The sequence below is a fragment of the Papio anubis genome, chromosome 13, assembly GCF_008728515.1.
Source record: "Papio anubis isolate 15944 chromosome 13, Panubis1.0, whole genome shotgun sequence".
Taxonomy (NCBI): Eukaryota; Metazoa; Chordata; class Mammalia; order Primates; family Cercopithecidae; genus Papio; species Papio anubis.
Genome location: NC_044988.1, coordinates 23,894,421 through 24,038,599, shown reverse-complemented (window position 1 = coordinate 24,038,599; position 144,179 = coordinate 23,894,421). Strand labels below are relative to the sequence as shown.

Here is a 144,179-nt window from a genome sequence, read left to right as displayed (position 1 = left end):
AATGTCAGATTTCCAAACCGGTGGCAAGAAAAGGGAAGAAAAGAAATCATTCCACAAGAGGCAAGAAAGGAAGTTTTCTTCCTCTTTTTTAAAATACAAACTAATATTGTTAAAATAAATTCAAATATATCAGTAATTTTAATTTTAACGATCAAAATAAAAATGGACAATGTACAAATACATTTGTATTTTAGTTATTTTTTTTTTTTTTTACAATTTCTCTTTTGTCTTTATTTTTATTATTATACTTTAAGTTCTAGGATACATGTGCACAACGTGCAGGTTTGTTATATATGTATACATGTGCCATGTTGGTGTGCTGCACCCATTAACTTGTCATTTACATTAGGTATTTCTCCCAGTGCTAGCCCTCCCGCTTCTCTCCACCCCATGACAGGCCCGGGTGTGTAATGTTCCCTACCCTGCGTCCAAGTGTTCTCATTGTTCAACTCCCACCCATGAGTGAGAACAGGCAGTGTTTGTTTTTTCTGTCCTTGCGATAGTTTGCTCCTAGTTCTTTCCATTCCAACATAATTACCCTCTATTGTTGTGTAACTTTTGGAGTTGTAATAATTTCAATATAGTGTTCTATGTAGAATACAGATGTAGCAGAAATTTCTGCTGAACTTTTTCTCCTAGTGCACATTTTGAGTATCACTCCCAATTTGTCTTTGCTATTGACTGAATCTATGTTCTTCAGCAAATTATTTAATATCTTTGTACCTATGATTCCATCTGTAAAATGGGGATAATAATACAGGCCTATTAAATTATTCAGTTCTCCAAAAGTTGTAACACATACCTAGTGGTATGTTTTAAGGTTTGAACCTAGTGGTATGTTTTAAGACTAGCCAAAAGTTATACAGCAATAGAGAGTAATTGTGTTGGAATGGAAAGAACTAGAGTTACTGAAAGCCCAGCTATGCATTTGTCATCTTACTATGTGTCCTTAGATATACTCCATCACTTTTTAGAGCCTTCTCTTCCTGCATGTACACTAGGCATAATATATACTTCATGGGTATTTGGGATGATTGTTTACAGAGAATGAAATGTAGCTAGCACAGTATCTCATTCATATATCAATAGAATAAGAATATCTCTATAAAATTATGACTAAAATTTACTATTGGTGTATGGGCACACCCCAAATTAGTAAGTTCACTAATAGGGCTGTCCAATTTATGGTGGGTGCCCATGGTTCTTTTTTTAGGCATAGCATGCATTTTCAAACACTGCCTTTAGTTTTATAATAGAAAAGTTTAGTATTACTTGGGTGAACATGAGATGTATTATCTTTAGCAATTAGATTTACAAGATTCTTTGCTATTGGCATCATTCCTTGAAAATAATTAAGGTGATAAAACACCCATTTGGATGTACTAGTAATAAGTTGGGAGGATTAGATAGATAGTTGAACTGGGATTAGGGGGTTTTATCTCATTCTGTGTATATTATAGTACCTAGCATATTTTTGATACTGAATGAATATTAATAATGAGAACTGTAATAATTTCAATTTAGTGTTCTATGTAGAATACAGATGTAGCAGAAATTTCTGCTGAACTGTTTCTCCTAATGCAAAATTTGAGTATCACTCCCAATTTATCTTTGCTATTGACTGAATCTATGTTCTTCAGCAAATTATTTAATATCTCTGTATCTATGATTCCATCTGTAAAATGGGGATAATAATATGGACCTATTTAATTATTCAGTTCTCCAAAATGCTGATACACTTTATTCAAGTTAATTAAATAAAACGTACTTCAAGTTCAGTCTATTATTAAATGTATTTATATGATTTTGTGCAGTATGACCAACCAATTATACAGACACCAAACTGAACACAGAGGACAAAGATAAAATGAGTTCAAGATGTCTGTCTATTGCAGGCTAGCAATAGAGTTATAAGTTTTTATTAACATAGTACATAATAGATTATTCCAAGTTGCTAGATTATGAGGATTTAAATATGAAAATACTTCAAGATTATCCTTTCCTTGATACAGTTTAAGTTTAGCTAAAATGCTTTGCTTTAACATTTACATGTTTTACATGTATATTGATATAGTTTTCATATATTAAATATAATATTTATTAAAACTAATATATTAATAACTAATAGTGATACGTTGATAAATGTTTATATTTATTTCACTTTAAAATACTACCTTGAAATAAAATGTCTACCATAGATACAAAACACAGTAGAATTAATAAAAGTGTTTTTCATCTTAAAAATGAAAATTAAAATGATGATTGAACTAGTATTTATTATATGTCAGACACTGTGTTAGGCAGTTTAAACATATTACTTGTAATTCTTAGAAAAATATGCTGTGAAGTAGGAATTTATAATTTAAATAAAGTCATTTGCCCCAAGTCACATAGCTAGTGATACAAGCCAACTTTTTTGATCTTTGTGAATCCAGCCTAGGCTCATTCTTTAAAATATTCTTCAAGTAATATCACTTTTTCTTCTATTTTTTTACCTAACACATCTCCTCACTAATGCAGATACCCTCTCCACTTGTTTCTCTCTCTTTTTTGATATACACCTTTCCTCAGGGACAAATCTTTCCCAGTATGTCCAGTTTTGTGCCACGTTGCCATTCTTTGATTCCTCCCAGCCTTTCGTTTTTAATTTGCATGGCAGATACAGCAAGTTATGTCCCAGTATCCACTTTTTTTCTGTGATAAAGGAACCTATAAAATTTAACTGGTCATTAAATATGTTACATCCCAGCTTTGCTTGCATTGGTTGTATTTATATAACAAAATTCTGATTTACCATAGAAAGCAGAAGAATCTTGTCACATTTGTCTTAAACTCACCAAAAGAGAAAGTATTGTGTGTTCTTTACCTTAATCTGTTTTGGCATTGTGTTTCCTGTGAAGTTGATACTGCACCATTACGGTAAGGCCACAGATAATGCAGCAACAGGATAGAAGAAACTTGGGTTTCTGACACTGTGGGGCACCATATTAGTGCTGGCAAGGCTGTCTTTGCAACTTGTAGGGCCGTGTGCAAAATGAAAACGTGGGATCCTCTTGTTATAAAGCAAGAGAAAATAGGGAAAATGTCATTAGACGTACATAAATACAAAACTTTTTCCTTTCTTCCTTCGTCTCTCTCTAGACTTGTTATGATGTTTTCTACTTATTATTTAATGTGATTCTAAGTAAAAAAAAAAAACCTAGTAAATTATTTGCATGAATTTTAGTGTTTATTTTTGTATTGTTTAGAATGCCAGTTTTAAATGAAAATATAAGAGAATTTAACTTATATGCATAATTACTGAAATTACACAATTTATATTTAATATCTTATGCATCCTCATGCCAAAATAGTGAAAATGTCAAATATAACTAACACAATAATTTTTATTTCACTTCCAAGTAAGTTCACACTGTGCCAACACTATCCACATTGGCTTACTGTTGAGTAAGGAGCAAGTAAAAGGAAAAGGAACTCTAGCTTGCCATGTCTTTTGTTTTCTTCTATACCATCCTTATCAGTGTAAGTGATAGCTAATACAGGTAAGTAACCTGTGTAAGAAAGAATTCAATAGGGTTCCTTGGTAGTTTGCATATTTTAGAATGTCCTTGCCTTTTTTTTTTCACATTTGAAGCAAGTTCTTCTTTGAGCAGAAAGCATGACCTCTGATATGTTAAGTACCCCACCAAGTCTTAGAGATAACACTCTTATGTTGTACTTGCTTTGAGTTTCACCGAACTTAAACATACAGTAGATTTGCTTGGAGTCTATGCTTATTAGATACATGAAGGTTATACACAAATGACACAAGGAATGGCAGGCAGTGCATGGATCTCCTCTTCTTACCCACGTCTGCCATTTTCCCCTTGGACTTCGTGTACCTAACATAAATTCAAGGAATTTATATTCGGTACATATAATATGAATTTTAATATGGCTCCTGAAGAGTATAAAGCTAAGCAGGACCTGTGTGACTGCCCAGGCCACATGCCCATCAAGCTGGCTGGCACTGATTCTAGTTGCTCTCTCAGACTTTTACATTTCAGACTCTGTTTACAGCTCTGTTATTTAAGGTCTTCTGTCAAACAGAGCTAAAAGGTTTTAGTTAGACGAAGCACTCACCTTAGATTATGACATATAATAAAGACTCAATAACAACTGTAGTTATTATTAATAGTAGTGGTATTAATTATTCCTATTTATAAAACATTCTCTTTCTCATGAATACCCTTTGTTTATAGCTATTTTAGTGTTGTCAGCTATTTTAATTGCATACTCAAATGATGCACCAAAGTTCCATATGGATAAACTTACTTCTTGAACATAGGTTGACTGGAAAAATCCAATTCAAAACAACTACATTGCTTTTTCATGAGATTTAGCCTAAACCTCAAGGCAAAAACAAAATCATTTGTTTTGAATCCTTGTGACCAAAAACTGTTTTCACAATAAAAATGTTTTTACAGTTCTATTCTCATCAGTTTGAACCAATTACCTCATGTAGACCAAGATTAGAAGAGTTACTGTCGACATTACATTTGTTAGGTGAATGGCATTAAATGTGGTAGGAAGAGCTCACCAGCCTCTTTGCTAAGTATTAGAGTAGATGGGATTGATGGCTTTGCTTAGTTGGAATACTGGGTACAAGACAGGGCACCAAATATGGCAGCAAGCCTGGTAAGAGGGAAGTAGGTTAAAGGAGTCACACAGACTTATTCACCCTAAGATAAAAATAGTGAATTTATAATTCTAGAATTAAATAATTAGTACTAAATGGAGGAGCAGAAATTCAGAAAGGGTACAAGAGAGTTAATCTAAATCGTAGCGGTCAATTTCGTAGACTCTATAAGAAATGTTGACAAATTCTATTCTCCTTTATTTGTCTGAGTTCTTTAAGAGGGGAAAACAAGTATTATATTGTCCCCCTGATGCTTAGCACAGTGACTTGCACCTAGTTGGCACTTCTTAGATGTTTGTTTTATTCTTTGCATAGGAAAATGCAAGACAAGATCAGGCAAAAATGAAATGAATTGAGAACATACTGACACCCTCAAATAGCTGTCAAGGATTTAGAGGCCATGTCTTAAATGGTTTGGACATCTGGTGAAGTAATACAAAAATAGAAACCCCAGTAGGGTTTTTTGAAACTGAAGTAGAAAGCAAGAGATCTAGAAGCAGCCCTTGAAATCCCTGTAGGAACATAATAAAGAAAAGACTTTAAATAGAAGCCTTGAACAGAAAACTTCATATGCTACAGGAGTTTAAAAAGGTGGAAGGAGTTTGTACCTCTGATAATACGATGAAGGTCTTTATTCTATATAGATATAGGAATTACAAGATTCATAAGAATAAGTACTCACTTGAAAATATATGCAGTCAAACCCTGACCATTTAGAAACTATTTTCTGCATCTTCCTTCAGTATTTTTACATTTATCTATGGGTAGAATTTTCTACTTAAGTAAGACCTGTAACACTCTATTCTTTAGGCATTTCAGAAAGTAACAGTTTATTGAAAAACATGTGAAAATACAAATAATATGTATTAACCAGTACTATGCATTATATAGATACAAATTAATTCACAAAAATGATAATTACAATGATACCTGCACAAAGTTTTCAAACTAATAAATTTGGCACAGAATGTAAATATAATGATAAGACTTATTAAGTCTTAGTCCTAATTTACCTTTTTACAACTCTTGTTTTGCCACAAATCTTTTAAATAAATGTTTTAAACAAAAACTATAAATACTGTATTTTAAGGAACTAAGGTGTTCTTAGAATTCAATTCTAGCCCATTTAAAATCATGAAGCATAATATGCTTTAATTTCAGTGATAATGATTAGCAAAGGTGTTCTGCTTGTTATTTCTCATGCCTGAAAATCTAAGGCAAAAACAAAAAACAAAAACATCTGAAGTGTCAACAGTTTGGTTAAAAACTAAGCAAAGGACCTAAATAAGCATTTCTCTACATTCCTCAGCAAATAAATGCAGAGAAAGTTTGAAACTCACTGACCCATCCAGGACATTCCTACTAATTCAGTTATGTTTTTATTTCAGATATTATTATCTTTTCTTTTTATATTTTGTCACATTTTCGGTATCTTTGAATTCCCAGTGCCTCCCAAGCGGTGAGATGTGAAACCTTGTGAGGCTGTTTGACAATGGACTATTGAACCGAAAAGAGAAAGTTTTACTGTTTTCTCCTATGATGACATCCTCATCTTTTAGTGACTTTGTATTCTGTTTACATACGGGTTTTGACAAATGTACCTTCTGAGGACAAGGAACTCAATGTGCTTTCTCAGCCATCGAACCAGCCAGGCATCTGTACACATGAAAGCAGAGCTGGCATTACAGTTAATGATCAAGCTCCCTGAGGTGAAGAGTGACTAGAAGATAGTTTTTCAATGACATTTATCCATTTTTAAAAAATTCTACAAATATTTGTGGAAAATATGGAGTGAAAAGTTTACCAATCACAGGAGATAGAGTACATATTTTTTTATTTAGCTTAGGTTGCTGTAACAAATAATGTTAGACAACTGGTTTAAATGATGAACATTTATTCTCGCAGCTCTGGAGGCTGAGAAGTCCAAGATCAAGGTGCCTACACATCTGATGTCAGGGAAGGGCACTCCCCCTGGTTTGAAGTCATCTGTCTGCTTATTATATCCTCTTATGGCAGAGAGTAGAGAGCCATCACCTGTTTCATGCATCAACTTTATTTACTTTTAATGCATCTTACAACTGAAAATCTGTACTCTTTTGCCAACATTCCTTTAATACCTGGTAACCACTCTTCTACTCTCTGCTTCTATGAGTTCAACCTGTTTAGATTCCAAGCATAAGTGAGATCTTGCAATATTTGCTTTTGTGTGTCTGGCTTATTATACATAACACAATGTCCTCGAGGTTCACCCATGTTGTTGCAAATGGCAGGTTTTTCTTCTAAGGCTGAACAATATTCCATTGTATGTATATGACATTTTCTTTATCCATTCATCCATTGAAGGATCCTTATATTGTTTCTACAATTAGTCTATTGTGAATAATGCTGCAGTGAACATGGTAGTGCAGATATCTCTTACAGATAGTGATTTCTTTGGATATACACCCAGAAGTGGGATTTCTGGGTCATATGGTAGTTCTATTTTTAACTTTTTGAGGAAGCTCCATATTGTTTTCTATAATAGTTGTAACCAATTGACATTCCCATTAACAGTTTTCAAGGATTCCCTTTTCTCTACGTCTTTGCCAACACGTTCTATTATTAGGCTTTTTGTTAATAGTCATCTAACAGGTGTGGCGTGATAACCCATTGTCTTGATTTGTATTTCCCTTATGATTAGTAATGTTGAGCATTTTTTCATATACTAGTTGGCTATTTGTAAGTCTTCTTGGCAAAAATGTTTCTTTAGGTTCCTTACTTATTTTTTAATTGGGTTATTTGTCTGTGTGTATGTGTGTTTCTTTTTTTGATATTGAGTTTCTTAGGTATTTTGGATATTAACCCCTTTTTGGATATATGGTTTCATGATATTTACTTTGCTTTGCTGAAACTGTTCAGTTCGGTATAATCCTACTTGTTTATTTGCAATTTTATTGCCTGTGCTTTGGTGTAGTATCCAAAAACCATAGACCAGTGGCAAGGAGTTTTTCTTCTATTTTTTGGTGGGGGGAGTTTTATTAGTTTCAGGTCTGCATGTAAGTCTGTAATCCACCTTGAGTTGATTTTTGTATATGGTTTAAGATAAAAATACAATTTCTTTCTTTCCTTTTTTTGCATGTGAATATCCAGTTTTCCTAACAATTTATTGAAGAGAGGATTTTTTTTTCCTGATTGTGTATTCTTGACAGTTTTGTCAAAAAAGTGTTGATTATATATGTATGAGTTTGTTTCAGTAATTTCTATTGTTTCCTTTGTCTTCATGTCTGTTTTTATGCCAGTAGCATACTGTTTCAATTATTGTAGCCTTCTGATATAATTTGATACCAGGAAGTGTGATGCCTCCAGTTTTGTTCTTCTTGCTCAAAATTACTTTAGCTTTTTGGGGTTTTCTATGGTGCCATGTAAATTTTAGGATTGTTTTTCTATTTCTGTGAAAAATATTGACATTTTGATAGGGATTGCATTGAATCTGTAGATAGGTTTAGGCAGTGTGGACATTTTAACAATGTTAATTTTACTACTCCGTGAACAGAGGATGTCTTTCCATTTGTTAGTGTCTCCTTCAATTTTTTTCATCAGTGTTTTATAGTTTTCCATGTACATATCTTTCACCTCCTTGGTTAAATTGATTACTAAGGATTTTTATTCATTTTGATGTCATTTGTAAATGAAATCATTTTCTTAATTTATTTTTTCTATAATTGGTTGTTAGTGTGTAGAAATGCCACTGATTTCTATATGTTGATCTTGTATCCTGAACTTTACTTAATTCAACTATTAGTCCAGAAAGATTTTTGGTGAAGTCTTTATGGTTTTCTAGATTATGCCATCTGCAAAAGAGACAATTTTACTTATTTTTCAATTTGTATGCCATTTGTTTCTGTTTCTTACCTGATTTATCTGCCTAGAACTTCTAGTGCTGTGTTGGATGTTAGCTGTAGGCTTGTCGTCTGTGGCCTTTACTGTGCTGAGGTACCCTTCTATACTTAATTTGTTGAGTTTTAATTGTGAAAGGATACTGAATTTCATCAGATGATTTTCTACATTTAATGAGATGATCATACACTTTTTGTCCTTCGTTCTGTTAATGTGATGTATCACATTTATTTATTTGCACATGTTGAATCATAAATCTCATTTGAGCATGGTGTATAAGTTTTTAATGTGTTGTTGAATTTGATTTGCTAGTGTTTTGTTGAGGATGTTTACATCTATGCTTATCATAGATGAACTGTAATTTTCTTTTCTTGTAGTGTCTTGTTTGGTAAAAGCATCAGGGTAATGTTGACCTTGCAAAATCAGTTTGAAATTGTTCCATGTTTTTCTACTTTTTGGAAGAGCTTAAAAATTGATGTTTGTTATTTAAATGTTTGGTAGAATTCAGCAGTGCAGTCATTAGGCCCTCAGCTTTTCTTTGATGAGAGACTTTTTATTAATGATTCAATCTCCTTACTCCTTATTGATCTGTTCAGATTTTCCATTTCTTCATGATTCAATTTTGGAAAGTGTTTTTTTGTTGTTGTTTTGTTTTTAAGAATACGTTTCTTCTAGGCTATTCAATTTGTTAGAATATAGTCATTCATAGTTGTCTCTTACGATCCTTTATATTTATCTGATATCAGTTGTCAGGTCTTCTGTTTGATTTATAGTTTTATTTACTTGAGTTTTATTCTCTTTGTCTAATCAAAGGTTTGTTAAGTTTGTTTATCTTTTCAAAACCAACTCTTAGTCATTAATCTTCTAATTGTGTTTCTAGTGTGTATGTCATTTATTTCTGCTGTGATCTTTGTTATTTTCCTTTCTTCTACTAACTTTAGGCTTGGTTTTCTCTCTCCCTCTTCCCCCCCCCCCCAATTCTTTGATGTGTAAAGTGAAGTTGTTTATTTGAGATCTTTTTAATTTTTTTAAAGAAGTAGGTATTTATTACTATAAACTTCCCTCCTAGAACTGCCTTTGCTGCATCTTAAAAGTTTTGGTATGTGTATTTACGTTTTCATTTGTTTCAAGATATTTTCATTTCCCTTTCAATTTCTTCTTTGACCCGTTGGTTGTCCCAGGAGTGTGTTGTTTAATTTCCACATAATTTTTCCAAAATTCATTTATTTCTGGTTTCATACCATTGTGGTTGAAAAATATGCTTGATACCATTTTAATTTTCTTATGTTTGTTAAGGCTATTTTGTGGCCTAACATATTATCTAGTCTGGAGAATATTCCATGTGCACTTGTAAATAATGTCCATTTTGCTGCTTTTGGATGGAATGTTCTGTATGTGTCTGTTAAGTTCCTTTGACGTAAAGTGTATTTTAAGACCTATATTTTCTTCTTGATTTTCTGCCTGGATGATCTATCCATTGCTGAAATTGGGGGCATTAAAGTCCTGTACTATTATTGTATTGCTACAATAACAGTATCGAAGTGGGGTATTAAAGTTCTCTACTATTATTGTGTATTTCTCCCTTCAGATCTCTTCATATATGCTTTATATATTTAAATGCTTTGATATTAGGTGCATATATATTACCAACTGTTATATTTCCTTAATGAATTGACCCTTTTATCATTATATCATGAGATTCATTGTCTATGTTTACAAGTTTTAACTTAAAATGTATTTTGTCTAATATGTTTAGCCACTTCTGCTGTCTTTTGGTTACCGATTTCATGACACATCTTTTTCCATCCCTTCACTGTCAGTCTTCAATGTGTCCTTAAAGATGAAGTGAGTCTTTTTAAAGCAGGACTTAGCTGGATCTTGTTTTTAAAGCAGCCAGCCACTGTACGTTTTTAGATTGGATACTATAATCAATTTATGAGATTAATCCATTAATCTTGTGTCTTTTCTAATAAGAGCACTGATTCCATTTATGAGACCTCTGCCCTTAAGACCTAGTTACTTCCCAAAAGCCCCACCTCCAAATACCGTCACATTGGGTATTTAGACTTCCACCTATGAATTTTGGGAGACAGAAATAGTCTGTTGATAGACCACACAACATTTTCATTAAAAGTATTCTACCAAGGCCTCAGATGTTAGAATAAGAAACAATATATTGTCTAGTCTTTAGCTCTTTAATTTTTAATCACAGTGGTTATACCCAATGTGGCCATATGCAAGCAAAAAGCAAACAAACCAAAAAGAAGACTGTTTACTATTTTTTATAATGCCTTTGAACATTCCTAAAGTAGTCATTCAAATATTTGAATCTCTAGTTTGAGAAATAAAGGAGAAATGTTTGTCATGTTTTTTAAAGAATGAATTTATTTAACACACTCATTGAATATTTATGATGTGCAGAGTTCCCTGCTGGGTACTCTGGGGAAGGTACATTGTGAATAATGCTTACTCTCTTAGGGAATTTAATTTCAGTTGGAAGAAGACAGGACTACAACAATCCAATATACGATATAAAAGTTCACAAAAGCATATATAATTTGAGACAATGTGAATTCAGAGAAATAGAAAACTCTTAGAAATTTTAATTTATACATTTAAATACTTTACTCAAAAGAGAAGTATGGTTTTCATTTGACTGGATGGGTAAGTGAACTTGTGCTATATTCCCAGTGAAGTGAATGGTAGCAGCAAAGATAAGAATGTTTGAATGGGAAGGAAATTTATTATAGTGCACAATGACCGTGTGCACTGGTTCCATTTAAATCATCTTGTACAATGAAAGAAATTCTCTTCATTTTATTACACACCTTTATTATGTGCAAACTATTGCACTAGAAAATGTAAGCACTATTAATACATGCAAGACTCAATTCATGCCCTCAAACAGCATCTTTTATTGTAACTTTTGACCCCAATAAATGTTTCATCTGAAATATATTTTTTTAATTCTTAAGGTTCTTAGAGGATACAGTCAAATTAAAAACAAAAAGGATTAAAGAATGACAGAAGACAAGCTGTATGGAGAAATATGGATTTAGGGATCTAAGACCTTCTCAGAAAGTAAAGTTGATTTAAGCTTACAGTCTCAAAGTTTGAGAGCAGTCAAAGAGAGGGAAAGATCCATGCCTAAGAAACTACACTAGGTTTTTTAAAGTTTTTTTTCTCCCCTTCTAAGTTCTCAGCTGAAGTCTGTGTAATGTTCCTGTCTCTATTGCCCTGTATTATTAAAGCTCAGACTTTCTATCTATGAAGAATTGGCTGGTGAGGAAATTAGAAATAGAGGTGGAATTAAAGTCATCTCCCTTGGAGATCATATTGTTGGCATTAATTGGGGATAGCAGACTAAGTACAAAGTACCTTGTAACGGCCCAGAAAAAGAAACAGAAAAAAATTTTTCCCCTGGGAGAAAAATGACACCTTTTTTTTTTTTTTTTCTAAAAGAACAAGCGCATAGTGACTGTCAGTTTCCCCAGATATTTTCATCTCTGGCAACTCTTTCAATACTGTTCTATAAAATTGTTCTCATCTTCAAAATTACTAAAATGTGAACAATAGAGAAATAACTAGGCATTTACTTTTTTACTGATTAAAATAATTATACATTTATAAAAATGTGCTGCTCAACTAATTTTTTAATTACACAAATCTATCTATTCCTTCATGTATATTGAAATGGTGGTTTAGAATTTTTCTATTTTTTACTTAGCTTTGACATTTGCTGAATTCAGAAGTAGGTAAGGATCTGTTTGACATAATAATACAAAATTTGATTATTTCCTTCAAGTTCTTAGATGCAAAAACAGAATAAAAGTTCAGTCAACTAATCAGCCTGATTCACTAGCACTTAGACTTGTGTCCCTCACTTCTAGGAGGATATATTGCTATTGCCCTCTTAGACATGAGTTAAGAACTGTGAATTATTTAAATTATTTATTTGTTTACTCATTTTTTCCTATCACTCAAATAACCAAAAAATTAAACATGAGTTTTAATTAACTTTTTGGATTGTAGTAATTCCTTCTAGGTTGCCAGTAAATCATTTTTCTTACTCACTAATTAATGATAGAAAAAAAGTATCATGGACATCAGAGCCCTCAGATACTATGCCATTAACCAGGGATTCTATCCTAAAACAAGGCCAAAAACAATTAAAGCTGAAGAAAAATCTCTTCCAGAACAGAGAAATGGGTGGATAGCAGGACTGATGAGATAGGGGCCAACCCCATTCTGTCAGTGAGCACACAAGTCAGCCCCATCTCCCAGCCTTCCTTCGTCTAGTAGAAGTAATGAGACAAGTTCTCACTAATTGAGAGGAGAAGTGAGGTGTTACTTCTGGGCCTAGAGCAAGGGTCTGCCCAAAGTCTATTGTATAAGCTGAGAATGTTTTCTATTATGTATGGTCAGTGAGCTGAGACTTTTTTTTTTTTTTTTTGAGACAGAGTCTCACTCTGTCGCTGCCCAGGTTGGAGTGCAGTGGCATGATCTCGGCTCACTGCAACCTCCTCCTCCCAGGCTCAAGCAATTCTCCTGCCTCAGCCTCCCAAATAGCTGGGATTACAGGTGTGTGCCACCATGCCTGGCTAATTTTTGTATTTTTAGTAGAGACGGGGTTTCACCATGTTGGCCCAGCTGGTCTCGAACTCCTGACCTCAGGTAATCTTGTCCGCCTTGGCCTCCCAAAGTGGTGGGATTACAGGCGTAAGCCACTGTGTCAGGCCGAGAATTTTAACCTTTTCAAAGGGTTGAAAAAATTTCTTAGACATAATATATTAAATATACATATCAATATGTATATACATATGTGCATATACACATATATACATCAGAAATAATACGTATCTCACAAAGTCTAAATTTGTTATTATTATCATTATTTTGAGACAGGGTATCACTCTGTCGCCCAGGCTGAAGTGCAGTGATGCTATCTAGGCTCACTGCAACCTCCGCCTCCCGGGCTCAAGCAGTCCTCTTGCCTCAGCCCCTTCAAGTAGCTGGGACTTCAGGCGTGAGCCACCACATTCAGCTAATTTTTGTATTTTTTGTAGAGACGGGGTTTCGTCATGTGCCCCGGCTGGTCGTGAACTACTGAGTTCAAGCAATCCACCCTCCTGGGCCTCCCAAAGAGCTGGGATTACTAGCATGAGCCACTGCACCAGGCCTATTTATTAGTTATTTCCTAGTTATCTGTACACTTACACATACACACACACACACACACACACGAAAAACTGTGAGTTTATACTGATACTTCTGAGTCCAAACTGATACCGTGGAATTCATTTTAGCCTGCTAACTTTCTCTGATTTATATAGTTTTTCTCCAACTGTGCCAATCCCTTCTCCCATTATCTACAATTCAGTTACTAATTTTCTCAAACCTAGTAAACACATAAAGTAATTTCAAAGTTGCTGGGCCGTTTTCTTGTGAAATACACTTTGCTAACTGTTGTACAGCCTGTCTTCCATCTCCATTGCTTTCTCTCTGACTTATTTTTTGTTAATGTTGTTTTCATTGTCTTGGATTTTTACCTGCCTTTAGTTGCTACTTACTGAATTTTTATTTGAGTTTATTCCCCCTTGTAACTTACTCATTTCTGAAATGATTTTCTTTTCTTCCATTTATTTTCTGATTTCAATGAACTACTTTCATTTCTTCCTGTTTTTTCTCCATTTCAGTTATTAGTTTTCGAGCTTCTGATTTAAAGTGTTCTTGTTATAGTCTCGGATGTTTGAGAATGTTTAATTTGGCTAGGGGTGTAGATTTATAGATTTCTCGTGCTTCATAGCGGTTTATTTTGTGGGGGTAGGAGATTCCTCAGTCAATTTGTGTGGAAGTTCATTTACTCTTTTTCTGCCATTGTTCTGTGTAGATTTAATTTCTGCTTGTTCATCATTATGATCGTGTGGTGTTTTCCAAGATTCCTAGTTTAATGACATGCTTTTCTGTCAGCCTAATAAAATCCAGTACTTTTAGCAGGTTTGTTTGATTTGGAAGGGGCACAAGGCCATTTATAAATTTTCTTTGGTGTGTCAGGACCTTAAAACATTCTCTCTTTTCTTTTATTCTTTTTACCACCCAGTTGCACACGGAGCCATCTTCCTTCCTTTCCCGCCTTTTTCTCTGCCAGAAGCTGCATAGTTGTATAAATGACTGTCCCTTTAAGATCATGCTGCTGCATTTAAACAAAGTCTTTCTTTTCCAGTGCTGAACTTGGCCTTTAAGTGGCTCAAACTTTTAAATCCTTTTCAGTCGGCTGCTCCATTTGCCTGGTTACTTCTTAAGTGGTTCAGATTCAGGATGGATTAACCTTTCTGCTGGTTGCTCCACCTCTTCCCCAGGACCCCTCGTCAGCCATCCTCCCCAGTCTACCCTGCAGTTTTTCCATCTGCCTCAGTTCCCAGCAGTACAGGACAGCGGGAGTGTGAGGAACTCACAGTTATTTCTTGGTCTGGGCATTGCTTGAGGCCTAGGGATGTGGAGGTTGTGGGTTTGCCAAGAAATTCCATAACTGAAGTTATTTCTTGTCATTTGTGGAGAAGACTTAGAAGGTTACTTACTTCACACTTCACATCCACCATTGCCTTCAGCAACTTCACAAATTATTACAAATTATTATAATTATTTCTAGATCAACAATCTAGTAGGAAAAGAAGAGCAAAAGGATAAAGGCAATATTCACATAAAACCCAGTAAAACAATAATAAACCACATCCATTCATAAATAAATACAAATGAGATACCATCTCATGCCAGTGAGAATGGCGATCATTAAAAAGTCAGGAAACAACAGGCGGTGGAGAGGCTGTGGAGAAATAGGAATGCTTTTACACTGTTGATGGGAGTGTAAATTAGTTCAACCATTGTAGGAGACTCTGTGGCGATACCTCAAGGATGTAGAACCACAAATACTATTTGACCCAGCAATCCCCTTACTGGGCATATACCCAAAGGAATATAAATTATTCTACTATAAAGACACATGGACACGTATGTTTATTGCAGCACTATTTACAATGACAGGGACTTGGAACCAATCCAAATGCCCATCAGTGATTCTCTGGATAAAGAAAATGTGGCACATATACACTGTGGAATACTCTGCGGCCATGAAAAGGAATGAGCTCATGTCCTTTGCGGGGACATGGATGAAGCTGGAAACCATCAGTCTCAGCAAACTATCATTCCCAGTTCCTGTGTTAGTTTGCTGAGAATGATGTTTGCTGAGAACAAACATCGCATGTTGTTGCTCATAAATGGGAGCTGAGCAATGAGAACACAGGGACACAGGGAAGGGAACATCACATACCAGGGCCTGTCGGGGGGTGGGGGCAAGTAGAGGGAGAGCATTAGGACAAATATCTAATGCATGCAGAGCTTAAAACCTAGATGAAGGGTTGATGGGTGCAGCACACCACCTAGCACATGTATACCTATGTAACGATCCTGCACGTTCTGCACCTGTATCCCAGAATTTATAGCAAAATTAAAAAATAAAAAGAGATACAGTTTTTCATTCCTTTATATTGAGAAACATCAACAAAGTTGATACCAAATACTAACAAGGTTTGAGGAAACCTTTATGCATTATAGATGAGAGAATAAACTGGTGCGATATTTTTAGATGATACCTTAGCTGTGTCTTTGAAAAAATTATGGTGACCCATAGCTTTTGGCACAACAAAGGCAGGTCAAGATATTTACATTTTTTAAGTTTATCTGCATATGTGCATAAAGACAGAAATGTGAGTTGATTGCAGCATAGCAAAAGTCTGAAAATAAACTCCAATTTAACAAAGTGAACTAATGTAGTTTGGTTTTAAAAAATGGAAGCTGCCTTAGGCACTTAGAGATGTTATTCCAGTATACACTTAGAATTAAGTGTCTTATAAATATTTATGAAAGAAATGTAGCCGGGCACGGTGGCTCAAGCCTGTAATCCCAGCACTTTGGGAGGCCGAGGCGGGCGAATCACGAGGTTAGGAGATGGAGATCATCCTGGCTAACACGGTGAAACCCCATCTCTACTAAAAATACAAGAAATTAGCTGGGCGTGGTGGCAGGCACCTGTAGTCCCAGCTTCTCGGGGGGCTGAGGCAGGAGAATGGCATGAACCTGGGAACGGAGCTTGCAGTGAGCCGAGATCACGCCACTGCGCTCCAGCCTGGGCGACAGAGCGAGACTCCGTCTCAAAAAAAAAAAAAAAAAAAAAAGAAAGAAATGTAGCAGCAGAAATTTCTAGTCTCCAACAATCAAAACTATCAACTGTTAAGCAGCATAAGAGAAAGATTTTACACATTAAACTTGGCGTGGGTCTCATTTTGTCTATTAGAGATCATGGCATAGTTGTATGCTTAGTCTCCAGCACAAAGTGCATGAAGCAAAACAAGAATGATAAAGGCTTTGATGTAATTAAATATTTTTTTTTTAAAAAAAAAGCTTTAATAATGTGTGGTTTTATTTTAAATATCAAATGCACATTAGATTAAGAAGAAAACAACCTCGTATGCTCATAATTTGGTGATTTTCCTAGCAGCCCTTTTTTCTTCTATTTTATATACACAGTGTAATTATGTCTCACATTATAGATACATTTGTATACTTTTCCACTTAACATTGACTGCATCATCATGACCTTTTTCCAATATCATTAAATGTTTTTCAAATAAAGAATTTTAAGAGCTGCTTGTTTTTCAATATATATTTCAACACCAAATTGTATTTTGCACTTTGGTACATGTTGGACATATGAGATGCTTCTGGCTTTTTTTCCTTTGTACATGCTGTAGTATATGCTGGAACAATAAGCATCTCTGAGTATAAAGTCCCCATCTTTAAATGTTTGGTATGAATATGTGATAACGTCATAGGAGTCTGGTTCAAAAAGTACAAATAATATTTCTGAGAAAGATTTCCAAGCTGTTTCCATAAAGGTGATAGCAATTTGTAGTGTGTAGATCAGTGATGTTAGAGTGAATATTATTGTAGGTGATGTTGCTTAACAGATAATAGTGGATAGGTAGATTGAGTTTTGGTTTAAGCGATAAACAGTGGCTGATAGTGTAGGATAAAAAAAATTGATTAGCTTTCGCATTTAGAAAAACTTGAGCTATAATCAAACTTCAGTTATTGACTGTGTAACTCAGGATAAGAAAATAAACATCTTTTAGCTTCCTTATATTTACTCAAACAATGATTCTAATAATAATTACCTAAAATGTGATTGTGAGAAATAAGTAGCAAACATAACACCATTCAGTTCCTGGACCATGCTTTGTGTTTAGTAGAAGACAAAATTTATTATTATTATAATAGGTAAGTGGAAAAATTTATGAGGAGTGAACTTATTACAGTGTCATGTATCTATTAACTACAATGTTAAAAAATATTAATTTAAAAATGTTAAAGTCTATATTAAATCTATTCAAGGCTGGCAGCAGTGGCTCACACCTGTAATCCTAGCATTTTGAGACGCCAAGGTGGGGGGATCACTTGAGGGCAGGAGTTTGAGACCAGCCTGGCCTACATGGTGAAACCCCGTCTTTGCTAAAAATACAAAAATTAGCTGTACTGTGGTGGTAGGTGCCTATAATCCCAGCTACTCAGGAGGCTGAGACAAGAGAATCACTTGAACGTGGGAGGTGGAGGTTGCAATGAGCTGAGATTGTGCCACTGCACTCCAGCCTGGATGACAGAGTGAGACTCCATCTCAAATATATATATTTCGCGAATGAATAAAAAATGTATGTGTGTGTATATATAAGTATATATATCGAGTATATATCATAAATACAAATGAGGTATCACCTCATGCCTCATATCTATATATATCTATGTGTATATATATATAGAGAGAGACTATTCATTTATGTACCTTTACTAAAATTTGCAGTTTAAAATATTTTTATAAAGTAGGCATATACTGTTGTGATCATGGTCATCTTACTACTCAGATGTTACTGGAATACAATTTACAATTTTCCAATAAAATATATCAAGTAAGAACAAAAGCAAACTTTCTGGAAGAAGGTCACTTTCAGTTAATATGTACTGTGAAAGTGAACATGGGCTCCATCAGAGTACTTCACACCTGTATACTGTAGTCCTGCAAGATTCACAAGGAAGTTTCACTGATTATTTTATTTCCATCACAACATTGAGTGGTAATTGAAATATAGTGTGGGTGGAGCTATTTTCTCACACTTTATAGATGAGGCAAGTGAGGAATGAGCAGAGGAGTGACTTACATGAGGTCATAAAGTGACATATTCACTAAAATATAATATTCTGGAGCCTCTTTCTACCATCTCATATTTCTATCCTGCATGTACCACCATTTTTCAATAATCATGGAATTGAGCTGAGTGTCAGAATGTTCGGAAGACCCAGGTAAACTCTCTTAATAATATATATTGCTGATAGAAGCAATGCGTCAATAAGGCAAACAAAATCGAAGAGGGCAGGCAGAATGAATAAAAATTAAAAATGTCCATTCGTCTGTAACTGATGTTCCCCGTATGTATTTCTTAAAGATAACTGAACTTAACTATCTTTTTAGATACTTCTAATTCATATGCCAGACCATATGTGTATATAGATACCTACAGAATTACGTCTGTAATATGTGGCGTAATATACAGTTTATCCTGTACCTGGGTTTATTCTAGTTGATATATCTTGAAAACCTTTTATTACAAGAAAATATAGCACATTATATTTTCATATTGCCTACTCTTTTATGTAAGTGTGAGACAGCGTTTAATTACCCAGTCCCCTGTGAATGGGTATTTCAGTTGTTTCCCCTTTTTTCCCCTGAGGTTTTTTTTTTTTTTTTTTTTTTAAACTGTGTGCTGTTGAATTAAAGAAATTTTATGGAGAAATACTTCTTAATGAACTTTAAATTGATATATGTGTATAATTTTGAGGTAAGTGTAAAATGAAAGTAGAAAAGGAAAACTAGAATTTTGTAGGCAATGCAGATTTTTAGCCAATATAGGTTTGCAGATAAAACTACATTTTGATCTTTCGGTACTCGTGAAACACAAAGAGCAGAAAAAAAAAAAATTGCAGTGCATCGAAGCCTGTGTTCTCACAGGCTTTCCACTCCGTAATTGTTAGAAGGGCAATGATTTTTAGAGTAGTGAAGAGAACCCCAAAGGCAAAGCTGTTGGCCAACGCAGCAGCATCTTCTCCTATGATATTGAAAACAAACCTGGAAATGGAAACTGTAATGGAGATTGTGTCAGGGAAAGGAAAGATCAGGGGGAAAATCCTCCCAGAGTTGTTGCTCGGAAATGTAGAGATTTGAACTGTTTAGATGGATGCATCCGAAAAGCAATAGTGTTGCATAGAAAAAGCTGCAATGGGAGTAAAGTGGCAATGCTTGGACCACTGTATGAAGCAAAATAAATTGTTACTCAGCGAAAGGAGAAAGGTCTCCTCTAATGCATCCAAGAACTTCTGCTTTCACAGTTCCTTGTATGGAAAGAGCATTAGAGGACTAAAAACCTTGCCAGGTTACCTGCAATTTGACAATACCAGGCTGTTTGTGGAGCTGCACTCTGAGGGGCTTTTAGCTTCCATATGAGGTTCATGATGGCTTTTTAAAAAGAATTGTTTTAGCTTTAGTCTATCAGTCCAGGTAACCCAGTGGTCTTCTATTCAAGGCTGAAAGTTCTGGAAATACAGCACCCCTTTGGCAACCATCAAAGAAGCTCCTAACAATATTAATATACTTAAAAATAGCAAAAAATTTCCCTTCCTATTTTTTTGAAACTCTACAGTGGCTCTGATTTATGAATATCTGATATGTCTTCTTGCCAGATATCACTCAAGGATGTGGATTATTATTTATTGCACAATCTAAAAATATTCAAGGCTACAGTAATTAAGATATAATTAAATATGAAGAGTAACTTTACTAGAGCCAGAAAATTCGAAGTGAAGTAATTTTGTACCGTGGACTTGTCATTTATTTTTTTACTGTGAACTGTTATAACTCATGAGATTTTTTTTTCAAAGAACAATTATTGTTGATTATTGTGTTCTCTTTTGGCAATTTTAAGGTGAGTCGTTTTATGCTGATACATTTTTGTTGTCTTAAATTGAAGCCAGAAACTTGTCTTATTTTCATTTATTTGTTAAAAATAGCCTTTCTGTTTTGTATTCATCCTATTAGAAACATTGCTCCAACTGAAACGGCACAAACGTGCTGCTTTTGAAATTTTGAGGGTTGCCCTCTCCTGTATTTTAGGACTGGCCCAGATTCATTCTCACTCAGCAGTTCTGTGAAAAGAAAGAAAGAAAATTATCAGAATTATTTAAAAATATAGAACCCAACAGATTCAGATCGGATCTAACCTATTGTCAAAAACTTTCATTTAAAATTTATTTTTAGAAAATCAAGCATGTTTTCAAAAACCAATACTATAAGCAAGGATTTGCTATTGTATGAATTATGGACAGACAGTGTGTCTCTCATTTCTGCTGATTGTGATGGTATCAAATAGAAGGATGTTCTAATGAAGTCAAGATCGAAATCGTGGTATAGATTGAGATAAATGAAGCCATCTATATATTCTTTCACTTTGGAAACATTAGGGAAATACTAAAGGGCTGGTACTGAAGGAGATAACGGGGGAATAAAAAGGAAGAGCATTAGGAAACTATTGATCCAACCTGGCTGTGAGGCAATGGATTTATCATTAGTGCCTGATTCTCCACAGCCCCTTGAGGGACCAAGGTAGGCCTCCTGACAAAGAATTCCCCTGGAAAAGGCTCAGAATTCTCAAAGTTAGTTCTCTGCCTTGCTTCATGGTCTTTTGCCTCTCTCTGTTTCCTAGACTCTGCGTTGATGATTCTCTCCTAAATTCAGTGCAGTCTTCCCTTCTACTTGGATGATTTGTACCAATTGACTATCTTAACTTTTGAACTATCACCCTATTCATTTGCTATTTTTACTACTTTTTGGTAAAAGGGTGCCTGCAGTGGACCACTTAAAAAAATGGCTTTTGGTTCCCAATCCTTGAAACCTCTTACCCTTAAACAGTGTTCCGGAAACTGTCATTCACTTAGGTGAGATTAACGGTTAACACATCCTTTTCCACCCACTTTATTCTAGGGCAGCACTTTTAGGTAGTTTAAAAAAAAGAAAAAAGAAACACAACTGACTTTTAAATCATCGTTATTCTGTTAACACATAAAGTTAAAGGCAATTACTTTTTCTGTTTCTTTTTGTTTTCTTTTTAGAATAATCATAGGCATTAAGATGTGCTACATTAATGTAATTGTTTCAACTTACAGTTTATCAAATCAGCAAATGCAAGCTTTAAATCAGTGTCATTTTTTAGCCTTAAAATAAATTGTTCTCTGAATTTGGGCAGCTTATTTCTGGCAGTTTGCAGATGGACAGCCTCATGGCATTACTGAATGTATGCATTAGAACATAATTAGCTACATGTAAAGATAGGTTTAGCTCTTTCTAAATGGGTTAATCAGTTCTCACTGAATTCAGGGAAATATAAGGGAAATTCAATGCTCAATGTGTTTAGATATGTTGGCTTAGACTTTAAGTAAGCTGGATATAAATAAATACATACCCCAATGAGAACTAGTTCTGTCATGTTCAGCCTTTCTATCAAGTTATCAAAGCATGAATATTGCCTGGTCGTATTCCAGGAGGCTTCTTTGTTTTGATTTTGATTTGTTTTCATTTGTAATCTGGAGTTTTATGTTCGCATCATTAAGTAGATACCTTTTGTGGTGCACTGCTTTTGCAGGTGGGTTGTGAAAGGGCAGGACTCATTTACTTAGTTATTAGAATACCTTCGGTAAATGAGTTGTAAAATACAACACAATTAAAACCAGAAAACTGGGCTGCATCTCTGCCTTTCATTCCACACCCCAGGTGGCTGGGTTTTTTTGCTTCTTCTGCTCCAGGTGACATCTAAAGTTGCTGTCCCTCTAGGGCTCTGCCTGGGGTGTCTTTGTCTCTATCTTCTCTGTTAGATGTCCTTATCTACTTCTATACTGTTAGACACTATCTATATGTTGATGAGGTTCCTTAATGTGTATATCTAGGACTGATCTCTCCCTTGTGTTCTATCTTCATCTGGATGTGTAATAAATGTCTCAAACTGAAAATAACAAGGGAAATAAAAAGGAAGATCAAACAGAACTCCTGATTACCTCTAAGCCTAAATTTTCATGTGACTGTCCCTCACTTCCCAGTCTTCTCAGTGTCAGTAGAAGGCACCACTAGCGACCTAGACATCAGAAATTCTAGACATCATCTATTCTAGATGATTCTTTTTTCTTCAACCCCAATCCAATCAATTAGAGGTACAGTTGATTCTACCTTCTCTAAATAGATCGAATCCCTTCAGTTGAACTCTTCACTGCCACTCACCCAGTAGTCTAAACCTCCATGCTTGCTCTCCTGCGTCACTGCAGTAACCTAACCAGTTTCCTGCTTTCACCTGTGACCCTCTTCAAAATTTTCCAAAGGTAAGCAAGGTCTTCCCAGGTTCCTTATGTCTTTTTGTCTTTCACAATGTAAACATTTTTAAACATTCAGAAGTTTAAAGATAGACTAGTACAATGAATCCCTATGTACCCACATTTGGACTGAATAATTATTTGCTCTAACTATATCTTCATGTGCCTTTCTCCCCAAACACACTCTTAAATACTCTCAGATGAATTCCAGACATCATATTACTTTATTGGTAAATACTTCAGTATATATTGATGAAAGATAAAAACTCCTTAAGTTTATAACTACAAATATCTATTATGTTCAATTTTCTCTGAAAACCTTAAAATATTATTTTATAGTTTCAAGCAAGTTTCACACAGGTATTTGGCTGCTTATTTCTTAAATCTCTTTTTAATTTATATATTCCCCTTTCCTCTCTCTTCTTTTATCTTCCAACTTATCCGTTGAAGAGAGCTGCCGTTCAATCTGCAATCTGTTGTTCAGTTTGCTTCTGTCCTTCAATCTGCAGACCTCTTTCTGAATTGTCCTAATTGCATGCCTTCCAACATGGTGCCTTTTACCATTTTCCTCTGACCTAGTGATTTTCTGAAGCCTAGTGGTTACATTAGGAACTAGATAACCTTCACACTTATATTGTGGCAATAATAGTTCATAGGTGATGTTTGTATTTCCTAGCATAACACTTCAAAAGGAACGTAATTTCTGATTGCATCATTCTTTTTGAGACATTAAAACCAGTTAGTAGGTTAAGGTATTGTTATCAGTTTGATGCATTCACCATAATGTTTCCATCCATAAATCAATTAGGAATTGTAGGTACTGTTCATATTTGTAGCCTGAATCTGTATTTGTTGTTGTTGTTGTTGAAGGTTGCAAATGCTTATATTCTAGCTCCACATTCTTTCTTCACCTACTTTCTTGAAAATGTCCAAAGGGAAACACTTTCATCATCTAGTTGTTAATACTGAGATGAGTTTGTACAGGGAATTCAGGATAAATGAGAAATGTTTCCCCTTATTTACAGATTTTAAACAAATTGGTTTTTTAACACCTTTCATGGTGATTGTATTTTTTATTATTGGGTATAACTATGAAATCATAGATTTTAAGATATGTAAAGTATTTTAAACACTTATTTGTTGCAGTTATTATTACAGCTGTTCAAAATATTTTTTGTTTCTTTTTTCTTTTTTCTTTTAGCCACTGAGCTCCTTCAAATTGGCTTTGTCGATACTGAGCTCCTTCAAACTGGCTTTGTCGATGTAACTCAAAGCCTTCCAATTTTCTCTGTTGAGATCTATGCTCTTCTTACGTATTTCTTGTCCAACACCTGGAAGCAGCTAGTTTTCCAAACACTCTGGCTTCTTTAAGAAGAATGTGATTTTTAAAGACCTTATTTTAAGACTAGAGATGCTTTTGTCTACTGTGTTGTTCAGTGTTTCCAGACTTTTATCATTGGACAGAGCTTGGAAAAAAAGTGAAGATAAAAATATACCATGAGTTGATATTCAGATTTGATTCCAGTATTAATTTGACTTCATAAATATTACATTTCCACATATTCTAGGGTGAAAACCTTGGATCCTAATAACAGTAGTATAAGTACTTTTTACGCATCCAATGTATATGTGTACAAATGGTTTGCTTGCCAAATACAGACACACGTACATACACAGTAGCTACAGAATAACAACATGATTAGAAAAAACAGTTTGAGATCTCCACAGTGTTTTTGTCCTTACCTTATATCCTAGTGGATATGTAAGAATTACTGCATTTTAAAATACTTGATATAATGCCTGTTTGTGTGGTTTAGCCCCCTGATATGCAATTTATTTCTTTTTTTGGCTTTTATTTCTTAAAGATTTATTTCTGCTTACATTTCATATAGTTTTTTTGTATGATTATAGGAGCATTTACGTGATTCCAAAATCAAAAGTATAAAATCAGGCGCAGTCATGGAAGTCTCCCTTCCAACCCATCCCCTTCCCTCTAGTCTTCTCTTCTCCTTCTAGGTTACCTAATCCTTAAATTAGGTTTTGGTTTATTCTCTATTTTCAATATAAGAATATTTGTATGCAGGGGTGTGCTTTTGTGATTTATGCCCTTTTTAAAGATAGTATACAGTATACACTTTTTGCCACCTTCCTATTTTACTTGATGGTGTATACTATGTATCACTTAATAGCCGATACAGAGCTGTTTCTCATTCCTTTTTATAGCTACATAGCACTCTCTTTTATGTATATGACATAATTAATTAAACCAGTCACCTATTTATGGATCTTTGTGATGTGTCTAGTCTTCTGCTTTATAAATATTGCTCTCTTCCCACTTGAAACCCTTCTATGGCTTCCTGTTGTTCTAAATAAAAATTCAAACAACTTTCCATGGCTTACATGGTCCTGCATATTGGGTTTCTCTGAATTCTCCAACCTCGACTCACCATTTTCTGTCTGTCTAATTATTCTTTATATTCTAACTTCTCTACACTTCTTTCCATTTGTCAAACACACCCAAGATTTATCTGTCTTTAGAGTTTTGCATTTGCTAGTCCCAGCAAATACTTTTCTCAGTACCTGTTTTCATGACTGACATATTACACCCTTCACATTAGGGGAATTCAAATGCTACTGGCTCAGAAATATCTTCTGGAACAGTCCTACCTTAAGTGACACTACTGTTTATTCAAGCTAGTAACCTATTTATTTTTTTCACAACACGTACCACAATCTGTAGCAGCATATGACAGATCAAATTGTTATTATTCTATGACATCATATTGTGTTAGATTATTTGTTCATTTGATGTTTGTGCTCCTCACCTAAATATCTTTCTGACTATTGAATCTTTCACATGCTGTAGAGTGTCCGACACTATATAGTATGGGCTCAAAAAGCATTTGTTGAACTAATGATTGAGTGAATCAATTAATAATATCAAGCATAAAATATGCTACAAATGAAAAAATACCTATAAAGCCTTAGCAGCTTAAAATCGAACAACCTGGCTCTTTTTGTATATTTCTGTAATGTACCAAAAATTGCGTGTCTTTCACAGTATGCCACGTGTCATGGAATTAATGTTTTGTGACCTCACTTGAGTGTTGTCATACCAGACTGTAGGATCTAAATTTTTTATTGTTTTAGGGATCAAGGCAATAACATTTATCTCTGATGTGTAACTCCAGTAAGCTGTGAGGCCTTTACATTTGTTTTGAGATTCTAGCTAAAGTTTTAACCATAAACCGCAGATCGTCGCCCACAAGTGAGAGAAGATATCAGACATATGGTTGTCCTAACTAGAGAAGTAGTGTTATTTCAGTTTTAGAGATGAAGACTGGACCTCAGAATTGGTAAGCAGGCTGAAAATGTGACATATTAAGTGACTTTGCTGGAATTCAATCTTACGAGTGCTTAATTCCAAATCTCATGTTTTGTGTCTGTATGCGCTGAATATGAAGACATAACTAAATAGGATTTTTGTAATTTCTGGCCATGTAAAAATTTATAGCTTAATAAGAAACATTAAAAACTTTTATATAAAGTTATATTTGTATAGAGAAAAGTCACCCATTTTGGTGTATTTTCATCTACCTCTATTTACTTAGCCAGGAATGTTCTCAGACTCCATGACTCAGACACCTAAAATTTACTCATGTGATAAATTTTTGACACTCTCTACAGTGTTAAAAGTATTCATAAATACTCTTAAGTTTTTGGCCTAGTTAAGTCTTATAACTAACTTAACTAGTTTTGAGATGTTTTCTTTGTTCTGTTACAAAACAGCCTACTCAGCACTACACCATCCTGACACTTGCTACATTTGTCAGTTTTCTTCTGCAGTTTCTTGTCAAACTGCCATTTCCCTCAACAGCCTCTGTTAGACTCTCCCCACCCCATGCCTGCACTGCACACAAATGGCCTAAAATTCTAAATTGACAGAACCTTTAAATGGTCAGGCACATGTATTTTTCATTATTGCATCCATAGCGAAAATATCCAAAGCATAAAGATTATTTTAACAAAAGACTATGAAATTTACATCATTTTAAAATCATAATCCCCCTTATTTCTGCATAAGGGAATGATATAGCTACCATTATTTACTGACTTCATGACATCACTTATTCTTTTGGTCGATTAGGACTTTTGGTAGAGGCAAATGTTGAAAAATGTCCTTATTTCACTGTATTTCTTTTTTTTTTTTTTTTTTTTAATTTATTATTATTATTATACTGTAAGTTGTAGGGTACATGTGCATAACGTGCAGGTTTGTTACATATGTATACTTGTGCCTTGTTGGTGTGCTGCACCCAAAATACTGGCAAACCGGATTCAGCAACACATCAAAAAGCTTATCCACCATGATCAAGTGGGCTTCATCCCTGGGATGCAAGGCTGGTTCAACATTCGCAAATCAATAAACATAATCCAGCATATAAACAGAACCAAAGACAAGAACCACATGATTATCTCAATAGATGCAGAAAAGGCTTTTGACAAAATTCAACAGCCCTTCATGCTAAAAACGCTCAATAAATTCGGTATTGATGGAACGTACCTCAAAATCATAAGAGCTATTTATGACAAACCCACAGCCAATATCATACTGAATGGGCAAAAACTGGAAAAATTCCCTTTGAACACTGGCACAAGACAGGGATGCCCTCTCTCACCACTCCTATTCAACATAGTGTTGGAAGTTCTGGCTAGGGCAATTAGGCAAGAGAAAGAAATCAGGGGTATTCAGTTAGGAAAAGAAGAAGTCAAATTGTCCCTGTTTGCAGATGACATGATTGTATATTTAGAAAACCCCATTGTCTCAGCCCAAAATCTCCTTAAGCTGATAAGCAACTTCAGCAAAGTCTCAGGATACAAAATTAATGTGCAAAAATCACAAGCATTCTTATACACCAATAACAGACAAACACAGAGCCAAATCATGAATGAACTTCCATTCACAATTGCTTCAAAGAGAATCAAATACCTAGGAATCCAACTTACAAGGGATGTAAAGGACCTCTTCAAGGAGAACTACAAACCACTGCTCACTGAAATAAAAGAGGACACAAACAAATGGAAGAACATACCATGCTCATGGATAGGAAGAATCAATATCGTGAAAATGGCCATACTGCCCAAGGTTATTTATAGATTCAATGCCATCCCCATCAAGCTACCAATGAGTTTCTTCACAGAATTGGAAAAAACTGCTTTAAAGTTCATATGGAACCAAAAAAGAGCCCGCATCTCCAAGACAATCCTAAGTCAAAAGAACAAAGCTGGAGGCATCACGCTACCTGACTTCAAACTATACTACAAGGCTACAGTAACCAAAACAGCATGGTACTGGTACCAAAACAGAGATATAGACCAATGGAACAGAACAGAGTCCTCAGAAATAATACCACACATCTACAGCCATCTGATCTTTGACAAACCTGAGAGAAACAAGAAATGGGGAAAGGATTCCCTATTTAATAAATGGTGCTGGGAAAATTGGCTAGCCATAAGTAGAAAGCTGAAACTGGATCCTTTCCTTACTCCTTCACTGTATTTCTTAAACTTCTCTAATTGTCTATTACATGTCCACCTGGAAGATGTAATAAACATACAAATGTCCACACTTCATGCTTGGAGGAGTCTGTATTTATAACAAAGAGCCTGTGATTCTGATGCCAGGGCCAATTTGGGGTTGTCACAGGTGTAAATGCTCTACTGGTTACTTTCAGAATTCTTTGAAGGTGAGAAATATGTCTTTGTCAATTAAAGAATGTCTTAAAACTTAATTGTGCATATGAGTCACCTGGGAATGGTGTTAAAATGTAGGTTCTCATTCTGTAGGTCTGGGGCAGGGACTGAGAGTCTGCATTTCAGAAAAGCTCCCAGTTGATGCCGGTGTTGTTCATCTGTGAAACACAATTTGAGTGCCTCTCGCCTATATGGCTTTTAGAATAACCTTGGGACTTATATATATATGTGTGTGTGTGTGTACATATATATATATACAGTTCAATTAAATCAGAATCTTTAAGAGGACATAAGATATTTAAAATGATTCTCAGGTGATTCTAAATTCACAGTGATTCCATGTGTAACCAGGGTTCAAAACCAGTGTCCTAAATGAAAATGCAAGTGAGAAAGAAAACTAAAATTTCCCTTTTTTAAGTTACCAGACTTACAAAACTCATGCCACTTAAACTCCAGTTGTAGGCAAAGAAAACTTAGGCTGCCTAAATGCATATTTTTATGCCAAGTAAAAAATTCTGTGAGTTCTTCTCTACCTTAAGTCCAGATTCCAGGATTCAGGCACCTGCCTTTGTGTGTGTGTATGTGTGTTTGTGTGTGTGTGTTTGAAAAACTGCAAACATTAAACTATAGTTATCATAATCCTCTTTTATGTATCATTGGTAGGTGAGTAATAGGGCAGATGTCTGGGGCAGAGCCTTAATATTTGTGCCAGTGAATCAACAACTTGAATTGCTGTCCATGGTCCTGGTGCTATGACCCATTTGTTTTCCTCAAATTTAGTTGTTAACAGGTTGTCAAAGACTTTTATTTATTTATGTTTTTACCTTATTGGCTCTTTCTCCATGCGCCTTTCTTACCTACATATGAAATAAGAGAATATTATATTGCATATATTCTTAAAAGCACCAAACGAGAGGGAAAGAGACCTAGAAATATCAGGATATCACAAAAGGTTGTTTAGAGTAAAAGCAAAATAGTACTATCATTTCTCCCTGTCAGCAGAGCATTTCATTATGTGGAATACAGTGACATAGGTAAACTTGAATATGTCATTGTATATTTTATTTTTCAAAAGATTATTTGTAAGCTATTAACAGATATTTTTATAGCTGCCACTATTTATCAGAAAATTGCAGTTTTAATTTTTTTCTGTTCAAAAGCGAGTTCTTAAAAAGCAATTCAGAATTCTATTTTTGGACATGAGAATCCTGAACATGCCCTCCTACCACAAACCACTAGAAAACTGTAAAACAGAAGAAAGAACCATTCTCAAACATTGGAAACAGTTTAGGGCTGTTATCCATGATTTTTAAAAAAGGAACATGATGGGCAATATGATATTCCCAGATTTCTCCCTGGAGACGTAGTCTGGACCGTGACCCAGAAAGGGGGCTCCCAAGCAGAGCACATCAGTCTTGCTAAAATGGGATAACAGCAGTTAAGAGCTTGGAGAGGCTAAGGTAGCTGGTGTTCGTAGGACAGAATATGACAAGAGGAGAGAGAAACACAGTAAAGGAGCTTCGTGGATCTGTGTAGGAGTCACCTTGAGTCTATTGCTGAATATTAATTTGCACTGGCTAGCACAAGATTTCATCAGACTGGTGAAGAATTACCAAGCATGTATAAGCTGAACACCTATCAGAGATTACATAGGAATAGGGGATATACAAGTTACAACAAGCCAGATTGGAGACAGTTTGTAGGCATACCTCAGGGCATTCAACATAGATTCCTGAAGGAGAATTCTTTAGAATTGGAATAAAGTAACACTAGAGGAAAGACATCTCTAGAACAACCACCACAAAGCAAAAATAAATAAATAAAAGGCCTCAAAAATACGAGACTGATCCACAAATTACTTAACTGACTTCAAAGTAAATTGCAATAGTATTTAAAAGAAGGCAACACATTTTTAACATGCAAATATGTAATTTTACAATATCTAACATCCAATAAATTATTAGTTAAGATTGAAAGAGGCAAGAAAAATATGCCCTATTTACCAGGAGAAAAATTCAACAATAAAAAGAGACTTAACAACAGTAATAATATTAGCAGACAATTTTAACCTAGTTATTATAAATATGCTCAAGAATTTGAAAATATAAAAAATAATGCTGAGATAAATAAAAGTATAAAAAGCAAAATGAAAATTCTAGAGCTTACAAATGCAGTATCTAATTTTTTTAAAAAAATCAAATTATTTCCTAATATTCTTTACATCCTCTCACCATCCCACCTTGGAAACTTCAACTGAGTGTTTGAAATGGTCCCACAGCTCACTGATGACGTTATTCATTACTTTCATCATTTTTTCTTTCGGCTTTTCATTTTGGTAATTTCTAATGCTATGTAAGTCCACTACTTTTTCTTCTGTAATGCGTAATCTTCTGTTCATCTCATCAATTGTACTTATCATTTCAAACGTTGTAGTTTTCATATATTGATGTTTTGAGTCTTTTAAGTATTTTCCACGTATCTACTTAACTTTCCAATCTTTCCTTGAATATATGGAATTCAGTTATAATTATCATTTTAATGTTCTGATATACTAATTTTTTTTTTTTTTTTTTTTTTTTTTTTTTTTTTTTTTTTTTGAGATGGAGTCTCGCTCTGTCACCCAGGCTGGAGTGCAGTGACTGGATCTCAGCTCACTGCAAGCTCCGCCTGCCGGGTTTACGCCATTCTCCTGCCTCAGCCTCCCGAGTAGCTGAGACTACAGGCACCCGCCACCATGCCCGGCTAGTTTTTTGTATTTTTTTTAGTAGAGACGGGGTTTCACTGTGTTAGCCAGGATGGACTCGATCTCCTGACCTCGTGATCTGCCCGTCTCAGCCTCCCAAAGTGCTGGAATTACAGGCTTGAGCCATGATATGCTAACTTTATCATGTATCATTTCTTAGTTAGTTTCAATTGAGTATTTTTTTTCTCCTCGTTATAGGTCATATTATTTTGTTTCTTCTCATACCTTGATTGGATGGCAGACATTGTGAATTTTACCCTATTAGTTGTTGGACGCTTTTGTATTTTTTTTATTTTAAAATATGTAATTGACAAAGATTAAATATATTCGAAGTGTACAATGTTATGATAAGGTATACATATACATGTGTAAGGATTACCACAATCAAATTAATTAATACATTCATCACCACTTATGCCTTACTTTAAAATTCCTCAGAACTTGTTCATCTTATACCTGAATGTTTGTACTTTTTGACCAACATCTCCCCATGTTCTTTTCCTCCCATTCCCTGGCAATCACCCTTCTACTGTCTGCTTGTATGAGTTCAACATTTTCAGAGTCACGTATAAGTGATATCACACAGGATTTATCTTTCTATGTCTGGCTTATTTCACTTAGTATAATGTCTGCCGGGTTCAGATATGTGTTACAAATGGTTAGGATATACTTCTTTTTCATTATTGAATAATATTCCATTATGAATATGTACCACAATTTCTTTATCCACTGTACCATCAATCTTTATCTCTGGATGGAAAATTAGGTTGTTTCTACATTTTGGCTATTATGAATAATGCTGCAATAAACATCAGGGTGCATACATCTCTTTGAGATTCTGATTTCATTTTCTGTGGATACATACCCAGAAGTGAAGTTTCTGGACCATATTGTAGTACTATTTTTATTTTTTTGAGGAAGCTCCACACTGTTTTCCAAAATGGTTGTACCAATTTACCTTCCTACCAACAGAATAGAAAAGTTCCCTTTGTTCCACAATCTAATCAAAACTTGCCTTTTTCATAATAGCCAGCCTAATAGGTGTGGGGTAATATCTCACTGTGATTTTGATTTGCATTTCCTCTGATGATTAGTGATATTGAGAAACTTTTCATATACCTTTTGTCCATATGTATGTCTTTGGAAATATGTGTACTCAAGCTATTTGCCCACATTTTAAATGAATTTGGGGTTTGGGGTTTTTTTTGTTGTTGTTGTTATTGAGTTGTATGACGACTTTATATATTTTGGATATTAAACCCTATTAGGACATATGGTTTGCAAATATTTTCTCTGATTTAATTGATGCCTGTTTATTTTGTTGATAGTTTCCTTTGCTGTGTGGAAACTGTTTTAGTTTGATGTAGTCCTACTTGTTTGTTTTGGCTTCTGTTGCCTCTGCTTCTTTTTTGTCATATCCAAAACATCATTGCCAAGGCCAAAGGCAAAGGGCTTTTCCCCTATGTTGTCTTCTAAGAGTTTTACAGTTTCAGACCTTACATTTCTTTTATATGGTATAAGACAAAGTTCCAATTCTTTTCTTTTCCCTGTGGATATCCAGTTTCCTCAAAACCATTTATTGAAGAGACTTTCCTTTCCTCATTATGTATTCTTGGTGCCTTGGTATTAGTTAAATATCATTTAGCTCTGTTCCTGAATAGCTTAAAAACAGTTTATTTTTCGGCTGTTAGGTGGAAACAGACATGTTCAATCTGGAGCTAATTTTGCCCCATTAATGAGGTAAATCTCTTTTGGGAACGCTCTCCAGTGCCTTTTGAATTATCAGGTTAGCTGGTGTGGGTGATGATGAAGGGAACTATTTCAAGTGTGAGTTTCAGAGCTTGATCTCTTTAAGCCTTCAGGTGGTTTTATCCTCAGGCTTGGCTAGTTCCCTCACATTTGTGTGTTCAGCTGAAGACTCTAGAGGAACCCTCTGCAGATCTCTGAGACACTCTCCCTCTGCACAACTGTGTCCTGTCAGGTATCTGCTCTGCAAACTTTAGCTGTCTCTGCCTTTCTGAACTCCCAACTTTATCTTTTCAACTCACAGAGAAGGCTAGGCTCCTTTTGGGAATTCCCTCCGTTTGCCACAGACTATAAACCCTGTGGCAAAAAGTTAAGGTGGTATGCTGGGGCAACTGCAGGCTCACCTCCTTTATTTCTCATCTCTGAGATTGCCATACTTGGTTGCCTGATAGGCATTGTCTTAAACACTGTTGTTTTATATTTTTTATTTCTCTCTCTTTCTTTTTTGTAGTAGTTTTGGTGGAAGTGTATATCCAGTCCCTGTGGCTTCCTTAGGCTGAAAGTGGAAATTCCTTCCTCCCTGAAAAAAAAAATCATATTAAAAAAAATCCCACTTCTTTTTCTGTAACTTATCTTCTATCGTTAATTTACATTTTCTATTCTCAATTTGAGAGTAACACATTATAAAATTGTAGTTTCAACAGGGAGACTTTTTCAAAGAATCTTATTGTCTGTTGTGAACTATTGACATAAGTTTTCTATCCATTGACTTTATTTTATTCTAAAAGTTTTGTTAGGCTAATATACTAATGGGTCCTTATGATAAAAAATATAGGTAATACAGAAAGAAATTAAAATAAATTTTAAAAATATTTCTTGAGAAATTGGTTTATAATATCTTTTCAAAATACAGCTTGGTCAAATTTTTGGTCAAATATTCCTAGTCACCACACAAAATAATTAGTTAAAAACAGACAATAAAATGTCTAATTGGTGCCTTATTACACAAAAAGTCTATACCAAAATATAGACATTGAAGTCATACAAGGATTTTTAAAGAATCAAAGCAGATTAAAAACCAAAATTTCTTAGAAAATTGTATTCTATATAAAAAAAAATCTAGTTAAAAGTATTCTGATGTATAGAAAACTTGGTATGTTAAATAACATTTAAAAACTGAATTTTTAGAAAATATATTTTATATATTCCACTGAAAGCAAGAAGCTGAATGGTTATTTATAATTGTGAATTTAGAATCAAAAAAAGCAAAGAAGGCTGAAGGTGAAAATAAACATGAAAAATATACTTAAAATTTATGCCACATATGCCATGCAATTGTTAGATTGTTATAAAATGATTCCCTGATTCAAAGAAATCATCACTGCTGTTAAAAAATATTAGAATGCTTTCAAGCACCTCATTGTTGTAGATACTGTGTCAGAATCAACTAGTTTGGGGCCAATTTTTATTTGTCTTTATTATTTCTAAAAATGCTTCACAATGTTTATCCCCATGAGAATCTACTTTACTCGTATTAATTTTTTTAAAAAGAATTATACACAAATTAAATAGTAATATATAAATCATATTACTTACAATTTATTTGGAACATCCACAATTTAGGAAAATATGATGACCATCCATAATTTACCTGCCATTCTCCCTTCATTAGTAATTTATTCAAAATTTTGTTATTGTAAATACTTATTGAATCATTATTTGTGATTTAGGTTATGCCCTTTTTGTATTTCTTAAGTAGGACCTACTGGATTCAGTTTTTTTTTTTTTTTTTTTCTATTTTAATTTTATTTTCTGTTGATTTTTTTTTAAACTTTTAGGTTCGGGGTACATGTGAAGGTTTGTTACATAGGTAAACTCATGTAATGGGCGTTTATTGTACAGATTATTTCATCACTCAAGTATTAAGCCCAGTACCCAATAGTTATCTTTTCTTCTCCTCTCCTTCTTCCCACTCTTCACCCTCAAGTAGACCCCGATGTCTGTTGTTCCCTTCTTTTTGTCATGAGTTTTCATCATTTAGCTCGCAGTTATAGGTGAGAACATGATGTATTTGGTTTTCTGTTCCTGCATTCATTTGCTAAGGATAATGGCCTCCAGCTCCATCCATGTTCCTGCAAAAGACATAATCTCATTCTTTTTTTTGGCTGCATAGGATTCTATGGTGTATATCTACTGCAGTTTATCCAACCTGTCATTGATGGGCATTTAGGTTGATTCTATGTCTTTGCTATTTGGAATAGTGCTTCAATGAACATCTGTGTGCATGTGTCTTTATGGTAGAATGATTTATATGCCTCTGCGTTTATACCCAGTAATGAGATTGCTGGGTTGAATGGTATTTCTATTTTTGTTTTTGTTTTTGTTTTTTAATTATACTTTAAGTTCTAGGGTACATGTGCATAACGTGCAGGTTTGTTACATATGTATACATGTGCCACGTTGGTGTGCTGCACCCATTAACTTGTCATTTACATTAGATATATCTCCTAATGCTATCTCTTCCCCCTCCCCCCTCCCCACAATAGGCCCCGGTGTGTGATGTTCACCTTCCTATGTCCAAGTAATCTCATTGTTCAGTTCCCACCTATGAGTGAGAACATGCAGTGTTTGGTTTTCTGTTCTTGCAATAGTTTGCTGAGAATGATGGATTCCAGCTGCATCCATGTCCCTACAAAGGACACGAACTCATCCTTTTTTATGGCTGCATAGTATTCCATGGTATATATGTGCCACATTTTCTTAATCCAGTCTGTCACTGATGGACATTTGGGTTGATTCCAAGTCTTTGCTATTGTAAATAGTGCTGCAGTAAACATACGTGTGCATGTGTCTTTATAGCAACATGACTCATAAAACTTTGGGTGTATCCCCAGTAATGGGATGGCTGGGTCATATGGTACATCTAGTTCTAGATCCTTGAGGAATCGCCACACTGGTTTCCACAATGGTTGAACTAGTTTACAGTCCCACCAACAGTGTAAAAGTGTTCCTATTTCTCCACATCCTCTCCAGCACCTATTGTTTCCTGATTTTTTAATGATTGCCATTCTAACTGGTGTGAGATGGTATCTCATTGTGGTTTTGATTTGCATTTCTCTGATGGTGAGTGATGATGAGCATTTTTTCATGTGTCTGTTGGCTGTATGAATGTCTTCTTTGGAGAAATGTCTGTTCATATCATTTGCCCACTTTCTGATGGGGTTGTTTGTTTTTTTCTTGTAAATTTGTTCGAGTTCTTTGTAGGTTCTGGATATTAGCCCTTTGTCAGATAAGTAGATTGCAAAAATTTTCTCCCATTCTGTAGGTTGCCTATTCACTCTGATGGTAGTTTCTTTTGCTGTGCAGAAGCTCTTTAGTTTAATTAGATCCCATTTGTCAACTTTGGCTTTTGTTCCCATTGCTTTTGGTGTTTTAGACGTGAAGTCCTTGCCCATGCCTATGTCCTGAATGATATTACCTCGGTTTTCTTCTAGGGTTTTTATGGTATTAGGTCTAACATTTAAGTCTCTAATCCATCTGGAATTAATTCTCGTATAAGGAGTAAGGAAAGGATCCAGTTTCAGCTTTCTACTTACGGCCAGCCAGTTTTCCCAGCACCATTTATTAAATAGGGAATCCTTTCCCCATTTCTTGTTTTTGTCAGGTTTGTCAAAGATCAGATGGCTGTAGATGTGTGATATTATTTCTGAGGACTCTGTTCTGTTCCATTGGTCTATATCTCTGTTTTGGTACCAGTACCATGCTGTTTTGGTTATTGTAGCCTTGTAGTATAGTTTGAAGTTAGGTAGCGTGATGCCTCCAGCTTTGTTCTTTTGGCTTAGGATTGTCTTGGCAATGCGGGGTCTTTTTTGGTTCCATATGAACTTTAAAGCCGTTTTTTCCAATTCTGTGAGGAAATTCATTGGTAGCTTAATGGGGATGGCATTGAATCTATAAATTACCTTGGGCAGTATGGCCATTTTCACAATATTGATTCTTCCTATCCATGAGCATGGTATGTTCTTCCATTTGTTTGTGTCCTCTTTGATTTCACTAATCAGTGGTTTGTAGTTCTCCTTGAAGAAGTCCTTTACATCCCTTGTAAGTTGGATTCCTAGGTATTTTATTCTCTTTGAAGCTATTGTGAATGGAAGTTCATTCGTGATTTGGCTCTCTGTTTGTCTGTTACTGGTGTATAAGAATGCTTGTGATTTTTGCACATTAATTTTGTATCCTGAGACTTTGCTGAAGTTGCTTATCAGCTTAAGGAGATTTTTGGACTGAGACAGTCAGGTTTTCTAAATATACAATCATGTCATCTGCAAACAGGGACAATTTGACTTCTTCTTTTCCTAACTGAATACTCTTTATTTCTTTCTCTTGCCTAATTGCCTTAGCCAGAACTTCCAACACTGTATTGAATAGGAGTAGTGAGAGAGGGCATCCCTGTCTTGTGCCAGTTTTCAAAGGGAATGCTTCCAGTTTTTGTCCATTCGGTATGATATTGGCTGTGGGTTTGTCATAAATAGCTCTTATGATTTTGAGATACATTCAATCAATACCGAATTTATTGAGAGTTTTTAGCATGAAGGGCTGTTGAATTTTGTCAAAGGCCTTTTCTGCATCTATTGAGATAATGATGTGGTTTTTGTCTTTGGTTCTGTTTGTATGCTGGATTACATTATTGACTTGCGTATGTTGAACCAGCCTTACATCCCAGGGATGAAGCCCACTTGATCATGGTGTATAAGCTTTTCGGTGTGCTGCTGGATTCGGTTTGCCAGTATTTTATTGAGGATTTTTGCATCGATGTTCATCAGGGATATTGGTCTAAAATTCTCTTTTTTGGTTGTATCTCTGCCAGGCTTTGGTATCAGGATGATGTTGGCCTCATAAAATGAGTTAGGGAGGAGTCCCTCTTTTTCTATTGATTGGAATAGTTTCGGAAGGAATGGTACCAACTCCTCCTTGTACCTCTGGTAGAATTTGGCTGTGAATCCTTCTGGTCCTGGACTGTTTTTGGTTGGTAGGCTATTAATTATTGCCTCAATTTCAGAGCCTGCTATTGGTCTATTCAGGCATTCAACTTCTTCCTGGTTTAGTCTCGGGAGAGTGTAAGTGTCCAGGAAATTATCCATTTCTTCTAGGTTTTCTAGTTTATTTGCATAGAGGTGTTTTTTGTATTCTCTGATGGTAGTTTTTGTTTCTGTGGGGTCGGTGGTGATATACCCTTTATCATTTTATATTGCGTCTATTTAATTCTTCTCTCTTTTCTTTATTAGTCTTGCTAGTGGTCTATCAATTTTGTTGATCTTTTCAAAAAAGCAGCTCCTGGATTCATTGAGTTTTTGGAGGGTTTTTTGTGTCTGTGTCTCCTTCAGTTCTGCTCTGATCTTAGTTATTTCTTGCCTTCTGCTAGCTTTTGAATGTGTTTGCTCTTGCTTCTCTAATTCTTTTAATTGTGATGTTAGGGTGTCAATTTTAGATCTTTCCTGCTTTCTCTTGTGGGCATTTAGTGCTATAAATTTCCCTCTACACAGTGCTTTAAATGTGTCCCAGAGGTTCTGGTATGTTGTATCTTTGTTCTCATTTCAAAGAACATCTTTATTTCTGCCTTCATTTCGTTATTTACCCAGTAGCCATTCAGGAGCAGATTTTTCAGTTTCCATGTAGTTGAGCGGTTTTGATTGAGTTTCTTAGTCCTGAGTTCTAGTTTGATTGCACTGTGGTCTGAGAGACAGTTTGTTCTAATTTCTGTTCTTTTACATTTGCTGAGGAGTGCTTTACTTCCAACTATGTGGTCAATTTTGGAATAAGTGCGATGTGGTGCTAAGAATGTATATTCTGTTGATTGGGGGTGGAGAGTTCTGTAGATGTCTATTAGGTCTCCTTGGTGCAGAGTTGAGTTCAATTCCTGGATATCCTTGTTAACTTTCTGTCTCGTTGATCTGTCTAACATTGACAGTGGGGTGTTAAAGTCTCCCATTATTATTGTATGGGAGTGTAAGTCTCTTTGTAAGTCTCTTAGGACTTGCTTTATGAATCTGGGTGCTCCTGTATTGGGTTCATATATATTTAGGATAGTTAGCTCTTCCTGATGAATTGATCCCTTTAAACCATTATGTAATGGCCTTCTTTGTCTCTTTTGATCTTTGATGGTTTAAAGTCTGTTTTGTCAGAGACTAGGATTGCAACTCCTGCTTTTTTTTTGTTTTGCTTGGTAGATCTTCCTCCATCCCTTTATTTTGAGCCTATGTGTGTCTGTGCATGTGAGATGGGTCTCCTGAATACAGCAAACTGATGGGTCTTGACTCTTTATCCAATTTGCCAGTCTGTGTCTTTTAATTGGACCATTTAGTCCATTTACATTTAAGGTTAATATTGTTATGTGTGAACTTGATCCTGTCATTATGATATTAGCTGGTTATTTTGCTCGCTAGTTGATTCAGTTTCTTCCTAGCATCGATGGACTTTACATTTTGACAAGTTTTTGCAATGGCTGGTACCTGTTGTTCCTTTCCATGTTTAGTGCTTCCTTCAGGATCTCTTGTAGGGCAGGCTTGGTGGTGACAAAATCTCTAAGCATTTGCTTGTCTGTGAAGGATTTTATTTCTTCTTCACTTATGCAACTTAGTTTGGCTGGATATGAAATTCTGGGTTGATAATTCTTTTCTTTAAGAATGTTAAATATTGGCACCCACTCTCTTCTGGCTTGGAGAGTTTCTGCTGAGAGATCTGCTGTTAGTCTGATGGGCTTCCCTTTGTGTGTAACCTGACCTTTCTCTCTGGCTGCCCTTAACATTTTTTCCTTCATTTCAACTTTGGTGAATCTGACAATTGTAAGTCTTGGAGCTGCTCTTCTCGAGGAGTATCTTTGTGGCATTCCCTGTATTTCCTGAGTTTGAATGTTGACCTGCCTTACTAGGTTGGGGAAGTTCTCCTGGATGATATCCTGCAGAGTGTTTTCCAACTTGGTTCCATTTTCCCCATCACTTTCAGGCACACCAATCAAACATAGATTTGCTTTTTTCGCATAATCCCATATTTTTTGGAGGCTTTGTTCATTTCTTCTTACTCTTTTTTCTCTACACTTCTCTTCTCGCTTCATTTCATTCATTTATCTTTAATCGCTGATACTCTTTCTTCCAGTTGATCGAGTTGGTTACTGAAGCTTGTGCATTTGTCACATAGTTCTCATGTTATGGTTTTCATCTCTATCAGTTCTTTTAAGGTCTTCTCTGCATTGATTATTCTAGTTATCCATTCTTCCATTCTTTTTTCAAGGTTTTTAGCTTCTTTGCGCCGGTTACGTAGTTCCTCCTTTAGCTCTGAGAAGATTGATTGACTGAAGACTTCTCTCAACTTGTCAAAGTCATTCTCCATCCAGCTTTGTTCCATTGCTGGTGATGAGCTGCGTTCCTTTGGAGGGGGAGATGTGCTCTGATTTTTTGAATTTCCAGCTTTTCTGCACTGCTTTTTCCCCACCTTTGTGGTTTTATCTGCCTTTAGTCTTTGATGATGGTGACGTACTGATGGGGTTTTGGTGTGGGTATCCTTTCTGTTCGTTAGTTTTCCTTCTAACAGTCAGGACCCTCAGCTGTAGGTCTATCTGATATTCTATCAGAATATAGAATATTGCTGAACAACGAGTGTTGCTGTCTGATTCTTGCTGTGGAAGCTTCGTCTCAGGGGTGTACCCCACCATGTGAGGTGTGAGGTGTCAGTCTGCACCTAGTCGGGGATGTCTCCCAGTTAGGTTACTCAGGGATCAGGGACCCACCTGAGCAGGCAATCTATCCATTCTCCGATCTCAGCCTCCGTGCTGGGAAATCCACTGCTCTCTTCAAAGCTGTCAGACAGGGGCGATTACCTCTGCCGAGGTTTCTGCTGCTTTTTGTTTAGCTATGCCTTATCCCCAGAGGAGGAATCTACAGAGGCAGGCCAGCCTCCTTGAGCTGTGGTGGGCTCCACCCCTGGATTCAGTTTTAAGACAGTTTTTCATCTGCTTTTCACATGTTATAAAGTGGCTTTTCAAAATGTATGGACGGGCCCCAGGGAGCACATGTTTGTTTCACTGTTCTGTCTACAGAATGTCACTTCTTCCGTGAATGCTAGTAGCTATCTTAAGTGTAGTTTCCCTTTGTACAAATAACATTACCTTTCTTTGCTGTTGACTTTATAGTTCACTTTTGTGCAAGTTACTCACACATTAGAAAAATTCCCTTATGAAGGTGACTTCATTGCTAAATCTTTCTAAATATGATCCACAAAATTTATAACACTACAGAAAGTGATTGATAAGAGATAATCTTCTAAAGAATGTCATCCAAGGAAGGCTAGTTTGGGTATTGAAAGACAAATTGATTGATTTTTATTTTATATGTATTTCTTCACAATACCATAATTTGTTGACTTTTTAACTGCTGCATGAAAAAATAATGTCACTCTTGTTTTATATTTCCAGGTAGTGGCTCAAGAAAGTGAACTAATAGAGAATGCCACACCAGAGAACATTAAATGATCCTAGATGTGATTGTGGAGGAGAAATAGTGAGCATTTCTTTATTATTAAAACCCTTGGTGCAAATATTCTGAAAGAGAAAGCAGATAGAAGTAGATTTATTATCTTCATTTTAAAATAATTTCAGGGATTTCCTTGGAAGCTACCTTTTGTGATGTTATTAAGCTCACTCATCATATTTCCTTAAGTGCTGTTGTTCCTTCTTAGTTTCCTCTTTATTTCCTACCTCATGGCTTTCGTATATTGCTGTTCTACACTCTTTGGCCAAATTTTGTTTTTTAAAACTGAGAATTATAAAAGCAAAAGCTCATATGGAAGTTAACGATGTAATGGTTTTATGAATATTAACTAGTTTAACCTTTCAACATTACTATGGGATGTGTACTGATATTTTCCTTTAACAAATAAGGAAGTTTAGCTAGAAAAGCTAAGTAACTTAAGATTGCACATCTCTAACTGGTAGAGCCAGAAATTGAATTCACTGAGCCTGACTTCAGAATTCATGTTCACTGCTACTATGCTTTCCAGGCTTTATGATTGTTTTGATAGTTCTTAATTCCAAGAAAATAAGGCAGGGAGGGAGAAAACAGGAATAAAGGAAATAAGAAAGGAGGGAAAGAACAGACAACTGATCTACATTTGTGATAGAAAATTGCATTTTTTTTTTGGCTCAACATCCCAATTATCTGTCATTTTCATGTCACAGGACACAAATTGATTCTTCAGTTTGTTAAAGTATTGATTTGTTTAAATTTCTGCTGTAGTTTCCAAATAAGATATTAACATTTAATAGCCATCTAAAGGAAAAGAGGTAGACTTGACAGAAATACAACTGGTGAGTTTGGAGGTGGATTATAGCAGCACCACAGCATTCAAACTGGTTCTTGTTTTGTTCTGTTTTGTTGTTGTTTGCCTGTTTTGTTTTTTTCTTTTCTTTTTTTTTTTTTTTAACATTGACTTTCTTGCTTTATTTCAATATGCTTAGTGTAGCCTTACTGAAGAAATTTTGAAAAAATCATACACACAGATTTTTTTTTTAATTGGTGATGTCTTCATCCCTACCTTTTCTGGGGGAGAAAAACATTGTGGAATACATATTTGGAAATAAATGTGTACACCTATACTCAGTATGTGAGACATGGACATAATAAACGAAATTCCACCTAATTATTCAGCATCAAGGTTACACAGTTTCAGTTCCTAAAAGCAACGTGACATTGGAAGTAAGGAATGCAGATTTCAGTAACTGACCTATTCAACCAAGGAGGAAAAATCTAGATTCTTTTGAATTATGGTGTATTCTAAGGAATGGTATTTTTAACTTTATTTTGAGATACTATATTATTTTCCTTTCTATTAGGAAACACTGTCTTTTTACCTTTCCGGAGGAGCTTGTCTTCATTTAGCTTTAAAGCTAACTAGTTTTCTATTTGATATAAGATGCTATTTCATTACTATTTTCAGTGCTGTTCAATGAATACATTGCTTAGCTAACGTGATATATTCTCTGTTAAATGATACATCTCAATTTTATTAAAACTTTGATTTACGAAAAGCTGCTTTTGTGGGTTATTTTTTCCTTTAAAGTGAAAAAAAAGTTAATTCTATTTTGGGAAAAAGAATATAGAATTAGTAGATTCTGATTTTGTAGAATGTTTAGGAATGTTGTCCAGTAGCAATAATAATGTATCCTGTTAAGTATGTTTAAACTAGTAGACTATATGTTAACACTGCTTCTCTTGAAATTACAGCTTTCTCTTTACATCACATGATTTATTATGTAAACTTGAATACACTGACCATAAAGATTTTTCTTATCTCTGTAGTAATTCACAAGAATGACTTTAATAATGATAGTGTATAGCATGCCTGTCAAATTTCTAAAATTGATTTACAATTATTCCCATTACTCCCCCAAGCTTACCAATAAGGTAGGTGATGTGAGCTACCTAGCCGCTGGAGGCAAGTGAAACAGAAACATGAAAAGTGGCTATTTCTAGTTTCTCCAGTAAGTGGCAAGAACCAGTAATGAAAATCTAAGCCCGTGAAACCAGTTACTACCTGTGCCTTAACATATTTCTAATACAATAGTATTAGACTATTTGGAAAACACAATTTAAGGAAAATGTGAAGTAATAATAGAACAAGACTATTCTGACCTTCGAGGGCACCTTCTGTCTATTAAATTGTTATCCTAACAGCTTCTCCAACCCCATCCGTTTCATAAAGGTCAAGGCGTGGTTTTCATAAAAACTTAGCTGGGTCAAGATACTCATGATTATTTAAAACTTTGAAACAATACTCACAGGCCATACTCATTTCTTACTTGATATATTTATAAATATACTTTGACATTGGTTATTTTCTGCTTTTACCACTAAATATCTGACTGACTTGTTTAAACTCAAATTTGGGCATTTGGAAGCAAGAGCAGGCAAGCAAATTATGTGATAGAATGTGATATCCAAAATAACAAATTTTCGGGCTAATTTTTTTTTTCTAAGTTATGTATAACAATGCTTAACTTATTTGTGGTTAAGTATCACTGTAAGAATAATTAGAGAATAAATTTAGGTAAGATAAATTTTACCAAGAAGTAGAGAATAATACCTACGATAGAAGAAAAATGCAACTTGCATTTATTTCTTAATGGTTGAGATCAATCTTTTACCATGAAATATATTATTTCAAAATATACTTCTTCAAAATATGTTGTCATAGCCTTAATTACTTCCTGTTTTGTTAAAGTAACTGGGAAATAATTTTGGGTCGGAGTTACAGAATAGTATTGAAATACTCTACCAGACTTTATATCTTTTATGCAATAATTTATGGAGATTTCCTTTCGAGAGAGCAAATTAGTGTTCTTAAAAACAAGGGCTAGCTTTTCTTTTGTTACTAAAACCTAACATTCAATCTTGAAATTTTATCATAGTTTTACAAGTTACAATTAATCAAACAACTTTGCCACTAACTAGAAGTTTTGTAGCAAGTATTTCCATTTATTAAAGGATGTACACATTCATTTCTCTTGAATATTTATTTATTTCAAAATGTTCATCTAACAGCAGTTCAACACCTCTCTGCTTCCCTTTTTGCATAAAGTGGATTCCTGTGTAATTAATAATTTCTAAGAGTACAAAGACTTAGGAGAGCAATGAATTCTCAAAGCTGAGGTTATTCACAGCTCAGCTAACACACTTGTACTAACTGAACAAGTTCTCCTTCCACATTTTCAAATGTGTCTCTGAGTCTGTAACCACGCCTGTCCATTCACCCTCCCCCAATATTATTTATCTTTCCACTCCCACACCCTTTCTCATTGGCATCTTATCTATTCTTACAGTTCCAACCGCCATCTGTTGATATCTTCCTAATCTGTATCTTCAAAATAGACTTCTATTTCAGACTTGTATAATTTAATGGGAAGCAGATGTCTCACAGACACCTCAAGCTCAACGTCCTGTTCCCACCCTCTCACTTTCTATTGAAACTGTCTCTGCTGTCTGTAGTCCCTTCCTTGTTCTTTTGCGCATAAGTACGATTTTACAAAACCCTATTTAATAGACATGATAAGACCCTTTAATGTCTGTTACTGACCACATTTAATTAGTCACTGAGTTTTGATAAACTATATATCCTAAAATGTTTCTGTTTCTACTTTTTATATGTTTGAGTCAGTCCCTTATATTTTTGTGTGTGGACTAAGATAGGATTTCTTGACCTCAGCAATATTGACATTTGGGCTGGATAATTCCCTGTGGTAGCAGGCTGTCCTGTGCATTGTAGTATGTTTATAGTATTCCCGACCTCTACTCAATCGATGTCAGCAGCACCGCCATCTTTCTCAGTTGTGAAAATAAAAAATATCTCTAGATGTTGATAATTGACTCCTGAGGGGCAAAATCACCATTTACTGAGAATAACTAAAATATTATAATACAATTGCTTACTCACTTGTTCCTGCATTTTCAGCTTCAATTTTTTCCAATCCATCTTCCACAAAAGTTAATTTTTTGAAATTAACTTACGGCTCGAACTCTCCTGTTTAAAACCTGTCAGTGACTCCACATGGCCTAAAGCCATTGCCCAAATGGCCTTAAGCCATTTATTGCCTCACTGCTCCGTTTTCTTTTGACCTGTGAACGTTACTCAAAGAGCCAAGAGTTAACTCTCAAAACTTTGTATTTAATATATACATAGTACAGACATCCTAACAAACATTCTTACAAACATTCTTAATATTAATGTTTAACCATAACTTCTAGGTAGCTTTGACTAAATTTAGAAATGTATTTAATTACCCCAACTCTTTCTTTCCTTGATTTCTTGTATTATATTTCTATATAGCTGGACCAGACATGAGACTATAATTCGATAAGAAGGGAACCCATTCATTTTCAGTATTGTTAATAAAGAAGCTTACCTAAAAGAAGGAAATCAAAACAAGGTTTGCAAGCCGTAAATTTTAATTCCTATTCTCCTTTCCAAATTATGTTGAGAAAACAGAGAAACAAAAACAACTGCCCTACAGAAAGAACAGCATATATTTCAATGTACAATTCAGAAGCATCTGCATTAGTCAGAAATGCCATAGCAGTAACCTGACCTATTGTTAGAAATCTAGCAAGTACATTTTTCATTGTTCCCTAGTGGGACTTTATGCCAACCAGTATTGATTGTGAGAGTTTCAAACTTCTATTAGATTCTACTGTCACTTAGTTGATAATTATTTCAGCCCAACAGTAAGATGATTTAGAATTGTGAAAATAAATAGGTGGAGGCTATGCAGACTGGGTCAAACTGCCCAATACTTGGGCAAGCCTTGTCTGAGTTCTCGTTCTCATTTGATATCAGAGCATGAAATCTTCCCAATATAGATATTTCTGTAAGACTTTGCATTCTTAACTTTTAATTAGTCATGGAAATCATTGCTTTAATTTTTTTAAAGTATGGTATGTTCAGTTACTGTAAGAACTTAATGTAACTCAGTATAGTTCAGAGTGATACCTAGAGTTTGTACAAATGTAGACATAAAGTGATGTGAAGCAGGACATAAGGTAAATGGGAGAGAGTAAGTAGGCATTGGCAAAAAGGAGCATACACAGGAATAGAAATGGGATGTCACCTGGTTCCAGTAAGTACATAGGGTTTTACCTCTTCGAGACAGAGACTAGCAGAGATATTTTGTTTTGCTCCCTCTAACACAGCATTTCTGCTAAGCTCCTATAAGCCATCTATTTCTTCCTCAGTTGGCAAGTGCATTTACAACTTTCATCAATATAGTGTATGGTAAAAAGGATGGGCTCTAGAGGCAGGCTGTTTATACTCAAATTCCAACTGTACCACTTGCTAACCATGTGCTGTTGGATAAGTCACTTAACTTCTCTGTGCCTTGGTTTTCTCATCTGAAAATTGTGGTGGTAATAATGCTACTGATCTCATAAGATTGTGATATTGAATTAATTGCCCAGGTAAAACGCTTAGAACATTGCCTGCTAATGAGCAGCCATTCAATAAATGCTGTCTATGACTATCCAGCACAGACTGATACAACTAAATAGTAATACAAAACAAAGGCAGGTAGCACCTCAATTATCAATCTCAGATGGCCAGGGCATTCCTGACACAAATGGGAACAACGTCAAATAACTCTTCTTTCTTTCTGTTCTACCTTCTTTCAGGTGTCTGTTTCCTCTTCATGCGAAATTTGTAGTACTCAGTTGTCTCCTAGTTTACCTTATGGTTTTGATGCCTTCAACACTTGGCCTGAGTACAGAGCGTGAAATAAGAAAAAATAAAGTCAGTTACATCTTTTACTTGTAATTTTAAAAGGTCCTGGGTGATGGCTTTCAAATATGACTACTCCATAATGTGTCAAGATTTTTCTAGAAAAGTTTGGCCAAGGAGCATGGATTTGTCTGCTGTGTTCACTAGCTGTTAACAGATAATTTCTTTTGATTTTTCCATTCTATTTTATTCTAAATCATCTCTTCCTTGTTTCCTGTCACAAGCTAACATCTTATTCTTTTTTCACTAATTTGACATTTTGCAATGCTTATTACATAAACGTTATTCACAGAATTTGGAAGCTTTTGCCTGATGTCCTATAGACTTCAGGAGAAAGGTACTATGGAAAATATTACTGTAATTATTAACCATAGAAATAATAGCACACCACAGCTGTGAAAGAAATAGGAGAAAGTGTATCCAAGTGCTTTTGCAGACATTTTAAGGTTCACACAGCAGAAGCTTAGAAATAGATCTCCTCTTGTATTTTGGCCAAACCAAATCTCTTTCTTGATTTATGTTAATTATACCTAAAAACCCAATCCCCAAGGCCTTGGTCTTTTCATCTTCTCATTTAGAGCTCATTCTTTTTCACTGGCTAGTAATTACCATCCAATGTCCTGACCACCCAGCTGTGCTCTGACAATGTTACCTAGTTTTAGCAATCCCATCTTCTGCTGAGGTGAGCACTATTTCCTGCTGCTTAGTGACTGTTAAATCACCACACAAAGATGCAAATACCTGGCTCCTTTGCAAAAAGAGATGGCAGTATAAGTCACCTACTTTTGTATGATGCAAGTAAAACTTACACATGAGAAGGAAATGAATTAGATTTTTCTCGATATTTGTTTCTCAAGATTGTATTTAAAGGTTTAGATCATATGGCCAGGGAAGGCATCTCTGTAGCTTACCTCACTAATGGTTCTACGTAATTCTCCAAACAAGTGCTAAGTCGCTAAAGGAAGAAATTTCATGTTTCTTTAAAAAGTATGAGAGGAAATAAAGCCCTGATACATGTCACTTTAATAATCATTTAAAGTAGAGTCTGGAGTTCTGTTTTTTAATTGACACCTTCTCTTCTTTCTACCATTTGCAACTTGTACAAAAGAAGATGGTCATTACTTTTGGAGCCAACAAATCACTAACTTTCAGCATGAACTGTTGACTCCAGGTAAAGCAGCCCCCAAAGTGTGATTTTTAATCACATATAAGTGAGCCTTCGTAACCTTGCTTCATTTTATCATATCTTTCTCATCTTCAGATTCTCCCCAAAAGAAAGTTAGTTTTCACATGATTTGGAATTTAGACACATTATTTAGCTCATAAAGAGGAAGATATAAATGACTAAAAATAAAGCGTAGGTATCCACATTTTGAGATGGGTTCATGGAGCCACTTATCATAAAATAATGTTTTGGCACTGGTAAATATTATCATTTTTGAAACACTTGATGAGAAATTTGGGGTATAAAAATCTGTTAAAGGATTCTATCCTTTAAAGAAAATTGCAGAAGGATCAAGTTACTTCTTCTAGGTAAAGCTTTCTCTGTTTGATGGTTCTGGAAGCCTTGTCTTTAATATGTTTACATTAATTATAGATATCAAAGGTAATTACACAAGGGCAAAAAAGTGAAATATCCATTTATCTGAAGAATGAAAGTTACATTAAGTGGTAGTAATTTACTGTTATTTTCCAAGAAATTGTTCAGCTGTTTTCAATTTATATAAGTTATAGTCTTGATAGAAAAAGATTATTTCAGCAACTACTTAGGTCAAATGCTTGGCTTTTTAGAGCTGCATGATCCAGTATAGTACCAGTAGCTGTACATGACTATTAAGCGCTTGAAATGTGACCAGTCTGAATGGCAATTTGCTGTCAGTGTAAAATAGACAACTGGATTTCAAAGACTTAATACCAAAGAAATGTAAAATATCTTATTAATAATTTCTATATTGATTTCATCTTAAAATAATTATTTAGATACAACAGGTTAAATAAAATGTATTATAATTTCATGTGTTTCTCTTCATATGCTCAAGGAAAAATTAAAATTTTACATTGCACATCTAACTCATTATATTTCTATTATTCTGCTTTGGAGAATTAAACATTGTTGACAGCAGAATCACAGGAGAAAGAAAAGAACAGAATGAAGAGGACAATATGGGTTTGTGTCCAAATGCATCCCTTTATTCTGGTATCTGAACAATATAGAGAGCTACGAATAGGAGAAGAAACAAAACAAAACAAAGAATAGTTTTCATGAGAAACTTTGAGGATATAATCATCTCTGCTTGGGGGCCACTCCCACAGAATACAAAAGAAATGAACATGAAGAGGTTTTTATTTTTCTTGGTGCACATTAGGCTATTAAACATCTTGCACACCTTCTGTGGCTTCTTTCAGATATTCTTCCACGCTGCAACTAGGAGAGGCTATTGAATGTGATGGTCCCCTCAGATGCCTCGAGGAAGATGAACAATGGTAATCAGATATCCTAAAGTTATCTTTAGGGCACTGTGTCACAGGCAAAATAGCAGCAATGCCTGGTGGAAGCTGACTTTGTGCATACATATGAGAGCCCAAAGAAGACTTCAAACTTCATGGTGGGCTGCCGAAACAATTTGGGAAGATAGTATGAAGAGCCAAATTCCTATTGCCATTATGTCACTCCATAGGTACCTATGAACTAGGGAAACTTGGAAAAAATCGGAGTCCCCAGATTTACTCTTCAGTGGTCAAAGTAAGAAGGAATATTGTTATTTGAATTTTAATCACTGTCTTCTGTTTTCTTTCAAACAATGATTTTTCAAGTATCATTAGTTTTTTTTTTTTTTTTGAGCTACTAGCTTCTATTTTAAAATAAAACATTACTTTTGGATAACTTATTTGTTTTCAACAATTGAAACTTTATTTTTGTATACACTATTTGGGAAAATTCATTTCTCCCTGTGGGTTTATTTTTGTTCCATTTGTTCTCCAGTGCTGGGCCTGGTTAGGAAACTTTTCTTTGACCTTTTTGGACATTTTATTTCTCTCAGCTCCTCCTACAATTATTTAAGGCCCAATTCTTGTTATAAGTTCCTAATTGATGCAGGTAGTTGAATGAAAATCACCCCTTGCCACTCCCCCAATTCGCTTTCTGAATTGGAGAGAGAGGATAGCTGGAGGTGTTGTCCCTGACTGTGGATGTGGTGGGGAGGAGTCAGAAAGTGGAAACATGGACATATTTTTGTTAGAGCTCTAAATCTAGTGATACATCATTGATTTTATCTCTGCCAGGAAATAAAACCTTCAGCTGCAGCTAAGAATTTGGAGGTTACTGAAGGAGGTTACTTTTTCAAGAGCAGAAGTAAGGATTCCACTGAATTTGCTCACCAAAGATAAGTCAGCAAAGAAAACTTACTGAAGAATACAGGTTGTCTACTGTGTTTTTCTTATTTTTTTGGAGGTTATTTGATCATGTTTATTTGAAAATTGACCCCTATATGACAGTCCATTCTGTTGAGTTTATTGTTAAAAGAGCAGGAATGATTAATGACTATAGTGAAATTATGGATTCCTATTGTTACTAGACTAATATTGTAAGAACCAGCTAAATCTTATAATGTATAATACATTTATGTGTGGCATTCTTTGGTGTAGAAATGATTGTGTAAATGCTGATGCTATGTAGTTTACCTTCTGCCTAAATCAACATCAGTGCTAAAAATGTATATAAATAAGGTGAATATTTTGAATTTATTTAAGGCCCTTCTCCAAAAAAGAATAATAATTTAAATATTTTTTGTAGAACTATGAGAAAAGCTGACTAATTTGCATAAACTGAGGAGCACAATTGGAAATACAGCAAAATTGTTTAATTATTTTTAAGTGAATGCAAGTTTATTAAGACAGTAGAGGAATAAAAGAATGGCTACTCCATAGGCAGAGCAACAAAAATTATTGAATTTTTAAGTGAATATAATCATATTGCTTTGACTTATTGTCATCTATTTATAAGAAATAGCTATTCCACAATCTTCTTAATGTTTAAATATTTTGTAATAGGCATTAATATTATATATTTTTATGTTATTCATATATATTAATAATAATAACTAATAAATATATATTTCTTATTATGTACCTGACATTGGAGTAAGTATTGAGCCTGTGAGGTGAGTAACATTATTACCTGATTTAACAAATGAGGAAACTAAAGTCCTTAAAAATGGTGGCTTTTGTTGACATATGTTGTTTTGAATGCTTTCCTTCCTGTTCCCCATCATTTGGCATGAGTTCCTTGGGAAATGACTCCTCCACTGAATGCAATCAAGTTAAAACTGTCAAGCCATATATTTTTCTGCCTTCTCTAAGAATAAATGATGGTCAAGTGTTCTTTCTTCCAGGAACATAAATCTTAAGCAGACTTACATAAGGAAGGGAAGTGGTTGAATCTGAGGTATTTCCATGGTGGTCTTTGAGGAAAGCCTTCCATGAGTTCCCAGTCCATATTCTCCAAAGGATTTCTTGGATATGCTTTATATATGGTTAATTTTCCAACTTCCCTTAAGTGTTGTGTGCTCTAATATTTTATTCTCTCTCTTGTTTTTTGCTTCACTTAGTTAGCATTTCTTTCAGCCAATGAAGAATTCTAATAAGAAACATGAATCTGTAATTTTGAATATTCCAGAATAGTCGTGGTCTAAACATTACATCCTGCTGTTTCCCTAATTACTTGAAATCTGGATATTCCAGTTTCGACAATGAGATCTTAAAATTGTAATTCCCATGTCATGTTATATATAAAGTACCAGGCGATCACTGTACTTTGTTAGCCTACTTGCCCCCTTTGAATTATTAGGTTGGAAAATGTGGCCACTTTGAGTACATTACCTTTGAATCATGAGTAGGTGGAGATTAATTATGTTCTTCCAACTTATTGGGCTTTGTGACCTTTACTTATTTATTCATTTATTTGTTAAATATCCTTAATGATTTCAACTCTAAAATTCTGTTCCTGTGACCTGTACTGCAGTCTTTCCCTTTATATGCAAAGATTCTGCAATCATTGGATATTTTTGCATTAGATTTTTAAATTGAGATGCAATTCACATACCTTTGCATAATGTTTATTACTTTAAAAATGTACAATTCAGTGTTTTTAGTAGAGTATATTCACAATGTTCTGCAACCATCATAACTATCTAATTCCAGAATGTTTTAATAACTTCAAAAAAAAAATACCCTATTCCCATTGACAGCCACCTTCCATTCTCTTTTTCCCCCAGCCTCTGGAAATCAGTAATTTATTTTCAATCCAGTTACACTGTTTAAATATCTTAACAGTATTCCTTTTTTATAAGACAATTGTTGTTTTATTTCTTCAACTTATATTAAATGCTTAGGCATTCTCTACTTTTATCCACTGACAAAAACATCAAGACATGTTTTCCTAATAGCAATTGAAAGAGAGAAAATAACTACAAGACATTTAATCCAATCCCATATTATTTTCAGACTTCCTTAATTCTCTTTTTAAAATTATTAATTTATTTCTGAGCTTGAGAAATTGTATAACATTATGATTAAATTTTATCTGATTCTGGGCAAATGAAAAATGACAACAGATTGAAAGGATATGAAAAGTCAGATTCAATAACCTCCCATATAGTCATTTGGGTTTTTTTCAGCTTCCAATCCCACACTTCCTTGACCTAAAATAGATAAGAAAAGTCTCATCTTTAATTAAACAACTTGAAGTAATTTGGATTTTTTTTTGAATATACACTATTTCTCATGATCTTTTTAAGGCCACATCTGAAATAAAAATATTTTATTGCAAGCTGTAGATAAATATGCAGTTAAGAAGTATGACATAATATGTCCATTTACCCATGTGTACTTATCAAGTAATAATTATTGCTTTCCCCTGCCTATTCTAGAAAAGATTTTAAGTAGCTGTGTTTTTAAATTTAGTAATTTTTAACTTGAATCTCCACTGTTCTCAGACAGCGTATCAGCTCCTGCTTTCCAAACACACTTTGTAGGTCTTGGGAAGAAGAAAGCCTCATGACTAAGAACTCTCTCTGGAATCAGAAAGCTTGAATTCAAATCCCACCTCTATTCTTATTAGTCATATGAACACAGGTAAGTCATTTAACTTCTTTGTGTCTCAGTTTTCTTATATATAAAATGGGAATTATATAACTTACCTAGAAAATTTGTTATCAGTGTATGAATTAATAAGAGAAGAGTAAAGTGCTTAAAATTGTGAGCAATATATTCCAAAGGTTCACTGGCTATCTTTCCTTATCTCACCAACTCAATTACTGAGACAGCAATGTTTAATTAAAATACATTTAAACTGACCCCACACCAAAAGTTAATGAAAGAAGTCTACATCATTAATATTGTGATTGCAATAATAGCTCTAAATTGTTGTATAACTGTTTGGTGCTCAGCATGTTGATATGGTCTTTCCTTGTTTTCTTTTGATATCCCAACAACCCTGTAAGTTGGGTAGTATTTTCATTTTACCAGTGAATAAGCTACCTTTCCGACTGGCTCAGTAACCTGCTCATGGCTTGGACATTCTTCACATTACTTTTTTTCTGAAAATTCCCCTGTTGAAGTGATTCCTAGTGACTGCAAGAATTCCAAAAGCCCAAATAAATAAACTTTCTAGTGTTTCTAAAGTTTCATTCTTAATGTGATCTCAGATTTTGGTCCTATGATTTGGTCTTGTCATATCTTCTTTTTAGCAAAGTTTAGGAGAGCACTGTAGGACCACGTGTAACAAGCATGTTAAAACCAGAAAATCATATAAAATTCACTTCAGGAAGCAAGAACTTACGTTTTTAAAAATTTGTCACAGGGCCAATGTTAGGGTTCTTAAGGTCTAAACTAAAGGTATCTCATTCAAAATTTTAATTCTATATTTATTTCTAAAAATGGAGAAGGTAGGTAATGAAGAATGAACAAGAAGCAAAACAGGTCCTTCAGGTTGTGCTCACCATGGTGAGAGTCATTCTTTGAAACTCCCACAGGAGAACCATATCCATTCAGCTCACTTTGGACCACCTGTGGAGCCTCATAACCAGGGAATAGGGAATCTCCTGAGGTCCAAATTTGTGTGTCGGGTAATAAACTCCCCAGGATAAGCATCATACATCATCCTAAAGTAGCAGTTTTACCAACTGTAAGCAATTTAGAACACTATCTTTATATTAAGATATATTAATGTCTTAAAGGAGCACGTATATTGAATCACTTTAAAAAATATAACATCAGGGTCCCGTCGGAAAGAGCTCTTATACCCTGTATTAGTCTGTTCTCATGTTGCTAGTAAAGCTACATCTGAGACTGGGTAATTTATAAAGGAAAGAGATTTAATTGACTCACAGTTCCACATGGCTGGGGAGGCCTCACAATCATGGCACAAGGCAAAGGAGGAGCAAAGTCACATCTTACATGGCAGCAGTCAAAAGAGAGCTTGTGCAAGGGAACTCCCGTTTATAAAACCATCAGGTCTCGTGAGACTTATTCACTACCAAAGCACAGTATAGGGGAAACTGCCCTCATGATCCAATTATCTCCACATGACCCTATGTGGAGACTGACGTGGGGATTTTTACAACTCAAGGTGAAATTTGAGTGGGGACACAGTCAAACTGTATCATACTCTGAAGTATTTAATCAAAAAATTAATGAAGATACTGTTTACAGAAATGGGTATAGAACAACAAGGGATGGTGAAACACCCAGGAACTGTCAATAGTGGGGAAGTCATTGCCAAATTCAGAGGGATTATTTCTCACTCATATTTACATTAGTGTCTAGCACAGTTACCATCACATGATTGCTATTGTGATCATCATTATAATTGCTGTCATTTAATAAACGCTTCCCATATCCTGGCCACTAAGCTAAACTCTACACATATCATTTAAAATATTCTTAGCCACTTTGTGAATTGGGAACTATTTTTTTTTTTTAGGTTCATTTTAAAATTTTTATTCTTAAGAATTTTCGTTTTCTTTAATTTTATAATTATGTAAAATATTTCCATTGTCCCCAAATTAAGCGAAGCTATATTTTGAGAAAGCTAGCTTTCAGTTTTCAGTTTCTTTTTTTGAGATGGGTTCTCGCTCTGTCACCCAGGCTGGAGTGCAGTGGCGCAATCGATCTCGGCTCACTGCAGACTCCGCCTCCAGGCTCACGCCATTCTCCTGCCTCAGCCTTCCAAGTAGCTTGGGACTATGGGTGCCCGCCACCACGCCTGGCTAATTTATTTTTTTGGTATTTTTAATAGAGACAGGGTTTCACCATGTTAGCCAGGATGGCCTTGATCTCCTGACCTCGTGATCCACCTGCCTTGGCTCCCAAAGTGCTGGGATTACAGGCTCAATTTTTACTTTTTATTTTTTTATTTTTATTGTTTTTTCTTTTTTACTGTACTTTAAGTTCTAGGGTACATGTGCACAACGTGCAGGTTTGTTACATATGTATACATGTGCCATGTTGGTGTGCGGCACCCATTAACTCGTCATTTACATTTGGTATATCTCCTAATGCTATCCCTCCCCCCTCCCCCCACCCCACAACAGACCCTGGTGTGTGATGTTCCCCTTCCTGTGAATTGGGAACTATTGACTATATTTTATATAAAATGAATAATAAAACACAAGAATCAGCTAACAGGTAGAAGGTCATATAGGTAACCTGAAACAGAATTAAAAATCAAGCTTCACTGACTCAGAGGTCTGTACTATCCAAGTTATCATAAGTAAAATCCCATAAATGATTTCTACTGTATTTACTGTTACATTTTTACTGTTCCAAAGACCAGTAGTTTGACATCTAAACCCAGATAATTGTTAATAATATATAACTCTGTCATTTCGCTTATTGATTGTGAAAACACTGTTTATGTTTTGTCTCCCAACCAGAGCACAAACTCAGAAGAAGCAGATGCCATGTTTTATACTGTTATGTATCTCTCAGAGACTCCAGCACTTTGAAAGGACTAGGCCTTGCTTATTGATACGAATATTTTTTTCTAGGCATGTCCCAAAGTTCTCAGCATAGCTACAACCCTGCTTTTCACAGGATTTTCATTAAAATTGGGTTCTAGAGCATTACTTCCCTAATGTGTGACGCAACTTACATTTAGTTTTCAAATCAAAATTGGCTTTGTTTTTCCACTGTCTTAATCTTTGAAGATATTGAACTTGGGATTTCCAAAACTATAATTAACAATTATTTTTACATATCTTTTATATACACAACTTTTACAATAGCTGGCATAATCATGTAGATTCATAGGAAATGTTTCTGAACCTGGTAAATAAAAATGAAAGAAGAAGTCTTTACTGCTTGCTGACCCATGTGACTAACCTTGAAATCAGCGAGGCAGATTCATTTAAAACAAACTTACAAACTGTTAAGCAAAGTACTGAATCTCTGTGACTTGACCAAAAGTAATTCAAACTTGACTATTCCAGGCTTCCTTCTATTGCTGTATCTACCCGTGCATCAAAGACTCCGGTTGCAAAGGATGGTCAAGGAATCTGCTGTGCCTTTTGAGTCTCTCCGTTTTATATTGCCAAATTTATCTTCCTTTGATACTTCACTTCTCATAAGACACTAAGATAAACAAGGATGCAACTCACTTTTATTTCAAAATAGAACCTAGTGGTTAAAAGTACTTGTTCTGAAAACAACTCTATTTTTCTAGTTCTAACATGTCTCCAACTAGTTATCTCACCTTGAGCTTGGCACATAATCACTCCATCTTACTTTTGCATCTGTGACACAAGAAAAATACCACCCACCTCAACACAGATCTTATGAAGATTAAAATAAGATTATGAAAGTAAGATGCTCAGCACAATGTCTAACCTAAAATAAATGCTCAGCAAGTAGGAACTACTATAATTATTATCCAGATCAAATATTTTCTCCTCTATGAAGCTTTCTTATTCTTTCCCAGCTAGAATTACTTATTTTCTTCCTTGCTTTCTATACCACACTTTAGTCACCACCATGCTGGCACTTGTCTCACTGCATTATAATTATTTATGTGCCTGTGTTCCATCACCAGAATTTGGGACTTAAGCTTCTTTATACCACCAGCATAATTGTTTCATGTGTGCTCATTAGGTAATGGAATAAAATGGATGAATGAATGAATGAATGGGACTATAGTACTAAATGCTGTTAAAGATGTAATTATTCTAAAGTGATCAAATTGCTGGAACATGAGTAGTTCAGATAATGAGAGACTGTCATAGAATTGCTTGATAAAATCTAGTCAATAAAATGGCTTGACAATATAACCTTTATGATTTCTTTAAACAATCATTCACTTCTTTCTGAAGTTGAGAAGAGGAGATTCCTTCTCCCATCTTTATATTTCAACAATGATAAGAAAACAAATTGATCTCTGGGATCAGTGCCCAATACCATTAGTGGTATGCATCTTACAATTCTTAATTAATTTGTGGCATACACATACCAGTCTCCACAGCCAGCTTCATCTGCATACAGCAGCATAATCACGTTTTCCTTATAGTAAAGACTTTTTATGAATCATAAGTCTTCTCCAGGGGGTGTGGTTATCATCTGGTAATCACACCCTTGGGAGGTTAAAAACACTTATCTTTGGATCATGACTTGCAATGCCCCAGGAGTGTGATTATCTCAGGCAACTCACACTTTCTGTCATGCCTAATTGCTTAATTATTATAGCTGTGAGTTCACACCACCATACTGGAACTCAAGTTGTGTCAGCATTTCCACTGTAAATTCCTTTTCCAAGAGTCTATAACTCAGCCATAAAAAAAAAAAAAAAAAAAAGAAAAGAAAAGAAAACCTGCGGTTCATTGAAGCACTGCAGCAAGGGTCTTATTCCAGGAAACATTTCTGCAGTAGATGAATTGTATCTTAAAAATTGGGTCCTGGTCCTCCTAGTTAGGTCATCAAAGAAATGAATGATAATTAAATGTCTCTATATATTTTTCTGTATGGCTGGGAAAATAATGTAAATTCTAAAGACATAAATATTTTTAAATTTAAATAAGAATGGCTCATACAATTTCCAGTTTTTTAGAAATACACATATTTATAAAATATTATATAAGTAGAATGAGTTAAACCATAGTTAGAGAACATTGTCATATGCAGTCATGTACTACATAACATTTCAGTCAAAGGACAGTATGTGGCAGTGGTCACATAAGATTATAATGGAGCTGAAAAGTTCCTATTGTCTAATGAGGTCATGGCTGTCATAGCCATCATGGTGGTCATGACCATCCGAACATTGTAGTGCAATGTGTTACTCGTGTGTTTGTGGTGATGCTGATGTAAACAAGCATCTGCACTGCCGGTTGTATAAAAGTGGAGCATATACAATTATGTACATAGAATTATGCACACACAATTATGTACAACACACAATATTTTATAATGACAATAAACAGTTATGTTACTGGTTTATGTATTCACTGTACTATACTTTTCATTATTTTACAGTATACTCTTTCTACTTATATATAAAAAAAGTTAACTGTAAAACAACCTCTAGCAGGTCCTTCAGGACATATTCCAGAAGAAAGCATTGTTATCCTAGAAGATGATGGTTCCATGCTTGTTATTGCCCCTGAAGACCTTCCTGTGGGTCAAGATACGGAGATAAAAGACGGTGATATTGATGATTCTCACCCTGTGTACGTCAAGGTAATGTGTGTGTTTGTGTCTTAGTTTTTAATAAAAACAGTTTAAAAAGTTAAAAAAAATAAATTTTAAAATTAGAAAAAAAGCTTATAAAATAAGGATATAAAGAAAAAATATTTTTGTACAGTTATACAATGTGTGTTTTAAGCAGAGTTATTACAAAAGAGTCAAAGAGTTAAAAATTTAAAAGTTTACAGCATAAAAAAGTTATAGTAAGCTAAGGTTAATTTATTATTGAAGAAAGGAAAATTTATAAATTTAGCATAGCCTAAGTGTACACTGCTTACAAAGTCTACAGTAGTACACAGTAATGACCTATACCTTCACGTTACTCACTGATTAACCTAGAGCAACTTCCATTCTTTCAAGCTTCGTTTCATTTTCAGTGCTTTATATAGGTGTACCATTTTTATCTTTTATACAGTATTTTTACTATCCATTTTCTATGTTTAGATACACAAATATTTACCATTGTGTTATAGTTGCCTGCAGTATTCAGAACAGTAACATGCTGTATAGGTTTATAGCCTAGGAGCAATAGACTATACCATATAGCCTATGTTTGTAGTAGGCTAGACCATCTAGGTTTTGTAAATACACTCTATGATATTGGCACAATGACAAAATTGCTTAATGGTGCATTTCTCAGAACATAATCTCATTGTTAAGTGATGCATCACTGTATATGTAAATTCCAAACCTCAGCCAAATATTTTCTTAGCTCATATACTGTTTATTATCTAGAGGATTGAGTAAAGAGCACAAAACTAGATAATGGAAAACAAAATGTAGCCCAAACACTGTGTCGTTGTATATGACCAGGTGCCTCAGACTGATGAATGTCTCAAAGCCTGGAAGAGGCGTACTCAGGTAATTCACAAGAGCCCCAAGATTATAAACTACTCAACTAATGCACTAATATGAGAGGTATATTTACCCTGGTAGCTGTTATTCATCCATGGTAACACCATCCCAACAACAGCATTTCTGAGATGCTAATAAAATGTTTTGCTATAAGTATGGAATCAGATTAAATAAAATGAGAATGTTGAGTGGTATTTCATACAGATTGTGCTGACAGCTAAATGCTCTTGTTTTTTGCTCTGGGGGATACCCCTCTTCTGTTAACTCAACAGTCACTAGAATTTCCAGAATTTGACCTTCAATTTTGTTATGCTACAGCCGCCAGTGTGACTCAATGTATGCATTTGAAAAACATATGTCTTGGATTGAAATCTCCCAAGAAATTAAAAGAAAATAAGTTATTACTAATTCCTTAATTCTTCACTCATCCTTTCAGTATATTTTTGTAAGTTTCTTGGTCATCTTTTTCTTTCAAGAGGTGCTACAATTTCTTCATTAAATGGCACAGAGTTGATGAACACCTGACCCCCCAACAGAGACCATGTTTGCCAGACTATTTTTTTTTGTATCAATCTGTCTTAATCTGTATTTTTTCTTCAAAAAAACCCCTGCATAATGTTTTATATAATTTAGAACAAAATACAAATATCATATTTTCTTATAAATAAAACTAAAATATCTCTGGATAGTAAAAGTATGTGTCCACTTTTCCTCACACAAAATGAAAATGGTTCTCCTCATGTGTAATCAGACCATCTCACATTGTTGTATCCAAGATCAATACATGCAAGTGCATTTCATGACTTTTCTTAAAAAGTTAAAATGTTGAATCCTATCTTACTTTTCTTAACACATAAGCATATGCTCCAAATGTTTTGTTTTGTTTTTCTGATAATAAGGCACTAAGTAGTACATCGGGGAAATAGAAGGAAAAGAAAAATCAAAATAGAAACGCAAAACTTCTTTTTTATTATTTGAAATATAAATTTTGCTATAACTCCTACTTGGAAAAGTGTCTAATCGCTTTACAGGTACATATGTTGGCAGCACCCACTACACGGTTATTAGTGATAAGGTAACAGCAGATGAAAACACAAAATGAAAACATTTTGTGACTATGGAGATCAAGATGGTTTCTTACAAGACGCAAGAGTAACAGTTGCTAAATGTTAGTCAATATAGAAGCCAATATGTATATGTGTTTATGTTAATGTTTTATGTTGTGTTACAAAACAAAAAGAAAAAATAGATTCACGGGTATTTGAAGATGATTTGGAAATATACAAATGAAAAAAACGAGGTATTGAGAGGAAAAATATGTGGCAGAATATTACACAACTATTCTGAAGCAAAGTTATGACTTTATCTTGTTCGGTATTCGTATTTATGCACAAAAACATATCAAGAGTGTTGATGGTAGACATTTTTTAGGTTAAGTGAGAAGGAAAAATAGGTTATTCTACTCTGTGAGGCTTTTAACAGGGGGAGAGACTTTCTAATAATATGTGGTTAAACATAAAATATAAAGTAGCCAGGATTTTTTAAATACAGAGAATTTATTTTTTAACCTTTTGGGAGGTCTGGAGGTCTGGCAAAAATAAATATTTGTATATGGATACACACAAAATTTAGCATGTAATTTCAGAGGGCTCATAGATTCTTTAGCACTCATGCAGAGCCATAAGTTAAAAACTTCAACTACACAGAGAAAGCATACAATATATAATTGTTACTGATGACTAAGGTAGGCAAAATCTCTCCCCCTTGCTCCCCCACAAAGTGGTTCAGGAAGATAGTACTTACTTGAGTGTTGATAAATGTATACAGCTATTAAACTGCAGCCACGAACATGATCTTGGACATCTTCATCACTCCAAAAAGTTTCTTCATTCCCCTTTGCAAGCAATTTCCACCCTGCCACCAGCCCTAGGTAACCCAAGACCTACTTTCTGTTCTTGTTAATTAGATTTGGCTTTGTCTAGAGTTTCATATAAATGAATTCATACAGTTTGTACTCTTCTCTGTCAGCTTCTTTTGCTCACCATAATGTTTTTGAGATTCATCCATGTTGTTGTATATAACAGTAGTTTGCTCTTTTTGTTGATAGTAGTCCAATTTATGGATATACTATTGATGGATAATTGTGTTACTTTCAATTTTGGGCTATAACGAACAAACCTGCTATGAACATTTGTGTGTAAGTTTTTGTGTAAACAGATGTCTTCATTTTCTTGGGTAAAGATCCAGGATTACAATTGTTAGGTCATATGATAAAAGTAGATTTAACTTTAGGAGGAACTGCCAAAATGTTTTCCATAGTGGCTGTGCCATTTTACATTCCCACCAGCAATGTATGATAATTCCAGTTACTCCACATCCATGCCAATACTTGCTATTGCCAGTCTGTAAAATTCTAATGGCCAAAATTAAAAAGGAAAGGGGACGTATACTGGCATCTCATTGTAGTTTAACTTTGTATTTCCTTGATTGCTAATGACGTTGAATGTCTTTTTATATGCTTATTGGCCATTTGAATATTTATTTTTCATGATGTGTCTGTTCAAATATTTTATTCATTTTAAAATTGGATTGTATGTCTTATTTTTGAGATTTTAGAGTTCTTTATTCTGGGAAAGGATCCTTGGGAGATATCTATATCTATATCTATCTATATCTATCTGTATCTATCTATATAAAATTTTATTCCAATTTGAGACTTGCCTTTTCATATTGCCAATGATAAATTTTGAAGAGCAGTTTTTTGTTTTATTTTATCAATTCATAAATTAGTCTAAATATTATTATTTTTCTTTATTTTACATGCATTTTGTGCCCGTCCAATAAATTTTAGCTAACTCAAGGTCAGACAGATTTCCCCCTTTGAAAGAGAGAGAGAGAGAGAGAGAGAGAGAGAGAGAGAGAGAGAGAAGGAGAGAGAGGAAGAAAGAGAGAGGGAAGTTAAGGGTTGAAGTTCATTTTTCGCCTTACAGATATCCAAAAATGTTCCAGATCAATTTGTTGAAAAGACAGTCATTTCCCCATTGAGTTGACTTTACTCCTTTAGCAGAAGTCAATTGACAAAATATTCATGGATCTATACTGGCAGACTCTTGATTGTCTGCCATTAATCTGTTTGCCTGAACTTACATAAATATTATACATTTTAGTATACTTTTATCTTGACAGTAAATTTTGAAGTCTGGTAGTACATTCCTGAACTATGTTCTTTTTCAAAATTATTTTAATTTCTGTATGAACTTTAGAATTAACTCATTACTTTCTAAAAAAATGCTTTGTAGAGTTTTCATTGGAATTGCATTGAATCTGTAGATAAATGTGGAATTTTGTTGAATTCATGGAATTGAATGAAATTGTATTGAATCCATAGATAAACGTGAATAGAATTGACATCTGACCAATAATAGTCTTCCAATTCATAGAGCGCATATATTTCACCATGTACTTAGGTCTTTAGTTTCTCCAGGATTGTTTTATAGCTTGCAGTGTATAGATCTTTCAAATGTTTTATTAAATCTATTCCTCAGTGTTGCTTATTTTAAAAATGCTATTGTAAATAGTATTAAAGTTCCATCTCCATTTTCAATTGTTTGATACTAGTGTATAGAAATAGCATTTGATTTTTGTATACTGATTTATCATCTTGTAACTTTGCTTTGCTAAACTCAGGTGCTAGGTCTAGTAACTTTTGGTTTATGCTTTTTTGTACTTTTTACATATAGAATCAAGTCATCTGTGAGTAAGTATATTTCATTTGTTTCTGTCTGCTTTTTATTTATTTTCTTGCTTTAGTGTAGTAGCTGGGAAGTTGCATAAAATATTTAAAGGAAGTAGTGAAAGGGGACATCTTTAGTGTTTCCTTGACTTTTCAGGTAGGATATTCTGTATTTTACCATTAAGTATGATATTAACTCCAGAACATATTTCATAGATGTCCTTTATTAGCTTGAGGCTATTCCCTTTTTTCATAGTCTGCTGAGATTTTTCCGTCAAGAGGCTGAATATTTCAAATGCCTTTTCTGCATCTATTGAAAACATACGTGTCTCTCCTTATTCATTTACTATGATTAATTATGCTGATTAATTTTGAATATTAAACCAAGTTTGTATTCTTAGAATAAACTTCATTTGTTCATGGTATGCTACTCTTTTCATACACCGCTAGTATTGATGGATTCAATTTGCTAATATTTTGATAAGATTCTTTTCTATGTTCAGGAAGCATACTCTGTAGCTTATAATTTGGCTTTGTTAATTTTTTGCTGTTTAAGTGTTTTTTTGGAATTTTTGGAATTTTTGCCTGGTTTTAGTATCAGGGTAATCTTGGTTTCATAAAACAGTTGGTGTATGTGCTTCCTTCCTCTAATTTTTAAAAGTATTTTTGTAAGACAGTTATTATATCTTTTTTGAATTCATACAATTTATTGTGAAGTCATTTTTCTTTATGGGAAAGTGTTTCATTAGGAATATATATACCTGAGGTAGAAATATACACAATCTACTTTTTCATAAATCAGTTTTTGTAATTTTTGTCTTTCAGTGAATTTTCTCATTTACTGTAAATTGTTGCATTTACTGGTGATATATATATATATATATATATATATATATATATATGCACACACACATACATACACACACACACACAAAATGTCACTGTCTCTTTGTCCCTGCTCCCCCTGTGCCTTTTGCCATGAGTGAAAGCCTCTTGAGGCCTCACCAGAAACCATTTATTTCTATAAATTCTTATTATTTTATTAGATGTAACAGGACTCAGCAAACTTTTTCTATTAAAAGCCTATTAGTATATACCTTAGGCATTGGAGGACATATGGTCTTTTACAGCTTCTTAAATCTGCTACTGTAGCATGGAGGAAGTCTTAATGAAATTGTATCTATGAAGTGGTTGATAGGACAAGATTTTGCCCATGGGCCATGGTTTGTGATTCCTTGATCCTGTAGGATCTGTCATGTGGTATATGCTTTATTCACTAATGTTGGTAATTTCTGTCTTCTCTCCCTCTTTTTTTTTTTTTTTTGATTGGTTAGAGGTTTATCAATTTTATTGTATTAAAGAAGCAAGCTCTAAATTTTATTTCTTAATTCATATTTGTAAATATCAATGTCATAGCATTAATTTCTGCTGTTTATTGTTTTCTACATTCTAATTATTTTTAGTTGAATTTTATCTAGTTTCTCAAGATTGGTACTTAGACAAATTATCTTAAATATTTCATCTTTTCTGATACAACCATTTACAACTGTAAATTTCATTCTAAGTACTGCCTTACGCAGTACTTACGCAGATCTGATGAGTTCATATTTCCCTGAATTTTCTTGATGTTTGTGGACATCTGTTGATGGTTGGGCAATAAAAAATTATGTATTTATTCCAATCTTTGTAACAGTCTTTATTCAGAGCGTCTTCCAGGAATTCAAAGGAGACTGACTGTTGTGCTCCTGTAGTAACTGCAGCCATTCCGGCACAAGAGGACACCCTAAGGCCAAGTTCATCGTGACTCTGGCGGACTCTGAAGTTCCTGGCCTGAGTAGACCTAGGGGAGATGAGGGAGGGTTTTCTGGGTTCCAAGGGAAAGTCTCTTATTCACTTTCCTCCCCTTTCCCCAAGGGAAAGAAGCTTGTCACTACACTGCTGCCTAGAGTTTGAGGAGGGAGTGATGCAGTCAGTGCAAGACTGTTTTTTCTGTCCTCTTTGATGTGTCTTTTACCATTATGCTAAATCGAGGTCCTGTTTATTTAGGTCTTGCGAAGGTATTTTCTTCAGTAATTGTTTCAAATTGATGTTTCTGTGGGGAGATGATCATTAGAGGTTTTTATTCTGCCCTTTTCCAGTGGGAGAAGATTGTTTGTTTAACAATTTGGGGAAATGCCAAACTGTTTTCCATAGCAGCTTCACCATTTTGCATAATTTCCAACAACATAGGATGATTCTCCTTGTTCCACATTCTTGCCAAAACTTATTTCTTTTTTTATGTTTTTAATTATAGCCATCCTAGTGGGTATAAAGTGGTATCTTCTTATGGTTTATGTTTGCATTTTCCTGATAAATAAAGATACTGAGCATCTTTTTATTAGGTACGACCATTTGTATCTCCCTTGGAGATAAGTCTGTTGAAGTCTTGGACTATTTTTTAAGTGGTAAGTTTGTCTTTTAGTTGTCGAGTTGTAAGAATTCTTTATATATATATATTCTAGATACTAAACTCTTATCAAATGGCTTGCAAGTATTTTCTCCCATTCTGTAGGTTGTCCTTTTCACTTTCTTGATAGTGTTCTTTTCTGCACAAAATTTTTAAATTTTGATGAAGTTCAATTTAACTATTTCTTTTTATTTTGTTGCATGTGTTTTTTATGACATTTCAAATAATCCATTGCCAATGCCAAGGTCATAAAATTTTACCTCTATATTTTCTTCTAAATTTTATAGTTTTAACTCTTAGATTTAGGCCTTTGATCCATTTTGAGTTCATTTCTGTATATGGTATGAGGTACGGATCCAAGTTCATTCTTTTGTATGTGGATATTCAGTTGTGTCAGCACCAGTTTTATGGATAAATAATTTTTCTCCATTAAATGATTTTGGCACTTGATATGGTTTGGATATTTGTCCCCTTCAAATCTTTTTTTTTTTCTTTTGAGACAGAGTCTCACACTGTCGCCCAGGCTGGAGTGCAGTAGCACAATTTCGGCTCACTGCCACCTCCGCCTCCCAGATTCAAGTGATTCTCCTGCCTCAGCCTCCCGAGTAGCTGGGATTACAGGCACCCACCGCCACACCCAGCTAATTTTTTTGTATTTTTAGTAGAGACGAGGTTTCACTATGTTGGCCAGGCCAATCTTGAACTCCTGACCTTGTGATCCACCTACCTCTGCCTCCCAAAGTGCTGGGATTACATACATAAGCCACTATGGCCTTCAAATCTTATATTGAAACGTGATCCCCAGTGTTGGAGGTATGGCCTGGTGGGAGGTTGGGTGGTGGTAGTGGATCCCTCACGAATGGCTTAGTGTCCTTCCAGTGGTCATGAGTGACTTCTCACTCCGTAGTTCACATGAGAGCTTATTGTTTAAAGGATCCCGATACCTCCTCCTCTCTATCTCTTTCTTGTTCCTGTCTCTCTATGTAGTATGCCTGCTCCCCCTGTGCCTTCTGCCATGAGTAAAAGCTGCTTGAGACCTCGCCAGAATCCAAGCAGATGTTCACGCCGTGGTTGGACAGCCTACAGAACCTTGAGCAAATAAGACCTTCTTTCTTCATAAGTTTCTATAGTAGTCTATTTTCACATTGCTATAAAGATATTACCTGAGATTGGGTAATTTATAAAGGAAAGAGATTTAATTGACTCACAGTTCTACACAGCTCAGAAGGTCTCAGGAAACTTACAATCATGGCAGAAGGTGAAGGAAAACAAGGCACATTTTCTCATGGCGGCAGGAGATAGAGAACCCAGAGGACACTGCCACTTTAAAACCATCAGATCACCTGAGAACTCCTTCACTATCATGAGAACAGCATTAGAGAGACCATCCCCATGATCTAATTAGCTCCCACCAGGTCCTTACCTCAACAGGTGGGGATTACAATTCCAGATGAGATTTGGGTGAAGACACAGAGCCAAACCGTATCATTCTGTCTCTGGCCCCTCCCAGATCTCATGTCCTTTTCACATTTCAAAACCAATCATGCCTTCCCAACAGTCCCCCAGTCTTAATGCATTTCAGCATCAACTCAAAAGTCCAAGTCCAAAGAGTCATCTAAGACAAGGCAAGTCCCTTCTGCCTATTAGCCTGTAAAATCAAAAGCAAGTTAGTTACTTCCAAGATACAATGGGGTTACAGGCACTGAATAAATGTTCCAATTCCAAATGGGAGAAATTGGCGTAAACAAAGGGACCATGGGCCTAATGCAAGTCTGAAACCTGGTCAGGCAGTCATTAAATCTTAAAGCTTCAAAATCTCCACTCCTTGTCTCACATCCAGGGCACATTGATGCAAGGAATGGGCTCCCACAACCTTGGGCAGCTCCATTTTGGTGGCTCTGTACAGCCCCTATGGCTTCTGTCACAGACTGACATTGGGTGACTGTAGATTTTCTAGTTACATGGTACAAACTGTTGGTAGATAGACCTTTGTGGGGTCTGGAAGATGGTGGCCCTCATCTCACAGCTCCACGAGGCAGTGCCCCAGTGGGGACTCTGTGTGGAGGCTCCAACCTCACATTTCCCTTCTGCTCTGCCCTGGCAGATGTTCTCCATGAGGGCTCTGACCCATACTATATACTTTGAAATCTAGGTAGAGGTTCTCAAAGCTCAACTCTTGTCTTCTGCACACCCCCAGGTCCAACACCATGTGGAAGCTACCAAGACTTGGGGATTTCACCCTCTGAAGCAATGGCCCCTAGCTGCACCTTGGCCCCTTTTAGCCACTGCTGGAGCTGGAACAGCTGAAATGCAGGGAACCAAGTCGTAAGGCTGCACAGAGCAGCCGGGTCCTGGGCCCAGCCCACAAAATCATTTTTCCCTTCTGGGTCCCTGAGCCTGTGATGGGAGGAACTGCCATCAAGATCTCTGACATGCCCTTAAGACATTTTCCCCATTGTCTTGGCCATTAAAATTAGGCTACTTATTACTTCTGCAGATTTCTGCAGCCAGCTTGAATTCCTCCCCAGAAAATGGGTTTCTGTTTTCTACCACATAGTCAGGCTGCAAAATTTCTAAGCCTTTATGCTCTGCTTCTCTTTTAAACATAAAAATTCCAATTTCACAACATTTCTTTGTGAACACATATAACTGAGTGCTTTCAGAATAAGCCAGGTGACATCTTGAATTTTTTACTGCTTAGAAATTTCCTCTGCCATTTCTCAAGTTCATCTCTCTCAAGTTCAAAGTTCCACAGATCTCTAGGGCAGGGGAAAAACGCCACAAGTCTCTTTGCTAAAGCACAGTAGGAGTGACCTTTGCTTCAGTTCCCAATAAGTTCCTCATCTGCATTTGAGAACACCTCAGCCTGTACTTCATTGTCCACATCACTATCAGCATTTTGGTCAAAACCAATCAACAAGTCTCTAGGAATTTCCAAACTTTCCCACATCTTCCTGTCGTCTTCTGAGCCCTCAAAACTGTTACAACCACTGTCTGTTACTCAGTTCCAAAGTTGCTTTCACATTTTCAGGTTATTTTGTAGCTGTACCCCACTCTGCTGGTACCAATTCTCTGTATTAGTCTTTTCACAGTGCTATAAAGATACTACCTGAGAATGGGTAATTTTTAAAGGAAAAAAGTTTAATTGACTCATAGTTCCGCATGGCTGAGGAGGCCACAGGAAACTTACAATCATGGTGGAAGGCAAAGGGGAAGCAAGGCACATCTTATGATAGGAGAAGCAACAGAGAACATGGGGGAAATTGTCACTTTTAAACAATGAGATCTCCCAATAACTCCTTCACTATCAGAAGAGCAAGGGGGAATCCTCCCCCATGATCCAATTGCCTCCCACCCAGACCCTCCCTCAACACATGGGGATTATAGTTATCCAGTTTCAGGTATTTCTTTATAGCAAGACCAAATAGATTAACCCAGTGTCCTTAATGATAATCAATTCGTCATAGATACATAGATTCATTTCTGTAGTTTCAATTATATTCCATTCCTTTATATATCTGTACTTATTCCAGTACTACACTATTTTGATATCACACTGTAGCTTGGTAATAACCTTGAAATAGGAAAGTGAGTACTCTTAAATTCTTCTTCAAGTTTGCTTTGACCATATGTGGCCCTTTAAAATTCCATATGAATTCAAGGATAGGCTTTTCTATTTCTGTTAAAAAAAAAAAAAACAGTTTTGATAAAGATTGTGTTGAATTGCTTTGAGTAATATTCTATTAAATTATTTTTAACCTTTGTGGGTACACAGTGGTGTATATGTTTGTGGAGTACATGAAATATTTTGGTATAGGTATGCATATCATGGAAATTTGGGTATACATTTCCTCAAGCATTTACCTTTTGTGTTACAAACAATTCAGTTATATATTTTTAGTTATTTTTAAATATGCTATTAAATTACTATTGACTATAGTCACCCTATTAGGCTATCAAATACTGGTTCTTATTCATTCTTTCTGTGTTTTGTTTTTGTCTTTTTCCCATTAACCACCCCTACTGCCATGCCATGTCTCCACTAACCTTCCCAGCCTCTGGTAACCATCTTTCTACTCTCTATCTCCCTATCTTCATGAGTTCAATTGTTTTGATTTTTGGACCCTATGAATAAGTGAGAGTATGTGAAGCTTGTCTTTTTGTGCCTGGCTTATTTCACTTAACATAAGGACTTACAGTTCCATCCAGGTTGTTGCAAATGACACAATCTCATTTTTTTTTTCCTTTATGGCCGAAGAGTACAACACTGTTTATATGTACCACATTTTCTTTATCCATTCATCTGTTGATGGACACATGGGTTCCTTCTAAACCTTGGCTATTGGGAACAGTGCTGCAGCAAACATGGCAGTGCCAATGTCTCTTTGATATACAGACTTAACATTCTTTTGGGTATATACCCAGCAGTGGGATTGCTGGATCCTATGATAACTCTAATTTTAGCTTTTTGAGGAACCTCCAAACTTTTCTCTATAGTGGTCATACTAATTTACATTCCCACCAACAGTGTACAAGGGCTCCCTTTTCTCCACATTCTCACCAGCATTTGTTATTTTTGTCTTTTTTATAACAAACATTTTAACTTGGGTGAGATGATATCTCATTGTAGTTTTGATTTGCATTTCTCTCATGATCAATGATGTTGAGCACCTTTTCATATTCCTGTTTGCCATTTGTATGTCTTGTTTTGAGAAATATTTATTCAAATCTTCTTCCTATTTTTAAATTGAATTATTAAATGTTTTCCTCTAGAGTTGTTTGAGTTCCTTATATAGTATGGTTATTTATCCATTGTCAGATGGGTAGTTTACAAATATTTTTTCTTATTCTGTGGGTTGTCTCTTCACTTTGCTGATTGTTTTATTTGCTGTGCAGAAGTTTTTTACTTGATGTTATCCCACTTGTCCACGTTTGCTTTGCTTGCCTGTGCTTACAGTGTATTACTCAAGAAATTTTTCACCAGATCAATGTCCTGGAGAGTTTCCCTAATGTTTTATTGTAGTTGTTTCATAGTTTGAGGTCTTAGATTTAAGTCTTTAATCCGTTTTGATTTGATTTTTGCATGTGACAAAAGATAGTGGTCTGGTTTCGTATTTCTGCATGTGGGTATTCAATTTTCTCATCACCATTGATTGAAGAGATTGTCTTTTCTCCAATGTATGTTCTTGGCACCTTTGTCAAAAATGACTTCACTGTAGGTGTGTGGATTTAATTCTGGAGTCTCTATTATGTTTCACTGGTTTATGTGTCTGCTTTTTATACCAGTACCATGCTGTTTTAGTCACTATAGCTCTGTAGTATAATTTGAAGTCGGGTAAGGTGATTCCTCCAGTTTTGTTCTGTTTACTTAAGATAGCTGTGGCTATTCTGGGTCTTTTGTGGTTCTATATAAATTTTACAATTATTTTTTCTTTTTCTGTAAAAAAATATCATTGGTATTTTGATAGGGATTGCTTTGAATCTGCTCTGGGTAGTATGGACATTTCAACAATATTGATTCTTCCAATCCATGACTGTGAAATATCTTTCTCTCTTTTATTCCTCTTCCATTTCTTTCATCAGCATTTTATTTTTTTTATTGTAAAGATCTTTCACTTTTTTGGTTTATTCTTAGGTTTTAAATTTTATTTGTGGCTATGATAAATTTTTATGAAACTTTTTAAATTTCATTTTCAGATTGGTCAGTGTTGGCATATAGAAATGCTACTAATTTTTGTATATTGATTTTGCATCCTGAAACTTTATTGAATTTATTTATTAGTTCTAATAGCTTTTTTGGTGGATTCTTTAGGTTTTTCTAAATGTAAGACCCTATCATTTACAAACGAGGATAAATTTGACTTCTTCCTTTGCAGTTTGGATATCCTTTCTCTTGTCTGATTGCTCTAGCTAGGACTTCCAGTACTGTGTTGAATAACAGTGCTGAAAGTGGGCATCCTTGTCGTGTTCCAGATCTTAGGAAAAGGTATTTTGTTTTTTTCCCATTCAGTATGATACTAGCTGTGGGCGTTTTATATATGGCTCTTATATGTTGAGGTATGTTTGTTCTATACCCCCTTTTTTGAGGATTTTAATCATGAAAGGATGTTGAATTTTAACAAATACTTTTTCAGCATCAACTGAAATATTATATGGTTTTGTCCTTCATTCTGTTGATATGATGTAGCAAATTGATTGATTTGTGTATGGTGAGCCATCCTTGCATCCCCGGGATAAATTCCACTTGATCATGAGGAATGATCTTTTCAGTGTATTGATTCAGTTTGCTAGTATTTTGTTTAAGGTTTTTGCATCAATGTTCATTAGAGATATTGGTCTGTAGTTTTCTTTTTATTATTTGTCTTTGGTTTTGGTTTCAGGGTAATACTGGCTTCATAAAACCAGTTTGGGATTATTTCTTCCTCATTTTTTTAGAACAGTTTGAGTAGGATTGGTGTTAGTTCTTTAAATATTTGATAGGATTCAGCAGTGAAGCCATTGAATCCTGGGCTTTGCTTTACTAGGAGACATTTTACCAAAGCTTTGATATTGTTGCTTGTTATTGGCCCATGTAAGTTTTGGATTTCTTCATGGTTCAATATTGGTAGGTAGTATGTGTCTAGAAATTTATTTCTTCTAGATTTTCTAATTTCTTGGCATATAGTTGCTCATCGTAGCTACTAATGATTCTTTACATTTTTGTAGTGTCAGTTGTAATGTCTCCTGTTTCATCTTTGATTTTATTTGGATCTTCTCTCTTTTTTTCTTCATTATTCTGACTGAAGGTTTGTAAATTTTGTCTTTTCAAAAAAAAAACAGCTTTTTGTTTCATTGACCTTTTTATTGTTCTCATCATTTCAAAGTCACTTATTTATGCTCTCATATTTATTATTATATTTTCTACTAATTTTGGGTTTGGTTTTCTCTTGCTTTTCTGGTTCTTTAGGATGCATCATTAGTTTATTATTTGAAGTTTTTCTTTGTTTTTGATGTAAGCACTTCTAGCTATAAGTTTCCCTCTTAGTACAGCTTTCATTATACCTCATAAGTTTTGGAATGTTGTATTTTCATTGTCATTTGTTTCAATAAATGTTTCAATTTCTATGATTTTTTCATTGACCCACTAGTAACCCAGAAGCATATTGTTTAATTTCCATGTGTTTGTATACTTTCCCAAATTTCTCATATTGTTGATTTCTAGTTGTATTCCATTATAGTAAGTGAAGATGCTTGATGTTATTTCAATACTATTGAATATTTTAACACTTGTTTTGTGACTTAACATATGTTCTATCTTTGAGAAAGATCCATGTGCTGAGGAGAAGAATGTATATTCTACATCTGTTGGATGAAATACTCTGTAAATATCTATTAGGCCCATTTGTTCCATACTGCAGATTAAGCCCAGTGTTTCTTTGTTGATTTTCTGTCCTGGAGATCTGTCCAGTGCTGAAAGTGGAGTAATGAAGTCTCTAGCTATTATTGCATTATTGCTCACTAATTCTTTCTTCTGAGGTCTGTCTCTCTCTTTAGCTCTAATAATGTTTGTTTTATATATCTGGGTGCTCCAGTGTTGGATGCATATACATATATCATAGTTATAGCCTCTCGCTGAATTGATAACCTTTATCATTATATAATAACCTTCTTTGTCTCCTCTAACAGTTTTTGTCTTGAAATCTATTATTTCTGATATAAATATAGCTACTCCTACTCTTTTTTGGTTTCCATTGGCATGGCATATCTTTTCTCATCTCTTTATTTTCTGTCTATGTGTATCTTTATAGATGAAGTATATTTCCTGTAAGCTACAGACCATTGGGTCTTGTTTTTTCCATCCATTCAGCCACTCTGTGTCTTCTGATCAGAGAGTTTAGTCGATTTACATTAAATGTTATTATTGATAAGTAGGGACTGACTTCTGCAATTTTGATAGTTGTTTCCTAGTTGTTTTTCTCATCCCTCTTTTTTCCCTTCCTGTCTTTCTTTTAGTGAAGGTGATTTTCTCTGATAGTATGCTTTAACTTCTTGCTTCTCATTTGTGTGTATCCTTTGTTTTTTGATTTGAGGTTAGCATGAGACTTTCAAATAATATCTTTTACCCCATTGTTTTAAACTGATGACAAGTTAACACTGATTTCATAGACAAACACAACAAACATGCAAAAATACAACTAACAATAACTCTATGGTTTAACTTTGTCCCCCTGCTTGTTTAACCATTTAAAATTTCTCTTAATGTCTAATTGTACTGTCTGTGACCTGAAAAGTGGTGGTTGTTGTTACTTTTGATAGGTTCATAGTTTAGTCTTTCTGCATATCCTAAGAGTAGTTTACACACCACAATTACAGTGTTACACTATTCTGTGTTTTTTTGTGTGCTTACTGTTACCAGTGAGCTTTGTACCTTCAGATGATTTTTTATTGATCATTGACATCCTTTTCTTCCAGATTGAGGAACTTTCTTTATCGTTTCTTGTAGGACAAGCCTTGTGTTGATGAACTTCTTCAAGTTTTTGTTTGTCTGGGAAGGTCTTTATTTTTCTTTCATGCTTGAAATATATTTTTGCCAGATATACTATTGTAAGGAAAAAGATATATTTTTCCCTTTAGCTCTTTAAATATGTCATGCCACTCTCTCCTGACCTGTAAGGTTTTCACTGAAAAGTCTACTGCCAGATATATTGGTGCTTCATTATATGTTATTTGTTTATTTTCTCTTGCTGTTTTTAGGATCCTGTCTTTATCCTTGACCTTTGGGTGTTTGATTATTAAATGTTTTGAGGTGGTTTTCTTTAGGTTAAATTTGCTTGGTGTCCTATAACCTTCTTGAACTTGAATGTTAATATCTTTATTTAGGTTTGAGAAGTTCTCTGGTGGTTTTTTTTTAATTATTAAACTTTCCACTTCTGTCTCTTTCTCTACCTCCTCTTTAAGGTCAATATCTCTTAGATTTGACCTTTTGAAGCTATGTGCTAGATCTTGTAAGCACGCTTTACTATTTTTATTCTTGTTTTCCTGTCTCCTCTAACTGTTTAATTTCAAGCTCACTAATTCTTCACACTCACTAATTCTTCAAGCTCACAAATTCTTTATTCTGCTCAATCAATTCTGCTATTAAGAGACGATGCTTTTTTCTTTTTTTTTTAAATTATTTTTTATTATTATACTTTAAGTTCTAGGGTACATGTGCATAACGTGCAGGTTTGTTACATATGTATACTTGTGCTGTGCTGCACCCATCAACTTGTCAGCACCTGTCAACTCGTCATTTACATCAGGTATAACTCCCAATGCAATCCCTCCCCCCTCCCCCCTCCCCATGATAGGCCCCGGTGTGTGATGTTCCCCTTCCTGAGTCCAAGTGATCTCATTGTTCAGTTCCCACCTATGAGTGAGAACATGCGGTGTTTGGTTTTCTGTTCTTGTGATAGTTTGCTAAGAATGATGGTTTCCAGCTGCATCCATGTCCCTACAAAGGACACAAACTCATCCTTTTTTATGGCTGCATAGTATTCCATGGTGTATATGTGCCACATTTTCTTAATCCAATCTGTCACTGATGGACATTTGGGTTGATTCCAAGTCTTTGCTATTGTGAATAGTGCCACAATAAACATACGTGTGCATGTGTCTTTATAGCAGCATGATTTATAATCCTTTGGGTATATACCCAGTAATGGGATGGCTGGGTCATATGGTACATCTAGTTCTAGATCCTTGAGGAATCGCCACACTGGTTTCCATAATGGTTGAACTAGTTTACAGTCCCACCAACAGTGTAAAAGTGTTCCTATTTCTCCACATCCTCTCCAGCACCTGTTGTTTCCTGACTTTTTAATGATTGCCATTCTAACTGGTGTGAGATGATATCTCATTGTGGTTTTGATTTGCATTTCTTTGATGGCCAGTGATGATGAGCATTTTTTCATGTGTCTGTTGGCTGTATGAATGTCTTCTTTTGAGAAATGTCTGTTCATATCCTTTGCCCACTTTTTGATGGGGTTGTTTGTTTTTTTCTTGTAAATTTGTTTGAGTTCTTTGTAGGTTCTGGATATTAGCCCTTTGTCAGATGAGTAGATTGCAAAAATTTTCTCCCATTCTGTAGGTTGCCTGTTCACTCTGATGGTAGTTTCTTTTGCTGTGCAGAAGCTCTTTAGTTTAATGAGATCCCATTTGTTGGAAAGGCTTTCCAGGTGTTCAAAGGGACTTGGGCCCCAACCCCAATGAGGCTGTGGTTTTTGCGGACTCATAGAGGGACTGCTTTAGTGGCCTTGAATACGATTAAGAAGAATTCTCTGGATTACCAGAGAGATACTCTTGGTTTCCCTTACTTTTTCCTGAACATAAGGGTCTCTCTCTCTCTGTGCTGAGCCATCTGGAACTGGGGATGTGGTGATGTAAGCACCCTGGGGCCACCATCACTGGGACTGCACTGGGTCAGACCTGAAGTCAGCATGGCACTGGGTGTTGCCCAATGCCATTCCCTTCAGGGTACTGAGTTTTCCCAGGTCCCAGTCATGTTCAGAAATTCTGTTTGGAAGTGACGTATTGTGATCAAAATCCTTGGTAATTTACCTGTTACTCTCTTATACTGAGACTAAGCTGGTACTCAAACTATAATACAAAGTGCCTCCCACTCTTCCCCCCGATTTCTACAGGTAGAGGAGCCTTTCTTTGTGGCCACAATCACCATCAGTCCCCAGAGGCGTTCTGTCAGGCCACTGCCAATGTTCACTTAAAACCCAAGGGCTCTTCCACTGGTGAATGCTGCCAGGCCTAGGACTCAACCTTCAGCACACTGGGCTCCCTTCTGTCCCAGGGCAGGTCCAGGAATGCTGCCCAAGAGTCTAGGCTTGAACTTGGGGATCCCAAGAGCCTGCTTATTGCTTTACCTTACTGTGGCCAAGTTGATACTTAACGTGCAAGACAAGATCCCCTTTTACTTTTCCCTCCGCTTTTCTCAAACAGAAAAACTATTTCTTCATAGCCACCACAGCTGTGAATGCGCTGGGGCACACCTGAAGCCAGCATTTCTCAGAGCCCAAGGTATGTGGTATACTCTCTGGGGACCAGTGCTGGGCATTCATGGCCCAAGGACTCACAGGTGATGAATCTTGCCAGGACTGGTTACTTCCCTTTAAGGCGATGGGTTCCCTTTTGGCCCAAGCTGTATCTAGAAATGTTTTCCAGAAGCTAGGATCTGGAAAGGGGGCTTCCCAGCTCTGCCTGCTGCCCTATCCTACTGGGGCTGAGCTGGTATCCAAGATGTAAGAGAAAGTCTTAGTCTTCACTCTTCCCTCCCAATTTTTGGTTCTTGTGATGGCACTTTCCTGTGTGAGGATAATTGTTAATATTTGGTGTTCAGTCGAGGAGAGACAGACAGTGTAGGCTTCTATTCCACTATCTTGCTCTGCTTCTTTGGGTAATCTTAAAATCTTGATGATAGCAAGTCTTCCAAGCCATGAACTTGTGATGTCTTTCTATTTATTTAGTCTTCTTCAACTTCTTTCAGCAATTTTTTAAAATTTTGTTTTGTTTTTCAGTAATTGAAATACAAATCTTGCACCTCTTTGTTTAAATGTATGCCTATGCATTTTATTCTTTGGGGTGTTATTGTGAATATAACTGTTTTTGTAATTTTTGATTCAGATTTTTTATTGCTGCTGTATGGAAAAAACTAATTTTTGTTTATTGGTCTTGCACTCTGCAAATTTGCTGAAGTCATTGATACGTTGTAGTAGTAAGTGTGTGTGTGTATGTGTGTTTGTGTGTGTGTATTCTTTGGGTATGTATATAATCATATTGTAAATTGATATATTTTTACTTCTTACTTTACAATTTGAATACTTTTTTTTTTTTTTACCTAATTTTTCTAGCTAGAATTTGTTATATAAGATTGCATAGAAGTGGTGAAAGCAGGTATCTTTGACTTGTTCCTGATCTTAGGTGTAAAACTTTTGGTCTTTCACCATTAAATGTAATATTACTATGGGCATTTCGTAAATACATTTTGTCATGTTGAAAAGTTCCCTTCTACTTCTTATTTTTCTGAGTGTTTGTTTTTTAAAAAGAGTGTTCAATTTTGGCATTTTTTTCTGCTTCTGTTGATATCATATTTTTAAAACTATTAATAAACTATGTCATATTGACTGATTTTGTTATCATTTGGTAATGGTATGCTCTTGGATTTGGTTAACTAGTATTTTGTTGAAGGTTTTTATATTTGTATTAATAAGAATTGTTGGTATATAGTTTTTGTTTTTCTTGTGTGTCTTTGTCTGGCTTTGGTATCAGAATAGTAGTTACTTTATAGAAGGAGAAAGTTTTACCTTCCCTTCTGTATTTTGTAAGAGTTTGAGAATAATACGTGTTCTTTAAAAGTCTGCAGAATTTACCATTGAAGATATCTGCTTCATGTATTTTTTCTGTTGGGAGGTTTTTGATTGTTGATTAATCTTTTTAGTTGTTACAGATATTGTTAGAGAATCTATTTTTTTCTTCAGTCAGTTTAGGTAGTTTGTGCATTTATGGAGATTTGTTCATATCATCCAAATCATCTAATTTGTTGGTGTACAATTATTGATCGTATATTTTATACTACTTTTATTTCTGTAAGATCTGTAGTAGTGTCACCACTTTCATTTCTGACTTTAATAATTTGAGCCTCTGGATCTTCTCCTTTTTTGGTAAGCCTAGATAAAAGTTTGTGAATTTTGTTGATCTTTTAAAAAATAAACTTTTGGTTTGGCTAATCATCTATTAATTTTATTTGATCCATTTCATTAATCTCTACTAATTTTTATTATTTACTTGTTTCTACTAGCTTTAGGTTTAGTTTATTCTTTTCTATTTCTGAAAGCATAGCTTTATTTATTTTAAATCTTTATTTTTTCTAATATGGGTATTTATAGCTCTACATTTTTCTTTGAGGAATACTTTTGTTACATCCTGTAAGTGTTCGTATAATGATGTGTTTTCTTTTTTATTGATCTCAAAGTACTTTATATATTTTTTGACTTACAGGTTTAAGAGTGTGTTGTTTAATTTTCACGTATTTGTGAACTTTCCACTCTTTCTTTTATTAATTTTTAGCTTCTTTGTATTGTGGTTGAATAAATTCGAAAACTATGTTTTATGATTTCAATCTTTTAAGATTTATTGTGACTTGTAATATGACCTGATGTATAATCTGTCCTGGAGAATATCCCATGTGTTTTGGAGTGTGGATCTCTCTTCATTTGTATTATTTGGAGACAACTGAACATCTTGGACTTGTGAATTCATGGATTTCATCAGATTTGGGAAATTTTCAGCCATTATTCGGAAGCCATTATTCTGTTTACCTCTTTCTTCTCCTTCTAAGACTTCCATGGTGTATACGTTGGTTCACTTGATGGAGTCACAGAAGTTATTTTGGGTCTGTTTACATTCCTTTATTATTTTTTCTATCTGTTTTTCAGACTGGGCAATTTCAATGGTTGTATTTTTAAGTTTCCTGATTCTTTATTTTTCTGCTCAAATCTACTGTTGGTACACATTGCATTCTAGATTCCACAGTATACATAGTGAATCTTCCATACTCTGATTCCTCCAAAAAGTATTCCTTCTCAGCCTCTACCTTTCCAGGCTTTGGGTCTGTATGCTGCTTGTCTTGCCCACCATTTCTTTTCCTGCATGGATATAGATAGTGTACTTCTTTAAATGCTTTTAACAGATGTCACTGAGAAAGTTGCTCCTGATAGGAGTGAAAACAAGATCAACTTTTGCGCTTGTCCCTTAGAGAATAACTCAAAAGGCTAAAACACACAACCACAATTTATTGGGAACAAGGTTTATATTCTGCCCCCCACCGCCTACCCCCAGCATGAGTAAGACACACCCTGAAGGATGATCACCTTTCCAGTGGCCACCACAGCACTGGAGATTGGGAGATGGTAAGCAGCTAAGCAGAAATGCCACAATGTTATCTTACCAAAAATTCACAGTCTTTTCTTCAGTAAGTACTCATTTGGTTGATGTAAGTTTCTGATTAGATTCTAAAGTTTCAAAATAGTTGATTTTGTCAGTTTTTGCCAGCTTAATTGTTGTTTCCAAGGAGGAAATAATTCTTAGAGCATCCTGCTCCAGAATTACAAATTTTGGCCCTGTATTTTCTTTTTTATTCATCAAAAATATTTTTCTAATTTTTCTTGTAATTACTTTCTTTTGACTTGTGGCTTATTTAGAATTGTGCAGTTTACATTTCAAATACTTTATCCACATTCTTTATACTACTAATTACTATTTAATTGTATTTTGGTAAAAAAGTACTCTATATTAGTCATTGTTTTAAATTTATTGTGACTTGTTTTATGGCCTTGCATATGGTTTATCTCAGTGAATATTTCCTGTGCACTTGAAAAGAATGTGTATTCTGCTGTTTTGGGGCATTGTGTTCAATGATGCCAAATAGGTCAAGTGGATTGAATGGGCTTTTATGTCTGTTTACTTCTAGATTTCTATCTATTTGTTCCATCAATTACTGCAAGATGAGTGTTTAATTCTCCAAGTATAATTGTGGATTTATCTATTTCTTTTTTTCTTTTTGTAGGTAAAGTTTTCTAATCAGATGCAGATACCTTTAGAATTATCATGTCTTTTTTATAAATTGATCTTTTTATCATTATGAGTTGTCCTTTCACTCTGGTAATCTTTATTATTCTGAGTTGTACTTTGTTTATTATTAATATAAATTTCATTTGGCTTCTTTATAATTAGTGTTTGCATGGTATGGTCTTTTCTGTACTTTCACTGTTAATGTAGTCTGTGTCTTTATATTTAAAGCTTGCTTTCCTAGACAATATACTCGAATCTTTTAAATAAAATGTTCTATAGTTTAGAGTTGATATACTTATTGAAATGTTTGAGTTTTAGTCTACTATCTTGCTAGTTATTTTCTATATGTTCCATCTCTTCCTTCTTTTCTTTTAAACCTTCTTCCTTTGGATTAATTGCATAACTTATAGGATGCCATTTTATTTCTGTTACTGACTATGACATAGGCAGCAAGACAGTTACAGAGAATTTTCACTTTTTCTTCATCACTTTTAAGCTTATTTATGACAGTTGTAGAATAACCTTTGTTCTAGTGATATTTTAGTCCCATTACTAAGTCATGGCACTTCTCGGGTCTCTACTGAATATTCTAGCTCATCAAAGAGAACTCTTCATTCTGGCTGGTTGGAATTCACATGCCTCCTAGTCCTGTGTAAGCTTTTGGAATCAGTCACCTTGGATTTTTAGTAACTCTTTGTTAGGCCCTGTGGAGTTTTGTCTTATACACACACTGCTCAATATTCAGCAAAGATTCAGGGTACCCAATGCATATTTCTGGAGCCAATTTTCTAAATGGCTTCTTTCTTTCTAGAATCCACAACCTTCAGTCACTTCAACCTCCCTAAATTTTGATCTCTATATCCTCAAATCAGTGAGATCCTCATCCTTCCTTTTGGGAACTTCCCTCATGCTAACTTTGTTCAGAATGTTCCTTTGAGTGAAAAGTCAAATCAGTCCCAGGGCTTATCTTATTTGCTTGCTTATTTGTCTTATTTCAGGTTCTTAGACCTGTGTTTCCTCAAGTATAAAAATGCTTAACATTATATAGAGCAAAATACTTAGCCAACAACTGTTTGATTTTTAAGAATAACCACCTCATATAAGAAAGGAATAATACACGTGGCTACAGGAGAATATAAAAATCCAGGCAGCAGTTTCACATGACTAGAATAAGGCAACTGTTGAAATAGCTATATAAACTAGGGACTGATAAGACCCTGAAAAACCAACGTGTGGGCTAAGTTAGCTGAGACCAATTGGACCCAATATGGCACTGGATTTGACCTAGGTTTCACCCGGGACCTCTTATATGCTCACTAACATACTAAATCACAGCCCACCAGTGCCATAACAGTTCTACAAGCACCCATATTTGGTGTAAAATGGGTGGCACAACAGTTCTAAGCAATTGCTACTATTTTCCAGGAATCTTTGTGAATATTTCACTCCTTGGCTAAAGAAACCCATAAAGGTAGAAGTCCCACCTCTCCGTATGTGTGACTTTCTCTTAAGGTGCCCATGCTCCCCTTTCTTGAGTGTACTTTTCACTTTGCAATATACCTCCATACTTTCACTATTTTCCAACTCATCCTTGAATTCCTTCTCGCAGCAGTGTCAAGAGCCTAGACACCAGATGGGTCAAGATCCCACTGGCATCTGGGGACATCCCCTAGCCCACTGGTATCACATAGACGAGAAACAGTTTAATTCATTCTGTAAGATACACATGCACACACACACACACACACACACACACACTGTTTTGGGGGTGTAACAACATTCATTTAACCTTATAGATCCTTTCTTTTTAGTTTATGGCTCATTGCTGATTTCATTAATAGAATTTTGATCTTCTCCAGACATTCTTGGGTTTCTTTAAAGTAATGAGATCACAGCTGAAAATAAAGTATGCACTGATCACTGATAAGTTTAGGGAATACCGATATACTGTTTAGTATAATAGGTAAAGAGGAGGACTAAATTTTTTTGGAATTATGTAATAGGAATTGTGAAGAGAATTGACATCTACTGAGTGCCTATTAATACTAACAACTTCTAAACTTTTTTTTCAGAAATTACTATATATTAGGTACTATGCTAAGCAAGTTACATTTATTAGCTCATTTACTTTCCACAGTAATTCAAAAACGAGTTTCCTAGGTTTAGAGTTGATGAGATCAAGACTCATAAAACGAGGAGCAGAAGGGCTCAAAAAGGATTGTCTGGTCTTTGAACTTATGAGAGTTAGAGAGTCAGTTATTCACACAGCTGGAAATGGCAAAATCTGGTAAAATATCATGTCTTTCAATTTATTGATTTTCTTCATAACTTATTTATCTTACATTGCTAATGTCAGAATATTGATAATGTAAATATATTCTCCCTAGTGTCATAATTTTGATAATTTTTCTAGAAAATGGAATATACAGATGGATTCTGTAACTTTGCTAAGACACTAGCTAAAGTAGAATTAGAATACATGATGCATGATACATGATTCCTGATTCTCATGGGGCTTTCTCATCACTTGACCACATAAGTTCATTTTTCAATTTTAGAAACTTGGCCAATTCAAATGAAAATATTCTAAATTGCTAATCACCCTCTGAAACAACTGTCCAAGAGAAACAATAATATATGCTGGTAACAAATTCAACCTTGCTTCAAATGCATTTTATTATAAATAAGACAATTTTTCTGTGACAATTACAATAATTTTATTCATTATTTTCAGAACAACTTTCCATTTGCTAAGTATGCTAATATTAATTGCTTACTTTATCAAAACTGCATGTCACTGATACAGAGTTAACCCTGCTTTATAAATTCATTTGTCAGATGAATTTATATGAATTCATATATGAAAATATATGAATTTATATTTTGCAGGTTAGGTTCAATATATGCTGAGTGTACATTGTGCAATCAAATAAATGAATTTACATTTTAAAATGCATTTTCTGCTTATTTTAATTTTCTTCTTAATGCCATATTTCCTATGGCTAATGTACTACAGGCAATGTAGAAGTTACTAGTGTTGGTGAATGTTTAACTGAATATCTCTTGGATAATAAAGCCTCTTTTTAATACAAGTAAGGAATTAAATTTGTAGAAAGTTTTCTTTTGACGTAAAGTTTGAGATAGTTGTTTCGTATCAATTTTAAACATCTTAATTCTTTTTATAATAATTAATTTTTATTTTTATTTCAATATTTTTTGGGGTACTGGTGATTTTTGTTTACCTGGATAAGTTCTTTAGTGGTGATTTCTAAGATTTTGGTGCATCCGTCACCCAAGCAATGAACATATTACTCAATATGTGGTCTTTTATCCCTTACGCCCTTCATCCTTCCTGCTGAGTCCACAAGGTCCATTATATCATTCTTGTGCCTTTGCATCCTCATAGTTTAGCCACCACATATAAGTGAGAAAATAACAATATTTGGTTTTCCATTCCTGAGTTACTTCACTTAGATTAATGGGCTCCAGCTCCATCCAAGTTGTCATGAAAGACATGATTTCATTCCTTTTTATGGCTGAGTAGTATTCCATGGTGTATATATACCTCATTTTCTTTTCCCACTCATTGGTTGATGGGCACTTAAGTTTGTTCCATGTCTTTACAATTGCAAATTGCATAGTTGTAAGCAGGAGTATGCATGCTTTTTTATATAATGGCTTCTTTTCCTTTGGGTAGATACCCAGTAGTGGGATAGCTGGATCAGATGGTAGTTCAACTTTTAGTTTTTTAATGAATGTGTCTGTACTGTTTTCCATAATGGTTGTACTAATTTACTTCCCACCAGTAGCAGTTTAGTAGTCTTCCCTTTTCACCATATTCATGCCAACATCTATTTTTTTTTTTTTTTTTTTTTTTTTTACTTTTTAATTATGGCCATTTTTGCAGCAGTAAGATGGTATCTTATTGTGGTTTTAATTTACATTTCCGTGATAATTAATGATGTTGAGCATTTCTTCATCTTTGTTAGCTGTTTGTATATCTTCCTTTGAGAACTGTCTATTTATGCCCTTTACCCGCCTTTGATGAGATTGTTTGTTTTTCCTTGCTGATTTGTTTGAGTTCCTTATAGATTCTGGATATCAGTCCTTTCTTGGATGCCTAGTTTGTGAATATATTCTCTCATGCTGTGGATTGTCTGTTTAATCTGCTGATTATTATTATTTACTGTTCAGAAACTTTGTAGTTTAGTTAGGTCCCATGTATTTATTTTTGGTGTTGTTGCATTATCTTTTGGGATCCTAGTCATGAATTCTTTGCCTAAGTCTATAGCTAGAAGACTTTTTCCAAAACTATGATCTAGAATTTTTATGGATTCAGATCTTATATTTAAGTCTTTGATCCATCTTGAGTTTATTTTTTATAAGCCAAGAGATGAGAATCCAGTTTCATTCTTCTACATATGGCTTGTTAGTTTTCCCAGCACCACTTATTTAATAGGGTGTCCTTTCCCCAATTTATGTTTTTGTATGCTTCATTGAAGATCAGTTGGCTTGAAATATTTGGCTTTATTTTTGGGTTCTCTATTCTGTTCCTTTGGTCTATATGCCTATTTTTATACCAATACCATGCTGTTTTGGTGACTATAGCCTTGTAGTATAATTTGAAGTCGGGTAACATGATGCCTCCAAATTTGTTTCTTTCACTTAGTATTGCTATGGTTATGTGGGCTCTTTTTTGGTTCTGTATGAATTTTAGGATGGTTTTTTCTAGTTCTGTGAAGAATGATGGTGGTATTTTGGTGGGAATTGCATTGAATCTGTAGATTGCTTTTGGCAGTACAGTTATTTTCACAATATTGCTTCTACCCATCCATGGCATGGGATGTGTTTCCATTTGTTTGTGTCATCTATGATTCCTTCCAGAAGTGTTTTGTAGTTTTACTTATAGATTTCTTTCACTGCTTGGTTAAGTATATTCCTAAAAAACTTATTTTATTTATATATTCTTGCAGCTGTTGTAAAGGCATCGAATTCTTGATTTGATTTTCGGCTTGCTCATTGTTGTTTTATAGCAGTGCTATTGATTTGTGTACATTGATTTTATATCCTGAGTCTTTACAGAATTCACATATCAGATGTAGAAGCATTTTGGATGAATCCTTAGGGTTTTCTTGGTATACAATCACATCATTGGCTAACAGTGACAGTTTGACTTCCTCTATTTCCATTTGGATGCTGTTTATTTCTTTCTGTTGTCTGATTGCTCTGGACAGAACTTCCAGTACTATGTGGAATAGAAGGTAAAAGTGGGCATCCTTGTCTTGTTCCAGTTCTCAGAGGGAATGCTTTTAGCTTTCCACCATTCACTGTGATGTTGGCTGTGGGTTGGTCATATATTATTTTTATTAATTTGAGGTAAGTCCCTTCTATACCTATATTGTTGAGGGTTTTTATCATAAAAGGATTCTGGATTTTATCAAATGCTTTTTCTGCATCTATTGAGATGGTCATATGGTTTTTGTTTTAAATTATGTTTATATGATGTATCACATGTATTGACTTGTGTATGTTAAACCATCCCTGCATTCCTGGTATGAAACACACTTGATTATAATGTTTTATATTTTTGATATGCTGTTGGATTCCATTAGCTAGTATTTTGTTGTGGATTTTTGCATCTATATTCAGTAGAGATATTGGTCTGCATTTTCCTTTTTTTGTTATGTCTTTTCCTGGTTTTGGTATTAGAGTGATACTGGCTTCATAGAGTGATTTAGGGAGGATTCCTTTTTTTTCCTATGTTTTGGAATAGTTTCAGTCAGATTGGCACCAGTTCTTCTTTGAATGTCTGATAGCATTCAGCCATGAATCCATCTGGTCCTGGACTTTCTTTGTTGTTGCAATTTTTAAAATTACAGATTCAAATTTCATTGCTTATTATTGGTCTGTTCAGAGTTTCTATTTTTCCTGATTTAATCTAGGAGGCTTGTATACTATCAGAAATTTATCCATCCCCTCCCAATTTCCTTGTTTGTGAATGTAAAGATGTTCATAGTAGCCTTGAGTGACCTTTTGTATTTATTGTGATATCAGTTGTAATAGCTCTGTTTTTATTTCTAATTGTGCTTAATTGGATCTTCCCTCTTCTTTTCTCAGTTAATGTTGCAATGATCTATCAATTTTATTTATCCTTTCAAAGAACCAGCTTTTGGTTTCATTTATCTTTTGTAATTTTTTTGTTTTAATTTTATTTAGTTCTGTTTTGATTTTCATTATTTCTATTCTTCTGCTGGATTTGTTTGGTTTGTTCTTGTTTCTTTAGTTTATTGAGGGGTGACATTAGGTTGTCTGATTGTGCTCTTTCAGACTTTTTGATACAGGCATCTAAGGCTATGAACTTTCCTCTTAGCACTGCTTTTGCTGTATTCCAGAGGTTTTGATAAGTTGTGTCACTATTGTCATTCATTACAATTTTTTTAACTTCTATCTTGATTTCATTGTTAACCCAAAAGTCACGAGCAGATTATTTAATTTCCATGTATTTGTATTATTTTGAGCATTCCTTTTGGAGTTGATTTATAGCTTTATTTCACTGTGGCCTGAGAAGATACTTGATATAATTTTGATTTTCTTAAATTTATTGAGACTTGTTTTGTGACCTATCATATGGCCTATTTTGGGTAATGTTTCATGTGCTGATGAGAAGAATGTGTATTATGCAGTTGCTGGGAATAATGTTCTGTGTATATATGCTAATTCCATTTGTCCTACAGAATAGTTTATATCCATTTTTTTCATTAACTTTCTGTCCTGATAACCTCTCTAGTGCTTTCGGTGGAGTATTGATGTTCCCCACTATCATAGTGTTACTGTCTGTCTCATTTGTTAGGTCTAGTAATAATTGTTTTATAAACCTGGGTACTCCAGTGTTAGGTGTGTATAAATTTAGGATTGTGACATGTTCCTGTAGGACTAATCCTCTCATCATTACATAATGTGTGTCTTTGTCTTTTTTTACTGTTGTTGCTTTAAAGCGTGTTTTGTCCTATATAGGATTAGCTACTTCTGCTTGTTTTTAGTTTCCATTTGTGTGAAATATCCTTTTCCACATAAGGACTCACATAAACTTAGGTTAACGTTTTTCACATAAACTTTACCCTAAGTTTAAGTGAGTTCTTATGTGATAAGTGAGTCTCTCGAAGACAGCAGATATTTGGTTGGTGGTTTTTTATTCATTCTGCCATTCTTTATCTTTAAGTGGAGCATTTAGGCCATTTACCAATGTTAATATTGAGATGTGAGTTACTGTCCTATTCATCATGTTAGTTGTTGCCTAGATACTTTGTTTTTCCCATTGTGTTATTGTTTTAAAGACTGTGAGATTTATGGTTTAAGGAGGTTCTATTTTGATGTTATCTCAAGCTCTTTTGTTTCCAGATTTAGAACTCCTTTTAGCATTTCTCGTACTGCTGCTATGGTAGTGACAAATTCCCTCAGGATTCATTTGTCTGAAAGACTTTATCTCCCCATAATTTAACAAGCTTAGTTTTTCTGGATATAAAATTTTTGGCTAAAATTGTTTTATTTAAGGAGGCTAAAGATAGGACCTCAATCCTTTTGACTTATAAGGTTTCTGCTGAGAAATCTGCTGTTAATCTGATAGGGTTTCCTTTACAGGTTACCTGATGCTTCTGTCTCACAGCATGTAAGATTCTTTCCTTCATCTTGACTTTAGATAGTAACCTGATGAATATGTGTCTTCGTGATGATCTTTTTGCAATTAATTTCCCAGGTTTTCTTTGGGCTTCTTGTATTTGGATGTATAGAAATCTAGCAAGGCCAGGGAAGTTTTCCTTGATTATTCTCTCAAATAAATTTTCCAAACTACTTCTAGACTTCTCTTCTCCCTCAGGAACACCAATTATTCTTATGTTTGGCCATTTTACATAATACTGTATTTCTTGGAGACTTTGTTCATTATTTAAAATTCTTTTTTGTCTATGTCTGATTATGTTAATTTAGAAGCCTGGTTTTTGGGCACTGAAGTTCTGTCTTCTACTTGTTCTAGTCTATTGAAACTTTCCACTACATTTCATATTTCCCTGAGTGTGACTTTCATATCCAGATGTTCTCATACTTTTTTTCCTTTATGATGTCTATTCTCTGGAAAATTTTTATTCATATCCTGATTTTTTTTTTTAAATTTCTTTAAGTTGGCTGTCATCGTTCTCTGGTATCTCCTTCAGTAGATTAATAATCAACATTCTGAGTTCTTTATCTGGCATTTCAGAGATTTCTTCTTGGTTTGAATCCATACTGGAGAGCTATCTTTTGTGGATGTTACAGAAGGCTGTTTGGTCATAGTGCTAGAATTACTTTTCTGGTTCCTTCTCATTTAAGAGAAGTAGATTCTTTTTTCAAATTGTTTTAAAATTTATTTTTGATTAAACTGTATTTTTTTGTAATTTTGTTCCTCTTAAGAATTTAAATTTAATGTTTATAGTTTATTTTAGCCTAATTTGATTCTTGGTGACTTTAAGGGTGAAGACTGTATGAGTTACTTAGTTATAAAGTTTTTTTGTACACTGGCTTTCCCAGATGCTGGCTGTAGTAGTTATGTACTTGATGGGTAGGCTAGTTCACTGTCTCTTATGGGGTTAGATTGGCAGGAATCTCTTGGAGCTTATTTCATTCTCTTGAGGTGTACACTTTATTTATTTTTCTCAGTATTTTATTTGCTGAGTTGAGGATTCAGGTTTCAAGCCAATAGGGGAGGTATCCCTGGATAAAGCACCATTTATAGCTAAGGCAGGTGAGTAGATGGTCAGAGGCCCCAGCCCTGATGAAGGTGGTTGGGGGAGCTCTCAGTTGGATATGCTGAGGTTTTGTCAAGGTAAAAAGTGAGAGCTACCTCAGCTTCTCTTCCAGGCCAGCAGGAAAGATATCCACCTCACAGCCTCACACCTGTCACACCCTTCCAGCTATTCAGATCAGACAGATTCATTTCATCTGTAGGAATGTTGATGTTTCAAGTAGGGAGGAATTGTGACTGTGCCTGTCATGCAGGCCTAGATCTGGGGAATGCTCCTCCCATCAGGCTGCAGTCACCCTGAATTGTTCCAAGAGGGTTGTCTATAAGTTCCTCTGCACTGCATTCCCTTGGGAGAAACCCCAACTGTGTCTGCAGTGGTGTACCGGGGGAACAAGGACCCCTTCTCCAAGGCCCTTCACAACCACAGATGCTGCCTGCCTGTTGGGGTAGAAGTGAAGACTTTCCCTACTGCGCCCAGCACTGCAATTGTGTCTATTCCCACCAGCAGAGAGATCTGGGACTTCAGACCTGCCATTCAGTTTTTTTTTTTTTCCCACAGAGTGTTCCCTTGATGTGGTGCTCTCCCACTTCCCTAGGAATGGGGCTTCCTGAGAAGTCCTGTACTGCAGTGGTTATTATCGCTCTTCTGGGTCTAGTCCCACCATGGGGCTATGAGGGTCTGGGCTGGTGCTGGAGAATGTCTGCAAAGAATCCAGTGATGTGATCTGTCTTCAAGTCTCCCAGCACTGGATACCAGCACCTGCTCTGATGAAAGTGGCAGGGGAGTGAGGTATACTCTGTGAAATTCCTTGGTTGTAGCTAGGCTTAGTGTGCTGGGTTTCTCACGTGTTGGTTACACTAGTAGTGAACTTGTCATGTGGACAGACTCAGGACTTCTGTTTAGCTAGGGTGTGGCAGGCAGCGGTGTTAGCTGAGATCACCAGCCATTTTCTTCTTCCTGGGAAGAGTAGTCTTCTGCCAAGAGGAATTGTAATACCCTCAGTTGGTTGGCCTCCAGCCAGGATGTGGCACTTCCAGTAGAGCCCCAGCTGCCATACAAGCAGTGGGATGTGAGCTTGCCCTAAGATGTCCAGGGGAAGTATTCTGGTTCCTCATATGATGGGCAGGGCCGTAAAGCTCTCAAAACTTGATGTATTTTGTGTTAAGCTACCAGAGTGGGTGGAGAAATACCACTCTGTAGGGGCAGGGTTAGGAGGATCTGAGCTCAGTCTCTGCTTGGGTGGGGCTGGCCCTGGCCACTGTGGGGAACCCAGTAGAGGTAGCCACCGGGGTGATGTCCCAGAGGGGAGTACAACTGTCTTTTGTGTAGATGAGTTCCCAAAAGGAATGGGGAGGAGTGGGCAGCAGTAAGCCTCACCCAACTCCCATGCAGTCGTCAAGACCAGTCTCCTTCCTGCATTTTCCCACTAATAGCACTGTGTTTAGATCCAGGCAGCCTGTGCACAGAACTAAGACCTGTCCCAGGCTATAAGTACCACCACAGAGACAGCAAGCCTGGCTTTGAGGCTCTGCCCCTCCCCGTCTGCCTACAAGACCAGGCACCCAGTTTCTGCCCTCCTGTCTGTGGCACACTTCCCACTCGCCCCGGTGTTCTGTTCAAGGGCATTCGTTCTCACTTGAAATTATATCACAGCCTTTAATTGGGAACTTCTTTAACCTTGTGACTCCTCCCTGAGCCTGTTGGCTGACTTCCCCCGAGGACCCCTGTGAGATACAGTTGGGAATGGCTTCTCTCAGTTCATGACAGAGACTGGGAATGTCTGCCAGGCACATCCCACTGCTGCTTCTACTTCTACATTTCACACTGCTCCCTATGTTCATTCCAGCTCTGGGTAGGGATAAGACCTTCTCCCGTGGTCTGGATTTTCATATTTCCCGGTGGGGATGTGTGTTTAGAGGCCAGCCCTCCCACCTCATACTCTGCAAAATTACAGTTTTTCATCTCCTCACAGAGTAGGCTGTGGCCTGCTGCTTCTTTCAAAGGATGTGTGGATTTTTATGGCTTAGTAAGTTCCTGTGGTGGTTCTTGAAAAAAAAAAAAAATCACAGTGTGATTCTCTACCAACTATTCTGTCCTTCCAAGTAGGAAGCATAGATGACGCTAACACTGTCATCTATGCACCATCTTGAAAAACAAATAAAGCATCTTAATTCTGGAAAGGGCACCTCACAAGAATCCAGGTCTCTTTGGAATATAAATTGTAACATTTGTCCTCATTTTTTATTAGTATCATCAAGAATCATAAAAGTTAGATGACTACTCCAAAGATGTATAAGAAGTATCAGTGACTGTGAAGAGAGAAGAATACAGGTTTTCCATATTCTGGTATATTAATTTGTTATTTTTTAAAAATCAGATTATCATTAGTCCCAGTTATCTGGCCCTAGTATTTCTATTTAAGACTAAAGGAAAGAAGGAATAACTGTGGCTATTTCCACATTATTTTAAGTCTATCAGCGAATAGTACATACTACATCTTTAATTTTGAGACTAAATCGTTGAACACCAGATGGTGAGTATGATGTTATAATATATATCTAAATATTATATTTTCAAATACTGAACATTTGACAAACCAAGAAAAGACATCATTTCTGTATGCCATGTATGCTAGATGAAACAACTGGATCCCCATCTATATCAAAATGTCTTTCTGGGGATAAAAATGATCTTAATTAAACATTACAATCACAATTTCATGTGTCTCTAAAGCATATAAAAGGTTTTTATACAATATTTTAAAAATTCAATTTTAAGTTTTCTGTTAGGCATTTGTATAGCCATTTGGTCCTTATAAACATCCCTTTGAATAGGTAGGATAGGTATTACCATCACTCCCACTTGAATGGTGAAAAGAAAAATTGAGGACAATTTAACTTAAATCACTTCCCAAAAGTTGCACTGGAAGTGATAGATGTGAACTCCTTCCAAGTCTTGACTCAAATTATGTTAATGATCCACCATATTCTTATACTAAGACCCTTGTTATACTACGGCCTGCTCATAAGTCAACTATTCATAATTAAGCCTCACTACCTGTGGCAGTAAAATAGAGGGAAATAAACATTCCCTCAAAAACATAGATGCTGAAATAGTAACAGTGAGGTTACAAAAATACTGTCACTGTGTAGTATTTGAGCCACCTGAACTCAAGCACATGTAATTCCCGAGTAATTGTAATCATTTATATTCAGGCTGCATTAATTAAAAACAAAAACTAAAAAATAAATAAGCAAAACAAGTAAATGCATAAATATATAAATAGTGATGCAGTACACTCAACATTAAGAAAGAATTGGTAAATACTACAATTAATTCACATTCTTGGTGAAGAAAATGGTGGGTTTAAATGGTGTTGGAAAATGTCTAGAGAGTTTTGATCTATATGTTGTTACTTAAAATAGCATAGATATTTGGTATAATATCTATATTATATGAAACACAGTTGTGTTTCCTAGTATGTTATCTTCTGACATTTTATAAAGGTTAAAAATGCCAATTTTGCTTTTAACAATTTTGAAATTTCACTCACATATGGTGTCACTCCAAAATACCAAGTAGGTTTTCTAATTATTTTCAACTTAGCTTTGGTTTCTTAGAAGTTAAGAAATACTGTGGAGGCTACAATAATATTTACTTCAAAAAAAATTATTACTCTGTCTTCCAAGTGATTTATACACTGGCTCAGATTTTTTCACTGCAATATCAATAAAAATTTAGTGATTTGTGTTTTTGCGAAGCTTCGAAAATATTTTATTCTAAATTGAAGGAGACATTATTGCTATATTGACACTCAGTGTCCTTGAATCTACTCTTCTTCCAAATATAAACTGAATATCTACATCTGTAACAGTTCTCCTTTACTTATTTGCTTTAGAAGCACAAAGAACACATGGTGTATCACCTTAAAAATGCCATTAATTGAGTGAAGCTAGTCTTTTCCTCCACAAAACTTGGTTTTTTACAAACTTGAACACTTGAATGAATTCTATTTAATCCCAGACTCTGGCAATCCATTATTTACATGCTTTGCCAGTTCTGTCTAGAATAGCAGAGGTGGCCACTTCAATGAGAAACTGTGACTATGACTGTGTTATAGTGATGTGTCTCTCTTATTCTCTGGTTTCCAGACTACATTGTCATGAACTCAGTTGTGTTCCTTCAAAATTCATATGTTGAAACCCTAAATCCCAACGTAACTGTCTTCGGAAATAGAGCCTTTAAAGAGGTAATTAATCTTAAATAAGGTAATAAGGACACATATGACTCTAATCACACTTGACTAGTGTTCTTATAGGAAGAGGAAAAGACACCAGGAACGAACGCTCTTCAATTGCACAGGACAGGACCTGTGAGGACACAGCGAGGAGATGACCATTGGCAAACCAGGAAGAGGCCTCCTGAGAAACCAACCCTGAGGGCATTTTGATCTTGGACTTATAGCCTCCAGAACTATGAGAAAATAAACTGCTGTTGTTTAAGTCACCTACTCTGTGGTATTTAGTTATGGTACTTTAAGCAGACGAATCCACATATCTATCCAACTTTTCATACCTTTTGTGACATAGACTAAGCCTTTGTTTTTCTGTTTATGCTGTCCTCAGAAGTGCTGCTTCTTGCTGCTTGGCAGTGTCTTTAGCATTTTACCTCCCATAGAAAGATGTCCAAACTTAAAAGATTAGAAATGACTCAAGTTCAAGAAACATTGTTAGAAAATAAAGAATACAGTAACTATTCATCAAATAATAGATTTATGCAGTCCATATAAAAGCTCTCTCTCTTTTTTAAGAAAGAGAAAAAGCCATCCTAAAATGTATATGAAATCTCAAGGAACCCTGAACAGCCAAAACAGTCTTTAAAAAGGAGAACAAAGTTAGAGGTCTCACATTTCCTTATTTCAAAACTTACAAAGTTGAAGTAGTCAAAACAGTGTGTTACTAGAATAAAGACAGAAATATAGTCAGTGAAATGGAATAGACAGTTCAGAAATACAACCTTACATATATGGTCGAAATATTTTCAACAAGGATGCCAAGGTTATTCAATGGGGAAAGGGCAGTCTTTTAAACAAATGATGCTGGGAAAACAATGTCCACATGCAAAAGAATAAAGTTGGATCCATATCTTATACCACATATGAAAATTAACTCAAGATAGATCAAGATCTAAATATATGAATTAAAACTATAAAAGTCTTAGAAGAAAACATAGGCGAAAAGCTTTATAACCTTAGATTTGGCAACATATTTTTGGATATGATACCAAAACACTGGCAACAAAAGTTAAAATAGATAAATTGAACCATATAACTTTAAAAAAATGTGCATCAAAGGACACAACAGAGTAAAAAGGCAGAATGAGAAAATATTTTCATATCATATATATAATAAGGGGTGAATATCTAGAGAGAACGACAATTCAACAACAACAACAAAACAACCCAATTTTAAAAATGGGCAAAACACTTAAATAGACATTTCTGCAAAGATACCCAAATGGACAACAGATAGGTAAAAAGATACTCAGCATCATCAATTATTAGAGGAATGAAAATCAAAACCACAGGCAGAAACAGCATCACACCTTTAGGATGGCTACTATAAAAAAGGAAGTAGCAAATGTTGACGATGTAGGGAAATTAGAACCTTTGTGTACTATTGGTGGTAATGAAAAGTGGTTCAGCTGTTACGAAATACCAGTGTGTTGGTCTAAAAAATTTAAAAATATAATTACCAAAGAATCCAGCAATTTCACTTCTGGGTATATACCTGTTATGATCTGATGTGTCCCCACAAAATTCTGATGTTGAAGTGTTAGCCCTAATACCTCAGAATGTGATTGTATTTGGAGATAGGGACTTCAAAGAGGTAATTAAGTTAAAATGAGGTCATTAGGTTGAGCTCTAATCCAATATGACTGGTGTCCTTTTAACAAGATGAAATTAGGACAAAGATCTACATAGAGGGAAGACTATATGAAGACACAGGGAGAAGATAGGTATCTACAAACCAAGTAAAGAGGCCTCAGAAGACACCAATTCTGCCATTACCTTAATCTTGGACTTCTAGCCTCCAGAATTGTGAGAAATTTCTGTTGGTTAACCCACCCAGTTTGAGGTCTTTGTCATGGAAGCCCTAGAAGACTAATACAATACCCCAAAGAATTGAAAACAGGTTTTCTAATAAATACGTGTACACCAATATTCACAGCAGCATTATTCACAATAACCTCACAATAAATATCAACAAAGTGTCCATCGACAAATGATTGGATAAACAAAATATGGTATATACATGTAATGGAATATTATTCAGCCTTAAAAAGGAAGGAGATTCTACCACATGCTACAACATGGATTAACCTAGAGGACATTATGCTAAGCGAAATGAACCCATCACAAAAAGACAAATACTATATTATTCCACATATATGAGGTACCTAGAGTAGTCACATTCACAGACAGAAAGTAGAATTCTGGCTGCCAGGGAGGGGAGGGAAAAATGGGAAGTTGTTATTTAACGGATATATACAACAATGTGAATATACTCATCACTACTGAAAGGTACACTTAAAATTGGTTAAGATGGCAAAATGTGTATTACATGTATTTTTCCACAATTCAAAAAATATGTTTAAAACACACTTAGAAGGAATAAGTTCATTTAAGATTGGTGGAAAAGTCATTGCAATTGTCACCATAAAAGTAATGGCAAAATCCATAATTATTTTTGTACCAACCTAATAGTATCTGATAGTAAAATGGAGAAATTATAGTTAACAATGGTTTATTATATATTTCAAAAAATAGCTGGAAGAGAAAGAATTGTAATGTTCCCAACACAAAGAAAACTGTTTGAGGTGATAGATATCCCAAATGTCCTGATTTGATCATTACACATTGTAAACATATATAAACATAGCACATGTACTTTCAAAATATACACGACCATGATATAACAATAAGAAATACCAAAAATCAAAATCAAAATAAATGAAAAACAAGTTTCTGTAATGTGATGGTCCTGTAGCTGTTAGTGGCTGCATGTTTTTAAAATCAATATGAGCATTAATTTGGCTGTAGTATTATCAGAATTGGAGTTGCCAGTTGATATCCAGCTAAATTTGAATTTCAGATAAACAATGAATGTTAGTACCAGTGTGTGTCAAATGTTATATGGCACATAATTATACTACGATAAAATTTGTTGTTTATCCAAAATTTACATTTGACTGAGTATCCTGTGTTTTTATTTGTTAAATTTGTTAACAAAAAGAAATGTATAGTTTATATATTACATATTTCATGATACTTTACCAGAGAAAAGCTCATGTTATTCAATGTAAAAGAGATATAGTATCTTATATTTGAGTATTTGGAATTATAAAGGAAGGAATATCTGGAATGTCAAATTTCGCAGTGCCAGCGACATTTGAATGCCACAGGTGATCCTGGTAAAAAGATACCATCCACAGATACTCTTTCCAGTTTTAACTCTAGTCTCTTATTTACTCTCCTTTGGCCCTTCAAATGTTTCTGCATTTAAACCTCTCCTACCTCTTTTTCAAATACGATTTTTTGGTAGGGGTAATTTTTTTTTTTGAGACAATATTTTAAAAGCATTTCTTCGGATGTAAGATAATTGTTTACATACACACACAGACATTCACAAACACACACACACACCTTTATTTCTGGGATAAAATAAATCTATTAAATGTTGAGTCAAATTTTTGAAAAGTGTATTTTAATTGACAGCTAATCATTGTCACCTTAAATTACTCAATCAAACAAAATAGTCAAATACCAAAAAGGTGACAGTGGAAAGCACATGTAACTTATAATCAGAAAGTCTTTGCTATTTTATTGGACTGGTGATCATGGGCAAGTCATATAGCCTTTTTAGTAACACTGGCATGATCATCATAATACCTACTACTCAGGATTATTGTGAAAATTGTCAACTTGTTTCATATACAAAAATATGTAGAAAGCTATTAGTTTATGACGGCTTTGGGAGGTGTAAATGAGAATGGGATTAATTAGAGTCTGAAGTGCTGCCATTAGGGGAGCGAAGAAGTAGAGTTAGGGTACTCAGGAAGTGAAAAAGAGAAAGACAAAAAACGTAGAAAAGAGGCAGACACAGCGACTCATGCCTGTAAACCCAGCACTTTGGGAGGCTGAGGCAGGAGGATTGCTTGAGCCCTGGAGTTTGGGATTTTAGTCAGCTATAATCACACCACCACACTCCAGACCAGGTGAGAGAGTGACACTCGGTTTCAAGAAAAAAAAAAAAGTTGAAAACTATTAAAGTAACAAGACAAATTACAAACTTTCTATGTATTTCTGGGTCTTTCTCAATTTGGATATGAGAAATTAACAGAGAAACAGAATCAGCTGTTTGGAGTAGAGAAATTAGAAAAGAGAAGGCAGCAGTTAGAGTATAGGAGAGATTTTGGATTATTTCCATTATCTAATTTACAGATTAGTATTAATACACAGAATATACTCTGAAACAGAAAAGAGAAGAATAAAATACTATATATTGAACAACTGGGGGCCAATTATTTCATTAAAATTTTCACATCCACACAGTACTCAAGAAGATATGCCGATTGTTTTCTCTTTACTTATGAATCCCATCTTCATGCTAACCAATTTGCATTGGTACATTAGGAGATGGGCAATTTTAAATGAACAGATAATTTTTTTTAAGTTTTAAAATTTTCCAACAATGTGGTTTTGGATCCTATATTATATTGAGCACTTCATCAAAATAATGTTAATACAATAGTAGATGTATTCAATGAGAAAGGGTTGACCTATTTAATAAGCAGTGTATCTACCTGGAAGCAATTAAAAATAGATACCCATATTACACTATTTATAAAAGTTAATACCGGTTGAGTTAAATAATTATTTTCTTGCAACACTGTCAAAAAATCTTGGTACCTAATGTGTAATACCAGAAACCTAGAGTGTTTAAAACTCAGAGGTAGCTAAATAAAATTTAAACCATTTTTAGAGCAAAAAAAATGAGCAAAAATAATAAACACGTGATGTAGCTGGAAAAAACGACAATGAAAATAACAGGCAATGTGTTCATTTTAGTAATACACAAAAAGTTCTTACAAACTGACAGGAAGATGACAAAATATGCAATATGAAAATGGACAAAAGCTATACATACTCAATGTACAAAAAGCCAACTTAAATACCTAACACTTTGAAAAGGAAAATTCACTAGTTACTAGGAAAATAGAAATGAATATAACAATGATTTAATCTGAAAAACTATATAATGTTCTAAAACCTAATGCTAGTGTGGTTATGAAGTAAAAGGATAGTCTCTTAGATGGCTGGTTGAACTGTAAAACAATTTAACCTTGTTTAGCCTCTGTTCCAGAGGGCTCAGTGAATTAATCTTTAAAATGAGAATCTGGCAATATCTTTCCTAGAAAGCAACATTTTTTTTTTTAAAAAGTTTCTTTTTGTAGAAAGCTATTCTGTAGAAGCAAATGTGCCAATCTGTAAGAGTCTGTATATAAAGATATCTATTGCATAATTGTTTGGATTAATAAAAAGATAACAAAACAATTCTATATATGTAAGATTGCATATGTGCATACATAATATGTGTATATATATGCACATATTATATATGTATATGTAAAGAGAGAAAGTTTATAAAATAATTAAAATATGGAGAAAAATACATGTGGACAAAGCTAAGTTGTGAATATTGGGATATTTGAGGGCATGGGGATCAGGATGGGCTTTCTTTCAGGAAGAAGAAAGGCAATAAATCAGTATTTAGAAAATTCCTATGCATGATGTAAAAACTAACTAAAAATTCAATTAGTGAAACCACATTATGAATTGTTCTTTTAAAATACACCTACATGTAGAGGCAATAACCTTTTTTAAAAAAGCTTATTGAAAATAAGTGTAACAATACTGAATAAAATAAAGTTTTGGAGATTAAATTGGCCATACCATCTCTAATAGAGTCTTTACATTATTTAAAATAGGACAAAAGCCGGGAGACTGTTTCAGTCCAAATATTATCTAATTGATAGGAAATGATCTAGGAATCTGTTTATTTAATCTAGGCTTTTGTAAGTCTTAAAGGCAAATTAGAACTATTGAGTAAAATTGCTTTCAAAGTTAAACTGCCTTTATTATTTTTTTTTTTTCTTGGAAGTTTGCTTGACTTCACTTAATCTGCTGGAAGCTGATCCTTTTCATGTCCATGTTTAAGGAAGTGTTGAAGGTCACATCACTCAAAGCCAACATCAGCAGGCATCCTACCAGGATAATCTCTGAAGAGGTCAGAGGTGAGAATGACACAGGGAAGAGGCAAATTTTACCAGTCCAGTTCAAGGAATTTGTCACTCTTTCTTATGGGGGAACTCTTTTCAATAGAAAAGGAAAGGGTGCCAGTAAAAAGACAATGGAATTCCTTCCATTTTATGTAGATTTATTTTGTTCATGAGAAAAAGGAATAAAACATTTGTTTTCTCAGTGTTTTAAGGAAGGATATAGTGTTTTGTTGAATGTAGGCCATTTTTGTGGGTTTACTAGTGCTGTGGACTAAATTGTGTCCCCTCTCCACACTTCACATGTTCAAACCCTAACCCCCAATGTGATCGTACTGGTCCTGTAAGGATGTAATAAAGGCTAAATGAATTCATACGGATTGGACTCTAATCCAACAGGGCTGGTACCCTTAAAGAAGAGGAAGATATACAAGAACTTTCTTTAGGCAGTGTGAGGACACAGTAAGAAAGTGATCCATCTGCAGTCAAGGAAGAGAGTCCTCCCCAGAAACCAAACCCTGTTAGAATTTTAATCTTGAACTTGCTAGCCTTCAGAACTGTGAGAAAATAAATCTCTGATGTTTAAGCCACTTAGTCTATGTTACTTTAGTATGGCAGCCTAGAACCTACTAAGACAACTTGTAAAACAATGTGTCAACGTGCTTTCTGTTTCATTTGTATTGGCTTCCATTCTTTTGATATCTAACAAGGGTTATGAATGTTCATTTGAGTCAGCAGTTCCATCATTATCATTATTTCTAATTTAATAAGTGTGTTTAATTTCAAATACATATTGTTCAAAATCTATGATTTTATATTGCAATTTATTTTTTATTTGTAATGAGTATTAGGGAAATAAGAATTTGGCATTTTCTACTGTTTCTACTTAAAAATCAGATTCATACCATTTATGTAATGTGGAATTTGAAATAAAATAATGATGTTTAAAGCTTTGTTGATGCAAAATTCATCCTTCATATATGTTTGAAGGTGGATAATTAAAGGTTAATTTCTGGGATTCAGTATTTTAATCTTAGATGAATAAGGAGCTTTTTGAACATCAATTCCAAAATTTTAGTTTTACAAACAGAAACTTGGGCTTAAGGAAATTTAAATTACTTACCCTCGGTTATACTTTTGTTAGTGTTGATAAAGGGAAAATTTGTTGGCAGAGAGATCGTGAAAGAATAATTAAGAATTGAAACAGAAACCACACTTACAAAGTGTACCCTGAATCATAGAGATAAATGGTATCAGAAAAAAAAATCATGATGTTTATCACAGACTTTTCTAAACTCCCATTATTTTAGCACCAGCAGTTTGTTTAGACTCATGTGGTTTTGATAAGACCACACACAAACTGATTAACAGTGGTTCCACATGGTCTCATAAATTTTAAAGATAAGAACCTCTGACAGTTCCAGCAATACACTGGTTTACACAATCTGACCAGTTTCTCCAGAATCATCCAATGACTCCAGCACCCAAAACTCTGTAAGCAACTTTTCTTCAGTTTTATCCTAACTCCTTTTGATGTATCCTATGATCTCCCATGCTGTGTTTTTTGTGATTTTTGTTTTGTTTTTGCTGTAAGAAGCAATAACTTACCTTTGTTGATCACAGATATGTTCCTGGTAGTCTTTGAATAATGGGAACAGAGACTGTCCAAATCAAGAATTAGAAAATACATAATTTTTGGATTATTTTCAAGAAAGACACCCTCCATTAACTCTTAGATTTTATCCTACCAAAGAAACTACCGTTTTTTTTCAAATCTGATTTCTGTCTTTCCATTTCAGCCTTTATTTATTTTCATTTTGAAGACTATTAATTATGTCACTTAATGGGGGAACATCTTCAAGGATGTTGGTTTCTGAATTCTGCACCTATGGCAAAAACTGTAGATACAGTTGTCCCTTAGTATCCATGGAAGATTAGTCCCAGGACCTCCTGTGGATACCAAAATCTGCAGATCCTCAAGTCCCTAATATAAAATGGCACAGTATTTATATGTAACCTAGGGATACCCTCCATATACGTTAGATTATCTCAAGATTATTTATAGTACCTAGTACAATGTAAATGCTATGTAAATGGTTGTTGTACCGCATTGTTTAAGGCAGAATGATAAAAATAAATACTATATATGTCAATATAGAAGCATTTTTTTCAATATTTTTGGTTCAAGAACTGGTTGAATCCACAGACGCAGAACCCAGGTACAGACAGCAGACTGTAATCACAAAGCTCTAGAAAAATTATTCTGAAATCTTAATTTAAAATATAATATATTGTTTTGGGTAGATATGTATATTTAAAATAATAAATTATGTACCAAATATAATTATGACATATTTATGCACCTACATATATAAAATAATGCACTAAATATTACACATTGTACATACACATATTATAATTTGATAGGTCAATTTAAATAATTATTTTTATTTTTCTGTTTTTCATGATCTTCCATAGATAAGTGAAATTCACAAGCAATATAAATGTATGGTAATACAATCAGGTATTCCTTAACATTGGGGTACATTCTAAGAAATGTGTCGTTAGGTGATTTTATTATTTTGTGAACATCATAGAGTGTACTTATACAAACCTAGATGTTATAGCCTACTGCACACCTAAGCTATGTGGTATAGCCTATTACTCCCAGGCTACAAATCTGTACAGCATGTTACTGTTCCGAATAGCATAGACAATAATGCATTAGGACAACTGTGACAGCTATAATGGCTGTGACGTCACAAAGCAATAGGTATTTTTCAGCCCCATTATAATCTTCTAGAGTCACTGTTGTAAATGTGGTGCATGACTATATATATTTTTGTTTTATTTGAATGCATAGTATTTCCTAGGCTATTTGTTGCACCAGTATACCCTAAAATGCTGCATTAGGAACAATTTGAATTATTTATTAAATGGTCATGCTAAGAGGGAGTGTGGAAGATCTACCAAATTTGCAATGCTACTGTAACTACTGTCAACAACTAACCAAGTTATCCTCAAAAGACTCCAAACATGCATTTTCAAATTATCTTGGGATCACAAAATTTAGGAATATTTAAAGTAAAATATAGAATAATGCAATAAAATATAGAATAATTCCATATGTGGGAGCATTAGATTTTTGTTAGAATTTAAATATCAAAAGCTGTAATAAAATATACTAGATTGTTCAAAGAAAATATACAACAGTATTAGCAGAAAAACTTTTGTTGTTTGAGTCTGAAAATAGTATTTAAATTTGGCCATTTCAGATACTTGCAGTATCATCATGGACAAATAACATAAAATCTATAAGATAATGTTTGTTCATCATGTTAATAGATGTCCTCTCTTCAGGATTATTGTAAGGTTCAATGTATATTCCAATTTTGTAAGCTATAATATACTAGGAATCTATGCTCATATTCAATTAAAATTAGAAATTCTAAAATCACCGTGGAAAGTAAGCAATATATTTCAAAACTTAAATATTTCATGATAGAAGTATCATTTTCATGAAAATAAATATTTTATATCATGTGGTAACTGTCATGTTCAATTAAATATTGGCTGCAAAGATGTAGTGAAAAACACAGCTCTACCACACTGCAGCTACATGACCTTAGTGAAATCACTTATCCTTTCTGGACTTCAGGTTTCTCATTTGCAAGTTTGGGATAAAAAAGAGAAAAGTGGAAAAATTACAATAAAATGAGGCCTCTAGATATGAAGACTATATGGAAAAACTGTGCCTGAGCCTTTCCACCCTTTCTTCAATTCCCTGGTATGTCAATATTTCCCCATTCTCTTTCTCAGCCTCCTGTTTCCTCCTCATAAGTAGTCCCCCACCTTTCATGTCATGGCTAGAAAACAAAACAAAATAAAAAGCTATTTCCCAGGTCTCTGGGCCAATTCCCCTCAGTCTTCCAAACCAGTTCAGCCTAGACGTACTTATGTTTTCATATAAGAGGTTCTGTTCCACCTGATAAAGAATTATCTTCAGCCTTTTCTTCCTATGCAAACAAATTAAAGGTATAAAAACAGAGAACATAAAGAGATGGCTTAACTTTAAAAAATAAATTCTTCCGTAGATTTTTTTAATACATGCCATCTCACTAAATATTCTTGTTTATTATTTGGAAGATTATAAGGCACTGCAACTATATATTTTCACAATAAACTTGTTACCATTTTCATTCAGATGAGAATTCCTTTCCTATTCAATGTAATACTGACTTTCAGAAGCCAACCAAGAGCTGTAAATCAAGGTTAGTACACGTTATGTTGTCCCCTAGCCTGAGAGTCAAATGAATCTTCTGCATCATTGATGATATAATAAATATCTTTGTATTGCTGTGTTTTACTCAGAAATCAGATGCATTATTATCACACATGACAAAATATCTTTTGCTATACCTCAACATTCAGTGTGAGCTTACAAATTATAGAATTATTTTTAAGAAGACTTTAACCTAGTATGAATAACTTTCCCATTTTCTTTTATAAATGTTGATAGGGAAGTCTAACAAAAAATGTCTTAATAGCCTGCCAGTTGTAATAGGAACATATACTGAATTAAATATGAATTAAGAAGCATAAGCACTAAGTTGACATAACTAAAGACAGAGAATACTCTATTATGCAATGAATTCAGATTATGTAGGCAATATAGGAAATTATGAGAGAGACATCCCAAAATGTGTTTTCCCCTTTTGGCAGCAGAATTTTCAAGTTGTAAATTAATGAGATTGGATTTTATGCTTTCCCCTTCATATTGTCTTACTTTAAATCTCCATAAATCATATCTAAGTTTTTTCTAGCCAAAATGAATGAAATGACAAAAGCTTTTAATAATTCATAAAGCGGCAAAAGAAACAACCTAAAATTATATTCAGCAAGCAAAGCAGAAATTCTATGATTTCTTTTTTTGATTTATACCGCATTTTTATGGTAATTATAAAATAAAACATATGTCTAGTTCACATGGTTTATTTAACTTTCAGTTTTTTACAGAGACTCTGACTCTGACTTTGTGCAGACAGGTAGAACTAAAGTTCATATTTATATTGGGAAAAATCATATTATAGCAAATGTTTTGATTGGAAGAGTGCTTGAGTTTAAATAATAGTGGCTTATTTATATTCCATCACAAATGAATATTTCTTTGGGATTTATTTATTGCTTAGTCTTAAATGAAACTCCATAAATGTTGGTATAAGCATTACATTTTAATCTTAACAGGCTATGACATGTTTGGCTACAGACCTACAGGAAGGCAATCAAGATGTTCTATCAGTTTTAAAGAAAATTGCATGATTTTAGCTGTCACTTTCCTAATCCAGGTTTTTGTGTCAATGACTTCCTAGTTCTAACAGAATTAAGTCCTAAATCCTCAGCCTGCATTGAACTTTTTCTGCTTTAAAGACTACTGTGGACTGAATTGTATCACACCCACCCTTTCCCAGAGTGCCCAAGAATTCATATGTTGAAGCCCTTGCCCACCATATGACTGTTTTGGGAGACAGAGCCTTAAAAGAGGAAATTAAGGTTAAATGAGGCTGTAGGGATTGGACCCTAATCCCTTAAGACTGGTGCTCTCAAAAGAAGAGGAAGAGACATGAGGAAGCTTTCTCTCAACACATGTGCACAGAGAAAGTCTTGGGAGGGCAGAGCAAGAAGGTACTGTCTGCAAGTCGAGGAGAAAGGCCTCATAGTTACCAAGCCTACTGGCACCTTGAGCTTGGACTTTCAGACTTCTAGCCTCCAGAATTGTGAGCAAATACATTTCTGTTGTTTAATCCACCCCATCTGTGTGATTTTTATTATGGCAGCCTGAACTGATGTATGCATGCACTTAGTCTTCCTTTTGAGTCTCATCTCCCTCTCTTGTAATTACATTCATTTTAGTATCTCACTTATAACCTTGCTGCTGCTTATTTGTCTCTCACATTTACCTGCTAGAAGTCTACCTAGGTTTTAAAGCCTATCTTAGATCACCTTTCAATATATTTACTTCCTCTTTCCCACGTATTCTCCTCCCCTAATAGCATATAATCTTTCCTACGTGGAACCCCTTAACACTTTTGATATTTGTTACAGTATATCAACTCACATTTTAGCTATTTGTCATTTATCTTATCATCTCTATTAGATCTGTTAAACAATACATTACGTTAGTTAATTCTTTCTGCAGGTCTACCATATGCCAACTTATGATTACCTGCTGGGTGTCTTTGTTGCTATGGTTAGGTGGAAGTTAGAAAAAAATGTTATTATTGTTACCATTAGGTAGAAATTAGAGAAAGGCAAATCTCAAGTCAATGGGAGGAAGTTCTTTCTTGCAGCCAAAAGTGCCAGAAAGTAATCAGTAGTATTTCTCCATCACTGGAGTTTTTCAGACAACATGTCAGAGATGGCAGTCAGTCTCTTATGAGGAACAATGAGATCTGATTACCTCCATGTTTCTTGTCGGTTATTGTCTACACCGCTTTTAAATAAAATATTCAGTAATATTTTGTTCCATTTACTTGAGTTGGTTGAGTAGCGGAGTAGCTAACTAGTACAATCCACATGCAATTATCAGCAAATTGCAAGATGTGTAACTAAACAAAGGTAAGCAACACACACTAATTTATATCTCACTACACCGTATGGCTTTCTTTATGCTGGATCCTTTATGTGGAACTCACGTGAGCTCACTATTGAATTTGTGGGGATAGGAATCAATTCTCTCATTTAGAAAGAAGAAGCTATGTAAAATTTTGCCCCAGATTCTTTACTTAAAATAGTTCCCAGTAGAGAACATTTTCTTTCTAATTTTTCTTCTCACTCCAGCTGCCTAAAAATCCTTTTTTTCCCTTGCTATCATTCTATGAATTATTCTGTGTCTGGCCTTAATATAAAATTTCATGAAACAATGGGATATATAGATATCTTTAGGGATATCTGTGTCTCTATAGATGTACCTACATTTTAATGGAGATTTAGGAATGCAAAGTAAAATATTAGTAGGCTGAAAAGAACTGGCCTGAAGATAACTTTTATGATATTTATATTAAAAATTAAGCTGATAACTAACATAAGTTTCAAGTGACCTACTTGACACACCATTTTAAGTTAATTACTAGTTATTCTTATCTTTCATAGCATGTGTGAAAAATGATACAACAGATCATAGAGCCATTACTTGGATGAGTTTTGCATCTTTAACAGAAAACATATTTTAACACAATGTTTACTAAATTAAATTCTGTTTCTTCCCAATTAATCTAGTTTGAAAATGTTATGATTATTTTAGCATTCTAATTGTTATGTAAAGATTTCACATTTATTCTCTCTCTTCTGAAGGAAGATTATATATCTATACCCTTTACTATGCAGTTTGTCTGCTTTGCGTAAAATAAGTATACCCCTCCACCCAATTGACTTTGGGCTTGGCCATGTGACTTTGCTTGGTCAATAAAATATAAGCAAAAAGGATAGTGCACCAGTTCTGTGGAAAAACTTTACTAACCATTGCACATATTTGCCGGTTTCTATTTTGAATATTACCATGAAGAATGGCATATACTGAGAGAGGCTGCCCCTTTAGCCTTTGCTCCACAATGGGAAAACATGTGGAGTGGACCTACACTCTCAATCAGAAAACCCGAGTCTGAGACACAGCCTTAAATGGAATCATAGCTGACTTGGAGACCATCTACTAAGAGAGACAGAAGTTTACTGTTCTAAGCCTCTGAGATTTGGGATTATTTGACTAACACAAAGAATTTAGATATTCTATTTCCTGTAATGTCTGACAAGCATAGTCTACTATTTAAGACCTAGCAGTTGACTGGGATTCAAGAGACTTCGAAATCTAGCTTAAATTAATGAATTTATCTCTGTTTAGAATATTTAAAAATTCACCAAATTATGTTTTTAGGCTACTATCCTTTAAAATGTGCCCCTAGAGACTTCCATTTCTAGGTAAATAGAGTAGATGTACTTTATTATTTCTATCATGTACAACTATAAACCAGGACATTTTATGCAAAACAAGCATCAGAAGACTATGAAAGATAGAGAGAAGAAGGCAGACTATCCAGAGACCTGGGAAACAGAAATAACAGTGATGACTACTCTGGGTTTTTATTTTGTCTCCTATATTTGAGACTTGAAGCTAAAGAAACTGGCAACACAGAAATACCAATGAACACAGACAAAAGCCTATTGTCTCTAGCCAAAGTAAAATGAAAGGGGTAACTAGGCAGAACAAAAAACTTTTAGTCAGTCAGTAGTCTAGCCAAATATCATAGGAAAAAATGTCACCCGACCCCACCACTCTAGCCAAGGCCGAGTGGGGAATTTAGACTTCACTCTTGCAAGGTTGTAATGAGGCAATTCAATGTCTCCACTGGGTTTATGTCAGAGAAGACCAGATAAGAGTGAGAATTTCATCCCTGCTAGATAGAAATAAGGAAGCTTCCCCTTTCCCCACTAGAATGGTGTCAAAGGCAACCTAGTGGAGAGTCATAGCATTTACTACTACCCAGTTGTAATGAGGCCACTCTTACCACCATGTCAATGGAGACCACATGAGAACCAGGAGCTCCCAATATTCCTGGCAATAAAGACGAACTTTCCTTACCTTTGGGTGTCAATAGAAACTATTTCTACCACTTTTTGTAATAATGGGTCAATATTTCTGTTCCCCCTTTTCCCTGCTAGAGCAATATCAGAAAAAGCCAGCTAAAAGATTTAAAGTTTAAATAAGATACAGGGTTTTGTAACATAATATGAATATGAAAATGCCCTGGTTTCAATAAAAAATTGCTCATTTTACTGAGAACTAAAAATATTGTAAAGTAAATGCAAAACTGTATCAATTGTTGCCAATGTAGAGATGACAAATAAGTTAGAATTATCTGACAAAAAATCTTATATCTGCTGTGATAAAATATTTCAGTGAGCAACTAAAAACATACTTTAAACAAATTAAAGAAAAAGAAAGCAACATCAAAGAAATTTTTTTAAAAAAGCAAAAAAGACATAAAGAAAAACCAGAAATTTTAGAATTAAAAAATTAACTAGAATGAAAAGCCTGCGGGATGGGCTCAACAACAGAATAGAGTGGACGATGGAAAGGATGAGTAAACTGAAAAATAGTATAATAGAAATTATTCAATCTGAACATCAAAGAAAAGATACAATGGTGCAGGGAGGAATGCAACCTCAGGAACCTGTGGGACTTTAACTTTCATATCACTGGAGTCTCAGAAAAAGAAGAGAAAGAGAGCAAGGCTGAAAATTATAGGCAAATTGAAAATAAAATGATATGCTATGCAAATATTTATCAAAGAAAAGCAGTAGTGGCTATAATACAGTCAGATAAAGTAGACTACAGGGCAAAGAAAATTACCAGAGAGAGAGAGAAGAAAGAGAGAGAGAGAGGTATTATTTAATGCTAAGTCAATCCATCTCACCTAGAAGAAATAGCAGCCCTGATTGATTGTATATACACTGAGCAACAGAGCTGCAAACTGAGACAACTGAAAGAAAAAGATAAAACAAATCCACATTGTAGTTTCAGACTTCAACACCACTTTCTCATCTACAACTAACAAGAAAATCAGCAATGGTTTACAAGAACTCAATGACACCATTAATTAACAACATCTAATTGATATTTATACAACTTTCCACCCAACAACACCAAAAACCACGTTGTTTATAAGTACTCAAAAACATACACCAAGATAAATAGTATATTGGATCATAAAATCAACAAATTTTTAAAATTTGGAATTATACAGTGTTATCTAACCACAATGAAATTAAACTGAAAATCAGTAACAGAAAAATAAAAAGAAAATTTTCAAACTCTTAAAAATTAGAACACATACTTCCAAATAATCCATATATCAAAAAAGGAAATCATAAGTAAATGCAAGTATATTAAACTGAATAAAAATGAAAATATATCAAAAGTTGTGGGTCATAGCTAAAGCAATGATGAGAGGGAAATTTGTAACACTAAATACCTATATTAGAAAATAACAAAAGTCTCAATATAATAATCTAAGTAACCACTTCAAGAACCTAGAAAGGGAAGAAAAAAATAGATATAATGAAAACAAAGAAGGAAATAGAAGAAATCAATTAAATTGAAAATAGAAAAACAACAGAGATAACCAATGAACTAAGAGCTGGTTCTTTGTGAAGTTCAGTAAAATTAAGAAATCTTTAGGAACACTGACAAAGAAGAAAAAAGAGATGACACAAATTATGGTATCAGAAACAAAATGGGATATTACTGCGGGTCCTGCAGACCAGTAAGAACATACTACAAAGAACTCTATTGACAAAAATATGACAACTTATGCAAAATGGACCAGTTCCTCAAATAACAAACTACTACAACTCACCCAATATGTGTTTCAGATAAATTGAATAGCCTAATAGCTATTAAGAAAATTGAATGTAACACTTAGCAACTCTCAGAAAAGAAATCTCAAGACTCAGATGGTTTAACTTGCAAAAGTTTACCACACGTTTAGGAAAGAATTAATGCCAATTCTACACAATCTCTTCTAGAAAACAGAAGAGGAGGAAACATTCTTCTATTGATTTTATGAAGATAGTCATAGCCTGATAGCAAACTAGCCAAGGAGAGCACTACCATCACCAAGAACAACATTATCAACAAAAAACAAAACTAAAGATCCATAGCTTTCATGAATATAGACACGAAAGTCCTTAGAAAATATTAATAAGTAGAATTAAGCAACACACAAAAAATTATGTCATGACCAAATGTGGTTTATTCCTGGGATGCAAACTTAGTTTAATATTTGAAAATCAATGTTATTCACCATATTCATAGGCTAAAGAAGAAAAATCACATGATCATACCATTCAATCTAGGAAAAAAATGACAAAATTCAATACCCATTCACGATAAAAGCTCTCAGAAAAGTAGAAATAAGGGAAAACATTTTCTCAGTTGATATAAAAAATAATTCAACTATCATTATACTTAATAATGAAATACAAAACATTTTTCTGCTAAGATTGGGTAGAAAGAAGGATTTTGCTGTCATCACTCTTATTTGACATAGAGCTAGAAGTTCTAACAAATGCAATAAGGCAAGAAATGAAAATAAAAGCAATAAAAACCAAAAAGAAAGACATACAATTGACTCTGTGTGCAGATGACATGATTGTCTACATGGAAATCTTTAGGAATCTGAAATTGGCCCCACATTGAACCCTTTATTGCTATCTTATTGATCTTTTTCCCACAGATTTCATGAGAACATGGTATGAGAGTAAGTACAAGATGTGACACTTCAGAGCTTTCAATTATCTGCATCTGTTTTGTTTATCTGCATCTATTTAGCATATTTAACTCTATTCGAGACAGGATATATAGCATTATAATGTTTTGAAGTTATAATCAGAGATTATTTAGACCCCTCCACTGTTGCTGTTTATGATAGGGCCACGGTCAAGCCCCAAGGCGAGTTCTCTGGCCTAAGGGTAGGCAACTAGTAGTGACTGGTAGAGGGAGAAGAGGAGGGAGGGGAGATGGCATCTGAGGGAATTTCACAGATACATGTCAGGGGCCAGCTTCTTAGGAATGGAAAAGTCATCTAATGAGAAGCATAAGAAAAAGTTGTATATGTTCTGGAATCTGAGCAACTTTTAGAATCCAACCCTGTTTATGATCAGCTATAAAATGTATCTGTTATGGATTATCTTTCCATAACCTTCTAGATGCTGGTGAGAATAATGAAGGGTTATAAAAATAGAACTTTAAGAAATGTTGAAATGGAAGGTTAAATTTTGTTGCTTCCTACCCTTTCATTTCAAAGAAATGTGTTATGCCATACGTTCAAATTCTGACAATGTGACTCAGCTTCTTTCCTTTTGGCCAAAGCCATGGCTTTCTCTTGAAGTTGTATACCTGAAAATGAGATTGGTATTCTTTCTTTCACACAAGCATGCTGGGCCAAAGACATACTGTGTAAATAAAACAAGTTTTTGCTGGTAACATGTAAAGAGGGTTTTAAACAAAACTGTTTTGTTAAATCTGAAATGTCCATTTGCCTCCTGACAGTAACTTAGATCTTTAGGATCTTTAGGATGATTTGGATATATTTATAAATAATATTATAGATCTTCAGTGAAATTTATATGCCTGTTAACTTAGTGAAAGCCCAAGCTAGAGAACAAAATTATAGTTATATTAATTATTCAAGGCAAATAAAAACATACGTTTGTGTTAGATAATGTTCAAAGTAATAGCTAAATGATTACTTGTTAACTGAAGTCCCCTTGGAGTCTTAAAAAATCCGCTTTATTAAAGAGCTATTTTGAATGATACAAACACATTTATACATGGAGAGAGAGAGAGAGAGAGACAGAGAAAGAGAGAGACAGAGCATTTTAAATGTAAAATGTTAACATTTAAGAAATCTTAGTGAAATCTTTGTGAAGGGTTTGGAAATTCCCTAGCACTACATTTGCAACTTTTCTTTAAGTTTTAAGATTTAAATGATTTCCAGATTTTTAAGAAGAGCTGTTTTGAAAATGAAACTTTATGAAAGGTTTTCCAAATTAAGATTTTTTTCAGGGGCAAAGGTGACAGTTGGTATCATCAGTGGTGTCCAGATACATAAGCAAAATAACGCTTATCTTAGTAATGCTTATCAGAATTCAAAGACAGTTTTATGAAGATTAGAATTTTTAGCATTTTAATGGTAGAAGCAGTTCTTCCATATCAGAAAACAATAGAATTACTTAGCAGAGTGGAGACAATTTCATACTTAACATGTAACATTACATCCATGTAACAAAGCATTGCATTCACATTCCATCTTTTCTCCTCCATCCAAGAATAGAGGATATATGAGTCACTTTCACATAGCATCAAGTTGCTTTCTTTTCTGTGGTGACTTTCTAATGTGCACATAAGGAATACTATTTTTGAAGGGAGAAAATGGATATCCTGGTAAATAACAACAAGGTTACAAAATGTGTAATATATAACTGACATTGATTTAAAGTAAACAGGTTTCTGTGACATACATTCTGATAATGAGAAGGTTCATTTCCTAAAACAAGGCATATTTGGAAGTTAAAAAAATGACTAATTCTGCTGGATTTTTGTCCACCTTAAAATTCAAATATAAGCCAAATAAGGAAAACTAAAATTTAAGAATTGGGTCTGCTTTGTAGCTTCTAGTTTTTAAGGAAAGTTTATGAACCAGCAAATGAACAGATTTAGATGCTGCTTTCCCAACTGAACATAAAGTCACTAACTTTGTCTTTGGATCCTGAAGAGTGATAATTAAAAAAAAAAAAAAAAGAATGTTATTTATTTTATTTTTGTTGATTTTAGTTTTTACCACATTTTCTTACTGTATTTTGGATATGAAAACCATTGAACTTTGAGAAGTCTAAAAGTTATTAGATATAAATGAATTGTTAGAATTAAATAAATGCTTTCCACAGAGCAGTTACTCCGTTATATAAAGTTTAGACATTGAATGGAACAGATAAAAATGCAAACTAAAATCTGTAAGTAAGAATAATTTTCATAGTTTTTCAGTGTCTTATCTATGGATTGAGTTTTGGGGACTTTGGTTAGATTTTTAACAATTTTCCTCTTTTTCTAGAATTTCTCTCACTGGCTACTAAATCTGTCTTTATCTTTATCAGGAGCCATTTCCTTTTTAAACACGTTAAGTCATTTTTATTCTAGACTTTAACTCTAATATGTAGTTTTGTACCAAGCTTTAAAAATTTCCTAACCTAAAACAAACTGGACCACCACTCCAGCCTTGATTTATTTTCAGAGCTTTAAACAAAAAGTTTGCATCTGTTACCCTTAAAGTCTATAATTAGTAGTTGAACCACACAAAGAATCAACATGATGTCATGTCTAGACAACATGTAAATTAATATGAAAGCAATTGATTTACAAACACTGTACTAATACAAATTAATCTGAATTAAGTTTAATCCCCAGTTACTAACTGATTAAGTGTGGCTGTTGGTAGCTGCAGAGTGGTGATTTCCATCTGTGATTTTTAAAGACACAACTCAATCATTGAATCTGTGTAGAGACGTAGTTAAAACACATACCATATACAGTGATGTTCCATGTCTGTTCTCTGCACAGAAGAGCTAGAGAAGCAAAACTGAAATACACAATTTAAAAACATATAGGAAGCTCTTCTTAAGTGTCATAATTAACTTTTGGCAAAAGGGATGTTTCAGGCATGTTGACTTTGGCTGGGACTGGCACAGCATCCTTCTTAGAAAGTGCATTCATCTGTTCAGAAGAAGAACTTGCTCTTGCTTTGAGGAAACATGAAATCAAAATTGCCAATATGTTCTCTCTTTTCAAGCTCAATTATTACAATTTAGTGTGGACAGAAAAACACATGGATGTTGAATACCAGTTCCTGTGAAAGATACTCGGGTTTCAGGGTAACAGCAGTCCCAAGTCTTCAGAACAAATCAACAGGTGCATGCTCTCAAACCACAGTAGGTTATTATCCTGCCACCTTATATGTGCTGAGAGTGCTAGAATAATGTTGTATTTGTCCAATTTACTAAAAATATATTTATTTTCATGTAAATATTATAGGTGCCCCCAATATTATGTTTGATTTGTTTTTGTCTTCTTGAGGAATGTTTGTTCAAGTAAAATTAGCTTGTATCCACTTTAGAGTGTTAAAAAAACCCACCCCATAATATCATCAAGATATTTTTAAAATGTTGGTTTCACTTCTATTAGCCAGTCCCCATAATTGCATTAATAATATTTTTCAGATAATTTAGAAACCAAGAACAATCATACCAAATTATGAAAAATGTTTTACTCTTTTGATTTGGTAGTCATGTTCTGTTTGTCAAAAAACTCTATAGCTTATGTTGGAACAAATTAAGGAGTGTTTTATGAACATAATATACATAGGTTTGATAATTAAAAAGCAACTATGTGATATCAAAACGAGGGTCATTGTATTTATATGGACTCTTTTATAGACATCCTACTCATTGTCATAATAACTGAGGCTGTCATGACCATGGACTGTGTTTCGCATGATGCCCTAAACAATTCTGACAGGCTGCAGCTCATTAAGGGACAGTCATTTTGTTGAAATGTCTATCAGCTCGCAGGGATGCACCAAAATGAATAGACCCAAAACAATAGGCCCATTTGTTAGAGCAGTAGCTTCTCTAATACATGATGAGACAATCAAGCCAAGCTGCCTTCGGCACAAAGACATAATTAATCAAATGGACAAATGGTTCAAAAATTGCTCTAGTATATTCTGTAGTGGACAGAGGTTTCCATGGAAACATTGGCGTTTGCATCACAGTTAATGACCATTCTGTACAATGAAGTCTCCCCCTTCATACACACTTCTTTACTCTCTCCACTATGCCTGTTCTTCCCACTCCTCCAACATTAAAAAACACAACCTGGAGAAAAACAAACAAAATAGGGAGAACAAGGAAACATAAAGAAGAATCCTGAGTATCTGTATTGCCTATCAGAAAATCTAATAGCTCTATTTCAGCATTTATATAACTGATTATGAATATTTTCTTATTTTCAATACTTAAATACAAATGGAGAAAAACAGCCTGGAATTGTTACTTTTAATGCTATTAGATAATTACAGCAATTTCATCCAAGTATTTACAGATACAGCTTAGCTCGTTGTAACGATTTAAAATGTATTTGGAAAAAATTAAATTGCAACACTTAATGCCTAAAATGTTAAATGAAATTTTAGTAAAGTCCTGAGAGAAAAGGAGACTTTAAATTTGACTTAAGTTTCTAGAAAACAGTTCATAAATATTTCTTAAGTTTAATTTTTACCTTGCATTCTGAAGTGTCATTGATCAATATTTAGTCAGGCTAAAGAAAATCTCCACTTTGACCACGAATAAAACGTATTTCCGATAGGTAACTGCATCTATACTTTGAAGGATAGTTTTTTGTTACTATACAATGGTATATGAGGTCTTAATCTTCACCTTCCAACTTCCTCCCAAAGTGTAACTTATCAAAATATTCTTTCCAATCGCAATAAGAACCCTCTTTTAGAGATGTCCTGATAAATAGAATATTCTCCATAAATAGAATATTCTCTATCTTGATAGTTTATGAACCACAAAAATGGCCAAGTTTGATGCCTATTTAGGGGTCTTGTGTAATACTTGAAATAAACAGTTTGATTCTTTAAAAACTACGTGGCAGAGTAGTTGTAATAAAATATTTATATATATATATATTTTCTCTCTATCCGTGTTTTCCTTTTCTACTTTCTCTAAACTTCATGTGTAACTGTATAGGCAGCTGGATTGCTTTGTAGTGTCTCTTAAAGACTTCTTCCCTTCCTGGTATTCGTGTCTTTAGTTTTTAAAGCCTGTGTCAATAGAGTCTTTTGCGGGTGGGGGGAATGGGCAATGGAGGGAGAGAATTATGATGCTTTGGAGTGAAGATAAGGTGGAGACCAAAGCAGCAGGGGAACTAATGGTATTTTCTAAGACTGGAAAGGAAGAAAGGTCTGCTAGCCCTGCACAAATAAAGAGTCCAGACCACTGTCCTGGGCAACACACGTTAAATATTTCCAAACACAGAGAAGATCAGCTACATAGTGCACTTAGGGAGTTTGGAACTGAGGCTTTCATTCTGTGCAGAGTTCTTTCCTCGGAGTTCATCTTGGGAGCCTGTTTTCAAAAAGCTATACTAGCATGAACCACGAGGATGTCTGTAGTTACCAAGATGAATGGAAGCCCACAGAACACTACATCATTTTCCCTCATCAGATTTGTAGCCCATATTTTTACACCATCCTAGAGCCAACTGAGACTGAATTTCATTACTTAAATTAACATTTTTTTAAAGATATTTAAAGCACACCTGGGTATGTACAGTAAATTATATCCTTATCCCAAAGTTTGGTTGTAGGGAAGAATGAATGAGATACCCTTCTATTTATCTCTAAGGTAGATGGAAGAACATGGCCATAAACTGTTATTCAGTTAAACTATGTGGTAGGGGCTTAAGCCATGGAAACTTTTGGGAAATTTTTTTTTTAAGTATGACATATACATAGAAAAAATGCACAATGCATAAATATAATCCATAATCAACACTCAGCTCACAAAACAGAGTGCTACTCATGTCTCAGAAGCTCCCTAACTCACCCTGCAATTATTACTCCACCGAAAGTAACCACTATACTTCTAATGCTGAAGTTTAATTTTGCTTCTTTGAAAAGTGAATTCTAAATTTTGTAATGATATTATTCTAAGTATACATTTAGGCTGGAGTAACTGAACCAATATAAAATTTAAAAATATAGTAACAGAAATAAAAATAAGAGGAAATAAAATAAGATAGAATGGTTACTTGATACCAGATGGGACAGTCTGATTATTAAGCATCCTGATATAGGTATCCATACAGTTGGCTTACATAAAGCACTGGCCTGGTTCACTCAATTCCACAAGGGTGAGCCTGACTCTAAATGGATTCATCTTTTAATGGTATTAGTTAGTTATTTGAGGAAGACACAGTCTCTTCAGGACTCAATTCTTTTAGTCATAGAAATAGAACTTTAGGAAATGTTGATAACCATCATGATGCTATTAGAAAATTAATAAAATAACACATGTCCTGAAAGCCCTTTGGAAACTTTAAGAGCCCCAAAGTGAGACCATGAGTAAATAGAGACTGTATTATATTACCAGAGGAAATAAAAAATGATCCCTTCACTGTGAAAGAGAAGGTGGAAACAGCAACCATAAATATAGCTATATTTTCTCTTTGATCCACCAGTCTTAATTCTGGAAATCTATCTTACAGAAATGCTTGTCCATGAATGCGACAACTTATATATAGTATACAAAATTATTCATAGAATACTATTTTTATGAAGGATTAGAAGCACCTAAGAGTGCAAATATAGAGGACTGTTTGAATAAATGATGGTATATCCACACAGTAGAATTCTATACAATTGTTAAATGAGGAAGACCTCAGTGAAAAATTTGCTGGGGTATATTTTGAGTGAACAGATCAGTGTGCAGGAGAGGATAGGATAATGAGTATGCTACTGGCATGTAAGGAAGGAGATAAAGTACATATTCACATTTTTGTATTTGCATAAGGAAACAGTGAAAGGATAAACATAAAGATAATAAACCTGCAGAATGAGGGTAATATAGATATGATGGAAATGAAGCTAAGATAGAATTTCAGGATGTACTTTTCAAAAAATAATTACTTTTTATTATTGTTATTTTTGCAACAGTAGTATATAGAGTCCTATGTATCTTTCATCAAGTTTCCACTAGTCTTAACATCTTATGTAACTAAAAAATTAATATAGGCAAATACTATTAATTAAACTGCAGATTTTTTGAGACTGCACAAGTTTTTCCAATAATGTTTGTTTTTTGTTTTTAGAATTCAATCAAGTATTTCCTTGCATTTACTTGTTACGACTTCTTAGTCTCTCCAGTCTGTGACAGTTACTCATATTTTCTCCCTGATACAAGGACCTCAACACTTTTGAAGAGTGCTTGTGAGGTATGTACTGCAGTTTGGATTTGTCCTATATTGTCTCACAATTAAGCTTAAGGATATGCATTTTAGGGAAAAATATCCCAAGATGGTGTGCCCTTCTTAGGGCATCTTAGGGAATCATATTAGGGGCACATGACGATAGGTCTTATTTCTAGTGATATTAAACTCCAAGGTGCTAACTGTAGGTTGTCCATGGTAAAGTTACTATTTTTCCTTTGTAAGTACTAAGTGTTTTAATGAAGATAATTTGAGAAAAAACTATGTAAAACTGTGTTTCCTCTTATCCTTTGCCAACCAATTTTGGTACTCACCAACGGATCTTGACTATAGCAATTATTACCAGTGTATTCTAATGGTGATTTTCCTATTCCCTCACTCATTCTAAATTTATTAGTTTAAATTCTTTTGTTAGGAAAAAATCTTTCTCAATGTTTATTTATAAAATCATTTGTTTATATCAGTATGGATGCATGGTTATTTTATAAGATTTTATTTTAGTTCCTCTCTAGTAATATCATTTCTTCTTCATCATCTTTACCTCCTCTTCTTTTTTCCTTCTTTCCTTCCCCTTCTCCTTTCCTCTTGCTCTTCCTCTTCCTCCTTGTCACTTTCTTTTTCCTCTTCTCCTTCTGCTTCTTCTTCCTGTCTTCCTTCCTTCTGCTCCTCCTCCTATTCTTCCTCCTCTTCCTCCTTCTTGTTGCTTCTAAGTTACTAAAAGTGGTTTTTCTAATATCCATTTAAAAATTAACCAAGCAGGCCAGGCACAGTGTCTCCTGCCTGTAATCCCAACACTCTGGGAGGCCAAGGCAGGAGGATTGCTTGAGCCCAGGATTTCAAAGGTAGCCTGAGCAACATAGAGAGACTCTGTCTCTATTTAGAAAAGAAAATTATCCAAGCACATTTTCAAATAATAATATGATGCTTTATGTGTAGAGCAAGTGTCTTTTAACCTAGTACCCAATTCTTTCTCTTGTGACATTGCTGCTATTTATTTTACATGTAAAGTGTTACTATTACTGCTCCAATCAGTAGTTTTTTTAGATCAATTAAGAATAAGGAAAATAAAAGAATTTACATTACCTTCATGAATTACTTCTCTGATGCTTTCCTTTTTCTTTACGTAGATTCAAGCATCTGATCTACGTATCATTTTCCTTCTGCCTAAAGACCTTCTTTTAACATGTCTTGCAGAGCAGGTCCAGTGGGTGGGAATTTTTAGTTTTTGCTTGTCTAAGAAAGTTTTTTATTTCTTCTTTTTGAAGAAATAAATAATAATTTTAATGAATATAGAACTCATGGTTGTAGTCTTTTTCTTTGAGCATTTTAATGATTTCATTTCATTCTCTTCTTGTTTGCATTATTTTTCATGAGAAGTCTCTGGTAATTTGTATTCTTGTACCTCAGTATGGAAAGTATTCTCCAATCCTAGATTCCTTAAACATTTTTTCTTTATATTTGTTTGTTGCAGTTTGAATGTGATATGTCTCTGTGTGGAGTCTTGGGTGTTTATTCTGCTGATATTCTCTAAGCTTCCTGGTTCTGTGGTTTGAAGTCTGTTCTTAATTTGAGAACTTCTCAGTCATTATTTCTGCCAATGTTTCTTCTGCTCCATTTTCTCCTTCTTCTCTTTTTGATATTCCAATTATATACATGTTGCAACTTTTGATATAGCTCCACAGTTCTTGTCTGTTGTGTACATTCTATTCCATTCTCTTCTCTTCTCTTCTATTCTCCTCCTCCTTTTTTTTCTTCTTTGCATTTCATTTCAAATATTTCTGTTTACCTATGCTGAAATTTACAGATTCTCCCCTTAGCCTCAGTCTGTGGATTAACTCATCAAAGGTGGTCTTTATTTCTGACACTAAGTTTTTTACTTTTAGCGTTTCCTTTTGATTCCTATAGTCTCCATCTCTCTGCTGACATTTCATCTGGTCTTGCATGTTGTCTACTTTTTCCAGGAGAGCCTTTATCATTGTAATCACAGTTATTTTAAATTTCCTATTAGATAACTCCAATATCTTTTTAATATCTAAGTCAGATTCTGATGCTTGCTTTGTTTCTTCAGACAGTGCTTATTCTTGCCTTTTGACATACGTTGTAAATTTTGTTGAAATCAGATATGTTGTATAGGATAATAGTTACTGAAGTAAATAGGCCTTTAGTATGAGGATTTATGTTAATCTAGCTAGGAGTTGGAGTGCATTTAATGTTTATTTTAGCTACAGACACCAGAGGCTTCCAATTACTGTAGTAAGCTAATTTTTTTCCTCCATACTTGGCTTTGTTTCCCTTTGTACTGCTCTTTAGAGGGAGCCTGTGTCTTGTAGCTCTTTAAGTTGTAATCCACTGCTGTTATTCCTGAAAGCTTGTTAGAGCTATGATGGGTTGTGGAGGAGAGGGAGTCTGCTGGAATCTTCCGAATAAATCTCAGTGTTTTAATGGTCTTATGTCTTGGGAATCTGGTTAATGAAGTGTTTCTGCTTCTCCTCCTGGGATAGAGCTTTTGCCCTTCTTGTTTTCTAGTCCTTCTCCAGCACTAGTGTTTCCATTACAGTAGTCCCCCTCCCCACCACCTTATCCAAAAGGGATATATTCCAAGACCCCCATTAGATTCCTGAAACCATAGGTAACACCAAATCCCATATATACTATGTGCTTTCCTATATATATATATATCTACCTATGATAAAATTTAATTCATATATTAAGTATAGTAAGATATTAATAACAATTATGAAGTAGAACAATTATAACAATATGTCAGCATCATTATGGTGTGAGGGGGCCATCATGAAGTAAAATAAGGGTTACTTGGATATAAACACTGCAATACCATGACAGTCCATCTGATAACTGAGACGGCTACTACGAAGCGACTAACGGGCCGGTAACCTACGGAGCGTGGTTATGCTGGATAAAGGGATGATCATGTATTGAGCAGGAAGTAGTGGAACAGTGAAGAGTTCATTGTGGAACAGTGAACGCTTCTCAGAATGACTTGCAATTTAAAACTTACAAATTGTTTATTTCTGGAATTTTTTATTTGTTATTTTTGAACTGCAGTTGAGTGCAGTTGTCCGCAGGCAACTGAAACTGCAGAAAACAAAATTGCAGATAAAGGAAAATGACCACATATTTCCTTGAAGCCCTCTTTCTTGTTGATTGATTATGGCTTTTTTCGGCTTAGGTGAGACAGAAAGACAGAAGCAGACTATAGGTGGAGTGAATTTCCTTTCACCAAACTGGGCTGCAGTTTCAGAATTGCCCTCTGGTGATGCCCTTCATCCTGGAAATTAGTCTGTGTTAGAGAGAAGAGTCATACAGTGTTTCTGTATGGTTCTTTGTGTCTTTCTCAAGTCTTACATTATCCAGGCAAAACACTGTTTTCCAGAGTTATGTAGGTTAACTCTTCTCCACTCACTTCAATGTGATTTCCGGTGATTTCTGCAGGCCTATTTTCAAGTGTATGGAGTCTTTCCTTGACTCTGTCTAGCTTACCACTAAGCCCCTTAAAGCCATTCTTCCTCTCTGTCACTGTGTTTTGTATTTTTAGTGTTTCTATATTTTCCCTATAATTTCTATATCTTTGTTAAATGTAACTACCTGTCATGCATGTTATTTTTTCCTTTAGAACCTTTAACATATCAATTATAGTTGTTTCAGATCCCTTTCATATAGTCTCAATGCTATGTCATAACTGAGTTTAGTTCTGATGATTGCTCAGTTTCTTAGTATTGTCTTATTTTTCTTGACTTTTTTTTTTAATGCTTCCTAATGTATTCTTAAAAGGTGAACACCTTGTATAGAACATAAGAGAGAGAAGTAAATAGTTTATATGCGTGGGAATGGGCATGCCTTTCTTCCTGCTAAGACCCTAGTATGTGGAGATTGAGAAAAATTAATCTGTTAAAGCTGGTTTGGGGTTTGTTGTTGCTTTAGTTAACCTTAGTGTCCTACAGTTTCAAAATTCTAGTGATACTTTGTGTTTAGGGTAGGGGCTCTCAGAAGGCTTTTTATTTATTTACTTTGCTTTTTTATTTTTTATTTTTATTTTTATTTATTTTTAATCCAGATCCTTCACAAGGCTTTTTATTTCCATATCTGCTCCTTCCTTATCTTTTGGTCTTCCCTCTTTGCTGGGCCTTAGGGAGGATATGTATTTTGCAAATTACTTTTATTCTCCTTCTCCTTCTCCTTCTCCTTCTCCTTCTCCTTCTCCTTCTCCTTCTCCTCCTCCTTCTCCTTCTCCTCCCCCTTCTTCTTCTTTGAGACGGAGTTTTGTTCCTGTTGCCCAGGCTAGAGTGCAATGGCATGATCTCAGCTCACTGCAACTTCCTTCTGGGTTCAAGTGACTCTCCTGCCTCAGCCTCCCAAGTAGCTGAGATTACAGGTGCCCGCCACCACACATGGCTAATTTTTTGTATTTTTAATAGAGACGGGGTTTCAACATGTTGGCCAGGCTGGTCTCGAACTCCTGACCTCAGGCAATCCACCCACTGGCCCAAATTGATGCTTTTTATTTTGGGGGGAGAGAGAGAGAGAGAGAGAGAGACTGTGTTGTGTGTGTTTGGTGGGAAGGGGTAGGGTTGCTATGGGTTGCAATTGTTCTAATTAAGTCTGTGTATTAGGCATTATTTTGCTTTTTGCCAGTGATGTAGGTTGCACAGTAATTCTGAGTCCAGTATATGTTCTCCCTTTCCAGAGTTGAGATTTTGTTTCTCCAGTTTTCTTCCCCTGTCTGCAGTGGGTTTTCACCAGTGCTCTTAGAGCACTGGTGTATGCTGACATTCTTCTAACAGATTAAGATTTTAGCTTGGTTGGGGAAGATAGAGAAGAAATGTCTCAGATGAGATTTGAGATGGCCCCTCCCCCATAATGGCTTCTGTTTTTTCTCCTAGTTTTGCAACACAAAGAAAATTCCTAGGAGTCTACCAAAATTTTCCGTGTATCCTCAGTTGGCAGACTCCCCAGGTTTGGGTCCCCAGGGACTTTGCTTTCCCTTGCCAGGGTGCACATTCACCATCCATAAATTTGCTATAGCTCTGGCTGAACCCTTCTTCTTGTTTTCCAGCTGCATTTTGTCCTGGTAAAGCCCCTGCTTGTGCCGTGTGTTTCCATGCAGGCTCTAGACTTTTCTTAGATGTTTAGACCAAATGGCTGTGCTATAGCTTCAGCACTCCAACTTTGAGTTCTAGAAAAGTTGTGAACTTGCCGTTTTGTGTTTACGTTTCCATATCACTGTGAATTTTGAACCATATAAATGTATTTCCAACTCACAAATTTTAAAAAGAAAGAAATATAGAGCAAAATGTATCTACTAAAACTTTTACATGTGAGAAGCATTCTGTTCGAAGAGGCATAGTAAAAATAGTTCTTGATAGGTTATTAATGTATGCACCTTTTTGCTTAACTATATTGGAAAAGGTAATACTAAAATTTCCCTTATTAAACTCTAAAAACCCTCCTTTTTCTAAAAATAAAAATAATAAATAATTGGAAGAGTACACATTCAGATTAAAAGAGATGCAGCAATACAATTGTTTCTGAGTGCTAATGGAATTTAATGATGCCCTTTGCTTTCAAGATTTGAATTAAGCTGCACTTCTGTACTAAAACTTCATTTCTATTTATGACATAGTTATGCACTAATAGCCTTCCTACCTTTGGTAGTACTCTTATGTATCTGGCCTTATATTGTTGTTTATTTTTCCATTGTTATTACTTCAAAGATTATTTCATTGAACTTTGTTTTTATTTATAACAAGTTTTCTTTCCTTCTAGGAATTTATTCTTCTTATATACATTCATACACACATGTGGATGCTTTTATTGAAACCAGTTCATAGGTATGTGTGTATAATATCTATACACACATACATATTTTTGCTTGTGATACATTTTAGCCATTCTAAAATTATCCTTTATCTTTTATATATTCTACATATTTCATATATAAAACTTATGTTCTTGTGTATGTGTAATATATGCATATCTTTTAATAAAATGTATTATGCATACAACTTCATAGTTGATGCTATAATTTGGCAGATTCTCTGGTTTTACAAATCAAAAATGTAAATAAACAATGCTAGGCATAAAGGAAGTGCTTAGTTTCCCACTTACCCATTGGATTGGTTGAGAGCTAGAATTAGAATGTAAATATTCAACAACAAACTTTTCTGCAGCTTTCTTCTTCACAGGGACGAAGTGATATGTATCTGGAAAAGCATCCTTCTCTCAGATATACCTATCTCCTTCTGCCATAGACTAAAGTATTTAATTTGGAAAGAAATACTTTTTGTTAGCATTTGCCACATCCAGAATCCTTTTATGTACTGAAATAAATTTTTGCCATTCTCTCTCTTTTTTTTTTTTTTTTTTTTTTAAGACAGAGTCTCACTCTGTCACCAGGCTGGAGTGCAGTGATGCCATCTCGGCTCGCTGCAACCTCTGCCTCCTGGGCTCAAGCGATTCTCTTGCCTCAGTCTCCTGAGTAGCTGGTACTACAGGCGCCCACCACCGTGCCTGGCTAATTTTTGTATTTTTAGTAGACACGGAGCTTCACCATGTTGGCCAGGATGATCTCGACCTCTTCATCCACCTGCCTTGGCCTCCCAAAGTGCTGGGATTACAGGCGTGAGCCACCACGCCAGGCCTAATTTTTGCCATTACTTTTAATGACAAAAACTGTGATAACTTTTACATCAGCCTAATAAATAAAGGCTCAGGATAGAATAATTACCAGACCCTGCCAGCCAAGAGCTTAGTCTTCAAGAGGGCCAAACTTACAATAGCAAGACTTTAATCAGACCTGTTGATGATTTCCTGAATGCCCAAATTGCCTAGAGTAGTGCGAGATTCCTTTCAATGGACTGAAGAGACTGTATTCTTTGGCAGTTAAGAGTTGGTGAAATTCACATTCTTTTTCACTAAGAAGGGGAGCCTGTCTATTTCTAGATGCCACGGATCACTCTGGTTTCTTTCACTCTGGCTCTCAGACATGGACATAGACCAGTCACAGAGCTCACTAACTGATGAGTAAACAACCATCTAGAGCCTTTCAAGATGGGGTGTCTTTGCTTCCAAGCCAGGAACTAATACTTACACCTAGTGTAAAGAGAAAATTTTTTAAAATGAGCATTTAGCTTGATCGAATACTTACATTTTGTGAGGTATAATAATACAACAACAAAAATAAAATAAAAAAAAGAAGACATTCACAGAGGGGTAGAAAGAGTACAAAACCAGCTTAAAGTTGTCAAGAAAGAAAAAATTATAATTAAAAAGAGCAGAAGGGTTGGAATAGAAAAGAATAAAGTTAAAAAGGGCCTCTACATTTTATTGCATTGGTATATATTCAAAATCTTAAATGAGAGTACAGAGGGTATTTTCCAATTAAATGAAAGGGGTGAAGGTGCAGTTAGTTATCTTAGGGTGAATGTGGTCAAAAGTATTTGTTTTTTTTTTTTCATAGTAAAAAAATATGAGAAGCATTAGAATGGAGAGACAGTATTGGTTAGAGATACAAGTTTTGAATCCATGCTGCCGGAGTTGAACATCCACAAGCTGTGTGATCTTAGGGTTAGGTTATTAAACTTCTTTGTCATTCAGTCTTCTCATTTCTTACTTGGGAATCATAAAAATATCGAAGTAGAACTATGTAGGATTTAAAGTAGAAGCATACCTATATAAAAAGAGGAAATCATAAAGTGTAGAAAGATAAATATAAACCAAAAACTAAGTGGCCTCCAACAAAATTTCTAAGATCCTTTAAAAAGATTTAAAAACAGCAATTCTTTAAATGAATCAAAAAGAGGAAATGGACTAGTAGTGGTGCAGAAGATAGGTGCAGTAGTTTCCCTTGTCCATGGTGTTGGTGTCGGTGGTTTTAGTTACCCATTGTCAACCATGGGTCAAAAATACTAAATGGAAAATTCCAGAAGTAAACAATTCATAGATTTTAAATTGCTTGCCATTCAGAGTATTCTGATGAAATCTCATGCAAACCACTTTGTCCTGTGAATCATCCGTTTGTCCACCATAGCCACACTGTGATGCTCTCCTGCCCTTTAGTCATGCAGTAGCCAACTCAGTTATCACATTGCCTGTCATGGTATCTCTGTGCTTGAGTTCAAGTCACTCTTATTTTACTCAATAATGACCCCAAAGCACAAGAGTAGTTTGACTATGCCAAAGAGAAGCCATAAAGTGCTTCCTTTAAATGAAAAGGAGAAAGTTCTCAATAAGGAAAAAAATCCTAAAATCTACATTAAGAACTAATCTATCTATGAAATTGTGAAGAAAAAGGGAATTCATGCTAGTTTTGCAGTCGTGCCCCAAATTGCAAAAGTTGCAACTACAGTGCATAATGAGTGCTTGGTTAAGATACAAAAAACAAAGTCATTAGATTTGTGGGTGGAAGACATAAACAGAATCATGTTCTGATTGAGGGCAATTAGGGTGGTTCTACTAGTGACTTCAGGCATCTATGGGAGTCTTAGCTTGTATTCCCTAATCATAAGGGAGAACTACGGTGGTTGAGTTCAACAGACTAACTGTGGGTGAACTTATGTACCCACAGTAGAATAAAGACATAGTTTCTGCCTTCAAGGAGACAGGAATGAGTGAGACCCTGAGAAGGTCTATCATTTGTTTAAGGTTTATCAGAGAGTAAGAGGCTGAATTGATTTGGGGACAGACTTCTCTGGTTCCAAAGTTTTTTCCAGAACTCCCACAATCCTCTGAGACTGAACAGGACTCTTCCAGATGGGACTACTCAACACTCATCTAAGCAATCAGCCAATTAAGGAAAGTCTGCAAGGGTTTTGCAAAAGGAAATAATGCATCAGGTGTTTGGAGGGTGTAAAATATGTATAAGCATAAAGCAGAAGTAGTGAGATGTTTAAAAGTCTTTTAATAGATACCACGACAAGAAAAGAAATTTTTTTTTAAACTGAATTTTTTTATGGTAGAATTCCAACTTATAAATGTAGGAAAAATGATGGAATTAGAAAACTGCCACTTGACAACCATATGAGTGATAATTGTTTCAGGAAGGATCATCAATGGATGCTAAAACTAATTGGTGAAAATGTAATGAGAAAGAGGATAGTTCCACAGATCTTCCCCCACAAGATATCATAACTAATTATTATAGTGGAAAAACCTGGTATACGCCGCTTCATTCAAGGGAGTATAATTGATATCAACAGCAATGGGATAAACAGACCCCATGATGTGATGCGCTGAGGACACAAAATCCCTTCTGTGATGCTCCTGCCAAACTCCATCAGTGTACTGATGAGGAAACAACAGGCAAACCCTAACCAAGTGACATTCCACAAAATAACACACCAATACCTTCGAAAATGTCATCAAGGACAAGGAAAAACTGAGGAATAGGAATTGTTCCAGATTAAAAGTGACTAAAGTGACATGACGAATAAATGGAACTTGTAATAAAGGTTTGAATCCCTGGACAAGAAAAAAAACTTTTGTTTTCCCCTAGAAAGGATGCCAAAGGAAAAATTGACAAAATTCAAAATTCAAATAAAGTCTCTATGTAAGGACAAAAAATTGGGAATAATAATAGTATCTACCTCCTAGTACCATTGTAAAGATTATATGATAAAACATGTTATCAATAAGTGTTTGTGTTAACAGGTCACATACATGATACCCTCAGGGTAATATGTCCCATGGAATTCACAATTTGGGTAATAGAATCATATATGATATGTTACATAATATCTCTCATGAGTTCTGGGGAGGCCCACATGAATATGAGGCAAATTAGATTAACTTTCATACAAAACAGAATAAAGGATATAAATAGCTTCATCTGAGTTTCATTTCAGGTGTTAGTGACACATAAGATCTGGTCAGGAGAGGATTTTACTACCAACTGAAATTACACACACACACACACACACAATTTCAGTTTTCAGAGATTTTTGGAAACATGATTTGTCTATAAAAGGGGTGATGATGATGATGATGATGATGGTAATGATGATTATTTGTCCATAAAAGATGATGATGGGCTGGGCGCGGTGGCTCACACCTGTAATCCCAGCACTTTGGGAGGCCAAGGTGGGCAGATCACGAGGTCAAGAGATCAAGAGCGTCCTGGCCAACATGGTGAAACCCCATCTCTACTAAAATACAAAAATTAGCCGGGTGTGGTGGCGTGTGCCTGTAGTCCCGGTTACTTGGGAGGCTGAGGCAGAATTGCTTGAATCCAGGAGGCGGAGGTTGCAGTGAGCCGAGATGGTGCCACTGCACTCCAGTCTGATGACACAGTGAGACTCCGTCTCAAAAATCAAAAAGGTGATGATGATGATAGTGATCATCATCATGGTCATCATCTTAAACTAGATCTGAAGGGTCAATATCAGGTGCTAAGTTCACTCTTGACAAGGAGAAGAACTATTTCTTACTTAGACACTTGGAAGCATTTTAAGCAGTCACTGATGCACAGAACCCTTGTTTTTGTATTTTCTTATCCTGTAATAAGATCTCTCATACAAGGTTAATAATTATTTGTAAAAGCAGCATCTTTTATTACAGATTTTAAAGGGAATATGTGTAAATTTATTTGCTAAATGTGTACACATAATATAGCAGTGTAATTTTCCTGTTAAAAGTACCAGAAAACTTGATGAAAATTCAGTGTATTCGTTAGCTTATCTTGTATGACTCACAAAATATTCATTCAAATACCTTTTTTCTACCAGTGGCTTTCTATGTTTGATAAGCTACACAGGATGTCTTTATTTTCTGTGTAAGAAGCTAAGCAAAGATTTTATAGTAGGGCTTTAATGAAATACAAAATGGATATGAATATATTCATGTATAAGTATTATATATGTATATGTGTGTATTCCTCCCTGATACTGTAAACATTTTTAGCACCTGTAAGATTAATAAAATACAGGAAGACATTTATTATTTATTAGCTTATTTACTCATTAATTCAACAAGTACTTGTGGGGCATCTACTGTGTATCAGGTGTAGTTTCGGTGCAGAGAATATAGCAGCAAAGAGACACAGTTACTGATTTCATAAAACTTATATTCTAGTGGAGAGGGACATAAGTAAACAGGCAAATGCATTATATAACTTTAGGTGTGTCAAGAAACAAAATTACAATAAATTTAGTCAAAAATCTGGTTGCCTTTTATTCACAATTCATGAATTGAAGTAGCCTCCATTTTGCTAAATAGAATGAGAGCATCCACTGGGAAATGGCTGAAGTGTGGTTTTTTGGTAAGAGGTAACAAGGAAACAAAATAGAAAAAAAGCTGATTGGTTAGCATCAGCTTACTTTAGCTTACTTATAAGCATTAAAGCAGAGGGAACTTCTTTTTTATGCTGACTCAGGTACAGTGGACTCTCTGATGGGTTGTTGGGAGTCTTCTGTTTTCAAGAAAAATTGGTCAGTTTGGGAATCGACCTGGTAATTTAATGTTTCAATTTGATTATGTGTTACTTAGCATGAGTGCCTCCATTTTGGTTTGGTATGATCTGTTAGGGTCTAATTCAGGAGCTCAGTCTAAAACAAATGCCTCCCATAAATTATTTTTACCAAGTGCTGATAATTTTCTGAGAAAACAAGCTGTTTTTTGTTCTATACTCACATACTTCTGTGCTTCACCTTAGATCACCAAAATGTGTGATATATTTTCCCCCACACCAATCGATTCTCTGAAATCAGTTGGCGGTCCTACAATTCAATTCAGTTCTGACACTATCTTCCTGGAATTACCCTCAGATCTTACAAGTAAAAGGGCTCAGTCCCAGAAGACTGGAGCCACTTCAGATGCCAGTCACAAGTCAGGGTCTCCTATGCTTCTGACCAACTGGCTATAAATTGGGGGTTCCCACAACTATACTTGGGGTTTAATAATTCTACTAGAATGGCTTACAGAACTCAGGAAAACACTTTACTCATGTTTGTCAGCTTATTATAAAGATTATTTTAAAGAATCCAGAGGAACAGCTAGATGAAGGGGTACATAGGGTAAGATCTGGAGGGGTCCCCAGCACAGGGGCATTAGTCCTTGTGGAGGCGGGGAGCACCACTCTCCAAGAATGTAGATACCTTCACCAATCCACAAGCTCATCAAATCTCCTTGTTCAAAAGTTGTATAGCTTTACCACCAGCAGCTTTGTGGGAAGGCAGTGAATATGGATAAAAAGTACAGAATTCTGATCACTTCATTTGTCTTTCTGGTGAGCAGCCCCAACCTGAGGCTCTCTAGGGGCCCCATCCTAAGCCACCTCATTAACAAAACCTCATGTGTGATCCAGAGGGCTTCAAGATGAATAACAAAAGACACTCCTATGACTCAGAAAATTCCAAGGGTTTCAGAACCTTAATGCCTGAAACTGGAGACAAAAACCAAATACATTTCTTATTATACCACAAATTTCAATGAGGAAAAATTAAGTTAGGTTAAAAAAAAAGATACATGAAATAAATTGTGTTAACTATGTGGTTCTCCTGTTTAGATGTCTTGTTATGAGGGGTTGAGGTGAAATTACTCAGGTTTTGCAGAGATATCTCAGAGAGTTCTATAGTGCCCTAAAAAGCCAGCTCCTAAGACAGAGGACATTGAAACATAAGAAAAAAATGTGCTTACGTCAAGTATATTGTCATGGTTATGAAAAAAAGTCCACACACACACACACACACATTTTTAAAAATTTTTGATGAATCACATGTATAAAGGCTACCAATGACAATATTACATACCAGTGGTTAGATTCATTGAAATTTCTTCCAGAGATTTACAAAGTACTATACATGATAAATATAAGGTCTGGTTTTTAACAACATTAATTAGAATTTTTAAGTTAATATATTTTTCAAAATGTAAAGGGAAAAAGTAAACTAATGAACAAATAAAACCTTACAAAACTGAATGAATACCTATTGAACAACTAATTTTTTTAGACACTGAGTAAAGCATGTTTTTATATATTATCTCCGTTAATGTAAATAACAAAGGAAAATAATGGTACATAGTGACAAATGTGCATTTTATGAATCTAAACATTTCTTCCATTTTGTGGTTGTCAATAATAAAATGCAGGCAAACTCTGAATATTTGTAAGTGATCTTTATCTCCAGAAATGTGTCCTGCTGGCAGAGAGAATCATTGGATACAATTCCTAGTCCCAGGATTTGCGACCACTTTTGAGGTCTCACACACTTTTCCTTTATACTGAATCTTATTTTTTATTGAATAAAAACAAATTTTATCTTGAAAAACCTGAGGTTAAAGAAAAAAAAAAAAAAAGATAACATACAGTATCAATTGGAAGGGTGGAGAATGAAAACATTCATTGCAAATCTTTACTATTATCTTGGACACATTTTTGTAATCATATAAACCCCCAAGACAGAGTATAAAGACGGGATCCGATCGGGATATAATGTGCTGAATTTTGGTTGCAGAAATAAGGGGTAAAATATTTGTCTCCATGGGGACAGATCCATTACTGCACTTTTCAAAATGTCAAGGTTACATTTGAAAAGTAGTTGCAATTTTCTTCCATTTTATAAAGATAATTCACTGTTTGTACTTCACACATAAAAATGTGTGACTTAATGAAAATTTGTCTTCACAGTATTAGGATAATAATCCCAACCTAACATAGCTTAAAGTATAGTCTATTTTTTTAATCTCTGGGAAACACAGTGTTATTAATGATTTAGTAACATTTTGTCATTTTGACCACCTCCTCACCTTTGTGGAAGGATACATTGTCAAATAAGAAATCTGTTTTGGAAATGTGAATCCATAGGAAAAAAATAAAACAGGATTTTTCCATATGTTTGCCTTTAATGTTACAGAAAACATGTTTTTTTGTTTGTTTTTCATTTTTTATGTTAAAATATAACCAAAAAAATGTTATCAGTCTACCTTTACTAAGTTTAATTTGACTAGACAAAAAATACATATTTGTGTGTTTTTGATATGCTTTCAGTAAATTCTGTTAATATATGTAATGGTAGTAGAGCTAAACATTGCTAAACATTGTAACATATCTTTAAAACTATTAAGTCACCAAATTTTCTTGTGGTGCAAATGTTAAAAACACTAGCAATAATTCCTTCCTTCCTTCCTTCCTTCCTTCCTTCCTTCCTTCCTTCCTTCCTTTCTTTTTAAGATAATTTAGTAGAGACAGCGTTTTTCCATATTGGCCAGGCTGGTCTTGAACTTCTGACCTCAAGTGATCCACCCACCTCAGCCTCCCAAAGTGCTGAGATTACAGACATGAGCCACCATGCCCGGACTACTAGTAGGAATTTGAAGGTACATATTAGATAGTAATGTTTTAAGAGTTGAAATGGTAAATACAAAATAAAATTATCGTGTGTGAAAAAAAATTTTTAAATTTCAATTTATTTATTAGAAACCTTAATATAACAGATATTTTTTATAAGTTGGCCCATTTAAAGAAAGTCTAGCAGATGGTCAGTTATAAAAACTTAAGTAGAAGCATTAAACCAAAATTTTCATCACCTTTCTAGGGACTGAGAAGGTGTATGGACAAAAGTTTCATCATTTTGCAGATGCCAACAAGTTATTTGTCTTTACAACAGGAAACTCTGTATAGTTCATATGACATTTGCATGCAGAACAGCACATCAAATATGGCCTTCTCTCGCAGAAATTAAGCAGTATAGTATATCTCTATGAAGAAATATTTACAACATAAAATCTCACTAAGAAATATTTAGAATCAACTAAATTGTACAATATATCTTGTTTATGTTAAAACCCAGGCATTTTTGCATGGGCTGTCCTATGCGATGTTCACAGTAACTTTATGGAGTAATTATTCAGTTATTCAAAGATGAGGAGATGAGACGTACAGAAACTAAGGAATTTACTCAGAATCACTTAGCTAGTTGAAGGTAGATGTGAATTTTAAATGAAGCTCTTTTACCCCAACTCTAGTGCTGTTTACACTACCTATGCTGACTCAACATATATTTTGCTTTATTTGGACATCTCAATAAATCTTTTATATACTCAGTAAATATTTACTAAGTACCTAATATGGCTTAAGCTCCGTGTTACATAGTGATGATATAACAGTTACCTTCACTGAACTTAACCATGTTTTAGTCTTCTATATCTTATGTGTTGTTTTTCTCTGGCTGCTTTCAAGACTCTTTATTATTGATTTTCAGCAGTTTGATTGGGATTAGATGTGGTTTTTTTTGTATTTATCATCCCTGAGTTTCAGTGAGCCTTTTAAATCTATAAATGTATGTTTTTACCAAATTAAATAAGTTTTAAGCCAAATTTATTTATATATTTTGTCCCTTTATGTTTTTCTCTGTTGTGACTTCAATTATCCTTAATTAAATACTTTTATATTGTTGCACAAGTCCTTGAGCCTCTGTTCATTTTCCCCATTGACAGAGAAGGAGCATTACCACCTTGGACAAGCACCGCTATCTTAAAGTTCCCCTTGATCAAAAATAGTCCCAAAGGGCATCAGCCTAATGGCTAATGTCAGCATGACCGTAAACCACAAATAACATCTCTGACAAGAAACATTCCAACCCTAAGATAAATCCCTCCCTGACCAGAGACATGACAGCCCAAGGTAACCTCCCCTCTGGCCAGAGACATTCCAACCCCACAATAAACTTCTCCTCCACACAGAAACATTCCAAGCTTGTGGTAAGTTCTCTTATCCTGAACCTTTAAATACTCTTAGTCTGTAAGAGAATGCTCCTGACCGAAATCAGCCAGAAGTCCCTCTCTGATTTATTCTCCAAAATAAACCTGTTTTTGACTGTTGAGCGACTTTTCATGTTTCTTTCCTCTTCTTTAACTCTTACACCCAATTTATTATCTCTATTATTCAGTGTAGGTTATTCCTATTGATCTATTTTTAATTTCATTCACTGTATCTTTGGTCATCTCTAATATGTTGTTAATTTTTATTTCAGATATTGTATTTTTTAGTTTTTAATTCTGATTTGTTGTTTTATAGTTTCTGTTCCTTTGCTGAAGTTTACTATGTTTTCATTCATTATCAATATATTTCCAAAGTCTTTGAAGATAATTACGACAGCTGGTTTAAAGTTGGTGCTGTAATTCCAACATCTTCAACACCTTCAGTTTTACCTCTATTGATTGTTTTTCTCTTGAATGTGGCATTTTTAGAAATTTCTGGTTTCTTAGAAATCTGAGTACTTTGGATTTATATTCTAGATATTGTGAATTACATATTGCAGAGATTCTGGATTCTATTATATTCCTCTGTTTATAGTCTTATCCATGTGTTTTGGTTAGACTTAAGCCAGATAGTTAGGCGTAACATAGTGTTTCTACCTTATCTTTCTTTTTGGAGATAGCCTCGCAACCCTACCCTTCTGTGTGATTGTAAAATATTCTGCCTCTGCCCTCTGGTTCATCACTCCAATAAGAAGATTTCCTCACTTCCATATTTTAACTGCATCAGTATCTGTACTCAGACTAAAAGTGGTGAAACCAGGGAGCCTACTCAGTACTGTTCCTTTCTACAAAGTGTTGTCACCTTTAACATCTGCCTGATTTTGGTCAGTCTCTGATAACCTCAAAAAAAAACTTATTTTTTAGATTATCTACTGTTGTTTACAATTAACTGTGTAAAAATTGGTTCAATAAGAGCTAATCAGCCATTAGCAAATGAGGGATCCAAGAACATTGATATTAGATGTTTCTTAGTTTGTGCTGTGAGAATTTCAAGCTTTAATTACATCACACACATTCTGTTTTGGCAGGTTTTTGTATTCATTCCATTCAAAATATTTTCTAATATGTCTTGTTATTGCTTCTTGACACATCTTAGTAAGTTATTTAGAAGTATTTTGTTTAATTTTCAAATATTTGGAGATTTTTCAAATATCTTCATTTTTTTTTCAAGTTTAATTTCATTGGGGTCAGGTAACCCTCTCTGATTTTAATATATTTAAATTTACTCCCAGTTTGGCCCTTCTTAATAAATATTCTATGTTCAATCAATAGAATGCATAAATTGTTGTTGTTAAGCGTAATACTCTAAAATACCATTTTAGTTAATAGTGTTGCTCAAGTCTTCAATATTTCTAATATTTCAAAAAATTAAGAAGTATGTTAAAATCTCATAATTATGAATTTATCTATTTTTTCAAGTCCTTCAGTTTTTTAAATGCATATCTTTTGAACCTCTCATATACATTGCATATATTTTAGTATTATTTTTCCCTTTTTTATTTTGAAAAATTTCTGATAATATTCTTTGTACTGAAGTACTTTGACGTTATCATAACCACCTCCGTTTGTTTGTTTGTTTGTTTGTTTAATATTGATTACATGGTATCTTTTTCCATCCTTTAGATTTTAACTTATCTCTGCTTCTTCCTAGAGAGTGTATATAGCTGTAAATGGCATTAACAGTTGACCCCTAAACAATATGAGTTTGAACTGTGGAGGTCCGCTTCTAGGTGAATATTTTTTCAAACAAATGTGGGTCTAAAATACAGTATTTATGGGACAAGAAATCCATACATAGGTAGGGCAGACTTTTTGTATACATGGTTCCACAGGGCCTACCGTGGGACTTAAGTATTAATGGATTTTGGTATATGTGAAATTCCTGGAACCAATCCCCATGTATACAAAGGGATGGTTGTAGTTGGGTTTTGTTTTTTTTTTAATGATAATCTCTGCCTTTTAAAGGACAAACTTAGATAATTCACATGTAATTTATCAGTAAGTTTAGATTTAAGCATTTCATTTTGCTGTTGGTTTTTCTGTTTTCCCTATCTCTATGTGCTCCTTTTTTTGTCTTTCTCAGTTTTATTTGGGCTGAGAAATTTTTTAGTTTTTCCATGTTATTTCCACTGTTGGCACTAGTGGAAACTGAAAGGGCTTACAAAATTTATCTTTGACTCATCACAGTTTCTACCTATAAATAATATTATAAAACTTAATGAAAAATGTAAGACTCTTGTTACAGTATACTTTTATTCTACTCCATTCGTTGTGTTACTGTTGTCATATATTTTACTTCTTCATGTACTATAATCATCAAGTAAATAGCTATTACTTTTGCTTTAAACAACTAAGTATCTGAAAGAAGTGAATAAAATAATTTATATATATATATGTTTACTATTTATACTTAGCATGTATATTTATCATGGATAAACATCAAATGCTTTTCATTCTTCTGTGTAGACCTGGGTGTCCATTTATTATCATTTTTATTTTGCCAGAAAATTTTCTCACAACATTTCTTGTAGTGCAGTTCCCCAAAAGAGAATTAGCTCAGCTTTTGTTTATTTTAAAACATCTGTGTTTTCTATTGGGGGAGGTAGCTTTATTGAATGTTAATTGCATAGTTTGATGAATTTTGACAAGTGCCTACAGTTGTATAACCACCACAAATGTCATAGACCATATTCCTGTCACTGAAAAAGTTCTTCTGTGCTCCTTTGTAGTCAATACTCTCTTCCTATCTGCTTGCCCCGGCAACAATTAATCTTCTTTTCATCACTAAAATTTTATCTTTCTTAGTTTGTCATATAAGTGGAATAATATAATATCTAGTCTTTTGTGCTTGGATTTCTTTACTTAACATAATGCTTTGAAATTTATTTGCTATATTGTATATGGCATTTCTTTATACCTTTACTTTTTTTTTTTTAACTGAGTAAATAATGGATTATTATTCATTGTATGGATATGCCACAATTTGTTTATCCATTAACCAACTGATGGAACATTTGGCTTATTTCCAATTTTTGACTATTTCAAATAAAGTTATTTAAAAATTCAGGTATAAGATGTTAGGTAGACATGCCTTTATATTTCTTGGACTTGATCTATCATATTTCTTGGAATTTGTAGTTTTATATATAACTTAAGCTGTCATAATAGTTTTCAAAGTGGTAGAGCCATTTTACACTCCTACCTACACTGTTTGTGAGTTCCTGTAGACCCATATTCTCTCAGATACTTGGTACTATCAGTCTTTTTAACCTTAGTCATTCTAACGATTATATAGTATTATTACATTGTGATTTTAATTTGCATTTCCCTGATGACTAATGCTGGTGAACATATTTTTATGTATCTATTTATCATCTGCATATCTTTCTGTTGATGTGTCATTAAAATCTTTTGACTATTTTAAATTTGCGTAACGTAATACTGTATTAGAAAGATTCTTTATATGTTCTGGATACATGTTCTTTTGGGGTTGTATGTTTTGTAAATATTTTCTCCAGACTATGCATTGTTTTTAATTTTTCTTTTTCTTTTTTTTTTTTTTAAGATAAGGTCTTGCTCTGTAGCCCAGCCTGGAATGCCATGGCACGATCTCGGTTCGTTGCAGCCTTGACCTCCCAGGCTCAAACAATCCTCCTGCCTCAGCATCTTGAGGAAACTACAGGCATGCACCATCACAACCGGCTAATTTTGTTCGTTTTTTGTAGACATGAGGTCTCACTATGTTGTCCAGACTTAATTTTTTTATCAGTGTATTTTTCAGGATAACGATTTCTGATGTCTTTTTTTTTTTTTTTTTTTTGTATTTGTGGGTTTTTAAATCCAATTTACAAAATACCCAACAGAAAGCAAATAAGATTCTTTTGTTTTATTCTAAAAGTTTATAGTTTTGGCTTTTGTATTTAGATCTAAGATACATTTTCAGTAAGATTTGTGTATGATCTGAGGTAAAGGTTGATATTCATTTTAAATTATATGTATATGCTTATCCCATATTTCCAGCACAGTTTGTTGAAAAGATTCTCTTTACCATCATTGAATTTCCTTGGTAATTGTCAATTGGCTATATGTATACATTTCTATTTCTGGACTCCCTAGTCTATTTCATTCAGTTATATGTCTACCTTTATGCCAGTGCTACACTGTCAAAATTATTGACCTTTATAATACATTTTGACATTAAGTGGTTCAAATCCTCCAAATTCACTCTTTTTTTTTTCAAAGTTATTTTTGCTATTAAAAGTTCTTTGCATTTCCACATGTATTTAGAATGTATTTTTCAGTTTCTGCAAATATCTTCTGGGAATTTGATTGAAATTGATTTAATCAGTAGAGTTTGTGGGATAAAGTACATTTTAACCTTGAATACTGTAATCCATTTGACACTTCTTTTTAAGCTTTGTTAGGGCAGATGTAGAGTAGCCTTTACTGTAGGTTAGTTCATCCCTGCTTCTAAAACCTTTGTGTGCCTCTTCTGAATACCCCAGTTATCTGACAAGATTCTTTCACTTTGAGTGGTTGGAACCCAAATGACTCCCATTCCCCTGTGATCTCTGAATTTACTCAGTTTAGAGTGCCCCAGAATTTTTTTTAATCTTTTATGTGCACGATTTAATATGTAGCCAAAGATTCAAAGGTATCCTTATGCAGATTACTGTTGCTCATTCACTGCCTGACTCCATTCTCTGCAGTACTCTGCTGTTCATATACCAGCTGGTTTAGGAAATTCCCAACACAATTTCGGTTTTCTCAATCCAGTGAGACAACTCTATTCTCCTTTGATTTATCTTCCCAGTGCCATAATCCAGAAAGTGCTTTCAGACAGAAGATGGAGATCCCTGTAGCTGTAACATCTTGTTTTCTGGATTCAGGTATCACCATCCCATGCTGCCTCTTTTCTAATTTCTGAAAACGACTGTTTCACTTACGTTGTCCAGTTTTCAATTTGTTTATAGCTTGAGAGACTTTCTCTTACCAGTTTCTCCAATGCAGCCAGAATTTTAACTTGAAAATCTTTTTAAACTGAATTTTCTTCTCTGCTTTTTACCCTTACAATAACACATAGAAACATTGGTTTCCATGGTGGCTTTGTACAAGACTCATCTGCAGAGCATTTTTCTCATTTGCTCTGTTTCTAAAACATTTTTCTCATAGAAACAGAAATTATATTTAATCATATTCTTTATTTCATGTCACACCATCATCGCTCTGTTAGAGTGATTAGCACGGGCTACTCTAACAAAACATCTCATTAGCTTAACAACCTAAATGATTAATTTTCACCCATGTCACAGACCATTGTAAGCCAAGTAGGCTCTACTTGGTGAATTTTCTCTGACTGATGACTCAGGTATCCAGGATCTTTTCATCCTGTGATGCAGCTGAATTCACAAGAAAAGAAAGAAAGAATGACAGAGTGATCACACATAAGGTATACTCATCAGGACCAAAAGTATTGTGTTTCACTTCTACCACTCTCCATTGTCCAAAACTCACTCACATGATTCCAGCATACTTGCAGAGTCTATAGTCTTCATTTGTGTCCAATAAAAGAATATGGTTTTGGTGAACTAGTCAGTCTTTACCACAAATTTAAATTCATGCAAAATTACTCTGTTTTATTTTGTATCACTCCGTTATCTCTAATTCCCAGGCCCATTCTCAACTCATCATCACAATCATCAAGTGTTATATTTATCTTAATATGAATTTTGTTTAAAAATTGAGAGTTGTTTTATATATATATACACACACACACACACGTTGTATATATGTATGCATATGTATATATATAAAGTATATATATACTTTAGAATAAATAGTTCATGCTGTGCCTAAGGTTTTATTTTGCTTAACAATTTGTATTTTTACACCTATTTCTGTTGTTATATGTATCTTAACAGAATACTAGAAATGCTTAACCATTTTCGTGACTTAGGATCAAAAGTAATTTTGAGATTTTGAGATTCTGATTCAGTTATTACAGGGTGAGGTAGGAACACCCAATAGAAAAAGAAAAAGAAAAAAAAAACAAAGGAAGGCATTCAAACACTAAAACAAACAAATTTAAAACAAAAACCATTAAAAGAAAACCCAAAATAATAAAAAAAAGGCTTCTAATAGTAACTATGATGCATAGCCCTGGCTGAGAACCTCTGATGTGTTTATCACACCTGAGTTATGGGAAACTACATAAAGAACTGTTACTGTTATTTTGTAATCTCAAGGGGTCCAAATTCTGCTATTTTTTTTTTTCCATTTGTATGACATTTTCTCTTCTCTAAATGACTCTATAGGTATATATCTGATCATGGTCAGAGATCAATGTTCTATGTCGGAAATATAAAATATATATTCTTAACACCTCCAGTGATGTTCTGACAATAAAAGTAAAACAAAGTGCTCATAAGCATAATTTTAGAATCATATACATTTATTGTTGAGAAATGTCTAGATATTTTCTTGTGCACACAATAAGTGCATACACATACATCAAATATTCATATTCTTGTAAAAAGAGGAACAAAATCTTTATGCAAACTGAGAAACAAACTATGAAAGATAGTTTATAAATGAGGATTTAATTGTTTGAATTCTTTGAAAGTTAAAATTTTCCTGAATATTTAGTTGATCCATTAACTAATTGGAGTTTCTTTTACTGCCAATCGTCTTCTTATAAGGCATATAAAGGCTAGCCTCAGAAAGAGAAAGACATTATCAACAGACAGAATATTATTAGTTGGGTGATGTCAATGAGTCCTGAGTTCAAAGCTTGAATAACGAACTAGAGAAAATGTTCCAGATTTGGAATTCCTGACAACCTAGGGAAACAATATGGTTTGGATTTGGGTCTCCAACCAAATCTCATGTCGAACTGTAATCCCCAGTGTTGGAGGAGGGTCTGGTGGGAGGTGACTGGATCATGGGGGTTGATTTCTCCCTTACTGTTCTCATGACAGAGAGTGAGTTCTCATGTAACAGTGTGCAGCCCCTCCCCCTCCTCTGGCTTCCTCCTTCTCCAGCTATGTACCACGTGCCTGCTTCCACTTTGCCTTCTGCCATGATTATGTTTCCCTGAGGCCTCCCCAGCCACGCTTCCTGTACAGCCTGCATAACTGTGAGTCAATTAAACCTGTTTTTTGTTTTTTGTTTTTTAAAGTAAATTACCCAGTCTCAGGTAGTTCTTTATAACACTGTGAGAATGAACTAATACAGGAAACAAGCAAGACAAAAGAACAACTGGCAAGGGATGGAATGTCCTAAAGTTTCTCCATCACATATGATGTTTGTAAATATGAAGGCTTTATTGTGTTAAGGAAATTGCTTCTATGCCTATTGTTGAAAATTTATAATCATAAAAAGTATTGAACTTCATAAATACATTTATGACATCTATCAACATACTGTACTGACTTTTTCCTGTTTTAACATGTCTAAAAAATATGTATTTATTTATTTATTTATTTATTCATTCATTCATTCATTTGGACAGTCTTGCTCTGTCACCCAGGTTGGAATGCAGTGACATGATCTTGGCTCACTGCAACCTTCACCTCCTGGGTTCAAGAAATTCTCATGCCTCAGCCTCCCAAGTAACTGGGATTACAGGCATGTGCTATCACTCTTGGATAATTTTTGTATTTTTAGTAGAAATAGGGTTTTTCCATGTTGGACTGGCTGGTCTCAAACTCCTGACCTCAAGTGATCCACTCACCTTGGCCTCCCAAAATGCTGGGATTACAGACATGATCTCTTTGCCCAGCGATAATTTTTTGTTTAGTGTAGTAATGTGTTGCTTGATATTCTAATGATAATTCATCCTTGAATGTTTGGATTAAATCTTCGTTTAGTGTAATGTATTGTTATGTATTTTACATAGTAAGTACACTATAAAATTATACTATTTTACTGATCTTACCTTTACTTTAGTCCAGTTTCTTCGGACTACCTTTATATTGCTGGACTGAATTTATTGTATAAGCTACCTCAAATCATTTTTTCAAGAATCAGGTGGGGTTTAAATAATCATATACTTTCAGCAATGAAATAGAAACAGAAGAGAAATACTGATTATTGTGCTTGTCTCATTCAGATGATAGTTAATAATTGCATCCACGTGATATATTACTATCACTATATTATACAGTGATTCTCAACCGTTCCTTGGGGCATGCTTCCCTATCCTGCTGATGTGACTGATGAATATTTATTAAGCATGTGAAAGGCAAGCAGGCATCAAACAAAGTTCAAAAGCTTTGCCATAAAAAGGATTGCTCTTCGGTATATATTGGAGTGTCAGAAAGACTTCCTTATTTAGTCCAAAGGAGGTGGAAGTTAAGTGGCTAAGCTCTTCAGTTCTCTCTAATGATATATGCAGTTGAGTTTGCTTCAGATTTAGCTTCTAAAGCTATCTATTCAAATATCAAATAATCAGGGAAACACAAAAAGAAACATCCTAGGTACCAAGCTATATTTTATACTTTTATACACATATATTTCTGCCCATGAAGGCCTAGGCTATATTTCTTCAGTTTATGAAAAGGGATAGAATAAGCCTTGGGAACATAAATTATAACACCAGAATCAGGCAGTAGCAATATTGTCAAGTTAAAAGGTTGAGGAGTAATCTTAATTGAGAATATCTTCTACCCTTCTACTGCTGGGGCCTCCAACTCTGCATCTAATATCTTGAGCACAAAACCATTGGGTGCATAAGATCAAATAATTTTGGTTAATATATGATTTTTGTATTTTTAAATGACTGTTAATCAGGAAAATACTTCCCTAGCCTATCTGTAAATCTTAATACAGATTACATTCTTGGCCTGGGGGTGAGGAAAATGATTGGCACAACTGACTCAAGAGTAGTATCAGTTTTTTATGTCAATATCCACACGCTGTGTGTGTGTGTGTGTGTGTGTGTGTGGCGAGGGGGCCAGTGTCTAATTCAATTATTCTATACTTTTTATCATGAGTTGCATTGTATCCCTCAAAATATGATTTTATATTTCCTAGTACCCTCAGATTGTGACATTATTTGGAGTCTGCATCTTTACTGAGGTAATCAAATTAAAATGAGATCATTAGAGTGGTCCCTAATCCAGTATAACTACTGTTCTTATGCAAAGGGGCAACTTAGATAGAGATAGATGCACATAGAAGAAAGACGATGTGAATAGACAGACATAGAAAGTAGACGACCATCTATAAGCCCATAAAAGAGACCTGAAATAGATTTTTCACTCACGGCCTTCAGAAGAAATCAATCCTGATGACACGGTGATTTCAGACTTCTAGCTTTCAAAATTGTGAATCAATAAACTTCTAATTTTTCAGCCATACAATTTATGGCATTTTTTTAATGATGATCTGAGCAAACTAATACAGTCTCATGTTATCACAAAATGGGGCTATTAAACAGTACAAGTACAGTACAGTACAGAAAGTCCAAAGTGAGTCCATCCAGTCCTTCCTATTCTTCTTTAATACCAGAAAAATGATATTTTTCCCTCCCCATCCCTTCCTTCCCCTCCCCTCCCCTCCCTTGCCTTCCCTTTCTTTCTTTTCTTTCTCTTTTTCTTGCTTCCTCTCTTTCTCTTTATCTCTCTTTCTTTCATCTTTCCGTCACTTCCTCCTTCCCTCCCTCCCTCCCTCCCTCTCTCTTTTTTTTTTTTCTTATGCAAGCCCCTGATGT

General features: G+C 34.7%; 1 long non-coding RNA gene across 4 annotated transcripts; it reads left to right on the top strand.

Moving 5' to 3' along the window:
• Nucleotides 1–45,778: 45,778 nt before the first annotated feature.
• LOC110741444 lies at nucleotides 45,779–109,054 on the top strand. Of its 4 annotated transcripts, none has more exons than XR_004177833.1 (7): nucleotides 49,573–50,105; nucleotides 50,904–51,039; nucleotides 53,654–53,753; nucleotides 59,194–59,345; nucleotides 99,981–100,113; nucleotides 103,754–103,882; nucleotides 104,300–109,054. It is a non-coding gene; the product is annotated as an uncharacterized LOC110741444 (long non-coding RNA). The 4 variants fall into 4 exon arrangements; XR_004177831.1 differs by having other exon boundaries at nucleotides 49,574–50,105; nucleotides 53,615–53,753; XR_004177830.1 differs by having other exon boundaries at nucleotides 45,781–50,105; nucleotides 50,904–53,753.
• Nucleotides 109,055–144,179: the final 35,125 nt, after the last annotated feature.